At 38.3% G+C, this 144,179-nt stretch overlaps 1 long non-coding RNA gene across 1 annotated transcript; it reads right to left on the bottom strand.

Moving 5' to 3' along the window:
* Positions 1 to 7,894: 7,894 nt before the first annotated feature.
* LOC143443200 (uncharacterized) lies at positions 7,895 to 57,276 on the bottom strand. Its single transcript, XR_013111965.1, has 2 exons — positions 57,108 to 57,276; positions 7,895 to 8,665 (listed from the first exon to the last, which is right to left on the bottom strand). It is a non-coding gene; the product is annotated as an uncharacterized LOC143443200 (long non-coding RNA).
* Between the last annotated feature and the right edge of the window lie 86,903 nt (positions 57,277 to 144,179).

Genomic DNA, 144,179 nt, shown 5'->3' on the forward strand with positions numbered 1-144,179 from the left:
AAGGGAAGGATCAACACTCTAGGTCATCTCTGACCTTCACACACTTGCTAGGTGAGTATGGGAATGCCCTCCACATCACACATATGCAGACATCATATAGACATTACATTTATGCACACATTTAAAACAAACGAATGGATAGTTGTTTCAAGTAAGGTTATCTATTCCTCATTCTTTGGGAGTTAGGTTTGACTCATAGTGATTCCTGGAGCTATGTTATTTTACCCTCCTCACCAACCATTCTTATCAGTCTCCCATACCATACATATGTGGTCCAGGATTCTGTGTGTCACTGAAGTTTATAATGATTTCATTAGCTATTAAAAAATTCTCGAAGGATTATGATCCCACCATTGTTGCCGTTCATCCTGGGAACCCTCTCTACCTCTCTGCTCTCCTCTCTTTATGACACTGTCTATTTTATCTCACCACTGACAGCCTCTCAGGTCCTGAGAACATCTCACACGTATTCACCAAGAGAACTCTGGAGGTTTCTACCAAGCAGGCCCACAGGCAAGCCCATGTTCCTTCTGCCTCAGTTTTCCTCAAACTCTTCAGCATCCATGATACTGTCAGCTAGAGCTGAAGAAGCTACCGTCTGCTAACAGCAATGCCACTCTCACGCTCATCCTCAGGGAGTCTACCAGCACCTGGGCTAACATACCCCTTCTTCAACCCAGACCTAGGACATCTTTCCATAGGACTTGGGAAAAGTTCATGCTACAAAGATGTAGAAAATGGCTCACTTCCTAGGCCATGGTCCAGGCTAATCTTATGTGAAAAATGCTAGAGCCACAAACTAGCAAGTTTCAACTGGGTCATCAAGTCTTTACACTTAGAATTTTAGAACTGGAAGTTCCATACTATAGGACAGCCCTATTCCCTAACCCTGGAATGAGGCCACCCACATTGAGAAATACCCAGTCAGCTGGCCCACGACTGAGGAGGTCAGCTGATGATGAGCGTCCTCTTCCATGCTGATAGAAGATCACAGGTTACAGTAACATTGCTTCCCAGGACATGTACCCCAGTTTATTCCCTACCCAAATGTTTGCTGTGCTGCAGGCATGTGCTTTGTCTCAAGTTGCTGTGTTCGGGAAGGAAGGCTTTTCCATCTGCTTTGGACAAGTTAAAATCATTTGAAATGTCTTTTCTCAAATTCCTAGCCCTCTCCCCATTTCTATCTATTTTCTGAGAATTAGCAATTCTCTACTTCCTATAACATTGTCCAGAGAGCCTGCTTTCTGTGTGTGTGGCCGGATGGTGTCCCACACTGCTGTTGACTGGGCTGTGGTTTATGTACTCTGTCATTTCAGCAGTGCTGGCTTCTTGGCAAGGAAGGCTTTGCATATCCCACACTTCTGATTAGGGGAGTCCACACTGAATACCTGAAGTCTTTCTAAATATTAATGTCTGTGTCTGACTGTTTCTCCTCTGTCCTTCCTTTCCTCCCATTCTCTCCCCTTTTATCTGTCTTTTGCTTCCTCCTGCTTCCTCCTCCTTTCCTCAATGCCTTTTTCTCTGTCTCTTACTTTCCTCCTTCTTTATTTTTGTATTTTCTTTTTATCTTCATAAAAATGTTGTGACGTAATAAACTCCAACATTAGTTTCTCAAACATCTCTTTAAATATAGGAAACTTAAGATGCAAACTTAATGGCTTTGATATTTCCTAACCAGGTTATCCATGGCTGCTTTTTTTTATTATTATATTTTGTTTTGCATTTTATTATTTTATTTTATTGTTCTGATCCAATAAGTAAAAAGGGGCAACTGAGATTGGGCAGTGATACAGTCCAGTAAGGAAGAGACAGCGTGGTGGCAGAGAAGGAAAAGTGCAAAGAGAATGAGGGATGAGCATAGCAACAGAAACATGAAGGAGCTGGACACGTTCTATCTATAGCTAAGAAGCAAAAGCCAATGGATAGAAAACAGAGCTAGGGTACCAACCCTCAAGAAACACCCCCAGCAACTCACTTCCTCCTGAAAACCTCTTCCTCTTGGAAGGTTCTACAACCTTCCAAACAGTTCCAAAAGCCTCTGGAAGACATTTCACATTCAACTCTCAGCACCCACTGCCCGAATCATGCCCTCCATGCAATGGATATGCAACCTGTTGTGGTCCTTTTCAAATAAAGTTCAACTTCCAGGACATCTTCATCCACACCTGCCTTGCCACCATTGACAGTGCATTTTCGGGTCCATTCCACCTATCAGCTTATTCACTCCTCGTCTATCTCTCTACTATTGCTTCCTCCTGAGCTCTCTAGCTTGGACACCCTAGAGAGTTTAGTAGAAGACTCCTGGCTATTAGCTCCTGCTGAATTGTCTTCTTTTCTGCCCTTCATTGTTTTCCACTCCTCTAGCACAAAAAGTGTTTTCCTTCAGCAAAATGGTGGCACAGCAGTCCTGGTGAGCTGCATGTCCTAACTTGCAGAAAGAACCGATTTGACTCTGATAGGTGGTACCGGTACAGTGTGTGACCATTGAAGGGTGGGTCCTATTGTTTAGGACTTGGCATAATGAAAAGGCCAAATCCTGTCTTAGAAATTCTTTGAGGGGAGGAATATCAGACACTAGTGATCAGATAAATCTTTGGTTTCCCAGTCTCCTCAGCCTGAATCCCCAAGCCCAACAAACCTTATAATTTCTCTGCCACAATTACTTCCCCGGAACAGGCAGGAGGGACCAGAAGGGAGCCAATGTTCCACTTTGGAGGCTGGTGTTCTAGATGGCTCTCCGAAGAGAGGTTGTTCTTTCATTCCAAGATACCATTGTTCCCCACTGCAATTATGGTTAGAAGAAAGACCATGAGAAGTGACTTCAAAGTACTCACGCATCTTAAAAAAAAAAAAAAAAAAGTAAATAAAAAGTTACATCTGGTTATTCCGGTGGGAGGGGCAAACTAGGGTGTCCATTTCTCACTAGTCTGCAGAATTCTAGATACGAACAGCTGCTGACATTTTCGCCTCTGGGGGAGGGGCTCTAAAGAGGGGTCTTGCCTCACCCTCAAAAGGAAGCCTGATCTGATTTTGATTCAAATTCTGACTGGGACAGTGACTCTCACCCAGAGAATGCCAATCCCATTTTCATTCTCAACAATGTTTCCTGTGCTAAAGATCAAAGTGTGACCAGCCAGAGCAGGCTTCAGAGCAGACAGCCCAACTTCTGCGTTGTGTTTGATTTTTTCCAAAGTAAGCTTTACTTTCCAAAACAACGTAGTGTTTCATTGTTTATACCATTAACATTTATTGCTGTTACTTACTTGTTTTGTTTCATTTTTAGTAAGTTTTAAAATTGTGAAAAATTAAATAAAACCATCTCATGTCTGGTACGTTAATTTCTCCTGCACTATGCACCCTGCTTTGATATGCAGTAATCTGAATACTGTTGCATGTTAGCTGCTTCCACTAACCTTCAGCACTCATGGGGGCAGCACACAGACACATTTTATCCATGGCTATATCTTAGTTCCCTGAACAATTTTTGGAACATAATTTATGGTCTATTTGTTGGATGCATTAAAAAATAAACAAATGATATCATAATTTCACTACAGAAGAAATGGTTGTTTAACGGAAACCACATCAAAAAATTTGAAAGTCGACTATTGATGGATGCAGGGGGACATTTTCTGTTATGGAGAACTGCAGATGTTTAACAAAAACATGAAGCCGCCAACATGTGGTTATCGGACCCAGTTCGTGGCCAGGCAGGAACTTGCCTGGCACTGGGTTTTGTTACAGTGTATATAAAACTGAGACCAATCATAATCTTGGATCTGTAATTAAGCCTTTGATTTAATCTCTATAGACTTCATTTCCTCTCTAAGGAAAATGAAAAGCAATAACGTTAACTGTTCTTTCATGTAGAAACATTTTTTGGTGTTGTTGGAAAGGCAAACGGAAACAAAGAACAAATTTGTGGAGGCAATGCACTGCCCCTTCCAAATGAAGAGGCTTGGAATCCCTTTGCTTCAGTGCACTGGCCTCCATCCTTTTCTCCAACATGTCTGCAGGAGTTTTGCCTCAGGTCCTTTGCACATACAGTCTCTTTGGCCTGAAAAGCCCTTGAACAGGATTTCTGCTTGCCTTTTAATTTATACTCAAACTTATCTTTGGGCCTCACCCTGCTCCCTGGAATGAGGAAGCCTGGTTCTTTCCCTTCCCCCACTAGACTCAGCCCTTCTTGTTATCTTTCCTATTCAATGCACTTATAACCAAATCACCATGGCCTATACAATATATATTTGTCTATTTTTTCCTGCCTGTCTTCCTCCACTGGCTGTGGCTGCTTTCTTCTTTGCACACTCACAGGTAAGCTTAAATTTGGCATTGGATTTATACAATAGAACTGGGAAAATGCTGAACAAAGGGGCCTTTTCTTTTTTTCCTGTATCTTTTTCCTCTCCTTTTTTCTCCCTGTTCCTTCCTCTGCCCTTCTGACCTTTTTTCTCTTGTGACTCCTCTTTTTCTGGGAGTCAGTTACTAAATGAACACTTGCAGAAGTATTATTGGTCTGGCCCTGTAGAAATTTGTCTAGAAGTGGTAGTTTATATATGTGTGAGCCTACAGGTTTTCTGATGTTTTGTGCTGAAATGAATGGGTTTGTCTGCCTCATTAGTAAGTCACCTTACCAAAGGGAAAGAGAAGTGTCTGATGACAAACAAAAGACAGAAGGCAAACTAGATAAAAATGGATGCTAAGCAAAAGCTGAGCTCCATGGAAAAGTGTGCTGAAATCATTTTGAATAGGACAACAGCTTCAAAGCCTAGAAAACCCTTGCCCATCAATTAGGAAAAGCAACATACAACGCAAGACTCTTACTCTTGGTAAAAGACTTAAAATCGCATACAGGAGCACAAGGGTAAATGCCAGGGGTGTCTTGGACTCTAGTCACCAACTTACTTCTGTAGTTTCTGCCTAAGGTTAGGATATAGAATGCTTTATGAGTGAGGAGGCAGATAGGAAGACTGACACGAAGATCAGAGCTTCTCATTTCTCTTGCAAACTACTCAAGGCCTGTGACCCTCTTTCCATGAGAGATAAGCATCTTCAAGGTTGAAATCACTGGAAAGCTGTCATTTTCCTTAACTAAATTTCCAGTGTTGCCCCTACTCACATGTACTTTCATAGCTTCCTTGTACAAGAGGTTGCTGCTTTCCAGCAGGGCTTGTCATAGGAGCCAAGGCTTTGGCAGAGGAGGCAGCCTGTTCTGGCTCTGCTCACAGTGCTGTGACTGCCTTGCATCCTTACCCTCTTGGCCTCACTGTGGCTTCCTAAAATGGCTTGTTACTACACTTTCCAGACCTTAGGCCTGGCATGAACATTTCTTTTCAGCTAACAAACTCTCATTTTTCAAGATCCATCTCTAATGTGCACTCCACTTGGAAATCGTCCCTGGTTTTCAGTACTTTGAGGATCAAAGAGAATGTTTCCCATTCTCAAAACATTTGCAGCATATTTATGAATGCCAAAAGCACGAGGAGGAAAATAAACAATGTAAGGAAATGCATTTATAGTGTGTGGCCAAAACCCTGCTATCCTGTGGGAAAATGGTCAGCTACCATCTCCCTATACTACACAAACAATGGAAAGATACCTCTAGTTTTCTTGTGATATTACATCATGAATATTAATTTGAATCCAAATAATATAATTCAATATTTCATACAAGCTACATTTTAAAAAAATTTCCTAATCCTACGCTACCAACACCAGGTAATCTCTCAGAATTAAATACATCTTGTTAATGTTCCTGTGTGTGTGTGTGTGTGTGTGTTCTGTATGTGTGTGTATGCTCACACACGTGTGTGTATGTGTGTGAGAGAGAAATTTTATAAACACATCAAGTTTGCCTGTTATATAATAGACTCCCATTATATAAATGCATTTTGAGAGCTATTTTTTAACTTGTTAGAATACCTTGGCAATTTTTTGTCAGTAGCTAGTGCAAAGTGTTAAATAATGTGTCATACTTCTTTTCAGAATGAAAATCTAACTAATACTTGGGCACTCCATACAAAGTAGCAAAAGACAGACTCCGATTTAGCAGTACACATTTAAGAATCCCACAGGGAAGAGTTCTGGAAGTGTAATTTTTCAATCAAAATGTTGACACATGTGAGATTTGGTGTAGCAGTGTCACACTGCTATCCAAATAGGGTGCCCCAAATTGTATTCCCACTATCAATGTATAAAAGAGTGGCATTCTTCCCAACATAGCTACAATCAATAGACAGTTTTGGCATTTTACAGCAAGAGAATGAATTTTAAGTAACTCAGCTGCTGTGTGTTTGAGCTTAAAAGGAAACACTTCAGAGTGTTAAGTGTGAGTGTGCATTTGTAGACTCACTGATCTATAATTTCTGTGCAAATGAAGTTGGTTGTTTTTTTTCTTTTTGGATTCAACTGGCCTTTCAGTTCTCAGATAGAGCCAAGCTGGCCAAGGTTACCAGTGAGGAGCTCGTTGGATCAGTGACTTCATGGCACAATGGCCATGCCTGTAAGATGGTTTTTCATAAGAAGCAGGAGCCCCTGGAATTTGGAGGCTACTGAGCATCACTGTCATCTGAGGTCACTAGAAGAGCAGGGGCCCTAAGCAGGTCACAGCAGGCTATCAAAGCTGCTGGCTTCCCCATCATCTGGCGTATTTAGTCTAGAGGATGTGGTCTGAACAGACAGTGGTTCTTCCATTCTTTTGGGAAAACTCAGTTATCAGGACCAGAGCTGATTAAGTATAAAAGGCAGGGGTTTGAGGTCAGGGTAATGCTGCACATGCAGCCATTCACCAGAATAACTGAAGGTCAAGTGCCAACTATGAATGCTCTACAATTGCCATCTCAGAAGTGCTGAGGGCTCTTGTTTGGAAACAGATCTACTGTTACATACCCTGGTAGAATGCCACTCATTCTACAAAGCATAGTCACACTGTTAAAGCAACTAGAAATTGGAAACTTTCCCTTTCACTTTGTTGAGATATTGTTTATGTGCACATTGCTTAGCTGCTCATCTGTGTGTGTGTGTGTGTGTGTGTGTGTGTGTGTGTGTGTGTGTGTGTTTGTGTAGGGTTGAGGTTTCAAGGGCTTCTGTCCACTTTACCACTTCTATTGTTGTTTCTCTTGTTCTGCTCATGTTTAGGCTGTCATGAATCACTGGGAGACATGGTCCCAGCACACACCATGATCCTCTAGCTCTCCAATCTTTTTGACCTTGTCTTATGAAATTATTCCTGGGCCTTAGTTACAGAAGTTGTTTTCTTGAGGTATCTACTGGGACTGGGCTCCACAGTCCTACATTTTAATTAGTGGTTGTTTTCTGTAGTGGTCTCTATCTGTTGCTAAGAGAAGCTTCTTTGATGAAGGGTGAGGACTACACTTACCTGTGGGTATAAAGACAAATGTTTAGAATATGGTAAAGATGTGGTTAAGAAATTAGTTAACCAATATCAAATGAAAAGGCCTAAAAATACACAGAACACATAAAATAACATTAAACAGACTGACCAACATGTATTTATGTATTTAAGAATATTAAATATGTATGTATGTATATATATATATATGTGTGTGTGTGTATATACGCATACACACACACACACACACACACACACACACACACACACACACATATATATATATATATGACAACAATTACTGAAAAAAGACCATGAATTTGGAAAAGAGAAAGGAGAAGTATATGGAAGTGTTTAAAGGGAGGAAGAAAAATGGAAATAATGTAAAAAAATGATAATTTTAAAAGACAGATCTTGAATTGTGTTGTTTGGGATGCATCCATATGTGAGAAGTCTTGATCCAGTGATCTTGCCTGGGGCTGGGTGTTCCTAAGTTCTTAGCCTTTTATCCAAAGCATAAAAAAATGCTCAAAAACGTGCAAATGTAGGAAGTGAACTTTATTCTGAGAAATGTGATAGTCCTTATAGAGGGATACTCTAAGAATATTCACAGCAGTCCACACAAATGAGGATTCTCAAGACTCTCGGTTGTCATTTTGGGTTTCGTTGTATTGGGTTCAACAGAATAAAGTTTTGATTGACAGGTTGATATAACCATTTCTTCCAAGTTTGCATGCCAGTTCCTGTGATGCATCTGATTATAATCATAGCCATGCCCAGATGGATAATGTCTCTAAAAGTTCACTTGAAGGACAGTTTCTCTTACTGTACATGTATCTGATTTCAGTTTAGACCAGACCAACCCCACTTACATAAAAGTTGTGTAAATTTGTTCTATGGGATGGAAGTATCCATATTATCACTCAGAGATGAAAGTATCTTTATCTGGGTGCAGATGAGGAGTTGAGGGCTATTGAATCTGAGAGGTGCATTGTCTGGAGGCAAGGTGTGCACAGTGCCTGGGGGTGTGGTTCCTGTACTTGCTGCATCAGGATCCCACTTCAACTTTTCTTTTCTTTTTCACAGATTTCATTTCTCAGAGGAGTTTCAAGTTCCCAGATTTAGGATTCCCGCACTGCCTTCCTTGTCATCAGCCGCACTTGCTTGAGTTCTGTGCATTGACATGTTGCCATTCAAAGTCCACAGGATGTTCTCTCAAGCACTCTCATGTGCACTGCATGCCATTTGTTCAGTTGCATTGCTATATTAAACATCAATTGTGAAACTTCTTGTTTTCAATAGATAAAGTCAAAACTAGAAAAAAATTAAAAATAGAATTGATATAGCTCTGAAATTAAGGCCTTAGACATGCTGCCTAGGGTCTCAAACTGAACTTGCTTCATTTGTTTAATGTGGTTTATATTTTTACCTAATCAAGCAACATAGCATAAAGCATTTTGTTTATGAAGACCTATTTATTTTACTGAGAACCTAAGTAAGGGTGTTTCTAAACCACTGCTGAGGGAAGCTTTGTGTCATTGGAATTCATCCCAACATCTCAGGTACAAGAAATGATCATTGCGAAGCTGGAGGATGACATAGGGTTCAGGGACACAGTGTTCCTCCGTGCTGCCTGTCCATCACATTTGCATTTTCCTACTTGCCTCATCACTATTATGGCATGCATACTGCATACTTTTCCCTGTCACTAATGTTAGGTTCTCACAAAACAAATTGGTCATGTCATTACTCTGATTACCAGTCAAAAAAATGAAAAATACCCTATTTTTGTCATATAAAATTCACATTCCCTATTCCTATTCCTATTGATCAATAGGCTTTTTCATCTTCTGTCTGTTCCCTTACTGTCTCTTCCATGGAAGTTTAGGATTAGGATATCATCAATATTTAGGGTTGCCAGGCCAGGATCTTGATGAATAATTTTCCTTGCACATCTTCTCACCTAGCAACATTTCTTCTTAAAAAAAAAAAAAACCTCTAATTCTTCTTCCTCCTCACTGAGGCGTTCCTTGGTTACCTAGGCAGATATAGCTTGCAGCCTTCTCTGCAACCTCATTATAAGTGGCCTTCCCCCTCACTGTGACAAACCACACACCTTCTCATTGCCTGTGTCATTCTCACCACACTGAAACTTCCAAAGGCAAGCAGTGCCTTGCCTTGTTTGTTATTGATTATCAATAAGGAAGAACATATGTAGGAGCTCAATCTATGCATTAAATAAAGAAATCAAAGAACACTTTATAGAGTTAAGAGATGCGTCAGCTAATTAGTTGGTAAACTGTCAATGATGACTGTGTTAAGTATGAAGTAAATTATTTTCTCTGAGATATACCTACACATTAAATACTCATGTTCTCAGGTCCGTTCCTGAGGAGGTTGATAGGCTGCGTCTCTTGGAGATCAAGAACATGTTTATTTATTGCTTTTCTTGTATGACCTTTATTACTGGCCTACTATAGAAGTCCCAAGTCATATTCCACTGTATAATCAAGGCAGGTTAAGATCCCAGTTGCTCCTGAGCTATCTGTATAGCATGCTGAACATAATCTTATTGTTCCATTTTCTGTTACTGTGTATTAATTGTACAAAATAATGTATTTCATTGTCACTTCTTCATATACACACACACATACACACAAACACACACACATACAAAATATACTTTGATCATATTCATTTCTACCATTACCCTCTCTTGATCATATTATTAAAAAGTCGCTACAATAGTGCAGACACCATCCTCATACTAGACATTTCCCTAATCACCAATAGACTCATTCATCAAAATCCTCTTGCAGACTGCCTCCATCTGGCTGATGTAAAAGATTACATACTTCCCTTTTATCAACACACTCTTTCTGGTTTTATAACATAACGTTTTCATGTAAGTTAAATTTTGTGCCAGATAATTATGATAACAAATACCATTTTTGAAGCTCAGGTTTTCAATCTTCAAATAAGTATCTGTTTCATCCATTTAAGAAGAAATACCCACAGTAGTTAAATTTCTGCAGTTTGATGCTAGATCTAGTCGTACCTCTACCTCATCCACTCCATCCCATAAGAAGTGGTTACCTATGTGCTAGCCTACTGGCAATTATATCCTTTAACACTGGCTTGCTACATGGCTCTTATCTTGGAAAGAGCTTTTGGATTGGGATAAGTCATTGAATGAGAAAGTTGAAAAAGGCATGAGAGTAATGGGTCAACAGGACTGGTTATTAAATGCTATCTAAGAGTAGAAAATGATGAAGATTAAACCAAGTGCCTCAGCTTCCTGTGTGGTCCAGGCCCTTGTTAGAGGAACAGTATAGAGGGTTGAGACAAGCATTCCTAGTCTCTAGATGCATGCAACTACGTTTGTGTGAGAACAGAAATAATGCCTAAAACTGAGTTCTACACCTTCCACTGGAGAATCAGGGAGGCTGCTCATGTTGATCTTTCTTAGGTCCAGTGAGCAAATACATGAGTTTGTCCAATCAGAGATTGCCTTGTTACCATAACCCTCAGACAAACAAGGACAGCTCCTTGGTCTTGGGAAGGGATTTGAAGTCATCTGTCCTGTCAACATGTGGCTTCCAACACATCAATCCATGCTCATCTCAGTGTCCTCTAATGATACTTAGAGACTGGGCTTTATCCACAGGCTTCACAGCTCCACTGCTGTCATGGGTTTGCCCATCTATTTGTCAGCCATGTACTGAAAGGGAATTCTTTCTGGGATTGAGTAGTCAATTAAAGCATTCTGATCATTGTTACCAGTTAAATAGGAAAAAAATAAAAAGTTCTTACAGAATCTACATGCAAAAGCCAATTCTCACTGGAGACAGGAGGCAGGAGTACTGTTCAGAGGTCAGGGTAGCCCTGGTTTGAAGAGGTCACATTGACCAAAAGGAGTGCATAAATGGATGAGAAGGGGCTTAATTGCATTGTTGAGTTTGAAGTGGAGCTGATAAAATGATGATGCTCTTGTTTATACTAGGCTTCAGGTATAATGTAAGGGCAAGAACTAATTTGAACATTCTTTTATTACACCAAAATTATGGTGGAATGCAAAGGCCTCCACAAGAGTTGATTCATCTCCGCTATTCACTCACATTAGTATAATGGGTTTTGGATTCATTGCTTAATTGATAAAGAAAATTTTCTAAAAGTTTAGGTATAAGGAAATCCCAGTGGAGAACAAGGCAATGAGTCATGTTAGAATCCTAGGTTCTATGGATGAAACGGAAGATGAAGACTCTCAGGCATCGAGCATTCTACTCATATGCTATGGACGGCAAACATGAAAACTGGAAGAAGCCAAACTGGCTTGGACAGTCAAAAAAATATTATGTTTCATAACTGTTTGTTCACTGTAGGCAGTTTTAGAAAAATAGTAAGACCTTTTAGACAAATTATCAAATCATAACAATGAGCTAGTCTATGAAATAAATATACTTATAATTGGAAGCATTTATCGTGGAAGAAGAATTGGCAATTCAAATGATATATTTAAGATGGGAAAACTGGCATTGAACAAAATGACCTTCAATGTAGCAAATCTTTTCAGTAGTGTTATAGTTTACATCATAACTGTCTCTCAAAAGTCTCCACTTTAAAGGTTCGGTACACTCTATATCAGGCAGAAGTGAAAATTACATGAAACCTAGAAACAGTTTTTGAAAAGGGACTTGGGAACCCCTTGTTATTGACTCTTCTCTTTTGCTTTCTGGCTATGAAGTGAATCTTTTATTCTTTTTTTCCTCTACCGCATATTCTTGCTGCCATATGTACTTCTTTTGAAGCTTTGTCAGACCCAAAATAATAGGGCCAATTTTGGAATCTCCAAAAGTCTGAGCCAAAAGAAACCTTTCCACCTGTAAGTTGATTTTGTCAGATAATTTATGGTTCCCCATAATTTAATATTTTTTTAAAATCTAGCATTCTGTTTTCTGAGTCTTTGCATTTGATTTTTTTGTTGATTTTTGTACCACTCTTTAACCAAATAATTCACAAAATCTGGGTATTTTTTAACGGATATTATGTACATAATCAAGAAATTGATGCGATTTATATCAATATAATAGTATTAATTAATTATATAATACAGATGGATAAAAGGCAACTGAGAAGTTGGTAACATTGTCTTAAGTGAAAACTTTGAGTGTGGGCTTAGCTAGCATTTCACTGACCCTGGGCTTCACTGCCGTCCATCTATTTTACAGAGCCAGCACCCATTTTCTACTTCGCTTCTCAAATTCTGTATGTGTTAATTCCAATCTCCTCACACTTTCTCAGTAATCCTTTAATACTTACCTATAATGAGCCAACCTTTTATTCTGCAAAGTTATATGTTTCCATGCCACTTACATAGATGTGAGTCCTTTGAGCTTTTTCTTTAACAACTATTCTGTTTCAAGTAACTTTTTTCTTCTTCTCTTCTCTCTCCTCCTTGTTCTCCTCCTTTTCTTCTCCCTCACTTGTTTTTGAGCTATAAACTTATTTTCTACTCAGAATTGATTAATGTAATGTCAGCAAAAGAAAATTTTTAATTTTTTCCCAGCTCAACTTTAGAAAATTACTTGAATCCAGAAGCATTATCACAACTGGCCTTTAGCTTTATATTCGGCAAAAGATAGTTTCCAGAACAAACCTTATTACCTGTGTCAGGATAACACCAATTAAACTCTTAATTATAAATGTGTACGTCCATGTGAATGTGTAAAATTTTATGTATATACACATATCTCCATAATTAAATATAACATATTATATACTAATTAACATATTTATCAATAAAATATTAATTATACACTATTAATTAATTGTTGATCTTGTTATTGATGATAATAATCAGTAAATATATATATATACATATATATATATATATTCACACATGGGAACAGCAGGCACAGGTTACATGAAGGGAAAGGGGGAATAACACAGATGAAGGTCTGAATGAAGAAGGGGTTGGAAGGCAGGGCTGAGGATCAGGGAGGAATAACTGACACTAAGGATGTCTGAAATAGACAACAGGGAATTGTGAAGCCTGAATCTTACTGCACCTAAATCCAGACACACAGTAAATGTTCACCCTGAAGCTTGTCTTTCTGGGCTCCTATATCTTTTGGTTTTTTTAGTTCTGTCTACTTTTGAGATACTCCATAAAATGAAGTATTTTCTTTCTCATCTGAATAAATAGCTCCCATTAGGCTGGACCATTCTCAGAACACTTTTCAAATGAGTGTGAAACTTTTATCTCTTCTAAGTTGAACAAGCAGAGGATACATCCCTTATTCTTAAAACCCCTCATGTATTACCATTTTCAGGTATCTGAGATGGAGTGGCCTTACCTGCTAACTTTATGTATTTCTAAAGAGGTCAATCAGGTTGCTTACCTGCTTGTTCATTCATGTGTGTGTTCATCAACTCTCTGTGAAGTAGGACAGATCATTTGTTGGGAAAACTAGTAAATGGGCATGGATGGGTCAAAAGCAGTTACTTGTGGCTTCTGATGCTTAAGTAATGATGGTATTTCTGGTTTAGATGGTGTAAGATCATCAGAGAACTTCCTTTTTATCTATGTCTTCAATTGGATTCTCTTCCCATCCAAAATAGAAATCAGAATAAAAAATGGAGATTCAAATACTACTTTTATTTATGTCTTTTATATAATATAGCCCCAATATAATCATGAAAATGACTATTTATAAAATTATATCTGCTAACCTCTGCCCAGACCTTGAGGGTTATCTAGTTCATAGATAGAACTGGACAGCTTAACTTTGCAACAGGAGGCAAGTCTCTTGACTGAACTTTGTGGAAACTACTTGGAAATCAGATTTTTCAGTTTTGTAGTTATCTCTTGTTTTTTGTTTGTTTGTTTATTTTGGTTTTTTGTTAGTTAGTTTGTTTTCCTCCTCCTTTTGTATTTCTGTTTAGAATGTGGAAAATGAAGAGCAGAAAGACAGACTCTCTGAGGATTGTTAACTGCTGCTCAATACTTTTAATTCTTAAACTAATTAGGGGTGACTTGTCCACCTAAAAACATTACTTCTGAGGATCTGTCAGACTATGGCAACAACTGTTATTAGGGAGTCTTTTTTTTTTTTTTCTGCCAGCATGTGACACTGAACATGCTGTGTACAAACACAGCAAACAGTTCTTCCTGAGGGCTTGCAGAAGCCATGGCAGCCGAGACAAATGAGCAGCATGCATGGAGGAAGAAGAGCCAAAGAATTGCCAATTTCCAGTCAACTGGCCGAACCCATCTCAAATCTTCAGTTAAATGTGAACCAGTTGTCCCTCACTAAACAAAATACAGCCAATTATCTGATTCTTGCCAAGGGTAAGAGCTAGAACCTTGAGGCTACATCCTGATGTTCCTGCCTGATGGAAGACTCTGTGGAAATCGTCAGTCAACAAATTTCATGGTTGAAGTGTCTGATTTCATGCCTGCTTACATTTACCCACATGCCATGTTGAGACTACAGAGTGCATGCTATAGCTGACACCCAGAGGCTCCCTCTCAGCTATTCTGTGGGAGCTTTGTGTCCAGAGGTGGTCCTTCACAGCTACCCTTTGCATGCTTAGCATCCATGTGATTTCTCAGGCTGCTTGACCCACAGCCATGGGAAAATAAAAACTGTATAGTTGTTTTCAAATTTATTTCCCAGGTCTGCCTATTTTCAGGTTAACCCAATACTGCATGCTATGTGTCACAGGCTGGCCCACGGGCTCATATGGGCCAGAGATATCCTGCAGCCTTATCTTTTCTAGGTTCTGGGTGCTAAGGTGACACTCTTGCTTAAGCACTTTAACCTTCTTTTTCACAATTCCTTAATCAGAGATTTTTTTCCCCTTCTCTCTTTGAGTCCTCATATTGTCTCCCTGCAGCTACTAGCAGAGGACCATTCAGGCACTGCCCCCTGCAATGTTTTTTACTGAAATAGAATTACATCACTTCACCCTTCCCCATCTCCAGCCCCTCCCAGGTACTCTCCCTAGAACCACTCCCATGCCACCCACCTCAAGTTGACAGCCTCTTTGTCTTTATTAATGTCATGTCACACACATATACATATATGTATAGATAGATAGATAGATAGATAGATAGATAGATAGATAGATAGATAGATAGAGAAATACTTTCAAGGCTAATCAGTCTGTGCTAGACTACCAATAAGGAAGCTCATCTTGAGAGAGTATAATTCTCCTTCTCCCAGCAGTTTATGTCTAGAGTTGGAATTCTGGACATTCCTCACACATATTATGTCAAGAGATTCCAGACTTCTATTTCTTGGAGGTACTGAAGCTGAGGCCCCCAATGGTTTTATGAGTGTTCCCATTTTCTTTAAAGATGTGGGGACTCCTACTCATTGGTATTGAGTTTTTTTGTGAGACTCTTGGCTGAGGGCCCTTTCAGTGGTATGCACTGCTATTCCTTTGAGATCTCTGGCACTCTGGTGAGACAGAGTACACCCGTATCTTCTCTGGTGTTGGGCACAGTACCATTTTATTTTGCTATACATATCACAGTTGTGAGCTAGGGACCATCTTTTCGTGTGAGCACTGAAGTCAACTTGTAGGTCAGCATTGCATCTGGGCTCCAGGCCTAATCCAGTCTTCTAGGTTTATCAATGTTAATCTGAATAAACCACTAATTTTATGATAAATGTAAGCAAATAAAAAGCATAGTATTTGACGTTAGAGAGTAGTTAGTATGCACTAACTGACTGAGTTCATGAATGAGTTTCATGAACTCAAATATTAGTTCATATCACAGAGTGACATGTGTATGTATGATAAAAATGTCTACATTGAGTTCATGGAATTCTAAGCCATGCTGGCTGTAGATTCTTCCTATGAACAATATAAATTCAGCAATATTCGATCTAGTAGTGTGGGGCTGGTCAAGAAAGGCAGTGCTAACAGGACAGAACTTACCTTTTGAATAGTCCTAAAATGGTAGGGACACTTCAAGAAAATGGACACTGTGCTGTAAATCTTAATTTACATGAGGATTCATTGATCAGTTACTTATATGTTTTATATGGGGCAGGTGCGCGGTTAGCTTTTGAAGCGTTAAGGTTCATCATAGTTTGGTTCTTATTTCCATTGAACAGGTAAAAAGATTGAAGAACAGGTACATGAGGCCACATAGCCCTAATAGGAGGAAACAAATCAGGGTCAAGTTAGGCTTAGACTTAATTAAATCACCATGTCATCTTCCTAGTAACAGGATGTTATAGTCAGTGGATGACTTTCAGGATGAATCCTGTCAGCTCTTTGCTATGCTCCACCAGCGAGGTTCCCAGCAAAGAGAAGAACACAATATGAGCCAGTAAGGGATCACTCTTTTCTTCTGCTCTTCTTTTCCCAACTTCTTAACACCTCACCATACAAGATAATGTCATTTCCTTGGTGGGGGAGTTGTAGCCATTGGCTCCCAAGGTGCGGATGTTGGCATTAGAGGAACCCTGATCTTAGAATTGTGAGATTTTGATTGTTGCATTCACTTTGCCTCGCATTTCCTGCATGATCTTTGGAAAAATCACAAGCTCTATAGCCATGTGGTTCTTCACCTAGATAACAAAGAGGTCGGACCAAGTAGTACTATGTTTCATAGTGTCAGGCACTCTGTAATTCTGCGATATAAAGAATCCAACCGCTTTAGCAAATGCTTAAAAATATTTATAAAACAATTTAAAATGACGGATCCAGCTTCAATTCCTTGAATTTCAAAAAGCAAATTCTTCAGTTTTGTTTTCTCACATTTTTTTGTTTATAAACATGTCCTTAGTTTTGCACAGGGGTGAGGAAAGCTTCACACTGAGTGACCGAATTTTACTTTTAAAAGTTATTTTATATTATGTTATTTTGCTTAATCACAATTTAAATGTCACAATATAAATCAGAGAAGTCCAAAATAGTGCAAAGACTGTCAAGATTAAAAAAAAAAAAATCACAGAAATTTCCTGTATTTTCACAACTATTTAACATATGCCAGATGGAGAAATAATGCATTGCTTCCTGTGGAAACAGGGCAGTCAGCAAGGCAGCTTTTCACACATAGGAACCACCCCTGGATTTGTGAAGGGAAGCTTCAAGCTGGCTCTGTGAAGCTTTCATGGTAGGGAGTTACCATGTGCATCAGAGAGGGCTGATTGAACTTCTGCTATGTGTACGTGTTGTGGGGATTTGACGGATAAAGGCTGCCCACCCAACTAAAAGGGATTTGAATCTTGGGAGAGCAAAACAATGACTGAGTGTTTGACTATAGAGATGGGAAGTTGAGGATGTGAGCTGGGGTTCAGGTGGGGTCACCAGTCTGGAGCTCTTCAAGCTTGTATGGGAGACCACGGATACCTTTGTGAAACTTGGAACCAGATCTCTCAGTTTAGGATTTCTGTGGGACTGACAATCTCTTTCTGCTCCGGTGTCTCATCTTTTTTTTTTTTTTTTTTTTTTTTTAAATTGTTCATCACAACATAAGAGGATCTGCTTTCTCGTGCCACCCTTTTGTGTGGGAACAACCAGGTTCCCATGTAGCAGTCCTGAATGTGGTCCAACATCAATGTACCCCACACATCTTAACCTCTTCCCTCTTGCATAGCTCACATATACTCTGTACAAGTCTCTGTCTTCAAAACATATAGAAGCAGGTCATGTAGCTCCCTCAATGAAGCCATTGCTTACCCTATGGCTCTAGTTCCCTACACCCCCACCACCATCAGCAGTTTTCCACCTGCTTCCTTGTTCAATTCGCCAATTCTCCAATTCGCCAATCATAATCCCTACAGTCCTTCCATTTACCAGATCTCCTTTGAGTTTACATAGGTTTTGTTTGTTTGTTTGGTTGGTTTGTCTGCTTGCTTGTTTTGTTTTTGCTGTTGTTGCTTTATAAACTTGTATTCTCAGGACTTTGTGGGGTTGAGTGTGGTACAGTCAGGTAAGAGTTCCCTGAGATCTCTCATGTAGTTGCCACACTGAAGGCTACAATTAGAGTCCAAAATAAATTTGTATACTTGAATAGCTCCTTGGCATCCCCAGATTGGATGGATTTAGCTGGGCTCATCTGGAAAATCCAGGCCTCAATTTTCCTTCACATGATTGCTAGGGTCTCTTGTTCTGCACATGGCCTCTCTGTATAGGTTCTGTGATCCTTATGGTCAGGATCTGGACCAGGAATTTTTAGGTTTTTGACCTCGAATTCAGGGAATTGAAATAGAAGCTTACACAGACCGTGACATTAACAAGGAAAGTTTTCATAATAAAATATAAGTCATGTTAGATACATTTTTCAGGAGTGACAATGAGTAGAAAAATTCTAGACAATAGAAGCCCTAACTAAAATGCTCCTTAGGCTACTACTTAAAAAGATACCCACACAGAAACACACAGAAACATACACACACACACACACACACACACACACACACACACACACACACTGTCTTCAGAACTAATTGAGACAATTCATGTAATCCCTAGGATGAGGCTTCTGCATTTTTAACAGCCACAGTTATGTACATGGAAAACAAGACCATGTTTACAGTTCAGTCCTAGAGACATTGTCAACTTTGTAACTTAAAAGTATCCTTTCCTATATCGTCTCTGTGTAAATTCTTATTATGTTATGAGATAGGTAGGTAGGTAGGTAGATGTATGGATGATAGATGGGTAGATAGATAGATAGATAGATAGATAGATAGATAGATAGATGATAGGTAGATATATGGTAGGTATATAGATAGATGATAGACAGACAGACAGACAGACAGACAGACAGACAGACAGATAGTTCAGAGCCCTGTTCTTTACTACTCACAGTAGTCTCTTATAAGTTAATACAATCTTGTTTTAGTTTTTTTTCAGGCATAAAATAAAATACACTTTGAGCCTATGACAACCAGATACAGATGAAATGATTGGTTCATTTATTGAGACAATAATAAGAAATGTCTCCTACAGAGACTTCTGTGGTGCTCAGTAAATACACACAGCTTTATTAGTTTTTACCTTGAATTATATTTTTCTTTCTGCGAAAAGACAGCTATTCAGACAAGAGTAGGTTCTATTTAATTTTTATTTTTCTTCTTCTGTAGATCTTTTGTGAAACAACTCCCTTTAATATACCAGAGAAGATTCTATTGCCATGCCCTGTCCACTGCAGTGTGACATGTGACTTTAATTTTGTTTGATCATCAGTGAACAAACACATTTTTTTCAGCTCTCCATCTTTTGGTGGACTGATATACCCTGTAATAGATTTTCCTTGTCCCATTGTGCTCTTCTATTACAAAATTAGTTAAAGATCCATTCTTACAAAATTGTGTAATTCTGTTCCTCTGTGTTATTGTCTGCTTAACCATAAATCTGGCATTTACAGTAGTGTTGTCTTCATTCTTCCTTTTACCCACATCACCACCCATTCATGTTCAAATGCTCAGAGACCCACTCCAAACTCTCCAAGGGGGCCAATACTCCCTTGGCTCGGTGTTGCAAGCCTCCCCACCAGCTTGACAAAGACAAGTCCAAGAAAAGAGTGGCGTTGCACAAAGTTGTTTATGTTCTGTAGTACTGTTCAGGTGTCATCTTGCCTACAAATGTGCCTGTTGTGGTCTCTTCTTCTGTCTGACAGCTGCTTGCAACATGTAGTGTGTGAGGACAATTCAGCACGCTTCTGCAGTGCAGCTGACAGTACAGAAGCTCCAGTGTTGGAAGGTCTTCCTTTCTATCTGGAACAATGACTACAGGATAAGCTGCTCGCATTTTCTAGCCTTCTATTTGCAGCCATAGAGGATTTCTTTTCCTTTAATATGTGCAGGGCACTTCCAATACACAAGGATGCATTTGAACATGGGCAGTAACATTTTAAAAGCCTGTTTTATCCGACAGAATTTGCAAATCACATAGCCCCCTTTTCTCAGTCCCAGTAACTCACAGGGTAGAACTGTTTCCACATGATTAGAGTTGTTCTCATTATTTTCCTGAAGTTAAAACAAAAGAACCCCACAGCCTCATGTGTGACTTTAGTAGTCACTGAACTCCAACATCACCATGGCCCTCTGGTTGGGATCAACACCAAAGACATTAGCCTCTTAGACATCTACTTTCAAATGAAGGCCTATTAAAAAGCTTTCCTTAAAACAATCACCTTAGTGCATATTCAGTTTTTAAAAATTCCTGAAAGTTATTTCCACAGGTGCATGCTAAGCAGTTCAAAGCAGTTCACCAGTCAGTGCAAAAAAAAAAAAAAAAAAAAAAAAAAAAAAAAAAAAAAAAACAGTTTCCCCATGCAGCATGCACATTAATGTAATGTAATGTTCCACATTACAACTGTGAAGAAAAGAACCTTCACCCACCTGGACTCAAAGGCATGCCTCAACAAGAATAGAACAGTTTCTGGATTCTGGAATCAATGACAAGCTCAGGTAAATAAAAGTTGTTCTCCTTGCTTTCCATACGGCAGGCAGCCATTCCCCACAAGACAAATGTAAGGATGTGTTATAACATGTATATGAAAACTAATCCTGACTTAGAAGAGCATTTTGAAGCACAGTGCTGAATTAAAGACATAGCAACATGTTGATTTTTATACTTCAGTGTTCAGAATAGCAAGCGACGATTGTATTCATATGCTATTCCAACAGACTGAGTAATCATCAAGTGTAAGATACACCAGAGGCATCAGATGAAGGCAAAGTCCACAATAGTGAATAAATTAATTTCAAAGGGAAGAATTGGAAACAAGAAAATGGGGACAGTTCTTAGCAAAATCTGGCGCTTTTCTAAAATACGGAGGACATAAAGATTTCTTCTCCGTGGAAACTCAAATATATTTAGTGAATTCGATCTATACTAGTCAGAGACAAGTCAGCATCTTTCTGATGTAGCATGAAGATGAACATATATGTCAGAGGAAAGTATGCAGATCAAACCACAGGTGGGATGTCATTCCCAGTGAGAAGAGAAAGCCATGACCACAAAATAGATGATTCAAGCAGAATTATCTTAGGGAACAAAGGCTCCACCATAACACCAGTATCTGTTATTAAGCCGTCATTAAAGAGTAGGCCATAAAAAATAGCCCTGAAGATGAATGTATGAGACTTCAATGTAGAATGGTGACTATGGCATTAAAGTGAATGGTGAGATAAGATAAATAGGACATTGGTGATAACTGAAATGCAGCTGCTTGTTAGAACAAAACTCACAGTAGAATAGCCCTGCCCTGTGATTTTTCAAAAAATGTCGAAGAAGATCTCAGAAAATGGAGAGATCTCTCATGCTCGTGGATTGGTAGAATTAAAATAGTAAAAATGGCTACCATACCAAAAGCAATCTACAGGTTTACTGTAATCCCCATCAAAATTCCAAAACAATTCTTCAAAGGCATGGAAAGAGCAATTCTCAAATTTATCTGGAAAAACAAAACACCCAGAATAGTGGGGAAAAAAATCTTAACAATAAAAGAACTTCTAGAGCAATCACCATCCCTAACCTCAAGCTATACTACAGAGCAATAGTGATAAAAGCTGCATAGTATTGGTACAGACAGGTTGATCAATGGAATAAAAGTGAAGACACAGAAATAAAACTACACACCTATGGACACTTAATCTTTGAAAAAGAAGCCAAAAATATACAATGGGAAAAATGTATCTTCAATAAATGGTATTGGTCTAATTGGCAGTTCATATGTAGAAAAATGAAAATAGATCCATATTAGTCAAGTCCAAATGGATCAAGAACTTCAACATTAAAGCATATACATTGAATCTGATAGAAGAAGAGAAAATGGGGAAAGAGCCTCGAACTCATTGACACAGGGAAAAATTTCCTAAGCAGAACTCCAATGGCTCATGCTCTAAGATCAAGAATTGATTAATAGGACCTCATGAAACTGTAAAGCTTCTGAAAGGCAAAGGGCATAGCCAATAGTACAAATTGGCAACCTACAGAAAACAAACAAACACACAAACAAACAAAAAAACCCTTCACTAACCTTCACTAATTCTCACATCTGATAGAGAGCTAATATCCAAAATATACAAAGAACTCAAGAAGCTAACCACCAAGAAATCAAACAACTCAATCAAAAAATGGGTATAGAACTAAACAGAGAACTCACAACAGAGGAATCTCTAATGGCTGAGAAGCACTTAAAGAAATGTTCAAACTATCCCTAGTGATCAGGGAAATGCAAATAAAAACAACCCTAAGATTCCACCGTACACCAATCAGAATGGCTAAAATCAAAACCTCAGTTGACAGCACATGTTGGTGAGATTGTGGAGAAAGAGGAACACTCCTCCATTGCTGGTGGGATTGCAAACTAGTACAACCACTCTGGAAATCAATCTGAATGTTTCTCAGAAAATTGGAAATAGATCTACCTGAAGACCCAGCTGTACCACTCTTAGGCAGGTACCCAAAAGATGCCCCACCAGGCCACTGGGGCACATGTTTCACTATGTTTATAGAGGCCTTATTTGTGATAGCCAGAAGCTGGAAACAACCCAGATATCCCACAACAGAAGAATGGATACATTTACACAATGTAATACTATTTAGGTATTAAGAATGAGGACATCATGAGTTTTTCAGGCAAATGGATGGAACCATAAAATATCATCCTGAGTGAAGTAACTCAGATTCAAGAGGAAATGCATGGAATATACTCACTAATAAGTGGATATTAGCCAAAAAACTACAGAATACTCAGGATATAATCCACAGAACTCAAGAAGGTTAACAAGCCGAAGGACCCAAGTGAGGATGCCTCAATCCCACAACAAGGGAGAAGAAAGCAATCACGGGACGAGGGGGGAGTGAGAGACCTGGCTGGAAAAAGAGACAGGGAGGAGAAGAGTAGAACATGGTTAGGTTTTGGGTGGGGGAAACAGCAGTAAAGCCCTGAGGGTCAGCAGAAAAATATGGAAACAGGCAACCCCAAGATGTAGGAAGTGGGGGAACCCTCTAGAATGTACCAGAGACCTAGGAGGTTAGAAACTATCATGACTCAAAGGGAGGGACCTTAGATGAAATTCCCTACAGTGCGGGAGAGGGAACTTGTAGAGTCCACCTGTGTAGAAAAACAAGGAATCAAGTGGAGGGAAGGGGTTGCCATCCCACTTTTATAAACTCTGGCCCAGAATTGTTCCTGTCAAAAAGAACTACAGGTACAAAAATGGAGAAGAGCTTGAGGAAAAGGAGGTCCAGTGACAGACCCAAACTGGGATCCAGATCAAGGGGAGGCTCCAAGACCTGACACTATAACTGATGCTATGGTATGCTTACAGACAGGAACCTAGCATGGCTACCCTCCAAGAGGCCCAACAAGCAGCTGATCTGGACAGATGCAGATAGTTATACCCAACTAATGGACAGAAGCCAGGAATCCCTGTGGTTGAATTGGGGAAAAGCTGGAAGAAGCCTAGGAGGAGGACAACCCCAAAGGAAGACTAGCAGTCTCAAGTGACCTGGACCCCCAAGATCTCTGAGCCACTGAGCCACCAACCAGACAGCTTACATCAGCTGGTATGAGGCCCCTGCCACATATACAGCAGAGTACTCACTAGTCTAGCCTCAGTGAGAGAAGACACACATAACGTTTGAGAGACTTGACCCAGGCAGTGGGAAAGTCTGGTGGGATGGGGGTGGGGATCGGGGACATCCTCTTGGAGTTGGGGGAGGAGGTATGGGATAAAAAAACAGTCAGAGGGAGAACTGGGAGGGAGATAATGACTGGACTGCAAAAAAAAAGAGATTAAAGAATAATAATAAAAAATTTAAATGTCATACAAAAACAGTTTACATCATTTCTGCTTCTTTTTCTCCCCAACCAACTCTTTTCTTGTCCCCTTTCCTTCTTCTTTAATTAGTACTGTTATAAGTACACATAGAAGCAAACAGATACAGTCATACACAATATGTGTGTATATCCATATAGATACATATATATATACACATATATATCTATATACATATATACCTATATCAATAGATATAGATAGATATGAATGTATATACTTGTATATATAATCTTCTGAGTCCATTTAGCATTGCTGGCATGTATAATGTCTAGGCTTACCACTAGGACTGAATATCCTATTATTCAGCAGTCCATCCCTAGATGAAACTGATTCTTCCTGTCTCCACAGGAAATGACCATCTACAGCTCTTTATCTAGGGATGAAACCATGTGAAATTTCCCCTGTCCAGATGCATTGTAATTTGGTGTCATTACATAGGTCTTACTTCCACAACCATATGAGAACAGCCAGTACATCCTCTAATGGTGCCATTCCCTGGGCTGAGCATATAAAAACCATTACATTCCACTCCCTGACTCCCATAGGCTTGTTCAAATATATGTGTCTATGGGGGCCATACCTTAACATAGCATAATGCAAAATATATTTAGTCCAACTTCAAAAGTCCCCATAGTCTATAGCAGTCTCAACAATGTTACAAGTCCAAAGTTCAAAGTCTTTTCTGAGATTCATCCAATCACTTAACTGTAATCCCTAAGGCAAGACAGGAAATCAGGTGGGCAAACTCCAAACTCAGCATCTTCATGTCTGATGTCAATGTAGTCTTCAGATCTCCACTCCTTTTTCATCTCTGTTGACTGCAACAAACTTCTTTCTCCTGGGCTGGTTCTACTCCCTGTTAGCAGCTTTCCTCAGCAGATATGACACAGCTCTGGCATCTTGAACATCATTGGGTCTCCAAGGCAACTTCAAATTCACAGCTTCTTGTTCCAGTGCCTGCCATATACACATAATCTTCTGGTCTCCTCCAAAGGGCTTGTTTCACATCTCCAGCTCTGCCCTCTATAGCATTGTAGGCTCTGGTTGACCCCACTCCATTACTGTTGCTGTTCTTGGTGATCATCCAATGGTATTGGCATCTCCAATATGCTGGGGTCTTATTCTGCAACAAGGCTTCACCAATACCCTCTCGTACACTCTCTTCATTGGGCCAAGCCTCAGCTCCTTTGCATGACCCCTGCAGTCCTGGGCCACCAACTGCAACTGAGGCCACACCTTCACCAATGGCCTTCCATAGCTTCTCACAGTGCCAAGTCTCAACTACTCTCCATGACCCCTTCATACCTTTAAAACCAGTACTACCTGGGTGATTCTTACACATTACCATGTACAGGTACAGCACTACGTACAGTGCTGTCTCTGAAACACAGCTTTTTTTTGCTCTCAGAAAACACTTCCCAGAAGATTTCACCTCCATGATGCTGGTCTCTTTCTAATCACCACTAATTTCTTAGCTCCAGCTAACCAGCATCAATGGTTCCAGTAGTCTCCTTCTCTTCTTGACTATAAAGACACATGAGCAAAGCTGTTGAGTTATGCTGTTTGCAGGAGCTGGAATATACCCCCCCTCCGACTATTACATTATCACTAGCTTCCTCTTTCCCAACTCCTTCACTGCCTAAGTTTGTCTGTCCTGGATCTTGCTGTGTAGCTTGACCTTAAACTCAGAGATCTGCATGCCTATCTCCTGGGATTAAAGGTGTGTACCACCATGCCTAGATTTAAGCTTTTCTTTACCTAGAACTTGTTCTATCTCAGGCTGGCCTTGAATTTAGAGTTCTGCTTGGCTTTATATCCTGGGATTAAAGGTGTGTACCACCATGCCTGGATCTAAATTTAGCTAGGTAGGATTATGCCTCAAGGTCACCAATCCCTTAATTTAATTTAATTTAATAACCTTGAGCACAGGATTCAACTCTATTTCACTTCCAGGTGCCCCATTAATACTCAAACCATATATTTTATATTTTTCCTTTCTCAGCTTGCTATGCTTATTCAAATGCTCTTCATGAGACTTAAAGAACAAAGTCTATGATGCATGTTTCTGAGACTTCCTTTGTTAATGTAATTAATATGAGTCTCCCCCCTTAGCCTCAAGTAGATGCTTCAGACAAGGGCAAAAAGTAGCCATATTCTTCATCAAAATACTACAAAAGCAATCTCTAGGCCACATTCTGAAGTTCTTCTTGACTGAAACCTCTTGGACCAGGTCTGCACAGTTCAAATCACTCAGAGCACAAAGTCTTCCATATTCCTACTAAGATAACTCATTAAGCCCCAATTAAAGCATTCTATGGCTTTCCAAATCCCAAGTCCCCAAATCCACATTCTTTCAAACAAAAGCATGGTCAGGCTTATCTCAGCAATACCCAAGTCCCTGGTACCAACTTCTGTCTTAGAGTTTTGCTGCTGTGAACAGACATAATGACCAAGGCAACCCTTATAAGGACATTTAATTTGGACTGGCTTACTGGTTCAGAACTTCAATCCATTATCATCAAGGTGGGAACATGTCAGCATCCAGGCAGGCATGGTACATGAGGAGTTGAGAGTTCTATATCTTCATCTGAAGGCTGTTAGAAGACTGATTTGCAGGCAGCTAGGATGAGGTTCTTAAAGCCCACACCCACAGTGACACACCTACTCCAATAAGGCTATACCCTCTAATAGTGCCACTCCCTGGGACGAACATATACAAACCATCACCTTCATGTTCTACAAGTTGACCAAAGGCAATGACAAGAGCCCAGATTTTCTGTAAGTGTCTTGTATTCCTCTGACCAACAATGCAATGGAAAGTTTCCTACCTCTGGCACTGAGATTATTTTGTTATATAGTTTATGGCTCTTGGAGTTAAGCACCATAACCTCATGTATTATCATATTAAAATGTATACACATACATATGTATACAATCATGTACATGTAGCATATATTTTAATTAAGCTTATAAAGTACTATCTTTCTGTATGGGGTTTTCAAACATCATTATTGTTAGCTATCACTCATTCTTTTCTCTCACTGTCTATTACTTTTCCCCCTTTATTCTCAGTCACATCCATTGCCCTATTATTTCCACAATCCCTATCATAGCACCCATCTCCCACTGCCAAGAGATCTAAATTCTGTGTTAAAGTGAAGTTGAAAATATAAGAATACTCAAAAACTCCTCGATTACACATAAGGGCCCATTTTCTTCATTTGATTTTTTTCTTCTGAGGTACAATATGATTTAAGAAAGTAAATATGTTAATATCCCTCTAGGTTTTTAAAAATAAAAGCCCATTCCTACTAAATGTTCAATAGGAGCACTTAAAAAAAAAAAAAACTCTGGGATTCATTGTATTTCTTTACAAACATAAGTTTTTAAATTTGTTTTCTCTTTCCTTCTTTCTCTCTCTTTCTCCTTGCCGTGTGCGTGTGCGTGTGCGTGTGTGTGTGTGTGTGTGTGTGTGAATGCAGTCACCATAGCACAGATGTGTGTGTAGAAAGGCAGCTTGTTGAAAGTGGTTTTCTCCCTACAAAGGGTTCCAGGGATCAAGTTCAGGTCATAGTGCTTGTGTGACAAATAATCACTAAATGAGCCATCTAGTGGACCATGATTTTCCTCATCTGTCTTTCAGTGTTGAACCCAGGGCCTTGAACAGACAAGGGAAATGGTGTGCAGGGCACTCAAATACTGTAAACTAGCATTTGGCAATTCAGAAAACTTCTCCCTAGAAAACTGGAGAAAAGTCTCCAGAACCTGACACTTTTCTCTGGGGACTCAATTCACCAAACAAATCGTAAGTGTTATTTAATCCTCTGGGTATTCTAAAGGCTTTTTTTTTTTTTTTCTTTCTTTTTTTTTTTTTTTTTTTTTTCCTATTTTTTATCCCTTCTTAGAATCTTGCCTTTTTCCTGTGTATCATTCCTTTTGGCTCTGTGAGGTAGATCACAAATTTGTAAAAGTGGACAAGAGAAAAAGGAACAAGTGGATGTTTTCATTTCTTAATCAAATTTCATGAGAAAATATCTAGAATAATAGGTTTTCAGGAAACGAAAAACTCCAGTCTGTATCTCAGTCCAGTTTTGCATGAGAACAATGAGTTGTCTGCCTGGTGCCTTCACATATGCTAAGAAACCAAAGGAAGCAAAGAAAAACCTTGGCTATAACTTCTGATGCTGAGGTGAGCTTACCAGGAAAAAGAAAAGCATTTCAGATCCTGGGAGGGAATTTTCTCCTTGTTTTTGAGCCAGGTCCCAGCATCAGTGATAGGATTAAATTCTCTGGAGCCTTCCCCTTTGTTGTTTGCCCACGTGAGAAGTGCAACTTGAGGCATCAGAGTGATGAGAGATACAGACCACAAGGGAAGGAGAGAGAGCTAAATAGTGCTCTTTGTTTTCAAAGTACATGGTACTAGAGATGCAGTTTTATAAGCCCCACCCTATGCCTTCTAGGGCAGTTCAGGCCTTTGCCCCAAGGCTGTGCATGCCAGCTCACAGGTGAACAGTGTCAATGCTGTAGAGAGTCACACCCTGAGTACTTCTCCAGTCCTCTTCCTGATGGTCTCTGATAGTCTTTATGTTCTCACAAAGAATCAAGTCCAGGTAGTTGGAATGGTGGCAAATTATTTCTTGTCACACTGTACAAAACCCAATTTAAGTGGTCTTCCTACAAAGGACAGCACCACACCAGTGGCAATGGAACTGATACATTTGATGGCCATCATTATTCTTTTTCTTTTTGTGCCTTGCCCTTCTCTTTGATGGCTCAGAAATAACCTTAGGCAAGCAGAGCAAAAATAAAAGCAAAGGCACATGCTCAAATAGATGGACTGAAAGAACAAGGCAAGGACTGGCACCCAGAAAAGAGCATGCTAATTCAACCCAGTGTTTGTGAGCTCCCAACGTTTGCATAATGAGGACACTTCAGGCAGAGTTCTCAACAGATGTGACAAGACTCAGGCACACGATTTTCATTAATGGTCCTGGGAATCCTGCAGTGGAAACCTCAGCCCTGTGCTGAGATTTCTGTCTATTGTTTTCCGTCCCCAAAGTCATAAACGGATGTTATGTGCATGTCATGTTGTTTAATTCCCAGTGCACCTTTATTCTCTTTAATCCTCTGCTCAACATGTGCAGATATATCCAGTTTCCAGATCTTGCTCTCAAGTAAGCACATGCAACAGCACTAGAAGATATGCAGAGGTGCATCCAGAAACTAAAAGGTCTGGCTCTACTAGAAGGGGTTGTGTCTGTACTCAGAGTCTGGATGACCATCCACAGTTTCCTTACACAGGCATGGCTGCTCGGAATTGCTCCTTAATCAAACAAACTTGAAATGAGCAAAAGGAAAGAAAGAACGCTCGAGCAACCCATTCAGTACAATGTCACTACCAGGAACAAATGAATACACCACTGTGAAACAAACAGGTTTGCTAGGAGATGTCTTGTTCTTGACTCGAGATATGCCAGCAAAGATGGCAGCAGCTAGCTACCCAGTTTCCAGTTCACAGCCCAGCTAAATGTTTCAGCATTCCCTGACAGCTTTCCCCCCACCCCCAGTTGATTCTGCAAGCAGGCAAAGCCACTTATTCTGGAAGTTTCAGCTAAGACTACCAGTGATAGTAAGACTACTATTAGACCCATGTCGATAAGGACCAATGACTGAGTCTTCATATAAAACTTTGTTCCATCTTTAGAGTGTTTACATTGGATGTAAATGGCTAGAGATAGTGGGGTTAAGGAATCACATGCACAATCTGCCCTATTTCTTGCAAAGGTGTGGAATCATAGTGAGTGGTGAATTTGATGTGTTGTGTTTCCCATTATAAAATACCCAAACTAGAATATAATGCCAAACCTTACTTACTAGGTACAAAATAGAATTCTATCATGAATGATAAATGAAGTTGTGCAGAATTAGGGAGAAAGATAGTACAGCCAGCCTCTTGCTCCAAAATCTCATTTCTAATAGCCTGGATGTAACAATTCTGTTTCCCTTTGAGACTGTCTCACTGTCTTACCCAGACTTAGCTTGAATTCATTTTCCTCTGTCTCAGACTCTAGAGTGTTATAATTACAGATATACACCCTCATTCCAGGAAATAAGAAAAAAAAATACTTAATGTTTAAATATGAACTTGTAATCAATGGATAAATTCCTCAAATGTGGATATTGAAACTCCTTTGCTGTGGCAGTTTTATTTATTTATCTTCTCTTCAATACGTTTCTGAATTTTGTTTTATCCCATTTGGATTTTCTTGTCTCTTGGGTTTTATGTTTTTAATGAAAATTGTTTAATTTTGACAAGAATAAAACAATACAGATTAATTTTCATGTAATCTATTTCCTTTCATCAGAAAGTAGTCTGGATAATTTTAAAAGAAAGCTATTTTTGTCACTCTGAAATGTAAAGTAATTTCAAGTGTCCCCGGTGATGTAATTTCCACAGAACATAGCTTTCACTCGGCTTGTAGAGAGCCATGTTTACACTTGAAAGATAAATGCTTTGGAGACTAAGGAACCTGAGCTCAAGTCTGCCACTACTAAAACAATGTGGTCTTGACTGAGTTGTTTAGTTGCTGGAAGTTTTGTTTTTTCCTTAGAGAAATAAAGGTAATATTATAACGTTCCTATGTAGTTATGAAGAACAGTAATAACATGAGAAATGCATTGAGGTCCAGGGAGCTACTGCAGGAATGTGCACAGGCAAGTGTGCCTTGGTTGGACAAATTGCTTTTTGTACTGAATGTCCTCAAAGACTGGCTGCTCCAAGGGCTGAGTTTAAGTGACCTGTAAGTGACTAGCCCTAAATTCTTCTATATTATTTCTCTTGAGGATCCAGAAACACTGTTGGTAAAGGAGGCAGGAGGAATGGAACAGTTAGGGAGCTGGGGCATGGAGGCGGCTGTAATGAATTTACATCAGCTTCAGCCACCTGTATAGGGACTGTCATGGATGGTGGAGGGGTGCATGGGGCTGTGATTCTCACCAGGGAACCAATGGCTATTGATGGATGCTGAGGAACAAGGTAAGGAAGCACTCTACCACTGAGCTACTGCATCTTAGACCTGTTCATTTTTAAAATATGAACAACAGACTATAGATTAATGATATCATAATAAAGCTGTGAAATATTTCAAATAATATAAAGTACTTTGCCTCCTTCAAAAACAAATCTCACTGAAGGAAATATAAAGGAATCTCATCTGACAGCTATGTAAATCAGAAAGAACTTATGAGACTATTTCACACAGACACACACACACACACACACACACACACACACACACACACACACACACACAAACTGGAAGTCGAGAGGCTTCACCCCTGTGCTCAGACTGTCCCATCAGAATCCCCCAGTTCCAAACTCAATGTGCAGCCGCTCACTGGTCTGTGAAGAGTCACAGTGCGGGTTTTGTTCTTCTGTGACTCCCTCTGGCTTCTGCCAGTGGTCTTTTTCAGGGATCACTCTGACACTTTCCCCTACTAGAATTTCTTTCATCACTTTTCAAACTATGGATTGGCTATCAGTAAGATCAGGCCGTATCAGGTTGACAAGCAAACAGCCTTCTCATTGGCTCTCTGGGTGCTTGCTGGTCCACCTTATCTTTAAAAGCCTTTTGAACTTCATGTAGACATACAATCCTGAGACAGGAGGGAAAGGTTTTGGATTAAACAATCCAGCACAGTTTGTAAACACTTGCCTTCTGCAGTCCATGGTATTAGTCGTAGGGTACAGATTGGTTCTTTCTCCTATAAAAGGGACACTCAATACTCCTGAGATTTGGAGAGCTCTAAAAGTTCATCAGTTTCTCAGGTTTTTTTTTTTTTTTTTTTTCACTAATTTTTTTCTTAGGACTTTTGAGTTTTAACCTCTGTTTCCTCTAAACTGTTTTCCTACTGTCAGATGATTTTCAATGTCCTTGTCATTGCCCTTATAAGAGACATTTTACAATGAAAGCCTTTCCCTGACCAGGGAAGAGAAAATGGTACAATGACTAGTACCTAAATATGAAGAATGTCACCAAAAGGTGTAAAAACCTGTTTTTAGTTGTGTTGTGTTTTTTTTTTTTTTTTTTTTTTTGGTATGTGTGTGTGTGCATGTGCATGTATGTGTGGTAGGTCTATGTGTTTGTGTGTGAGTGTGCATGTTTGTAGTGTGTGTGTGTGTGTGTGTGTGTGTGTGTGTGTGGTTTCTGTTAGAACTAGAGCAATCAGCATCTCCTATGTGTGCATAGACAGAGGACTACTAGGTTGTAAAGTCCAAAGAGGAAGTTAGATTTGGCATGATGCTCATGCTGCCCATAACAGTAGTGTTGAGCAAATATTCTCAGAACTGTATTCTGTCTAGTAGGAATAACTTGGCTTCTTTGGACTTTGACTCAATCCCAGGTTGTGACCTGGCAGCTCAGGAAAGGTATCTGGCCCACAATGAATCAGACTTTGACCTGGACCTCGCCGGATCAGAGAGATCCTTGAATGCATGAGCTCCCCATCCTTGGGTAGATGAAAACGTGGTGAGAAAGGCCACAATATAGTGTTTAAGATCGCAATGGCACATGGGAGTGAAGCATGTCCTTGGCAGTAGCACTTTGGAGTCACTTCTGACTGCAGCTATTTCTATGATTTGTAGGATGTTTCCTGGAATCTGAAACACAATGCTTTCATACATCCAGCTTATCCAAATTGGTAGAAATAAAAAGATCCAGTTAAAATGGACATTTTTTCTTTTCTTATTCTATAAAGCATTTGAGGTCTAGAAAGAATCTGATTAGCCTGTTGGCATCCAGCAACCTTTCTGAGGGCCTGGTTGCTCTCAGATTCTCCTGTATGGAACTTTCTAAAGAGCTGTGGCTTTACACTGAGACTTTCTTGTGAAACAGTAGGATTTGGGCTGTGCTCCAGCATATGCAAGCATTTATTATTAGATCTCGTAATCATAATCACTGTAAACATTAATGCATTTTAACAATCTGGCAGCCGGCACCTTAAATCCCCAGGAATCTTAGTTAAATCCCAAAGAAAACTTTAACAGTTGTTTGGAGGCATTAGAGACAGCATTTGCAAGCAGGGAAAGAACCATTTTCCAGTTTTCAAACAGTTCTGATTGATGGCTCAGTACTAACCTATCATTTTTAATCCCCAGCCTTTGGACCATTGCATCATATGAAAATTCAAAGATTTAATTAGAACACCTATAATCCAAATATCTCCTGGCAATAGTTTTTGATGAATGGCCATAACCTAGATAAGAGGCAAGTGACTGCACTAGTCATGGCCTGTTTGAGTTTGGTGCAGGTTGTAAAACTCAAAGGCCATTTGAAGTTTAGGGATCCCTAACACTGGACCTTTGCTCTTAGAGAGCCTTGTACTTAGTCCAATGAAGTTCTTATTAACAGAGAGAAAGAAGAAGAGAGATTGAGAAAGATTTACAGGGAGATATTTCAAAAGAGAGATAGATTTAGAAAGAAGGAGGAAAAGAAAGGAGAGGAGGAGGGGAGGAGAGAAGAGTGAACGGGGTGAAGGAGAAAAAGAGAAAGATTCTTTGAACTTTAACAAATTAGGATACTTAAAGATAAATGATTTAGAAACCCAAGGATTAAACTTTGCTGGATGTGTAGATTCAAAAACTAGTGAGGATCTATGCTTAATTTGCCTTGAAGAATATATACTTAATCTGTCTCATCAGTTTCCCTCATACCTTTAAGCACAATATATAGTAGGAGTGTACTTCAAGGGCAGGCAGGCCACCAGAGCTGTGACATACAGCAATTCACCATCACCTGCACATGCCTTCCTTCATTTGTGAGCTGTAGGGTTCTCGGAGGCAATGTTTCTCAGAACCTTTGCCCTTCTACTGTGTAATAAGCATCATTGGATCTATTACATATAGATCTATTATGTATTAGAAGAACAAAGTTCTGTTTGTGGATGACTGTGTCAATGGGATTATAAAACAGAACAATGTAAGCCCACTCCCTCCTGTTTCATCTCTTCTCTTTCTGGTCCTGTGCTTAAACTGCAGTCAGAACACACTCAAGCTGTAGGTGGCCAGAGCTGCTGACTCATCAGAGGCCATACCACAGGCTTTCCAAACTTTCAGCTAACCACACTCAAATTGTATTCTGACAGTGAATTTCACTGTGTTATTGGTTGTCAACACTCTGAAACTATTTTTTTCTTTCCCAAAGTTTAGGTTCGGTAAAACTTGGAACATGGTTTCCCAAGAACACAACCCCCCACAGTCTAAATGATGTATATTTTAGTGGAAATTTTATCCATGTGCCCTTCAGTTCATTCACACAGATTTTCTTTTGGTTGAGGTTCTGTGAGATTTTTTTTTTTATGTAATTTTTTTCACTTAAATATCAAGCTGCATTTTCCCTATGGGCATTCAGGGCAGGCAAGCTTTGTCCAGATATTAGGGAACCCTGTGTTACAGGCACCTGCCTTCCAGGTGAGGTATTGATATTTACAAGTCTATGCTGTCATATGAATCCCTTCTCTGGTGATTTGAATGAAAATGACCCCCCAACGAAACCCCAGTATAGATTCATGTGTTTGAATACCCAGTTAGCAGAAATGTTTGAGAAAGATTAAGAAATTTGGTTTTGTTGGAAAAGATGCGTCACTGGGAGAGCTTTGAGGTTTCAAGACTGCCTTTCCCAGTTACCTATGTGGATTAAGATGTAAGTTTTTAGCTACTACTCCAGTGCCAGGCTTGGGTGCTGCTGCCATGGCCCTTGCCATAGTGGTCATGGATTTATGATCTGAAACTGTAACTCTCCCACCAATAAACTCTTCTAAAGTTGCTTTGGTCATGGAGTTTTGTCATAGCAATTGGAAAGCAGCTAAGGCACCCCCCCCCCTCTTGCTAGGAATTAATTTCAGCATAGGCATGTGGTCTCCTCCTGCTCAGGGTTCTAATGGACAGGATTCTAGCAACGTTCTTGTCACTCTTAATCTGTAAAATGGTGTCATTGCATATTGTCTAGAAAAACGAGGGCCCTGAACAGAAGCTTGTTGAAGCATCAGGAGAATATGAAAATAATTTCATTTCCTTTTGGGGTTTTGTTTTGCAATATTGAGAAAACATGAGACCTTTTGTGTGCTGGAAAAGTTCTCTTCCATTGAGCTATCTCACTATTCACTTTTTCACTTACTTTTCAAAAAAATAGTTTCCCAGGCTGGCTTTGAATTCACTTTATAGCTCACAGTGACCTTGCGTTTTTAATCCCCCTGCTTCTGTATCCCTAATAACTGAGATTACAAGATTATACCATGAGAATAGCCCAGTTAAAATCTTGACTTTTCAGATTTTTAAATAATTTAATTTTTTACGTATGGTTGGTTATCTTGCCTGATTATATGTCTGTGCACAGTGTCACTCCAGAAAAGAACAGAATGAGATCTCCTGGTACTGGAGTCACAGATGGTTGTGATTTCATGGGTGTGCTGGGAATTGAATCCTGGTTCTCTTGAAGAGCAGTCAGTGCTGTTAAATGATGAGCCACCTTTCCAGCATTTTGAACTTCTGATTTATTTTAACAGCACTGCAAACCAATTAATTTACTGTAAACATTTTGCATGTGGAATAAATTATATGCCATTTATACCACATTAAAACGAATGTTCTATAACTGCCAAATAAATACAAGGCAATTAAGTACAACATCTAAAATTTGATTTCAGATCATAGAATTTCTCAAATAGAAATCTGAAGAACCTGTCTAATATGCATTCTCAAATCTATAGTAAAACTTGAGTTTTTACCTTTTGTAGGTAACAAATTATGAAATTTATGGAGTTTAAAACAGACATTTAATAAACTGTGGTAATTTCTGTGTGCTAATACTTTTTATACTCAAGTGTTCTTCAAATTTTTAAAAGAAAATTGTGAAATGGTAAAACAATGACAATCAAAAGTACAAAATTTCTTGATGTTTCAACTTTGTTGTTTCCTGAAATGGAATATGGCTACTATAATTCACAAGCAAGCAATTGGTGAAATAGCTTGAGCAGTTCAAAGTATATTAAGTTGCTTGAAGCGATAGAGCATGGTTAGCTTACTGTAATCCCTCCTGCCCCTTTTGTGTCTTGCTTTTCAACCATGTTTTGAGATGCTGTGATTGTTTCTGGGGACTTGTCTCTTTGCTTTCTGAACCTCAAATGGAACAGATTAATATCAAACCTTAGTAAGGATTTCAGAAAAAAACTTAATATGCACTTATTTTCATGTGTTCAAAACCACCACAGACTGGGCTTCAGATGATTTGATTAAGACAGTTATAGATTGACTGGTTTTCCAATGAAAGATACTAGACTGCAAGATGTCTAAACAGAAAAGTTCATAGTGACACCCTTAACCTACTAACACAGAAAGTGTGTGTGTGTTACTGTGCTGAAACCCTTACCTAATCATTCCTTCATAAGATGACTTTATTTTGACTCAAAGTTTGGACAGAATATTTACTGGAATCTAATAACAAATAAATATTCATGTGTAGTTAGGCAATTTATATCAGATGAAATACCATGGTAGGATTTTTGTAAACTTGAACCCTTTATGATATCAGATTCATTAGGTGGTCAAAAGAGTAGCAGCCATAAGACTGTATGAAGGAACATGAAAAAGACATGTTGGTCCCATCCAATGTACAGAAGCCTGTCCTCGAAGAGGACAAGCTAAAACCTAGAAATAGCAAAGATTAAAACAACAATGCCTTAGACTTTTTCTGGTTCTGTAACACAATATTGAAAACTGAGCACTTTAAAACAAAATGAGATTTGTTTGCCTCATTATTCTGGTGGCTAAAAGTCCAAAAATGTATGAATCCAAAAAATTATTCCAATTATATCAAAAACAATGAAGGAATAGGATTAATCTTGGGCATGAGCAAAACAGAATGAGTCCATATGGGAAGGTTTTACATTATAAAAATCTACTCTTAAAAGAGTAACAACAGTAGAACAGTAGAACAGCAGTAATCCCTTCTGGTACAGACTTTCCACAATGCTGTTACTCTCCATAAGGGCCCACTTTATAAAGCTCCCACCAAAGGAACAACCAAATTCTGGGACACCTATCCGAGACACAGAATACATGCACAGCTAGATTGTGAAATCAGGTTTACTTTCAGAGCTACTACTAAATGTCAGCTTTCAATGGACAGTACAACCATCAAATAGAACACACAATAAACATGGGTATCTACCTATCTTTGTAAATGCAGGTTTCTGTTCAGTGCTTCTGGATGAAGATGGAGCCTGCATTTCTCACAATAATCTACTGCTGTTAATATGTGGAAAGTGCTAAAACTAGCTCACTGTTGAGAAAACTAGCCATGAGTTAAGAATTGATAACAGTGGTGATAAAAAGAAGAGGGAATTCCTGGGTACTAGAGAATTGTTACAGTCAGTATTACAAAAGAATAAAAGATACTAGTTGGTTTTCCCAATTCAGCATTTCATCATGTAGTCCTCCAGGAAATTTCTGTTGCTTAATATATAGTTGAAACCACTGATACTGGGACTGACTAGTATCTTGTTTATACATTATTGGGGTGGTATTATTTATTGTTCTTATTTTCTGGCTATAACCCACAGTCTTATCATCCTGTGACTATTGTAATAATTACATAAATTTAGATGAAAGTTGATCAACCACAAGGCTGGTGTTTGTTAGGCATAACATTCTTATTCTTTTGTTTGTTATTATTATTATACTTATTATTCTTACAAATTCTTTCTAGTGATAGGGGTGTAGCTCAGTGACAGAATTCTCATGTAGTATTTGGGAGGTTCTGGTTTTCAGGTATGATATAGTAAATAATAATAATAAATTAATAATTATAAACCATTTCTAGGAGTAAGTTATGTCTCCCCAAATAATGAGTACTGCCAGTCCTTAAGATACCCCATAAAATGTAAATTATGTCTACTAAAATTATCCTAAGGAAACATTAGGAGATGATAAGATATTTCCTAATGAATAAAGGAATTTAATTACTTCCTATGGAGTTCTGATGAGCTGAGAGATGATATAAAAATACATCAAATGTGACATATATTTGTTATATATCAATTTATTTCTACATATTTGAAGCACTTGAAAATGGTGAGAAGTGCCATGCATAATTTCCACAAGTAAACAAACATACAAATGGAAGTGATAACACCAACTGTGATGAAGAAGTCTCTTCAGAAGAGACATAAATGTACATTGGCAGTCACCTTAAGATATTATTAGGGAGATGGCTCAGTGGTTAAGAGCACTGACTGCTCTTCCAGAGGTCCTGACTTCATTTCCCAACAACCACATAGTGGCTCAGAACCATCTGTAATGGGATCCAATGTCCTCTTCTGGTGTGTCTGAAGATAGCTACAATGTACTCATATATATATATATATAATAAATAAGTAATTCTCTTTTTAAAAAGATATTACTAATCCCATTTTCCCTTTCGTTGAAAACGCTGCTGCTTATTCCACTTCTCAGTCTGACATTGCCCCTTCATGGCAGTCCACACTCTAACCATACATCAGGGTGGTTGCTCAGGGATCTGCTGACATCAGTCATAGACAAAAAGTGCTTGTAGTCCATGTGATCCACTGAGGTCTTCAGTACTAAATCTGGATGTTTCTTTAACTAAGCAAATCACACTTTCCCCACAGAAGTCTGGTTTCATGTCAGTGATTCTTGCTCATTTTCTTCTAAATATGTGGTTGGAATAACACGATGGCCACATACTAGGTATCCATTGAACACTCTTCATAGTCTCAAAAAGTCAAAATGCAGCCATAGGATAAATAATTGGCAAGTGTTTCATTGGGGAGCCTCTGGCAGCAGCCGGACTCACCCTCACATAAGTCAAACAGTTCAACTAAGAAAATGGGTTTAAACGAAACATGTGTAGAGACACAGTCAAATTTGGCATAATCCCACTGCCCTGTCTTATTATATTCCTACTGTCAGTCCTGGAATTTTAGAACAAGTTGTGTTTCCCAAGTCTGCCTTCCATTATCCTAAGCAAAATCTGTTTCAATATTTAAGACTCAAGGAAAGGATGGAAAGCAAAGCATAATTTCTCTAGTTAAAGATGCCCAGCAAGTATGCGCAGAGCCTCCAGGGAAATTGCAGCCCCCGTCGCCCTGTTCCTCTGTTTTAGACTTTAAGGTGGCTGAGAATAGTCAGCAGTTTAGTTTTGAGCCAATCCTGGACTGGGGGAATTTCCACTCAGGAGATCTGTAGAGCTGAGTCCCCTGAAGCTACTCCTCCTACTCACCAGAGCAGGCGTACTGTAGGAGATGGAAAAAGGCAAGAAGTTGAGTCGGCAACTATGGAAGCTGGCACTCAAAAAAAAAAAAAAAAAAAAAAAAAAAAGGCTGTGAGCTCATCACAATTACCTTCTTCCTCCTAAGCTTCTACCATCTGGCATAGTAACAGGAAAAACTCCATGATATTAGAGCAAAAGCTGAATAATGAGAGAAAAAAGATCCATCCTCCAACTCAAGAACCACAGGATCTCCCCCGAATCCTTATTTTTCTGGCATGTTACACTCTGCCTGGATTTTAAGATGAATTTTTACATATTTTAAAAATGTTTTTGTTCATAAACTGTTTTTTTTAGGATTTCATATCTGCACACACTATATTATTTCTACCCCTGCCTCCACACCCTCTAATTCTTCTTGGGTCATCTCAGCAATGTCTTCTTCTTAAATGCATAGCTTCATCTTAATTAAATAATACATATTAATTATATATTTTTAAATTTTATACATGTGTGTGAGTAGGTATGTATGTAGATACATCCTACGGAGTGCAATTAGTGTTACCTACATGTACATAAGATTAGAGGTGACCAGTTAGGCTCAGGTGACCTATAGGAGACTTCTCCCTGATGTAAACAGATTTTCCCCTCTACAGTAGCCGTTTACTTCCTAGAGTTCTTCTACTAGGATAGGACCTTATGAGCCTTTCCCCACTCCTTGTCAGCAGGTCCACTGATGTGGTCTTTCCAAGTCTTGTGAAGGCAACCATATTGTTGAGAGTTCATGGGTGCATAGTCTCTGTCCTGTTTTGAACACACTATGTAGAAGAAATTCTCATCGTCCTTCATCTCTTACAATCATTCAATCTCAATTCTAAGATATGATCTGAGCCTTGGATGTGTAGAGGTTAAATTATAGATGTCTCATTGAGGCTGAGCTCTCCACAGACACTTCTCTGTATTTTGACTAGTTGTAGTTCTTTGTATTATTCTCCATCTGCAGCAAAGTAGGAGAAGGAAGAGGAGGAAGAAGAAAAGAAAGGAAAAGAAAAGAAAAAAGAAAAGAAAAGAAAAGAAAGCTCCTTTGATGAGGTGTGAAAGTAACATTTATCTATGGGTACAAGGATAATTATTTAGAAGGCAGTTAGATACTCTATTGACTTAGCAAATAGTATTGGCAACCACTCCTTTAGGGTTTGTGTCCTCTCCAGCTATAGGTTACTGATGAGTTTTATGGGAGCACATGAGTGGTCGTTAAGGCCAATCGAAGAGCTGTTGGTTACCACCAGGACTGCAGATATCTTGTCAGGCTGATGACTAGTGTAGTTTATAGGATATGTAGACGGACGACGACAAATTTTATACTGTTTTTTAGAGATTTATTTTATTATTTGTTTATGTGTATATGTGAGGGTGACTCATGTATGTGAGTGCCTAGAGAAGTCAGAAGAAGGCTTTGAAAACCTTGGATCTCTGGAAGCTGGAACTGTAAGCAATTGTCAGCTCACTTGATGTGGAGAGCCTTCACTCCATCTTCGTTTTCACTAATTATTAAATTATATATTTAAGTGCTGTCTGTTACTGCCATAACAGTGCTTTTAACAGTGTGTGTGAAATCTCTTTCTGGTATCCAATTCCTTCTCAGCCCCTAAGAAACAGAGCCACCCAAGGCTGGTGATGGAACATACAAGAATACCCTCAGCTGAGTTCCACCAGAACTTCTATGAGATTATGGAAGTTTGGGAAAAGACATAGAGGTAGGAAACTCTGAGGCTTCTCTCAAAAGACAAGGATCTAACACTTTCTGGAGAGTTTTCCTTTGGTAATAATTCTCTTGAATTATATCAATATTGTATATTGATATAATATCAATAATATATATACTGATATAATATCAGTATAACACTTCTGTTATACTGATGATTACTTTAGGTGCTACCAATAAAGTAAGAGTGCAGGGAAGTGCAGAAAGAGGAAGGAAGAAAAAAAGAGAAAGGGAGGGAGGGAAGGATGAAGAGAAGAAATTGATATTTTTATAATATATAATTGATATTTTGATACAATTCAATATATCAATATATTGATATTTTTATAATATATAATCAATATTTTTTTCTGGATGAAATTAGAAGAGAAGTCAATCAGGATGCCTAATATAAGCACTTACTCTTTGCTGGGGGAAACATCCCATGCACTTTATACACAGATACTTTAAAGAAAAGTAAAAAAAAAAAAAATGGTCTTTACTCCATGATATTTCTCATCAATTAGGAGTACAGGTGGTCAGGAAACACAGGTATATTATTTAATTGCAATAGTGACCAAAACTTCACAAAGCACAGCATAATATAAATACAAATTTTAGATAGCATTACTTAGGTGATGTGGCAAGGGTGCAAATGAAGAAAATGTTTAGTCTTGCCTTGTACTCTGCTACAAACAAGACTTTTTAATTATAAAACCACATTGTACAAAAATGCTACCTTTATATATATGCTGTAGAAATACTCTATGAAATATAGCCACTGATGTCAAGATCACAAAACAAAAATCTGTTCAACCAAAGGTCATCAATTCAACAGATAGTTTTAGGAAACACTTCTGTTATACTGATGATTACTTTAGGTGCTACCAATAAAGTTAGAGTGCAGGAAGGAAGAAAAAAAAGAGAAAGGGAGGGAGGGAAGGATGAAGAGAAGAAATTTTAGTGCCATGTATGTGACTGATGCAGAATATAAATATAATAAAATAATGACATATAATATATACTAAGAGGTAAAAAATAAAAAAATATAAGAACAAAAGAAGGTTGAGTGTGAGAGTATGTGATGGAGAGTGGGAGCTGAAACTTTACGCAAAGAAGCTAGAATCTGTATGAGTAGGTACCATATAAATAAATGTCTAAGAGTTGGGATGAAGAGACTGGATTGTATCTGAGATTATGGCAGAAGAAGTGACCATATTTTGGTCAGGGACCTGATTGGTGAAAGTCTGATGGATCATGCTCAGGGTTTATAACTTCACAGAGAAAGACATAATCAGAAATATATTTTGAAACTGCTATACTAGCTGACACGGAGGTAACACATACAGAGGTCACAAATTAAATCAAGACAGACTGGCTATCAGAGTGGTGAATATACTAAAGACATGATGGTAGTATGTTGGCCTGGATTTTTGCATACATCTTCCCCATCAACTTTTTTGTCAAATTCCTGACTTCCCATATGAGTGTGCTATGAGATAGCCATTCTGAGAGTGGTTAAACTATGAAAATAGACTGCTCTCGCAATGGTCATTAGAGAAGAGGGTCTCACTAGACCTTAACCACACAATTTATGATTTGAGATAACTGTAGAAAACAAAAGTCCTGTGCCTATAGAATGTGATATTTTAGTATAGTAGCTAGAATTGGCTAAAGTACGTTAAAAAAAAATTAGGCTAATGTTGCCACCAGGAAGACAAACAGCAAAATGAGTTTTAGATGCTTTGGAGGGAGAGATTATAGAGCTGATGGGTTGAGGAATAAAGCATCAAACATACATGTTTTCTGTGTTTTGTCTAGACTGGGACCATGATGCTTGCACTCATTCTTAGTCTCTTTCTGTGTGGTGTGCTACTTAGAGCGAGCCAAGGTATATATTACAATACAGCTAAAAAGCCTTGTAAGTTGTTTTCAGCCAGGTACATGCTCTGCAGGGAGACGTAATCTAGTATGGTCTGGACATAATAGATAGGTTTACAAACATGCTTTTAGAAAGGTCAAATACAAAGAGAGTCTGTGAGGTTGATACTGGTCATGAGGTGTTAACGGCACATGAGGTAGTAATGATCTATAGTCTCTGGCTCAGTTGGACAAGGCAGGAGGCAGGAACGAATGCACTTGGGAAATAAATGAAAAGCACTCATCTTCCCCTGTTCCCATTCAAATGGTTAACATAGAATTCTCTTCTTGCAGTTTTTTAGTAAGATTCATAAAACCAAAGGGGCAGATTTAGCTTGAGCTTTTCAATTTGAACAAAAGTTTTTATTATTAAAAGTCCACAAAAGTGCTATAATCCATCATGTTCTAGGAAGAAAATATGTCAGGAAGGTCACTCTGATTCTGGCAGTGGCAACTGGATAAAGCTGTAACTTTGCTTGCTAAACTCTGCTACATAATTGTTTTTTACTTCCCTGAGAAAAGGTGTGTAAGATCCAGCATTCAACATGAGGCCCACGGGCTGATAAGTCTGCTTTGTGATAAGACAGAGAAATATAATGAATCAAATGGACCAGATTGGGAAGGATTGATGGCGGTTTGTAGCACCCACAAACTTTGTTGTTAGTTTTAATCTGGGGATTGAAATTGATATCAAGTATTATTTATTATATAACACAGTAAATTTATCTCTACAGAAAATGAGCATGAACCGGGCTGTGGTGGCACACGCCTTTAATCCCAGCACTTGGGAGGCAGACGCAGGTGGATATCTGAGTTTGAGGCCAGCCTGGTCTACACAGTGAGTTCCAGGACAGCCTGGGCTATACAGAGAAACCCTGTCTCAAAAAACAAACAAACAAAAAAACAAAAACAAAAAAAAACAAAAAAAAAAGAAAAAAAAATGAGCATGATGCTGTATTCTCATAAGATATTAATTAATACTGCTATAAAATTATTTTTAAGAACAAGATATGAAGAAAATATTAACATCAACATAATTGGCCAACTAACATAGAAACAAATGCAAGCACTCATTCACTTCAGATTCATATAAGCACAGACGTAGCAGAGAGGCAGAATCAGAGAAGTGAGCAAGGCAATGACTACAAGGATGTACCATTAAGAAATTCCTAGTTTAAAGAATTGAAATGTTTCTTTTTTAAAAAATCATCTAGATTAAGCTAAAGTTGCCTAATTGTAAAAACAGAAGTACATTATGGGTCCCATAAGTTACTGCTGCTTCAGAGGCTCTGGCCTTCCCCCTTGTTTTACTTATTGTTCTTATTACTCTGGACAACTATCCAAGAACAACTTTAAGAAAAGGACTCATTAAATTCTAAAAGAGTCTTTAATTTTTTCTCTATTTCTTCCTTTATTTCTTTCTTGCCTTAGTGACCAAGTTATCACTAAGTAGGGCATTGTTCAGCTTCCATGTGTATGTGGGCTTTCTGTTGTTTTTGTTGTTATTGAAGACCAACCAGCCTTACTTAGTTCGTGGTGATCTGATAGGATATATAAGATTAATTCAATCTTCTTCTATCTGTTGAGGCCTATTTTGTGACCAATTTATGGTCAGTTTTGGGGAAGGTACCATGAGGTTCTGAGAAGAAATTATATTCTATTGTTTTAGGATGAAATATTCTATAAATATCTGTTAAATCCATTTGGTTCATAATTTCTGTTAGTTTCACAGTGTCTCTGTTTAGTTTCTATTTACATGATCTGTCTATTGCTGAGAGTCAGGTGTTGAAGTCTCCCACTATTATTGTGTGAGGTGAGATAACCCAATCACAAAAGAACACACATGTTATGTACTAACAGATAGGTGGATATTAGCCCCAAAGCTCAGAATACCCAAGATATAATTCACTGACAACATGAAGCTCAAGAAGAAGGAAGACCAAAGTGTGGGTGCTTTGGTCCTTCTTAGAAGGGGAAACAAAATACTCATAGGAGGAAATACAGAGAAAAGTGTAGAGCAGAGACTGAAGGAAAGGCCATCCAGAGATTGCCCCACCTAGGGATCCATAATCCCATATTCAGTCACTAAACCCAGACACTATTGTTGATGTTGAAAAGTGCTTGCTGACAAGAGCTTGATATAGCTGTCTCCAGAGAGGCTCTGTCAGAACCTTACAAATACAGAGGAGGATGTTTGCAGCCAACAATTGGACTGAGCATGGTGTCTTCAACGGAGGAGTTAGAGAAATGCCTGAAGAAGATGAAAGGGTTTGCAACACCATAGGAAGAACAACATCAACAACCAGATCCCCTAGAGCTTCCAGGGACTAAACCACCAACTAAGGAGTACACATGGAGGGACCCATAGCTCCAGCTGTCTTGTCTAAGGATGCAAGGCCAGCAGAGGATGGCTTTGTCTGGGCATTAATAAGAGGAGAGGCCCTTGGTCCTGTGAAGGCTAGATGCTCCCATGTAGGGGAATGCCAGGGCAGGGAGGCAGGAGTGGGTGGGTGGTCGGGGAAACACCCTCATAAGAGGAGGGGGGATGGCATAGGAGGCTTCTGGGGGAAGGGTATAATTTTTGAAATGTAAATAAAGAAAATATCCAATTAAAAAGGAAAGAAAAGAAAAGAAAAAAAGAAAAGGACTCATTTGTTTAGGCTCATGATTTCAAAGGAAGCAGTCTATCATAACAGAGAAAGTGAACAGAGCTGAAACCCCCATATCATGATAAGCATGAAGAAGGTTAAATGGGTTACAAGAAGGACCCAGAGCAATACAACCCTTAAGGACATACTCACCTCGAGAACAATTTACTCCAACTAGATTCAATGTCCATATTTCAATCAACAGTTTATGAACCGACAAGGCAGCGATCTGTTGATTATGTTAGAGTCCTCAGGATCTAACTGTCCCAGAAAGGAGCATTACAGATATATGTAGTGGTGAACTTTACTAAACCCCAAGCAGGTACTTCTTAATCTAATCACACTGGCAGTCAATATTAACAATTGCATCTCACTAGTAACAAGATGCTTGGAAAGGCTGTGAACCTTAAACTAAAATTGAGCAGGGAAGATAGGACAGAATCAAGACTTGGAAGAATGCCTTAGCAAAATCTCACTTAAAACTCTTTATAACACTTAAAGATGCATTCAGACTATAATTATAACTCATGAGACTATAGCCTCAGAGAAAGAATCATAAATGTAGCCTATTCAGGCCTCGCCATTTTAAAGAAGAAAAGAAGACTTGCTCAAGTCTATAGCCCTATTATTACCACTAGCAGCAACAGTAAAGTCAAAAAGACTTATATAAAAGCATAGGGTTCATAGTTCCTATAGTCAACACTCTTACAAAGTTTTCAAGGAAATACAAGCCCAGAGTTACTAAGTATAAGCAAAGGAGGATTTTTGAGATGGATGATTCCATCAGAATCTATGATATATTGTGATTACCTAAAAAGGTATGCGTATGTGTGTAGTTGGTACTTTTTTGTATATATAATCCATTTTCTCCCAAAGTTTTTTTTTTCTGATCATGTAACTCATAATAATCTGGTACAGAGTAGGCCAGAATAGTATTGATTCCTGACATCTGGCCAAGACATATTTAATCAGAATTCTTAAGATTTGTTTCTGAATACTTACAAGTTGCATGGATCTGATGAGGTGCTATGATTTGTATCTCACCTGCCACACTCATGGCCTAGAAATTTCTTCGTTGATGAAACAATATTTAGAGATGAAGCTGATAAATGGTATGTATGCCAAAGGGGATTTGCTGAAAGGCTAAGGCTGTTGTCAAGAAAATAGATTCATTATGAATATATGACTGGCCTATCTGATCTCTGTCCTGGGCTCACTTTCACTTCCACTGTGATATGAGGCAGCGAGAAGTGTCTCACCATAGGCTGGTGTCATACTCTCTCCCTCCAAGTCTTCCAAATCATGAGATAAATATTTTCCCCATACACAGGCAAATTCCAAAAATCCCTGCCCCCACCTACATTCCTCTTCTTCCCATTCTTATTGTCACCAGTCAAACTCAGAACCTTAGTCTTCCCACCAAACGACTAATAGCCTTCCCAACGGAGCATCTGTCTCCTTTTCTCTTCTGATCAAATTTGCTTCTTAGGATTCCTAGCAATGTTCCATCTGCGTTTCTTGTTTTCTCCTAAGGTTCAGTAGCTCATGCCCAGAAGAGCTGCTGAACGTATTAAGACTAAAGTCCACTGGTCTGGTTTTCATGGCTAACTCTAACTTTCACTTTTGACTGTATTATTTTCCTACCTATACCCACACTGAACTTGATTGCCTTGTGGAATAAGAACAACTTCCCCTCTTCTTTTCTCCTGGTCACCTGTTGACATAATTTTCAATTCTATTAAAAAATGCCCCATTAGTAAGGTGTTTATTAGTTTTTTGTTAAACTATTCTCCTAAACCCCACCATCTGTGCTTCTCTAGGGAGAACGTCACATATACCTGCATAAAACTCACATGTATAGTTGCCTCCATATCAGTAACAACATAAGTAGTTTGCTTATGACTATTTATATCTATTTCTAAATGTCTTATGTGGTAGTTGTGATGAAAATGTCTCCCCAGAATCAGCTATTTGGACACTTGATCTCCAGGTGGTGGTGCTGTTTGAGGAGATTGTAGCAGTGCTTTGGGGAGATGGAGCTTTGTTGGAAGAGATATGATGCTAGGGGTGGGCTTTGAGTATTTTTAGTTCCAGTTCACTTAAATATTACCCTCTGCTTTGTGCTTGTATTTGAAGATGTCAGCTCTCAGCCTTCTGCTTCTGCTATCCCTCTATACTGTCAAAGACTCCAATTTCTCTGAATAAATAAATTTCTTTTCTATAATTGGCCTTGATCATTAAGTTTTTTTGTAAGAGCAACAGAAATGATTAGAACTTGGTTCACCTCTTCCAGCAAGTCTTTGTATTTCTGAAATGTTAAATAAATTTAATAACAGAAAGAGATTTAATTCACAAACATAGTGAAACACATACCTTACATTAGGTCAAGCCTTTTATGTAGGCCAGTTTTTACAATGTACAGATCACACTTAATGAAATAGAGGCATCTAGAGCCTTGAATTCAAGCAGTATGCACTGAAGGACTGACTATGGTTCTCCTTAATGCTTTGGACATAGAGCTGAAAAGGCTGTATCATAAGTAAATCCAAATGGCAATACATGGGGAGTAGAAAAAAAATTCTGCCAGAACTGACTGACATGGAGTTCTCCCAGAAACCTTTTCTTTCAGGGGCATGAGTTGAAATTCATCACTGTGATCCCTTTGATTTTTTTATCCTTTTTTTTTTTTTTTTTTTTTTTTTTTTTTTCTGATTTTAAAGTCAGACATTCAGTGGTAGGCTTGTGGGAGATGGGGCATTTCTGTAGGTGAGCAAACTAGCACTGCTGGAGATACAAATAACCACTCCATAGAGTTTTCTTATTCTGTGCACACTGAGATGAGGCAGATAAGAGTCTAAATGATTAGGCAGTACTTTAGGAAGTTGCCTAAGGAAACCATACTGTTCTTATTTCACTCTTGTCCATGGGATAGAATTTAGAAAAGAAGCTTATTATTTTCCAAAAAAGTAATATTTATAGGTACAACTATAAGCTATGCTGGCTCTTCTGTAGACAATTTTCATTTTAACTATGACTATCATTTAGTCTTAAAAATGTTTTAAGCTTAGAAAATAAAGCAAATTCTGCCAGGGATTTGAACATCTAACCCCAACAATTTTCAAGGGAAAATTATCCAAGTTGAAGAGCAGTGCATTCATCAAACATAACAGCAGATTTCTTTCTTTTAAGTAAAATTATATCCAAGAACATTAAATCTTATGAGTTTAGTTTACTCTAGGCAATGTAACACTCATAAGAATTCTAAATTCACTACCATTGTATTTATTCTTATTACATAACATAATGCTCAATCTATATTATGAACAATCTTATTTAGCTATGGATCATCAGGCTCTATCTTTCTGTAATGTCTGGGTGACTTTTACTGACCTAAACTTAAGAATGTGCCATGCTAAATATGAACATACTCTCTGTATCTATTCTGTATCCACTCGTCTTAACCTTGATGTTTACTGCAACAAAACACTCAATCTCTTCACTTTTATGTACCAAAGAAGAGTAATGTTGATGATATCTAGCTCATGGGGTTGTTAAATGATACATGTGAAGTTGAAGCACCAACTGGGGATGGGGCTGGAGAACAGAGAGAAAGTTGGTGAGCATAGGAAGTTAATGTACTGGAGAGAATTACCGCAGTTATATCTCTTAGCCCCTTGTCAAGTATGGATATTTCATCACATATTTTTTAATAATATTAGTGTACTATGAGCAGAATGATTCTTCTTTACTCTGCTTACTGTTGTCACTTGTACTTAATGACCATGAACTTAAAGGAAAAGTGTTAGCTCTCCCTACCATATAGTGCCTAATTTTTTCTTGACCTGGAAAGCACTGTGAGGTAAGAGTGTGCAACTGCTCCTCCATGGCTGTGCACCTGCACTATTCATAGCCTTGTCCTCCACTTCCCTCTTTGGCTGTAGATCATTACACTGGATGGGTTTCATCCTCCATATGTGTTCTGGCAGGAGCAGGTACCCAAAGAAACAAGAGGTATTAAATCTCTGATCACTCTCACCTATTCAAATACATATCTCTGGCCTTCTCATCCTGCTGCTATGATGTCCCCTTTACACTTCTTCAGATTATAGAAGCAAGCTATTTGAAGAGAATATTATCTTGGCCTTGCTTCTATTGGCAATGCATCTATTGGCATGCCAATTCAAATTGGCATGCATTTCTCTTTCTTTCACAGAGAAACTCATTAATACAACTTTCCTTTGCTATCTCTAAGTTCATTTCTCTTTTATACCTGGTCCAATCAGACTGACAAGCCAGCAACTCCTTAGAAGAATACCTTGTGCTAGACAGCAATGAGTTCCTTTTCTCAGTACAGTGAAAGACCCTCTGATAAACAGCATTTGATATTTGAGTTCCTTCATGAATTTCTGCCATTGCTTGGCTTCTGGAATATAGTATTTGTCTGGCTCGCAACCCTACTTTTGCCTCTTTGTCACTCTTTACAGATTCTCTCTGTCTTCCTGTGTTCACATTGCAGGGCTCAGTCAAAGCTAGGTTTCTTCTCTTGGTGCACTGGCACACTTTTGGCAATCCAGCTCATGAGTCAAATATTCCAAAATGTATGTCTTCAACCCAGCCATTGCCACTGAACTTAAAGCTGAATTTGAACTTTGCTTTACCACTTTGGTTATTTAAGCAGATTTCAAATTCTTGGCCTTAAACGGACTTTATATTCTCTTCTAAGCTCTATTTTTCATTCAACTTAGTTATCTCCATAATAGGCAAGTCATTTAGCCAGCTGCTGAGTCATCCACTACTCTCTCTCAACTTCCTAGTTGGAAAACAGCAATGCCCCTCTTAGCGAAGACAGGCAGGCAGACAGACAGACAGACAGACAGACAGACAGACAGACAGACAAAAATGAAAGGAAGAAAGAATGAATCTTGGAAGCTAATGGTTTTGTACCTCGTCCTCACCTGCATACCTTTTACCTTCTCCTACATTTTTCTGTGCTATGTATTAGCTACTGCCTTACACAGCATATTTAATTATTTTATTCATTGGTCTTAATTTGTTTTGCTATCTGCACAAAACAAGTTTTTGTATCATTTATTCTACTTCTTTTTAAAGGTTTATTTTATTTGTAAGAGAGAGAGAAAGAGAAAGAGAATGAGAGAGAGAGAATGAGAGAAAGAGAATGAGAGAGAGAGAATGAGAGAGAGAGAATGAGAGAGAGAGAATGAGAGAGAGAGAACAAGAGAGAGAGAGAGAGAGAGAGAGAGAGAGAGAGAGAGAGAGAGAGAGAGAGAGAATGTCTGTGTGACTGTGTGTTGGCATGTCCAAGGGACTAAGAAAACCAGAGATATTATATCCTCTTGTAGGTGGAGTTGCAGGCAGTTTTGAAATACCTATGTGGGTTATGGGGACTAAACTCAGTTCTCTTAACTGCTATGGCAATTATTTGGACCCTTTATTCTCTTCCTTATTGCAGTAGCCTGTCTCTATGTAGGCAGTCTTGAAGGATATAGAGCTTCACTAGACACTTCTGAAAGGCTATCCAGTAACTTTGACTATTGATTTCTTTTTACTTCATGATCTTCTACATGAGTCTTAGAACTATACTGAACTTTGTGTATGTCTTTAATACACAAGCCACTTAATGCAGCACAAAGTTAGTTTTTAGTTAGTTGCTAGCTAGTTAGCTAGTTAGTGTTTCTTTAGTTTATAGGTGATATGTTTGTTATACATCATTTTATGAGTTGAGCTTAGGTGGCTTTTCTTTAAATTCATTTCTTTCTTTTTGCCTACACTGGAGCAGATCAGTCCTCTTTTTACCTCCTACATCAGTGTTTAGTGTGGCCATTTATAGTTTATACAATGCTTAAGCTTAATGTCATTTTCAAAACCAGAAATTCCTCTGTATGCTTTATCACCAAGACCTTCTACTAAAGCTGATAATTTCAACCCCCGGGGAATTCAAAACTGTATATTGTTATACTCAGAAATTTTTCTGTTTCCTTGACATTTGTTTTCTCAAAATAGGGGAGTTCTTTGCATTTGAAAAAAGTCCCTTTGCCCCTCAAATTCATGAGTATTTCTCTGTATTTTAACTTGAAGCTGTGATGTCCTGTATGCTCTGCTGCCTTTACAGTATTACAGTATGGAAATTGGAGAGAGATTTGTAGAATTTCCAGAAGCCCATAAGCAGGCATCAATGGGTGATATTTGAACATGGCATCACTCTCTGGAAGGCAGTGAACGTAATGATCACCATCGTGAAACATTCTCATCCCAGATTGCTGGAACTGAGGTCACCTGAAGCCAGTCTAATTGAAGGCACCACATTCACTCTCATGTTATTTGATTCCTTTGCTTTCTGCAGTATTCTATTTTGTTTTCTGGATACACAACCATACCATCTGTGGGTAATTATGCATTTGATTTTGCATGCATAGTGTTTACCATTCTATTTATGTTTGTTGTATCAAATGAGATGCGTATGTGTGTTTTTTTACAACCATGGAAGTAGTATTCTGGATACTTGAAGACTAGTTATTACCGTGGATGTAAGTTTCCCATAGTTATCCTTTATCATTGTAGGTACATCTTTATACCTACATTTCAGAATTTTAAAAATTGATGTTAAAATCAACTGTGCTTTCATTAACAGTGAGATTCAATAATATAATCAATGTTCTTATTAAATTTATTGTATGATATAAAACTTACTTTTAAACAATTATTCTAGTCACTTTCTGGGTTGAGGCCTTAAGAATAAACTAAGAACCTATATCTATATGTGAAATGACCAGCAGTTTCTTTTCTTTTATGTGTACTATGATTTTTTGTTTTTGTTTTTATTTTTCATGTTATTGTGCCACTTTTTGTTATATGAAAGTGATTTGGGCCATTTTCCCAACATTCTTTTGATTATATCCAATTAATAAGCCATTATAAAATTATCCTTTATTTAAAGTAACTTGCCTTTGGCTCTATCTACAATAGATTAAGAGTAAGATTTAAAAATGTAAAGAGAAATTGCTCTAAAAAATGTAATGGTTTTCATAGTATTCTTTTTTTTTAGGCTTTTACTTACTTTTGTCATAAAATTTGATTATAATCACAGTTTGTGTGTTTTAGAAATATTTATCAATAAATTAAAAATGCTAAAGCAGCCACAAGTATAAAATTAGTTCACTACTGTGTATGTTGAAGATGAGGGTTCAGACTTGATTGAAAGGGGCTCTTACATGCAATCCTGTGAAATGGTCTACTTTTCCAAATTCTTAGGAAGGTGTTATTGCAGTTTTATCAATTACTCTAAAGCCAATGTTTGTGTTATCTGGCCAAATAATCCTAATACCTTAAGCTATGTACCAATATATTCATATATAACAGGTATTCATAAACAACAACGATCAGTGTGTGATTGCTTTCAGCAGTGGTTTTTTTATGCTAACAGTGGTCAACAGATCAAATGAAAAAGTCCACAGCGCGAGGTGAGATGTGATTGTCTGCTCAGTGGATCACTTTTAATGTTCATAGGTTTTGGTGCCATAAGAAATATCAGTGCATAATTGAAAATTAGAAGATTTAAAATAAAGTGTATAGAGTATTACTTTCTCTAAAAGTATCTTTTTACAAATTTCCAATACTTTTGAAGCATTAGTATATAAGTGATACATATAATAGAACCTTATATGTTTCCACTTAAAATTCTTTCTGTAGGCTTAGATTTTTTTCCAAACCTACTTTATTTAAGGTTCTTACATGTATCAACCTTCGTTCTAGCCCACTGACCAAAGGTAGGAAATAAAAGATAGTTAATAGGTCAAGGGGGTGGTGAACTGGTTTAGAAATAGTTCTTTGGTGGCAATTTCAAACTTCGTTGTCAGAATAACAACAGTCTAGTCCAATAGCAAACACCAAACATGAATCAGAAGTAGTGGCATGATCCAGCAGAAACCACAAGGCTCAGCTGAATCGGCATGAGTCAGTGGAAGTGGCCTAAATCAGCCAGAATACCATGAGAAGTTCTCTGGTGCATTTCTTTCTATGAAGTAAATACCAGGGAAGACCAGCGAAGACCAAGGAAGATCAGCAAAACTAGGGAAAACCAGGAAAGCAATGTGCCATAAAGTGTGCTTGTCCCTTCACTGTGGGGTTCCATTTATACTCTTCGCAAACATCATATACCCTCTCAAATGTTTGCTCCAGCAAAATATCACATGTTCTCTTACATGTCTGCTTTAGCAAAACATCCCCTTACAAGGGAGTTTCCAGAAAAACATTTTGTGACACAACTGTGTTTATAAAGAAACCAGAAATTTCCACTTCAGCTTTCTTAACTCTTCCATGTAAAAACATGTGTCGTACTTGAAAACTGATCACTCACTCATATCTTGTCTCCTCCATTACAAGTCCACTGCTGCCCTTTAGTCCAAAGTCTCTTCCCATAATTTATTGGGACTGGTCAAATTGACTTCAATCTTTTACTTTCATTACTCATGTATGGTATCCTGAATAAACTGCCTCCTTACCTCCACTGACATTAGCTACATATAAGTTTTGTTCTTTTTAACTAACCTCAGATGGCTTGTTTAAAAATGAGGTCATTGACCTCTAAGGTACTTTTGGATTTTCTTGAGGTTTTTTGTTTGTTTGTTTGTTTGTTTGTTGGTTGGTTGGTTGGTTGGTTTGTTTATTTACATTTTAAATGTTATATACCTTCCTGATTTCCTCTCTGAAAATCCTCCATCCCACCACCCCTCCTCTCTGCCTCCATGAGAGTGCTTTACCACCCACCTACCTACTCTCACCTCACAGCCCTAGCATTCCCCTAAACTGGGACATCAAGCCTTCACAGGACCAAGGGCTTCCCCACCCTTTGACACCAGATAAGGTCATCCTCTGATACATATGCAGCTGGAGCAAAGGGTCCCTCCATGTGTACTTTGTGGTTGGTGGTTTAGTCCCGGGGAGCTGTGGAGCATCTGGTTGGTTGATATTGCTCTTCCTATGGGGTTGCATACCCCTTCAGCTCCTTCAGTCCTGGCTGCCTCCTGTGGTAGCCAGATGCCCTTATTCTCTTACTTAGGCAGAGGTTTTAGCAAGACTATCTATCTCATAGTCAAGTAATATTACTCAGACTGACTTATACATAACAATTCTGGATTAACATTTTTGAGATGGATGGATAGTCCATCCCTCAACTGGGGGGCTGTGTCTAACCTCTGGATATGGTCTCTACAGGTTCTCTCTGCCCTTTGTTGGGATTTCAGCTAATTTCATCCCCATTGGGTCCTGGGGGTCTCTTGCTTTCCTGGCATCTGGGACTTTCTGTTGGCTACCCCTAGTTCCCCATCCCCCATTGCTACACACCTCTGTTCAATTTCCTAACCCTCTGCACATCTTCCCTGTCTTTTCCCACAACTGATCCTGTGGCCCCTTTTCTCTCCTCCCCCCTCTCTTCCTCCAAAGTCCTGACCACTGTTTACCTCCCATGATTATTTTGTTCCCCCTTCTAAGTAGGATTGAGGCATCCACACTTTGGTCTTCCTTCTTTTTGACCTTCACATGGTCTGTAAGTTGTATTGTGGGTATTTTGAGCTTTCTTTCTAGTATCTACTTATCAGTGAGTACATACCATGTGTGTTCTTTTATGACTGTGTTAACCTCACTCAAGATTATATTTTCTTGTTCCATCCATTTGCCTGTGAATTTCATGAAATCATTGTGAGGCCTCACATAGCTTCTTAGGAGTGTTTTGTTGTTGTTGTTTTTTTTTTTTTTTTTTTTTTTTTTTTTTTTTTTTTTTAAATAGCTTGTTTAGGTAGACCTTGCTTCAGAGTAAATTTTTCATTTTAAAAATGAGGGAATAGCAAATGTGTAGCAGACACTTGTTAACACAATGCTCAACAAGCTGAAGCAGGAGGATTATGAGTTCAACAATGCAAGGACAGCTACCTAATTCTGGATCAGTCTGGGCTATATGAAGACACTGCTACAAAAATAAAAGAAGAGATGGAAAAAGAAAAGAAGACTGGAAGGAAGAAGGCAAGCAAGGAAAGACTTAACAAAGGAAAGAAGGAAAGAGAGAAAGAGGGAGGGAGGGAAGGAAGAGGAAGAGGAGGAGGAAGAGGAGGGGTGGAAGAAAAGCAGGCAGGAAGAAAACACTAAAGAATTTTAACAAAGAATGAAGGGTCATTTATTTGCCTAAGCCCAGAAAGTCACACCCCCATGCACACATTTCTCTTCTGGCCAGTGAGTTTTCCTCCTCAAGGACACTATTATTTACATGGTGCAAGATTGATTTTCCTGTGGCTCTAGAAAGCAAAACTGGAAACTGTGTTATTTCCCATTAATTTAAGGGATTTTTCCCCTAATAATTAAAGCTATGGAAAATCAGAAGGCTGGTTTAACATTCTAAAGTTGGAAGGTGGGTACTTCTTTGTTGTCTGGAAGTAGAAATTGGCACAGCTTTAAGAGGAATTCTTCAATTGGGTCCCAACAAGTTCTACTGCAGCTCAAAGGAAGTCTGATGAGGAGATTTGTGAAGACAGTGCTTGTTAGCATGTGGACAGTCATTGCTGCTAACTATAGGAAGGGACATTTGAAGGGAACATGACAAATAACCATGTGAGTTAGAGGACACTCATTGTTAGCTGTCCAGTCTCATCGAAAACAAAAGAACAGAGCAATGGCAGCATGGAGGGAACTCTCAAATGCACAGCTACTTCTCCGGTTTATTAGAGTTACAAAAAGCCTTACCAACTGCGTATCCTCTTGCTATGAGGAGCTAGGAAGCCAGGAAGACTAGAATCTAACCAAGCAGGATTGTTGATGTTTCATATAGAAGTCTTTTCAAAATAATAGTGTTCCTTCACCAACCAAGACTCAGGCTAGGACACAGAGTAAAAACTGCCAACTAGACAGTAGACATGACTAGGAATCTGAAGAGTTTCCTACATCCATTGATTGAGATTATCACCTTTCCTCAGCCAAAGGCATCATAGTAATAGCTTGGCCTCAGGATCCAGTTGATTGGGGTTATAACTTGTCTCTGACACTTCTCATCAGTGTTACTTCAGAAAACTTAACCAAACTCTCTCTTCTTACATTTCCCTTACTGGAGGACAGGAAAGCTCTTTAGCCCAGTTATGAGAGCAAGTTTACATAAAGAATGCCAGAATGTAGCACACAGTAGGTCTGGCTGCACTTGCTACTGGTTCCTTTCTTATACTCTTCTTGTATTGGGCTAGTTGATCACCATGCTTTTCTTATTCCCAAGCATCTCCCTGTCTTAGCTGTCAATTGTTAACTCTCTGCAGGAGAAATTCCTACTGAGTTAATCATTACCTTCTTTTCCCAGCAGAGCTTTGGTATCAGAGGACTTCTTGGTGCATCTATGTAGCCTCAAGATGGGGAGCATTCTTTGTCTTTAATAATAGCTGCTAAAACTTATATCCTGATGGCAAGAATGACAGATCAGATGGGACTTCCTGAGTCAGTGACTTTGATGTACTTCCTGTGTGAACCTGTATGGCCCAACTATAACTAAGGGAAAGGCTACTTACAGATAATGTGAATAGACTATGACCTTGCCTGTTAGGACAGCGATCCAAACAGGTCATGTTCTCTTTCCCTGGCTAAGTCCAGAGTCCTGAGCAGAAAGGGAAAGATCATTGTATGAGGACATTTGCATGTACTCTTACCTGCTGGAGGCTGGGCTTTTGGCCAGGAGCATGCTCTTCCTCCTGCTGGATGTTGGTGTTATAAGCTTCTTCTGCCTTTATCTCCATGAAAAGAGAAAAAAAGAAAGGTGGGGGTTTTGTTTGACTCCATATTTGATTTCTCTTTGTATACTAGTTTTCAGAAGAGCACTTATCATAGGATAGGCATGTGACAGCATCATGCTTAGTCAATGCACATGCAGGAACATCCAAGGAAGCGTGTGTCAGGGTGGGTATGTGGGTGAAAATTCTGATTCCCTTATCTTATTCACTGCTGGTCACTCAGGTGGTTCTGCTTTGTGCCTATCTCCAGGAATGCAAAAATGTCTCTGACTTGGTTTATAAAATGCCCGTTGACTATATTCTTGAAAATGTTAAGTCAACGTTGATGGGAAGATTCAAATCCAACTAACTTCCTCTAACTATCTTCGTCATCCACCAATCCCGAATACTTAAATGGATGGTGTGGCTCCAGAGCTAAGACCTTGAAATAAAAATAGCAAAGTGAGTCTCTTTGCTTGTCATAGTTAAAACAGAACAAATTACTGGGCACAGTTTCAAGGATCCTAGAGAAAAAATCTTGGTGAGGAGGGGGGCACAGTGGCAAAGACACTGACATAAAGCTACAGCTTGAAAAAATGCCAGGGTCCACTCAAAACCCACTGGGCATTTATCTGGCAATGAACAGTGACCATGAAGGCCAAGTTTCAGTTTTGCCACTCAATTAGTGATGGAAGCATTTTCCTAATAAGTTCAGGTCATTTGTACTTCTCTTGTAACTGCTTGTTCATTGAAGCTGCCATGCTAGAGAGAGCCAGAAACTATAATCCAAGAGTGGGGGCAGGCATTCCTCTTATCAAGCTTTTGACACAAATATTTACACTGCATTTTTTTACTTCTATTATTCTGAAAAAAAAAAAAGATTTTGTAGTTTTTTTTCCTGACATATGCCAAAGCAGGTTTTTAAATTTTGCAAGTATGCAAATAGCAAATGGAATAAGAAATTCATGCAGATGCTTTCCCAGATTTTCAAATGCAGAACATCATGTTATGCTGGTTCCAGAAGTTATAATTGCACTTAAAAGTCCTGCCTTGGTGTGGCATTTGGGGACTTTAGGGACTCTGCACACTAATTCATGTCTGACTTTTACAGTTTTGTAATCAGCCCTATTCATAAGAACCAGTTTATAAAAAACAGATTTTTTCTCTGAAAGGCAAAGCAGTGATTAATGAGGGAAGAGCCTCTGGTGCTCTAGAGCCCAGTAAATAGGTGGCACTCTGGCCACGCCCTACAATTTCTGCCACAGTCTTCAACTCCCATATTCTTTGAGAGAGCTCTTTCTGGCTGTTCATGTGCAGAAGACAGTGTCTCCTTTGGGGCAGTATGCATTGTGTTGTGCCCCCTCTCCTCTTCTCTCCCCGAGATCTTTTAGTAATCTATCCCAAGTGGCAAACTTTCAGGAATGCCTTCTTTAGAAGTCTTTCAAAGTGTGTAAGCTTGTATCATTCCTGTCTTCTTAGGAATAAAGAAAAGCTCTTTATAGAACTGGAAACGTTTCCTTTCAAACAAAGGCAATGGAGTACTCCCCGGGGCTGAGCCAACACAATTCATTCCTTTGCCTCCTGAGACCCAAATGGTGAAAGACACGAGTGTCTTCCCTTCAAACAGTTCCAAGAGCCTAGGTCTGGAAGGACATTCCATCCAGAATGTCTGCACACACTGGAGAGACAGTAGCTCCAGCTCCTGTGTCATGCTGTCTAATCTAGGACATCTGGCCACCCTATGTGGGATCCTGTCTTCTGCATGCCCTCCAGTGCAAGCAGGACATGTCCTGTGTGTGGGAGTGCTGGCTGCCATGGAAATGAAGCCAATTAGAAAAGACAATAGTGGCAGAGTTGGCTCATGGTTGGGTCTTGCACTGGAAAGTAATTATTGGCAGCCAAATTACCTTCATTCTATGTAAATTAATTTTTAAGACAGACAAGCATTTACCCTAAAACTTCAGATATATTTTCTGATTATTATTATTATTATTATTATTATTATTATTATTATTATTATTATTCCTCTAAAAGGTTTGGGCAATATGCTAACTTAACATAAAATGAACTAAAGCAACATTTTTAGATTTAAGATATATTTCTCTGATGCCTGGGTGAGACCTATACTCCTAGGATCACCACCAGAGGGTTTTATCGATGACAATGTACAAAGCCTCAAATCTACCCAACCTGGGCTGCAGAGTAGAAGGGAGTAGGGCATGGAGATGGAGGAGGGGGCCCTACTTTAAAAGATTATCAACCTGGGAAACAGAAGAGTTGGCTTTCCTTCTCTCTACATTGCCTTATTCTGAAATTTTAAGAATTGTATTAACTTCTCAGTTTCAGGACTTGTAGTCTTTGAGACCTGAAAGAAAACTAACAAATTAAATTTACTGGAATATAAACTACAAGAAACAAGCCAATAGAACAAAGGTTGGAGAGCTATCAAGGGAGAGCACATAAACTGTTCAGTATGCAGAACAGCCTAGATTTTAGCCTAGAACTGGTAGGAGCCATTAAGCCACTTTAGTTAACCAGCACCTATTTTCCCATAGGATATATATGTCAGCATGTTCAAGGGCTCAGGCTTTCTGTCTCCTCCAACACAATGGCTTGGTTTGCCAATCAAATGCTGAGTACTCAAATATCAATGTGTTTAAACTGGTGTCTTCATTATTGTGCAGATGGGTCTCTATTTGATTTTATTTCCTTTCAATTGTGTGTCTCTGATTTTTCGTCATTTTCGTAAATGGCAATACCACACATTAAGTTTTCAGCCAATATTCAGTGTACCCAGTTTGGCTACTTTTCACCCCTGAATTTAAGCCAGCAGAAGATCTTGAAACTTTTCAGTTCATTTTTGTGCATTACTTCTGTGAAGTCAAAATGGCTTCCCATTAGCTCAAAACCCACATGGTTTTGTTTCTTAATTTTTCTCATTGAAGCCCTTTACTGGGTTGATTTAGTTTGCCTGGATTTGTGCTCATGCAGTAAGCAGTGGCTATGTCTCCTGGGTAAATATCCTTTTTGTTCACTTTTAGATTATAAACTCAACTTTTCAGCCAGGGGTACAAAATAGCAACAGTTTCCCTTTTACCATACACTGGCTGGGGTAGCAGGAGCCACAGAGACAGCAGTGGAATAGATGTTACGATAGGTCCCCTTCCAAAAAATTCAAGGTGTCACCAGGAGAAAGGTAATAGAAACTTGATGTTGGGTGAGTGAATAAACATATCTTACTAACGTAGGAAAGTCAGAAAGCAACAAATAATAAAATGGTAAAAGTGTTTCTTTGGAAATGTACTTTAGTGTCACTGTTTCTGTGAGTACTCTCAGTTTGTTTCCAAGGCTTCAGATTTAGGTCAAAGTTATTTTACATATGCTGCACACTCACTTACCAAGAGTAAAATCTGAGTTCTAGGGCATTGAGCTAGATACTACTATACCAGTGGCTGCAATTTCCTCCTTTTAAAATCTAGGACAAATTTTAAGTATCTGAGCATTGGCTGAATTCATACACTAAGCTGAAGAATTTATTTTGTATTCAACATAGGACCGTGCAAAGGTTATATAGCATATAAAAACTGCACAATGTATAGGATGTTAGTTTTCTTTTAAAATAAATGCCTGTAGCAGTTTCAGAGAGGTATTTATGACCCAATAACAAAATCAAAGACATAAAAACTTACATAAATAATTTAGAAGTACAGAATTTAACTACTCTCAAACCCATTACTTTTGAACATCCTCAAGACACATCTTTATAATATTGGTCTTGAACAAGAACGCACAGCCACATTTCTAAGTAGAAATATCTGGGAGAATGCGTTCCTTTATGAGCATTTAAAAAAAGAGAGAGAGAGGAAAAAAAGAAAAGAATCAAAGCCTAGGCTTTGCTCTCCGAAAAATGACTTAATTTGTAACTAGGAATACAGACAGGTAGCAAACAACAATTTACAATAGAATGACCCTGAATTTGAACCCGATAACTATAATAGCTACATACACACACACACACACACACACACACACACACACACACAGGGGAGGGGGGAGAGAGGAGAGAGAGAGAGAGAGAGAGAGAGAGAGAGAGAGAGAGAGAGAGAGAAAAAAAGTCATGACTGTTTGGTCTTTCCCCTGCTTCTTGGTTTCCTCGGGAGCCATCTCCTCCACCAGGCAGGCACAGCCCCTTCTGCCTTGGTGTACCAGAAACAATTAGCAGACAAATATAGACTATGTAGTAAGACCATGAGGTTGCTGGAATTGAACTCAGAACCTCTGGAAGAACAGTCAATGCTTCTAACCACTGAGCCATATTTTCAGCCCCAGGGAAAATTTTAATTTCAAAAACAGCCATTGTTTTCCATAGAAGCAGGCTGAATATTCTGTGCCAATCCAAAACACATTGAGGGACTGAGAGAGTCCAGTTTCAGATTCAGGGGCTGCTTCTGACTGATGGATGGATGGTGGACATTGGCTTCTCATGTTTTTCTTTTGCTGAAATTTGCAGAAAACTGTAACTGTTCCTTTTTAAAAAATAATGGGAAGATAGCTATAATTTATGCACTGAAGAAGTTCAATCATGACAACAAAAAAAGGCAGCAGAATAGTGAAGGGCATAAACTGACCCCCAAAGCATGCAAACTGAGAGCACCCTAAGCACACTCCACTTAATATGGAATTTTTTGACAGCTTTATTGATTTTTTCTACAAAAATCACAATAGTTATGCTTGCAATTAGCTTTTGAAATTAACTCAGAGCGCTCCACTCTCAGAAGCTGTCTAAGAAGTGAGCCGGCACCGTGTTTTCCTTCTGTGCTCCCATCTCTCTCTCCTATCATTCCTGTTTGGGTTGATGCTTTCTGCTTATTTTTTCTTCCTTTTCCTCCCCTTCTTCTTCTTCTTCCTCCTCCTCCTCCTCCTCCTTCTTCTTCAAAATTTCAAGACATTGCTTTATCATATCTCTATGATGTAATTCCAAAACTCTGAGGAAGACTCTGGTGACCACAGCCCACCAGTATAGGAATGCTTCTGAGGAGACAGAAGAATTCCTCCGATATATGCTCAGGCCTCTTTGTTTTGGCACTATCCTAAGGCAAGCTTCGGGGCCCTTTCACTAAAAGTACGAGGAAGGGAGTCTTGACCTTCCAAATCTGTCTTAAATTTTAGGCTCTGTTTGTCAGCTGCTAGGAACCTCACCAAAGCAGTGACCTGAGAAACAGTGTGTGCTGGCAAAGGGACAGAGAAGGAAGCATTTACCCTATCACAGTAGCTCATTGTCTTTTAGAATTTGGACTAGATATCTGGTGTACTGGCCACTAATCATGGACACCTGACTTCCTCAAGGACAGAATGAGGGTATACAAGGTGTTTTAGAATCTAAGCATGTTCAGTGTAATGAAATTGTTACAATGTATATATGTTTTTAGGAGAGAATTCTGGGCCAATATGAACTACCTAATGCCTCATCTAGAAAGTGTCCACTCATCAAAATACCTGGGCTTTCAACCCCAAGCACATAGTTCCTTAATATGCATCAATTGCCTTCTCAAAAGCTGTATGAAAAGATACATTGTATTGCTCAAGGGGGCTTTAAAATGTTTGTGTTCAAGACTTACAGTAAAAGAAACAGTTCTCATTTTCCATTTTCGCTTACAACTTCCCAAAGCTGCAGAACTGAAACAATTAGCTGCCTCCTGTTCATCGTCACCCATCGCCTAGGCGTCTTCAATCTTCTGGCTCTGCCACAACTGTTTTCTTGTGCGCTAGAGCCCCAAATGAGGCTCGATACTGTACAGAAGGATGGAAATCTGAAGGCGCCTTAGAATAACATTCCAGGGCTTCACTGAGGGTTGATCTGTTTCTTTTTAGCCCTGTCCTAGAAACAGTAAGGCTGCCACACATTTAAGGTGGAGTGGGGGTGGGGAATAACATCTAAATTCCTCTTGTATCTCAGAAATCTAAATTAAAACATTGAGGAAGCAGTTACTAGGTTGTTCTGACAAAGATAACAAGGCTGTGAGGATTGGATTTAGAAATGAGCATTGCAGGGCTCTCTCTGTTGTATCCAATCTGGAATGTCACACCCAGACATACAAGTAGTTATGAGGGACTTAAATAGCCAGACCTCATAAAAGACAAAGAATAAAAAGTAGCATTGCACATTATTGTGGGCTGAAGGACTTGGTACCATTATTGTAAAATCTTGTACCATTTTGTTTCAATTAAGGAACACAAATAAATCACAATTTAAAAAAATTGTTCAATAGGTTTGGAATCACTCTATACAGTTATAGCAAAGTTACCACACTGTTTAAATTGTCTATAGAGAACCATCATCCTGTAATGACTAACAGAGAAGGGCAATGAGGGGCCTCTTTCTCAATGTTCTAAAAACCACTTAAGAGTTTTAGGCTCTCTAGATTCATCTATTCGTTAGAAGGACAGTGTGGAAGGGACAGGAGGATCTCAGGGTCTCAGACAGACACCCTGAAGATACTAAGAGACCAGGGCCATGGAAGCCTTCCCATTACTACTCTGAAAGCAAGGGAAAAGATAAGAAAGTCTCAGTCCTACTGTCCTTGTGGCTGGGTTTAGCTCCTATCTGACCATTTGGCCTAGACTCCACAATCTGAATCAGGGAGAAAGTCTCCCAGGAGCCTGCCACCCTTGTTACAGCTGGACCATAGCAGGTTAGGCTGTACCCAGAGACTAAGGACATCAGGAAATCCCTTGGCTTTTGTAGAGTTGGGGTCCCTCCTGGAAACCCTTCAAGGCTAGGCTGTCTACCCACTATCTCCTGAGGTTTCCATTATACCAATGTCATTTTTGTTGTGACAAAGCCTGGAGTACTGGCCTGCTTTTACAGAATTTTTTTGCGCTATTCTTTTTGCTTTTATTCAAGCAGCAGTATTGAGTGCGTGAACACATTCCCAGGAAACAGCTCCCTGATAACTCAGGAGCCTTTGAGTCTGCAGGGCACTTTTCTAGTTTTCCTGAACAAAGAACTGAGTGTTGGAATTGCAAATAAAATAAGTTTTTTTTTAAACCCTCCTTTAGTCAGATAATTTGCTATATTTTTACCTCCTTAATTTCTTATTTCCCCTTTTTAAAAGGTGTTTGACTCTCCTATTTTCTTCTCTCTATTGTGACTGTGGACAGTTCACATCAGATTCTCCTTGTTCACTTTTCTTTTTACCTTCCCATGCTGAGGATTGAAATATCCCACAGATTTGTTTTACTACTGTGAGCATAAAAAGCAGCATGTTTGCATTTTGAACAGAGCAGAGATTAAGGCATTGGCAGCCTTGAAATAGCTCTTTCTCAACTTCCATTCCCATGAGGTTATCCACATAGAGCTGCTGTTAGCACAGGGTCAGTGTGATGAAATGTATTTGTTGAGTCTCTTTGGTGCCAAAGCTTTGGCCAACTATCTGATCTACCTGATAGTGGCACTGTTTCAGAAATCTCTAGTCAGTAGAGCAATATTAGCCCTGTGAATTATCAAACACAGCATGATACTGAAAACTACAGCTAGCAAAACCTCAGTTTTCCTTCTTCCACACTATGCCTTAGAGATCCCATGCAAGAATGAGGAGGTGATCAGAGTTTACATAGTCAGGATTGGTACTTTAGTAACCCCCTTTGGATGTGAGTTTCAAACATCATTAAGGCTATAATACATCCTCATTTTAGAGCCAAACCTCAGCGATGCTTTTAAGAGTAAGGCTGGAAAGAGTGATGAGTAACATTGAGAAAGGCAGTAATTACAGATGGGGTGATATATTTTCAAAGTTCTGATTTTCTTCTATTCTCATACTTCAAGATTACTTGTTTAAGTATACCAGAAAAAAACAATGTTTATCTAGATGATTGAACCAACCTTTAAGAACACTCTTGACCCTCTGGGTTAAAACAAAAGACAAAGGAGAATCAAATAAGAGTCTCACAGGTATAGAGATGGTGGAGGAGTAGATGTAGAAGAGTAGGAACTATAGAGGCAAAACTGTGGTTGCCTCTTTGCCTAATTAGGACAGTGGGGTAAATACCAAATCTTCCACATATTCAAAAGCTGGTGGAGATGATGCTCTTAAACGACATTTTCCCCTGCCTTAAACAGAAAAGCAGCCTGAAAATGACCCCTTAAGGTCCTCTGGGGTATGGGACAGGAAACTTTATTAGCTTTGATGATGACACCCCCTTTGAAAATATGTGTGATGTTGGATGCAAGAATTTCTGAAGTTTAGAATTCCACTCATCTTGTGTGCCCAGAGTAGTTCCACAGTGTGTGATGGTCCTGCTAGCCCATTTTTACCCTGCTGAAAATGGGGGAAAATATCATTGTTGCCATGGGAATAGTAAAGACAAACAGTCATGGAACATAGTTAAGGGCGTGCAGATCATTCAGTGTGGATTCTGTTTTCCAGGTAGTCCTAAGAAGGGAACATGATAATAGCAGCAATATCCACGAAGGACATAAATTGGCTAAACATAACTCAGAGTTTCCCCTGTTACAAATTCAATTGTTAAGAGGTTCAGGCACTGTGTGCTTAGTTAGGTCCGTGCACTTGCAAGCTGAAACTTGTAATCTCAAATGCATTAAACCAGAACTCTACTTCTGATCTCAAGAGCCTTCTTGGGATGAGAGACATCAGAGGACTTACTGGAATTTAGCAATTATGCAATGATGAGTTATTGAACTAATCAATATACAATAGCCTCAAAACAAACTTGAACTAAGTGTATGTGCCATCACCATAGGCTGTATTTGTTATCTGACACAGAAGAAAGGATCCAGGTAAGTGGGTACAACTTTCTCTGGTGACTTGTGCTGAAAGGAAAAGTAATTTATTTCCTCTGCAGCAATATTTTTTCTTAAATGTTTAGGTTGCTTAGTTTTATTTTTACCACAATTTTATGAATTAGAATTTGAATTTATACTTTACAGATGAATTATTTTAGATTTTGAATTTTTGTCGAATTACTCATAAAATAAGAAGTTACTAAAAATTTACAATTGTTCATAGTGAACTAGAGATAGGGGATGAAATAAAAACATGTAACCATCTTATCCTTAAGTGTTCTCTGGGAAGCAAAGGGAAAACCTGATCCAATATCCACACTGATAACTGCTCAGTTTCACAGAGAGCAGATTATCTGAGGGAGGACAGAACATTCCCAGAACAGCAGGCAGCAGGTAAACAGCATGCCTCACACTGTATAAGGTGACAGCTGACTGAATGATCATCTGGGGAGATGGCTCTATGTTTGCCATCTTGAACTAGAATTTTAAAAGAAAAAAAATATTCTGACTGTGAAAAGGAGGTATGTGTGTACCCACTAATTTATGGTAAAATGATACAAAGAAAGTTATAGGCAGAAAACAAAAGCAAGTACAAACTTCTTTGCCCTGGGGTAACTAAAAGGTCTGGAGATGAACCTGAAATGATTGTAGTCTCTATGCTACACAGTACCTGGCTCATATGCATCTACATGCTTCCAATAGAAAAGCAGCTAAAGAAGGTGGCTAAGACCTGAGACTCAAATATCTACCTGGAAGTTTACTTGGATTCTGGAATTGAATGGATGATCTTACATTGAAAAACCTCATTTGCACTACATATGAACATGTTTATGTTAGGATAGAGACTACGGTACTTTGTGAAACCCCAGCCTAGAGTCTGGCTGAGGGACAAGGTGCCTCACTGTGTGGGTCAGTGGCAGTGAACATATCCTAACCTAAGATGATGGTTGTCACCTAACAGGCCTTTGCCATGCCAGCAAAGAAGACATTTTGAGGCTAATTAAACACTGAAGCTGCATCTTCTCTTTGGATTAGGGAGATAAATGCTCTTACATTCAATATCCAAGAAACAAGAAATATACCTGTTATCACCAGAACTTTCTTGGCATGATGACATCGGATGGAAAACTCCCTGGAATTTAGAGATTGTGTAATAATGAATCAATAAATTGATATACAAAAACTTGAGCTGAAGACACACTGCCTAGTTGTCTGTCCAGACATGCCTCAGGACAGTATAAAAAACACTAACTCAGCATAAGTTCCAAGGTGTTTCCACTCTCAGTGATGATAAACACGCACTCCTGCCTCCAGGTCCTGAGCCATGTAAAATGATGGGACAGGAAATATTTAAGAAAATTTCAGGCAAAGTGTTCTCTATTAATTCCTTTGTTTACTTATTTTCTATATCTTTTATGTGTTGTAAGGATGGGAAGATGGCTTCTCAGCTGACAAAGATATACCAAACTGTATAAAAATACCATTAAAATTTCTTGAAAAGTAAGTCTATTTCCTATGGAGGTGAGCTTTTAGAAATGAGCAAGCCTCCAAAGATGGGCAAAGGGAAAGGACATACATGGCCTGAAAATCAGACAAAGCTGCCGTTAAGTCTCAATTCCACTAATCACTAGCTGTCCATCTGTTGGCAAACTATATAAAAAACCTGAGAGTCCTTCCTTGAAGTTCAGAAGAAATCATCCATTTGATAGATGAGAGAATTTGAGGACAGTCACAACCCTCTAAATTTAAGTCTTAACCTCAATGCCAGCCCATGGGCCCCAGACAAGTTACAAAGGTCTGAACTTCATTTCTTCTCCAGATTCAAAGAAGCCATGCCCCAAATGGTTTGTTGTACTTACTATTGTTATGACGAATTTCCAGTGCCTGGAAAGAATGCATAAGACAGGCACACCCAAAAATCAAAGGTTGTGAAAGATGTTAATAAAACCAGTATTATAGGAGGTATTTGGGGTAGGGTAACAAGGACACTGTTCAAAGAAAAAGAGTCAAACTGAATTCAAGGGCCATCCTAAGTCCCAACTTGGTCATTCAAACTCAGAACTGCTCAAGATTTCTAGGGAGTAGAGGGTAAAGTAGAGATTCCTGAAAGTTGAAAAGGGAGAGGGTGGGTAAAGGGTAATTGCTGTGTACCATGTGAAAATATAAAACTGAATTCTATTAAAATCAAAATTAACATGTGCTATGTGATAAGGGAGGGGGGACTTAGATCACTGCCCATATCATTGTCGTTTTACGGTCACATAGGACAGGGCTTTAACATACAACTATATTAGGCAGACCGTCTGCATGTAGTTAAGATGTTAATGCCAGATGTTTATTTTAAGACTAGGAGGAGTTGTTTCCTATGATTTGAGTTCATAAGCGGAAACTCTTACTATCATCACTATAGTCATAATCTTCATAATGATCACCATTGTTTTCTTCATTGAGGACAATTGATGGAGATTAATATAAAGTACATTACAGTTAAATATCTGTATAATATGTTTAAAGTTTGACTTTAATATCTATGTAATTTGAGTTTAAGGGCAATGCAGAAAATACATTTATAGTCTTGTCTGTCCTTATGAATATTGTTTTAGAAGAAAAATAATATAAAATATGATCAAGAAATCTAACTCCTAGTTCTCTACTTCATTTCCTGCCATTGTGTGTTTTATCAGTGCTGTTAATGCACAGTTTCTAGTCTTGTGATGTCACAAAGATGTGATGTCACTCTGCAAGTATTGCGCCTTGTAGGGCAGATTCTCAGAATGAGAGTCTCTGACTCCATGATATGCATATATAATCTTTATAACTGTTGACAACTGTCCTTCAAAAGTAACTATTCTATTTAGCTTTTCTATCTGCATGCATTTCATTGATTTCTGCTGGTAGTCTTTATACAGTGTTCAGAGTGCTGTGGTGGTTTAAATGAGAATGTCTCCCATAGACTCATTGATTTGAACACTTGGTCCCCTGGTAGTAGTGCTGTTTGAGGAGGTCTAGGTATGTTGAAGCAAATATGTCACTAGGGACAGGCTGTGAGGTTTCAAAACCATGCCATTCCTGGTACATATTCTCTCTCTCTCTCTCTCTCTCTCTCTCTCTCTCTCTCTCTCTCTCTCTCTCTCCCCTTTCCTCTCCTCCCCTCTGCCCTTTGTGCATGTGGTTAAGACAAGAGCTCTCAACATACTTCTCTAGCTTCCTTGCCTGCTCACTGCCTCGAATCCCCTAGAACCATAAGCCTAAATAAATTCTTCTATAAATGTATTGGCAAGAATTCTGTGGTCACCTAACAAAACCAAAAGTGCCTACAGCATTCCAGTTTCTAAACAAATTTCATAAAGACATTCTCAAGTATGAACAAGAGTGTATTTGCACAATGTTGTTAGGGAATCAGGCCTTAAAATAATGCCTGTATAAGAATGAGAAAATAAAACAGGATGTATCATACAGACTAATAGATCTGCAGATTTAAAAAAGATAAGCCCATAACGTTCAATAAAAAGGAGGTAAAGCAGCCAAATGACACACACATCACCAATGGGATATTAATGGGATTTTAAAAAATTATAAATACTATAAATTATGTGGTTATTACTAAACTGCTATTAGAAAGATATATGTTTATACATTTATACATTTGCATATCTATGTGTGTATTATAAAAACTAAAGATCCAGGTTTAGAAGTCATCACAGCACTTTGCCACCAGACAGGATGCCAGCTATGCTCATCATTCAAGGGAACAGAGTCCCAGAAATGACTAGATAAATAAGCATTACTAATACTAGGCTGTGTCATTAGAAACAAACAGATAAGACATGGACAGTTTTAAATTTAGTGTGTTGATGTTAGTACATGACATTTTATCCTCTTTATATTTCCTATTCTAAAATATTTATTAAAGAGAAAAATGAATGAAACTTTGCATTTTAGTTGAGCTAAATACTGATCATTTTAACAACTTAATTAACCGTTCCTTATCCCAACCGTCTTTCTTCTCTTTCCCTTCCTCTCTACCTTTCTTCCTTAGTTCCTTCCATCTTTTCTTCCTTATTTCTTCCTACATGGTTAAATGATCATTAGAATTTCAAAGGACAAATTGAATTGCCCATTATAAAACATGCTAGAACCCAAATACTCAGTTTCCCCTTGTCTTCCTTCCTATTAATGATTGCACTTTAGAGTAAAGCACTAGTAAGATAGGGTGCTTATGAAGATTGCACTCACAATGATAGGAACAAGAGACAGACACAGCTTGGGTCAAAAGTTGACCTCATTTTAACACAATAGTTTTTAAGAAATGAAAATCCCCATGACTTCTTTGTGTAATGAAAATGATGAATATAGAATATTCTACTTTGAACTACTGACTTTCTGGACTCCCTAAAGATGACAACGACCACAGAATATAAGTTAATAATCAGAGCCAAGGAGAGAACCCAGATGCTAAGACTGGGATTTAAATGTCCTTCAAAGGCTTTGTTAAAGACTTATGTTCAGGATGGTACAGATGAGAGGTGGAACCATTTAATGATGGCACCTATTGAAAAACTCTTAAATAATTGAGGACATGCTATTGAAGGGGATTGTGGGACTCTATCTCCTCCTTTTCTCTCTTACTTCTTGGTTGTGTGGGCTGTTTTGCTCTACTTCATGGATGCTCACACCATGATGTGTTGTCTTGACATAGGCCCAAAGCAATGGAACCAATTAATCATGAACCATAAAACTGAGCCAAAATAAGCCCTTTTCCTTTATAAGTTGATTAGATCAGGTAATTTGTTATAGCAATAGAAAACCAGCGAATGCAGCAGCTGTGTCTGATCTAAGTATTAGTTCTTAGCTCTGTACCAGACAAAGTAGGAACCAATCCCTTGTCTCCATCAAAGCCTAAATTTTACATCCCACACTTCTGAGGTAGTACTGGAAAGAATTTGAGAAAGGTCTAACTTTTCTTCCTCCTGAGAGCTCCCCTCTTCCACTGTCCCTTGTGAGTTTGCAACCAAGGGAACAAGGAGTGACATTTTTTGTTTAGTTTTGTTTTATTTCATTTTGTTTTTCCTGTTCTTGATCCAGGGGATTTAGACAAACTTAGGTTGCTCTCCTCTGAAAAACCACAAGGAATAGCAAATTAAGTCTGGATCAGAGCATCTTACTTTGGATGCCCCTGCTCCTTTCTCTGTATAGCCAGACAGTCTCTAAGGCTACATGAAGGTATGGCTATGCCCAGGCTTGGTCCCTGCTTCAGGCCAAGGAATAACTAGCAGCAGCTGCTGGGGCCCTTGGGAGAGGGCAGGGCTGCAGATGCTCAGATCCTACAGCTGCACGGTGGGGTAAGAGGGCCCCCACCCAGCCAGGGACCTGGCCAAGCCAGAGGCCTACTTAGCACTGAATGGTTTCCAAGCAGCAAAGTGCCCTGCATGTCTGCCAGAGATGAGTGGCAAGACAAGCAGTTTTGGAAGGAATGCAGGACAAGATTATGTGTCCTTATGAGGATGTCATCACTTTGTGTATAACCTATTTCCTCTTCTGGAGAACACTGTCCTATGAGAACATAGATTCTTAGATTCAGAAAGATCAGTGCAGGTGATGATACACCAGTTAAGGCTTGAGACAGCAACAGAAAGCTTTGCTTGCTATTGCTATAATGTTCTCTCTCTCTCTCTCTCTCTCTCTCTCTCTCTCTCTCTCTCCCCTCCAGGTTGCTTGCTTGCTGCACTCTGTTGCAAGGCGTGGTCTTGCTTTCTCAGTCTAGCATAAAGATTCAAAATGTATATAAGGAAAGCAGGATTTGGCATGAAACATCAATTGAGTCCTTTCTAAGTAGATGTTCCTATGTGTACAGCATTGAAGGTTATCTGGAGAACAGATACATTCTAGCATTGAAGAAAACTAGTTTTTGATTCCTTTAATACCAATGGAAAGTAAGACTTTGTAAGTGCAGAATGACCAAAGATGATAGATAACTCTTTACTCTGAATTAAAATACTTTCTCCTATTGGGTGGAGGAAGATTCTTGAGGATCAGAGGTTCACATAAATTTGGGGAGACCAATGAATCCCTCTCTGAGATTACAAAAGCAGTGAAGGGTGGCAGAGCCTCTTCGGTGGATCTAGTCACAGATTGTGCAGAGAGGTCCAGGGTTTTAGCCTTCATGAGGATTCACCTGTGTCTGGGTGGTTAGTTTAGTGATATGACACCTCACCATCTTCCTACAACTAATTCCAGTGAACTGTTTAGTTCACTAAGATAGACTCTGGTAGAATTTTTTCTTTGTCAACATTTGGTTTCCCATCTGGAATGAATAGAATATTTTTCACATGTCGTCAGAAGTAGTATATAGTATCATTATAGCCAACAAGTACATGCTCACTATCAGTAATCATCAGGAAAATGAAAGTTAGACTCATGCTGCCATATAACTTTATACATATGATGATAGTAATTATAATGAAGAGAGAGGAGAACCATTAAACCCATTTGGAAGGGAAAAAAACTTAGGCATCCAATGTGGAAAACAGTATGGCGGTAGAAGTGCCATTTATCCAGGCAATCCCACTTTTGGGTATTTATCCTATGTTGAAACTGGGATTTTAGAGAGGTGTGAGAGATGTCAGCTTTATCCATAGCTGTTAAACTCACAAAACTCAAGATATATAAGCATCAATACTCATTTATAGATCAATCAATGAAGGAAAATATGCTATACAATGAAGTATTTTCAGCTATAAAAATGAAAATTCTGCCACATGTAATGTATATAAATCTAGAAGACAATACCTTAAATAAAATAAGCCAGGAACAGAATAGCAAAAACTACAGTTGTATGACTCTTGTGGTTGTTTGAATGAACATGGCCTCCATAGGCTCATGGGAAGGGGCGCTATTAGGAGGTGTAGCTTTGTTGGAAGAAGTGTATCACCGGGGGCAGGCTCTGAGGTTTCAGATGCTCATGCCAAGCCCAGTGTCACTCTCTCTTCCTGCTTTTCCATGCAGATGAAGGATTTTTGGCTCATTCTCCAGCACCATGTTTGCATGCATGCTGCCATACTTCCTGCTATGACAATAGTGGGGTAATTCTTTGAATTGTAAGCCAGCCTCAGTAGAATAGAAGTTCCTTTATAAGTGTCATCACGGTCATGATGTCTCTTCCTAGCCATAGAAACTCAACCCAAGACAACTGTACTCACAGGAAGCATCTAAAACAGACAAATTCATAGAAGCAGACAGAATGGTGGATGCTGCAGACTTGAAGAAGGGACAAATGGAGAGTTGCTGATCAAAGTAAAGAGTTTCACCTTCAGAAGATGAATAGACCCTGGAGAGCTGCTGTTTCACATCATGCTCATGATATCAAAGCTGTTGGTATTCCAGGAATGTGGTAACTATCTCATCAATTCATTCTTGACTATGAAGATAATATGATGAATTAACTTATTCAAGGAATGATTATAAATAATGCCATTAATATGCTCCTTATATTATATAAATACAGCAGAACTGGGTTACTAAAAAAGGCAATATGAGCAGATATTTAGAAAGATAGTCATTGAGGCTACAAATGCACTGAGTACCTCACTCCAGTTAAAAAGATAAATATCAATGAAGAATCAATCTGTAGTGGAAATGCACTAAGCACATGTGTAAAGACTTAATGAGAACTCTGAAGAAATGGATAAGGAAGGTGGGGATGAGGGAGCAACCAGCCTCAAAGCTATCATGTCAAAGTATCACTTTTCTGTATCAAGAGAAAAATAAGATTCTGCTGAGTATGGAAGCAGGATAAGAGGATATTTAGTATATACTTTAATATAAAACAAGGAGGCAGCAGTAATCTAGGAACTCATGATCTATCAAATGCATAAGAGACATTATTTATTCCCTAATAATATATTGGGCACTTTCTCTATGCCCAGCCACTAGTCAGATAAGGGAGCCATATAATCATTTCTAAAGATCTATTTCTTTATCTATTAGAGCCTCCCCTTTGTAGTATTTTAGCTGTCACATTTTTGTCTGGTAGAAAGTTGGCATATTCTTTGGTTATCTGTATCTAAAAGCTATTTGTTTGAACATTGTCACACCAGTAAAAATGGTAGAAAGAAGCTTATTGTTCAGTAAAATATACATCATCAAATGCACAATGTACTAAGGTTGCATTTTGCGATAGAGAATCAACTTGACACATTTGGGAAAGAGAGCTTAACTGAGGAATTTCTTCTATCAGATTGGCCTACGGGCTTGTCTGAGGAATTTTCTTGATTTGTAATTAACACAGGAGGACATAGCCCATTGTAGGCAAAGCAGGCGAGACAGAAATGTATAAGAAAGGTATCTGAGCATGACAGAAGAAGAAAACTAGTAACCTCTGTTCCTGTATGGTATCTTCTTCAGTTCCAGCCCCCAGATTCCTGCTTCTAGCTCATGCCCTGGCTTCTTCACAGTGATGGCCTATAACCTTAAATCTAAGTTGCTTTTGATCATGGTATTCACACTTATGAAGACTATACTATAGACATGTATACATTTAATATTGTAGCAAAAATATGAGGCTTGGAAAGATGAGACTAGAACACCGGTAACGTCAATCAGGCTTGGACAATTTCAAGAGAGGATAAGTATTCTAAGTTCTAGGGAGCCTAAGTTGATTTGGAGGGTGTTACAACACTAAGTTACCAGGTTGTAGACCACCCTTTCAAGGTGGCAGGATTTAGACAGTTTTGTTGACCCCAAGTTCACTTCAATAGTACTATTCTGCTACCAAAGTTTTTTTTTTTTTTTTTTTTTTTTTTTTTTTTAAGGTTGCAGTTCAAGTTCTAAACAAGTGCTTCCATATTCAAAGTCCTAAGCTCAGCACATATTCTCACCATGGTTTTGAGTTTCCCAGAGAATGTGGAAAGGATCAAAAGGAGAAGCAAAACAACTCATTTAAATAGAATATTTGAAAGCATCTAGCAATCTCATCACTACAGGTTTGGACTTGCCGAAGACGGAGCATTTCTCCAATGGTTGTAATACCGTTTCTTACCCTTTGTGAGGGCGCTGTCTTAGTTAGGGTTTGTATCACTCACTGTGATGAAACATCATGACCAAAAGCAACTTGGGGAGAAAATAGTTTATTTTGTTCATTTCCACATAACAGCTCATCATCAAACGCATTGAAGGCAGGAACTGAAGGTAGGAGTTGATGCAGAGGTCATGGAGGGGAACTACTTACTGAATGTCTCCCCTTGACTTGATCAGTCTGTTTTCTTATAGAACCCAGCCCAGGACCACTAGCTCAGGTGTGGCCCATTCACAATAAACTGGAACCTGTCACATTAGTCACTAATTAAGAGGCTTTCGTGATCTTACAGAGACATTTTCTCAATTGGGGCTCCCTCCTCTCTGCTGGCTCTAACATGTGTCAAGTTGACATAAAACAAGAGTGTACGGGTAGTTTTAGCATCGAGACCATGTATTCAGTGACTTTTGGTCATTTTTACCATATATTTATTTCTGTAGTGAGCACTAACTAGGATTCCCAGTGGCTCATTGTTTTTTTCCTTGTTGATTGGTGTTTTTCATAATGCTGTTAACTTGTCTAGTTTTTCCCAGCTGTGTAAAGGTATAATTAGCACAAAATTGTTTATATATGTAGTACACATATACTTTCTGATATGAAGCTAGTTAAATAACATGACTTCACGTACTTAGCTTGTATCTGAGACTGTGTGGTGAAAATGCTTAATTTCTACTGTTGAAGCACATTAATTTTTATAGTTTTCTCCCTGTACTTGTATTTACAGAATGTACTTACCTTGTAAATGGGTTGGTCAGCATCTCCCATTACCATTCTCATATTAACTCTGGTAACTGCTCTTCTACCATATAAGTGACTTTGATCTTTTTGAGAGTCTACAAGTAAATGACCCTGGTCATGTTGGACTAGTTTTAACTAATTTGGGCTCTTGAAAGAGCATTTATAGACATAGACATCTTCAAGTACTGAAAATGAAAATGAAAAGATACCTGGAAGCTTGCTATATTTTTTTTCTTCATACTATTTTCATGTCTGTTTTATATTCTTCTTATTTTCTTCATTAAATATTTTATAGCAATAGGCTCCAGTTCTCTGCAGGCCATTTTGGGGAGGTTGACTTTTCCCCCTTTTAACCTTTTTCTCACCCACACAGCCATGAGAATTCTCAGCAATATCTCACACCGAGAGCAGCTGATTAGGGCCACTCAACTAGCAAAGGTCACTTAGAGTTTCACTTAAAATGAGCATGCTCATTCATGGCTGAGATTCACTCGGGCCTTGTGCAATCAAACTTTGTACTTTATCAAGTTAATAAATGAATTAATCATAACAGAACAGTGGAGGCAACAAAGATATGTGTACATGTCAGTAAGGGTTCTGCTGATCCCATAGAAAATCAGGTCCGTGTCACAGGACAGTCAAAGTCATCACAAAGAAAAATTCACAGTTGTGTTTCCAGTTTAATTGCTCGTGGTTAAAAGGAAAACAATAGAAACAAGGTTTTGTTTACACAAAGAATGGAACTTTGTCCTGGGAACTTTTGTTCTCCTAATAATTCCCAGCAATGTGAACATTGAGTGCTGACTGACTGTGTGGAATTTTAAGAGAAAGAGCAAAGAAGGCCAGTGTAGAAGTTAAGAAATGTTCCCAATGTCATAGATTGGTAAAGGTTTCCTTTTTGTAATTTCACAAGAAGGGAAGCTGTAAGTGCATGTATGAGGAAATTCAGGAACTGTTACTGTTGTCAACATTGTTCACCTGAAGTTCATCCATATTTACTTCTTCAACCAGTCCAGGCAAATAGCTTTTTACTCATCTACATGGGGACACTATTCTGCAGAAGAGAAGGGTTTTTCTGAACCATCCCCCACCATTACACAAGGGTAATGTGTACCACCAGTTTAGAAAAAAAGATGGTATATCAATGTCATCATCCAGACATGTACCTTTTATTACACAAATGCAAAGTTTGAGTTATACTTGAGAAGGGAAAATGCAGCAGGTGACTAGTGAGAGATGTCCCAAGGAGAACCTCTGGCTGCCTCTTCTCATTTTCTTTTTCCAGACTTGACACCTTTTCCTTCTAGCACACCCTTTGGAGGGGGGATGTGCAACTTTCTACTTTCTGAAAACATTGTTAGCTTCTGAACATACTGCATGTCCTCTTTCTCTTAAGGTTCACCAAGAAACCATCTTTATTCTCCTTATGGCCAGATCTCTTCATTTGCTTTTTAACCCTTCATGTGCTTGGCTTCCCCACCAGTAACCACACACATGTCTGCCCTCCCAATGACTCAAAACAACATTCACTAACCCCTGTGACAAAGAATATGTCCTTGCTGCTGTTACCAGAGAACTGTGGGCTGAAAGCTTCATTTTTCTGTGTCCTGTGCACTTTACATCTCTTTCCATTTTCAGAAAAGGATTTCAAGGCAAACCTAGGGGCAAGAGATTCAAAAAGAGAATTTTAATAGAAGTTTAAGATTAGTCGGAAATCTATTTATTTATTTATTTATTTTTATTAAAAGAAAAATGATACAAGAAAAAAGAAACAACAACAAAAATAACAAGGAGCCTGGCATGGATGGCCTCAGATGTATGTTGATGGTTAAATGCTCTATATGAGAACTTGCCTTATCTAGGGCAAGCCTGACACACAGCAAGAATTTAGAAAATGGTTGCTGCCCTCCTCCTACTTAATGCCAATCCCTGAACTTAGAAGATTTTGTTAGCTGGTGTTTCTTACAGTGTTTCCCTTTCCGCCACCTCCTATATGTCCCCATGACATACAACCACATCCTGATTTTCTCTTCCTATATTCTATATGTCTCCTCCTAGCAGCTCACAGGCTTGCACTTCCTCTGTATTCTGCCAATGTCTTCTGTGCATGTAATGAAACACAATGATCCAAAGCAAGTGTTTCTTCCATGGCAGAAAGCACTAAGGGCTACCTGGCCTGGACTAGGTGGCTTAGACTCAGTAACTCTCCCTCTACATTTTTCTTTATGTGCAGGGATCAGACAATCCTAGAAAAACAACTTTAACCAATGCTGATAACTTAGAGCCCTTACCAGTATTAGGCCTACTTCTACTGCTTTAAAGGTACATTCTATGTATGACACTACTACCCTGAGAGGCAGCTGTTCCATATCCACAACTAAGGTAGGAAAGGAAACTGAGGCAAGTAAACAAAATGTTCAAAGGCAAGACTAGAACAATGTGTGGACCACATTGTATGAACATTGTAAGGAGGGTAGCATTAGCTTAATTGTAATGGGATTTTTTTGGAATCTGGAGAAAATTTCTACCCTGGGGAAAAGAAGGTGGTGCCAGCAGTAGCCAGCCACAGGCCTCGGTTACATGGAGAAGCACCACTGCACTTGATATTTGGGTATTTGGTATTTGCCTTGAGGCTGATCCAGGCTTCTGCTTCTCCAAATCCTCACAGTGCAAAGCCAGGGCTGGGAAGGAGACATTTAAAAAGACAGGAATTTGTGGCTGTATGAGTGACAGAGTAATAAATATTTTGTATGCAGAGTGGTGTGTGTGTGTGTGTGAGAGAGAGAGAGAGAGAGAGAGAGAGAGAGAGAGAGAGAGAGAGAGAGTCCCTGTGTGTATTTGTGTGTGAGAGAGAGAAAGAGAGAAAAACAGACAGACAGACAGAGACAGAGAGACTATTGTGTTCATACATACCATAATTTAATTATAGCACTATAAAAACACTACTATGAGATTTTTTTTCTTCTTTTGGCAGGGGAGGAAATGATTTACAAAAATAGAAATTTGAGAATTATGTTTATTTTTCTGAGGTAAGAAGGATATAATACTTAGGACAATGAGAATTTCTGTCTTATCTATAATTTTTAAACTGTACAAGACAATAATTGCCCATGAGCTTTATATAGGATAATTTAAAAAGAAAACAGGAAAGTTAGCAAGCCAAAGTAGTATGAACCACTCAACACTGACTGGAAGGCACTAGAAATGTAACCTATGGCCGATTCTGCCTGGACAGAGAATACAGGTATCTCCTCCTTTACCCTCCCATTATCATTTGATGTCTGATAGATATGTGCCTTAAAAATAAAGTGTCCATACAAAACAAAATATCTTAGTGCAAACTAAAACTGTTTTTGAGATCCAAAAGGGCCAGTATTATTCACAGCAGGATACCACACATCACCAGGGGTAGTCCCAAGAAAGCATGTCACTGTTAATGGATTTACAGAGTCAGTTAGGAAAATGCTTTAGGAAAACCATGAGGCCTATATCCCAGGGTTCTTCAAAGCTCCCCAGGGAAAACTGGTTTGGAAATGAAGTCAGCAGAGGAAGCACAATGACTAGCTTTCTTAGAGATGGACAATGGCAGAGTATACAAAGAGTTCAGTTTGGGCCTCTCTGGGGTTTGGAGATCATTATAATATAATATCCCATGTTCTTATACTCCTAGCATCTGGCTATATTTATACTCTTAGTGACTCATATTAAACATGAGGTTTGGGGGAGAAAGATATTGAGAAATCAAGATTATAGACTCAGGTCAGCGAGTTCTAGAACTCCTCTGCACTCAGTTATAGCTGGTAGAGTCTCTTCCAGGCCCCCCAGGACTCTGCACTACAGATGCTTATCTTACAGCTGGAGGACCCATGGCAGTGATACCGAGGAGTATTTCTGGAAAGGGCAATAGAGCAATTTATTGTAGCAGAAGTATCCCCAGGCCTTCTTCTCTCTAGGACCTTCAGGTTTCCATATCCTGCAAATGATGCAAGTCAGTGTCCTTCATCATAAAGAGCTATGAATACACTGCTCATTGTGGAAAGCTCTTGATCAGATGGATGGGTCAGAAAAGAGGGAAGAAATCAGGCTAGGCACCATTAGCTGTGTAAATACAGAAGAGATAGCAACCATTGAAGGGGCTCCCATCATGTAGAGGTAAGATTTGAAACAGGCACAAGGACAAGTTTCATTTTATATGTGCAAATATTTATCAAAGAAGAACCAAAACAAGGTAGAATGTAAGTTTAAGTTTAAAATACAACACAGAGATTCTGAGTATAGCTCAGAAGATGTATATGGAATGCACAAACTCCTAAAATCCAAACCATTATAATTTTAACAGTAACATGAAGCACAGTCTAAACAATCAAAAGTAATAAAGAAGCTCTTTTCTCAGTCAAATTTACTGCCAGGATATTAAGATTTGTAAAAGTGAAGAGCTAACGGGCTGAGGAGATGGCATGGTAGATAAAGTACTTGTTTAGAACCCAGCACCTTCATAAAGAACTGAGTATGGTGGCCAGGGCTTGTAGTCTCAGAGCTACAAAGGCAGAGACAGGTGGACCTAGGGGCATCACTGGCCAAGAAGTCTAGTCAACTGGTAAGCACAGAGTTCAATGAGAAACCCTGACTCAAAAATTAAGATGGAGAGTGACTAAGAATGGCACATGATATTGATACCCTATCTTCACATTGACATACACATATGGGAGTGCCCTTGAAAATAGATATGCATATACATAAACACACATAAATAGTTTATTTTAGCATGTCTCTCAGAGAAACATGGAACATAGGAGTATCATATATTTCAGATTTGTTAGTCTTTTATGATGTGTTTTAAACTATATGTGTTTGCATACTATATAAAGATATATGTATTTATCTGTATCTAGAAAATGTAGAAGTAGATACTTTTTTCATAGAACGAGTATACTCTTGATAGAGTTACCAATATCCAGCTGTGCTTCCAGACTCTATAGATACTCCATGGATTCAGTGGATCTCTACAGAGCCAACAGAATTTTTAGTATTTCCATTCTAATTTTCTGGATATTTTTACTAGACCTATATCTTTTGATTTGTGGTTCAGTGAAACATGGTGGTATTTCTCTGAAAGGAAATCCCTTCTGGATAGTTAAGGAATTACACCATTAATTTAAAAATAAACTGTAATTTTAATGCTAATTTTTTATTTATACCAGACTTTTTTGATATGCACGTAACAAATGTCCAGTGACTGTTTTTTTTTTTTGGATTCACTATTCCATCTCTGTTTTCTATTTGTAGTCATTGTCCTGGGATGGCCTATCTTTGCCTCTAGAGATCTATGAACACTCAGTAATGTGGGTGCTAGAGCTTAGACTCCTTTCTGTACCGAAAACTGTGATAAGAACATTATATAGTCTGTTTTTAATTTTCTAAGGACACTGAAATGTCATTTCTAGTTGAAGAAACCAATTTTTGAGTTTCTATCATGTTCATTCAGCTGGGAATTGTTTCTTCTCTGTGCTGATTCACCCAGTCACCAGATTTTCCTAGTTCTCTTAGCAACTTAGCTGTTCCTCTCATTCTGTCCGTGATGTGAACTCAGCCCCTGCTGGAAGCACCATAACCTCCTAAACGGGGCAAAACTTGCTAAGTAAGTGGGCCTCTAACTTTCTCCTTCTTAAAGCATCTTCTCATACAGCCATATTGACATTTCAGAGACATAATTGTAGCAATTACAAATGTACTTGGGATCCTGTGGCTACTGTTGCATCAAACATCACACCCTCTCAGGTGGCATATAGCATCCTTCCTGACAAGGCTCTGCTTGGCCCCCATGCCACCATTTCTTCTCATTCTCTAGCCTGAAGCTAGCCTCCTGCAATAAGGGGCAGTCATAGTATAGTGCTCCTTTTCTCCCGATAGTATATATATAGCTCCTTGATCAGATACTCTTTGACATTCCTTTACCATCCTTACTCTGATGCTACCTGAAGATACAGCACTGGTCCCCTCCTTCCTGAAGCAGCCCAGCCTGGCAAGCAGATTGGTGGTAACAAGTAAGAAGTAGCTTGCTGTGTCAATTATGATCATCATATATCATCATCTAGGGACAAAGCTGAGTCAAAATACAGTATGCATCCTAAGTTATCATAACAATTTCTAAAGAAAAAAAATCTAACTATAAGGGATAACTTCCTGCCTTAACAGATGAAAGGTTTAAAACAGTAGTGAAGGCAGCCAGCCTCTGAGATTAGTCCTTAGGTCTTGTACATTTGCTGGTACAGCTTTCTGCCCCTCCCTGGATACGAGAGTGTGACTGGTAAAACAAAGCAGTAGAGACACTCCGGTCTTCTCTCTCAGACCTATTGCTTTGGAAGAGACCAGTTGTAATCTTTGAAAATCCTCATGCAGTGATCTAGAGAGGTCACATGCCAAGGAGCTAAGCATAATCACATGAGCAGTTCAGCTTGCAAGTGTGTCCTCAGGTCTCTGCCAGGCCTATAGTTAACTGTATCTCTGGCTCACATCCTGAGAATAGCCTATGGATGACTGATCCTAAGTCCCAGCTAAGCTGAGAGAACCAAAAACTTATTGTTGGTTCAGACCACTAGGACAGTTTTACTCATGAGGACTGCACCCCAGATCCAAGCAGAAAGACTTCTGAATACTTCTCAGCCCTGTATCTATGTCAGGGAGGGACCTATTCTGGAAAAGGGCCTGGGGCCTGGGGCCTGGATCCCTTGAATGTATAGATGGCTGCTGCTTCCCACTTGAATCATTCCATTGTATCCTAATATAAGTATTATTGTGGATACTATTTTAGGGGTGGGGGGAATTTTAAAGGAAGAAAACAGTATCTTATTTGCCAGAGGCTGAGTGGAGTGTAGGTCAGGACTTGAGACTTTGGCTATCTAGGCTCAAATCTCAGTACTTACTCTTCATGTGACTATGACTATGAGGTCTGCTCCCTTGTCTGTAAGCAATGAGAGCTGGTGGGTTTTATTATAATTTTGTAGTAGGAGTCTGGGTCATTGAAGGGTAAGTCAATCCATGGGGTTCAGCAGCCCCACTATGGAACAGGAGTTTTCCTCTACTATAGTATAGTTCCTCTACTATATCCTCATAGTCATAGCATCATGCTGTGCTGAGCAGTGGACAAGTTCACACATCTCAAGACTTCACCCCTGCCTGGGTCACAGTGACCATACAGTTAGGTTAGTGTTCTACTAACGCACTCTGCTGAAGTTCATTTCCATTCCTGATAGCAATGGGAGGCCAAGTCTTAGGAGTCTCTAAGATCTAGATAAAGGATTGATGTTACTTAATCTTCTAAAAGACAAGAGCAAAATAGGAAGAGAGCACGTGTAGAAACAAGGCTCTGCCATCTTCTCCATACATCCTTTCTGCTCCAGAAGTTCCCATCTGTGCCTTTGGAAGTACCTCTGGGGATATTTTCTACAAAAACATGTCCTCCTTGTGACTCTACTCCATAGCAGGAGTATACTAAGCATTGGTCTCAAAGAAGGAAGCCAGAGTTGGGATGAAAGAATCTAATTCTTGGTAATTAAAGATATAACTCAATATACAGGGCAGCCTACTCTAGATACAAACAGTAACTAGACTTGTGTCATCACGCAAGCGCAGCTTGACTTTCAAGACAAGCAACAGTCTGTTGATAACCGACCAAGCAAAAAATGTTTCAACCTAACTTCAGAAACTTTTTCAATATTTTTACCCCGACATTTGTTTTTCACTGATTTTTTTCCTTCTGATTTATTGCCATGCTATGGTGAGAAGTTCTAGATTTGACATACTGAAAACTAGATGTGCATGCTAAATGTTCGCATTCTGTTGCTTGTTATAGACAGCATCACTAAGCACCTTCTGCTTCTGCTGGGGCGGCTCAGGCACAGGCAGGAAGGACAGGGATGAAGCTGGATGCCTGCATCAACTAGAAGACTCCAACAGCAGCAGAATCAGAAGGGAGTCTAGGAATCCCTTCTTGGACTCCTTTACTTTGGGTGTCTCATCATTTGCCCATGATATTAGAGCAAAATTCATTTCAAATTCTGAAGGCAAAATGGAAGCTAAAGAGGTACCACAGATGACTGAGAGCATTACAAACAATCCTGCAGGATGTCAGAAAGTTCCGCTCAGAGGTTGTAGAATTGCCATGTGGTGTAATCCTGGAATTCATGCAATTACAAAGTGATACGGCTTTACTGCCATGTTTGACCACTGCAGTTTCTTAGCAAATGACCTCACTCGTCACCCCACACGAAAGATGTCTCTGGAATTTCCAGCATTTGACTGCCTGTGAAAATTGTTTACTTTTCCTTTCCTTTCTTGTATATCAAAACTCACAAATTGCATAGACATTCAGGACAGAATCCTTCAACTGAGTAAATAATTTTACACAAGTGGGACTTTGAAATAAGCACAAAAAGCAATAAGATCCTCTCAGGGGCTATTATACTCACAGACTCTTCTAAGCAGTTTCATGTAATTCTGGGGGTCTGATTAGTCTAAATCCCTCCCACATTGGAGATCCTACAGGGCACTAAATGATTACCTCATGAACTGAGGAAATCCTTATTTTAAAAATTATAAAATGTGCTGATTTAATTATTGTTGACAGATCTTCATAACTGTGAAGAAGCTAAAATTTTCAACAGGTTTAAGATTTTCCCATAATTCCAGCTTGATTTTTGAGTAGAGAAGGCAATGCCTACTAGTCAACGACTTGTGAGCCTATCGTCCATCTGATGACCATATAGTGAAGACTATTAAGATTTAAGAAGGCTAGTGGGCCATCTTGGTAAACCTAGTGGAGCCATCAGCAGTTCAGTAATAGCTGTTATAGACAGAAAGAGCAAACAGGTCATGAAGTCCAGTGAATAAAGCAACTTGGATGGATAAGTAATTATAGAGTTGGGAGTACTGTCTGGTGGCACACTGCTTGCCTAACATGCCCAAAGCTCCGGACTCAATCTAAAACACTCAAGAAACAAATAAACAAAAATAATTTTTAATATTGTATCATCAACTTCTACAAGCATGTCCTAGTAATATTAGATTTTTTTTTTTTGAAATTCTGCAATTGATCACAGCCCAGTGTGTTGTTTATTGAGCCCCTTTCAGGTTCAACAGATGGTTACTTCTGAATGAAGTATGCCACAGAAACACAACCAGTGGTTTGTCAGTTTGGTTTATGCTATTATAACAGAATGCTATAGGCTGGATGAATTATAGATAATAAAAATTCAACTGGCTCATTTTACTGGAAGTCTTGAAGTCAAACCACGTGGTGAAAGCCTCTGTACCAGGTCCTCACTGGGCAGAAGAGCATGTTCTGGGAGAACACAGGGGAAATAAATGAATCTGATTTCATCCTTTATATCAGGAACCTAGTTCTTCAATATGGGCATGAAATCCATCTATGGAATAGTGTCCCATGGTCCTGATCATCTCTTAAAGGTCCTCCTTCTTGATACTGCTAAAGTATTAGGCACAAGCATTGAACAACACATTCAGACCACAGCAGAATGATTGAAAAACAAACAAACAAACAAACAAACAAACAGAAAAGTAATCTAGAAATATTCTCTCTCAATAGAGAGAAGATATACACTGATAGTGATGGCTGTCCACAGACAGAATAGCCAGTGGGCAAAAGGGGGAACTGGGAATAAATTATTGTCAATGACCCACTAGGCCTATGTCTACATATTGCATGCTCTCACATCAATGAATAGAATTCTTGAGAAATAGATTACACTGTGTTCTGCTTATTGATGCACACTCTCACTATGTAGCCCAGGTTGTCCTTGTACTCATGACTTTGTCACAGCCATTTTGCTGTTGTCATATGCTCTGCTTCTTAAAGGAATGAAAGAGAATATAAAACAAAAATTGACAGATGTTCAAGGATACTCTAAATGTAATTCTTGGATCCATTGACAATGAATCTAACTAAAGTTTCCAAATTGCATTTAAAAGCCTTTCTCTTTAGCATCTTCAAAACCCAATGTGACTTGAGAACCCCAGAGCTTCTAAACTGCAGGGTGCCTTTATATATTGCTTACACTTTGCTTCTAGATAAGGTAGACTTGACCAATAATCTCTCATCTATGTATCCTAAAGATCCCAAACAAAGGTGCTTTCCATTTTTTTTCCGAAGTCAGTACTCTGAAAAGCCAGAGGCAGCACTGGGCTAGCAGCTTCTGCAGCATAGCTCAAGCGTTCTCTATGCCACATATTGGGAATCTCAGTCAATTTTACTGTACATACTTTTATGCAGTAAAAATCAGCTACATCACTGGTCTATATAACTTCTGAAATTGGACTTCAGATCTTATGTTTCCTATGATTTCATATCTTATTATTTAATAGGATATAATTTCCTAAATATGCTTACAAATATCTTCATATTTTGACTTTTTATTTATGTGAGATTAAAACAAATTCTTTGAGCTAAATTAAGATTCATATAATTGCAGAATTAATTCTAAGCTCCCAATCTAAAATTTACTGTAGGTCACACCAGGAATCTTAGGAACATCTTAGGGTGATAAGAAAAGTAAAATAAGATTACTTATTTGTACTTTTAAAAAATGTATATAAGGTCATAATTCAATTACTTCTGATTCTAGAAAAATGAACTTGGGGAAGAAGGAAGTGAAGATAAAATTGTTTCAAGAAAGTAAGATGAGCTGCAGAAACACATATTTCATGAATTTAACTTAAGCAGGAAGACTTCAAGGCAAGGATTTGAGATTCAGGGTATGAGATGGGAGATTCAGAAATCTCAACCCTGTCACCTTAGGTAAGCAACACTACAGCAGCACCCAAAAATCCAATTTGGTTTATACATAGAGAGTGGAATTTAATTCTTGCTTAGAAATAGTAACTTCAGGGAAAATTTTTTCTTTCAAGGTCAAGATACCTTTTAACCTAAATAGAATCTTCATTTTCACATTTCTGTACAAGAATACATCTGTTTTTTTCTGGTGATGTTTTTGTTGTTTCATTTTACTTGTCAGATTTAAAGATTTCTCATCCTGAAATCAAGCACTGTGTTCAATATCCCGGTAATCACAGCAGTGCCACTAAAACAATGACAGGGGAATTTGAGAGCTGTTAAATGTGGAGTATAAAAACATACAGAGTAAAACTATCATCTATCCCTGGGATGTCAGAAGAGCAAACTTTAGTTGGGTTGTCTATGATCTTTTCTTTCTAGTATCAGGGAAAGTTAAAGGAAATATTGTGTGAAGATCAAATAGACATCTACAGTATCCAATGACTGAAGAAGAAATAACTGACCATTTCCTCCCAATTGCCAAATAATTACTTTTTATAATGAGGAAAAATAAAATCATCATTAGCATTGATTGCCACCACTAAACTAGGCTTAGTGTCATCAGTTAGGAAAGTTGACTTTCAAATGATGGGAAATTCTTAAACTTTCAACCAGCTGGGTTACAGATGGGCTCAAGTAGGAGACAGATGTAATGGCCTGAATCTCAGGAATCTAGGACTGCTAGAATGAGGTTTCATGAGAAGAAAAGAGAGAAGATAGCTGTCTTGGGAGTACCCAGCATCACATTCCCACACTATCATGTAAAGACACACATTCCCCACAGCCACAGTGATTGTAGTAGTTGAAAAGTTTTTCTTGATTTCCCAAAGTTTATGCACAATGGGAACGTAACTCAGTAGATTCTCTAATTGCCCAAGCTCAGACCTGTTTCAGGACAGGAGAATATTTTCTACACTCTCTGTCTCTGTTTCTTCCTCCCTTTTCCCCCTCTCCCTCTACCTCCCTCCCTCTTTCTCACCTCCAGTTTCTGGTCTGTTTCATTATGTTCTTTTATCAGGGGATGATTGTTGCCAATACCTTTAAATACATTCTTTTTCTCTGATTATTGCTAGTTTTTTTGGTATTCTAGTTCTCAACCTGGACCTCTACCCCATACAAGTAACACTGTGTAATTTTCCCATTCTGTGAACTTTACAAGCAAATTCAAGGTTCAGTTCTAAGGCCTCAAGCCTCCTGGAAGAAGCTCTCCTAGAACCAAGTTGGATCTATTTCTCACTTTGGTAAGGAAAGTACTGACTTCCCTCAACCACTCCCAAATTAATATGTCTAAGCATTTCTTTCTACACAGTAGATGTGTGTCTGAGTCATGACACTCTTATTAAATGCTACTGATCAAATTGCTGTGTTATCTGTATATCTTACATTTTTTGTTAGGTAAGAATTCTTGGGTGCAGCATCTATTTGATCTGAGCATGTCTCACTCTCAGATTTTGGCTTGCAAGATAAGCCACTCCACTAAAAAGAAAATTATCCTTGAAAAAATGGATGGCTCAAGATTGAAGTGTAGATGATATAAACGCCATCGCCACTGCCAAATGGATGACTAAGTTAAATAATAATTCTAATAGACTACCAAACAAGGAAGACAATAAGAAGTTTTGACTCCACATGATTACTAAAAATGATAAATGAGGGGATGGGGAGATGATTCAGTGGTTAAGATCACTAACTACCCTTCCAGAGGACCCAAGTTTAATTCCCAGCACCTACCTGGCAGCTCACAGCTGTCTGAAACTCTGGTTCCAGGGAATCTGACACCCTCACACATACAAGCAAAACACCAATGTACATATAATAAAAATAAATTAAAAATAATAAATGAAAAGTCTGATGCACATCTCTCAAAGAGAAATGAAAATAGAGTGACTTTGTAATGGAAAAGGTAGCAAGACACCATTTCTATCAAATAAACAAAACAAAATTCCAGGAATAGAAGATATGAAAATTGTTAGTCACCTAGTAGGAGGCAACGAGTTAGTATGGTCCTGCTATTAATTTGTTTAGCAAGCTTGACATGCCATAGAAAATTGTAAGAAACAAAGTAAACAAATTAAATATACAGTTATATTCTCAGTTAGGGAATAAGTATAAATAGGTTAAAAGTTTCTGTTACATGTATAGAATCAAGGAAAAATATGGAGAGAGAGACAGAGAAAGATTCCATACCACATTGAAAATGTTTCCTAAGGCTTATGTGTTGAAGACTTGGGTTGAGTGAAAGGTAATGGAAATTTGGAAGGTGAAAGCCGATTGATAAGAATGGGTCCTGTGGGGCATGCTCTGGGGGCTCTCTCTTGTAGCCCATCACCAACCCTTGTGCCTATTGCCTGCCATGAAGTGTGCAGTTGTGACCCACCCCCACCATGCATTCTCTCTGTGATGTTCTACCTTGCCACCATGGGCCCTTGAACAACAGAGTCAAGTGACTGTGCACTGAAATCTCTGAAATTATGAACCAAATATTTCTTCCTATAAAGAAAAAACAAAAACATAATCCATAAACTTAAAAAGGAAATGCAAGAACTTCCAACATTTGACTCAAGAGCCTGAAGAACAAAAACAGGAACTGGAAAAACAGTGTTACTACTTAGGGTAAGTTCTAATTAGTGAAAAATCAAAGGAAATCAAAGACACTAGAGACACTGTTTTCCACAAACCATGTACACATGACTATTCCGTTCATTGCAGTTCACCTAGAGAGTTTCAGGAAAGAGGCGAAATACCATCACCATTTTTGCTATTGAATAACACTAATGCTTGTGAAATTGGAGGCTCATGGCTGGCTTTCTCACATTGCTGAACTGGCCTCTTCTCACAAGCTGAGGAAAAGACACACAGAGAAAGAGTTTGGTTGGTAGAGACAAAGACAGAGACAGTCTCTCAGTTATTACCTGTTGGGAGCCGCAGTGCCAAGATGGCGCGGACATCCTGTCCTCCCACTTGTAAACAACTGACTGCGCAGGTGCAAAAGGCAAAAGTCTCGCCAAAGTCACTGCCCATCCCGGGGCGTAATATGGGGTGATGAGTGAACAGCCAATCAGAAGTGAACACGCCACTCTAGGGTATATATAGCAGTGCCATTCCCGGGCTTGGGGTCTTTTCCGCTTTTGCTGTTACAAGAAGTAAAGCCTCGTCTGTAGTGATACCCGATTACTGCCTCCGTGTCCTTATTTGCGGGCGAAAGGGACACAAAAGAGGTGCGCGCAATAATTACCCATGAACCAATCAGAAGCTAGAAGGTGGGAAGTATATAACCTCTTTAATGTATAGCTCTGGTCTAATAGAATATCACCTAGAGATAGGAAGAAGGCAAAGGAGGTGAAGAGGAACTCCCTGAGGCCTGAACTGCAGTAGAGATGGGAACATGGGAATGTCTCCCCTTTTTTAGTTGTCTTAGTTTGCTGTTCCTAATTCTGCTCTTTGTATATACCTATGCTGTTACATACCAAGCCTCAGAGCTTGTGCTGTGGTCTCTGTCTCCTTGCATCCGCAACATCAGATCTTGTTCCATATCTTCTGGGAAACACCAAATAAGAGGCAGCTTCCTTGTACTGTTACAAAATAAAGTAACAAGAAATAAGAAAGACTACATATACTTTCACTGCCTGAGGCTGTGCCACTATCCATATGCACATGATTTGGGGACAAGAGAATTTGGGCCAGCATGGTATAGGGACTAAGAGAAATACAGACAGACACAGAGACAAGATACAGAGAGAGAGAGAGAGAGAGAGAGAGTGAGAGAGAGAGAGAGAGAGAGAGGAGAGGGAGAGAGAGTAAATGAAAGAGCAAGACAGATGGAGACAGAGAGACAGAGATAGAAAGGATTACTATTAGAATATTTTAAAACATGTTTGATAGAATTTATGTATATCTGATTAAAAAGTGAAATATAGCAATCAAACACCTAATGAAGAGGGCATTTCCAAACTGCACATATAATGTGTGTCTCAAGCAATCACTTGTAAAAGCAACAAATGAAACAAAGAGGAGAAAACACTCTCCTAAAATTAAGTATATGAATATCAACAGACACCCTGCCTAGAAATAGTTGGCTAACACAAAATAGATTCTATGTCATGCTTTCTGTTTTGAATAGTTTATTTGTTTGTCTTATTGATTTTTTGTTGTTTGTTTTAATTTGGGTTTCCAGAAGGTAAAAGAATGACTTAGCACTTTCTAGCATTTTGATAGCTAGCTAATAGTAGTGAAACTTCGAGGTTAGGACCAGCTTCATTTCTCTGTGTTATGACTTTACTATGGGCTGTCTTCAGCCATAGGGTCTTATAATAAAGTTTTAAAGGGGAACTAAGATCAATACTTGGTATGTATGGGACATCTCTGGACAATTCCAAAAGAAGAAACCCTTTCCTGCCCCACCCTGTGATTTGTATTTGTCAGCCTATGGTGTTTAGTAGGAGCGCCTTTTACCCAGTTACAAAGTAAGGCCATTTAAATTATTTTTACATATGCATCACTTGTTTTTAAAATGTAGCACATTTATATCTTTATCCAAAATAAGTTTTAGGCCTAGTACCTTTACAAATATTTAACAGGAAAAATAACGACATATTTAAAGGCCTAGAAACACATGTGACATTGAATTCTAACTAAAAATTCCAAAGAGATATTTGGAGGACAGGTGGTTCTTGATGAAAGCATAAAATATAAAATTGAATTTGAAAAATAAATAAGCCAAAGTAGCCAAGAAGCCTTTCAAAAGCAGAATTGGGGCTGAGAATTTTGCTCAGAGGTTAAGAGTATTTATAGCTTTTTCAGTGGACATAGGTTCTGGGATTGTAGTGGCTCATAACTATCTAAATTGAGTTTCAGGGAAAAGGATGACCTCTTCTGACCTCTGCGACACTGAGCATGCAAATGGAGCACATTCCTAAATGCAAGTAATTCATGCAAAATAAAATAAATCTGCCACCTTTCCTTTCTTTCCTCTATCACTATTTGTCTCTCTCTTCCCCCTTCTTTTTCCTCTATCTTTCCTCTTCTTGAATACAAAATGGTACAGCAATTAAATATGCAGAGTGGCAGTTTCTTTATGAAACCAGACATATTCTTTCTCTATACAACCCACCAGTTGTGATTTTTTTGGTATTTTCTCAAACAAGTTGTTAGCTTATATATCTACATATAATCTTACATAGAGATGTTTATAATTCATAACAATCTTATATAAAATAATCACTCTCAAAGCACCAACAACAATATGACTTTCAGTAGATGAATGAATATATATATATATATATACTGTGGCACATCCACACAGTAGAATATTATACAGTGCTGAAGAAAGCATTGCTATCAAGCCAGGGAAATAAAAGAATAAACTATAAACACATATTAATTACAGAAAGACGTATGTTTAAATGAGTCTCCTATCACATGATTCCAAGTATTTGACATGCTAATCACTCCTTTTGAGACTCGAGGGAACATTGGAGAACACAAAAAAAGAAATTGAATGTAAGAACTAGAAGATAAAGAGAAAGGCTATGATCTTCTGGACATGACACAGTCATTGTAATCATAAACTCATAGCAGCTATAGTTTCCTACACTGGGCCTAAATAAATCTGTGTCTGTAATTTGTCAACAATGTGTGTGTGTGTGTGTGTGTGTGTGTGTGTGTGTGTGTGTGTGTGATATAGCTCATGAGACTCTACTCCTTCCTGATAAACTATTGACTATTGATAGATTTTGATGGAGGAGGAGCCATTGTCTCCAGTTTTGTAACAACTGGTGTGTCCACCGGACTTTATTGGATCACCGTAAACCCATGGTCATAGTGAACTCAATAGACCACAAAGCTAAGCAAAATGATAGGATATGTACACAATAGAATTTATGCAAAAAAGGCCATGACTTTGAAGGAGCCTGGAAAGGGATATATGGGATTGCTTTTAGGAAGAAAAGAGAAGGCAAAAATGTTATAATTAAATTATAATACCAAAAAAAAGTAAGTGAGGAGGACTAGAAAGGGATGGAAATTATTAACCAGAGCAAAGAAGATACTTTAGAACAAGGCAGCTATTCTGTGCAACATTGATATGGGGATGTATGTCTCCACACATGTCAAAGCCCATTTAATGTATATCATCAGCATGAACTCACCTGTAAACTATGGACTTAGGTGGTAGTGCTATGTCAGTTGTACGTACATTCTGTTGGTCAGTACAATATATTGTGGAAGATGCTGATAGTTACAGAGGCTATAGATTCTGGGGTCAGGGCATCAGAGGCTGTGTGGAAAAACTCTATATCTTACACTGAATTTTTTGTGACTCTATAATTGCTCTAAAAGTGAAACAATATATTAAAAGTCATAAAATATTAAGCTTTGGGTATAGTTCAGAGTTGGACATTTTTCCAAGCATGTATAAGACTGTTCAACTCCCAGAACTGATAATAATAAGAGAAAAAGAATGATAACAATACAATTTAAAATATATTTGTATTTACTGAAGTGCTTATCAAAGTAGATGAAAGAGAAAAACAGAAAGTGCTTTCAGGGAGACACTCATGATTGCTGCTAGATCAGTACATAAGCTTATTGTACACTTCATTTAAACTGGACACTTGGAGTTTCACTTGTTCAATACTCAAAAGTTCTTCCATTAATTGTGTGTGTGTGTACATGCATGTGACATATACATGCTTTTATTCTGATAGAAGCTGCATTTTAATGAGGCCTGAGAACCATACCACTTAGCCCATGTTTGCCTTTTGATTACCGTTCAGTAGAGGCTTATTTTTTTTTTATTGACTGGCATCAGCATTACACATGCAGACCATCAATGTCTTCTTCAAATAAAGCTAAATGCTTCCCCAAATAACTGCTAAATAATCAACTCAGAGCTCTCTATCTTTTTTAATGTTTCTGAGGTTGAGAAACTAAAAAACTACCTCTTAATGCATGATAAAGTGAAGCTTAACAGCCAGAGACGAACAACTTTTCAACAACAACAACAAAAATACTTGATGGGTTCATCTTTCTTTGGCACATAGCTAATCACCACAGACTTGGCAGCTCCTAAGTATATGCATTTCTTACCTTACAGACTTCATGGTTTGTATGTCTAAACACAATGAGCAAGATGCTTTTCTCATGAAGTTACAATGGGTCTCATTGGACTTTATTTTCATTTGAATGTTCAACTGGAGAAGAATCCTCTTCCATAATTCTAATAGCAAAATCCATTTGCTTGTATTTGAGAACTATGGCCCTGTTTTCTCACTGGTGTTCATTAAGGGTTCTCTTCTGCACAGTACAGAGTTTATATGCAAGTCCTTGCCACTTAGTATACTCTCATAGTACAGCATCATGACACTAGCAAGAGTCTCAATAGCATGTTGTTCTTTAGTATGACACCTAAAGTGACACAATAGAGTGACTGGTTGCCCATCACCTTCTTTATGCTCTGAGTCAGAGGCAGACAATGAGTATCACCAAAGGTGATGAGGCAAAAGCATGGAAAGGAGGGAGATTATGGGAGACTTATTAAAGTCTGTTCATATGCCTTCTGAAGTCAGGAATTATAGCATAGAAAATCTGCTAAATGAAATGTTACAAACATTTTATGATTAAGTAATTAAAATATACCTTTAATACACAATTAACCGAAAGAAGAGAACAAACCCAATAACATTGTAAAGTTAAACATAAGCCAACATATAGCCTATTGTTAAAGCAAGAATATTTGGGTTCAAGGATAGACAAAGCTACATTTCAAGACCCTGTCCAAATGAAACAAAACAAAGAAAGTTAAATACTAAAAAGCATTAAAGAACTGATTAGTATGTAACAAATATTTACAAAATCTTGGGCTTGGGATGGCCATTTACAATGAACAGCAAAATTAGAATATATAATTAAGAAGAGACTGATAAAAGAATTGAAATAAAAATTGTAAACATTTCATCACAAACAATACTGTAAGCTATGTGCCTATGTATCATTGTTATAAAATACAAAAGGTATCCACTAATTAATGAGAAATAAACAGAACAAAGCATGTGCATTTATCTAGTACAAATAAGTCATGGCATAGGGAAACATGAATGAAAAACAAGCCAGTTCCTGGCGACATTCACTAGTATCAAGGACAGGTTGATGACACTGGGGACTTGTGCTTTTCTACCTTTATCATCTATCTACAGGCTATGAAGAAAATTAATACTTGGTTTTAAGTAGATCCAGGAGAGGGAGTCCCTCCCTATCACATCTGTAGAAGTAGAGATCATTATTACTGCTTCCCTGGATAATTCCAGGGCTACAGTTACCACTTCATGCCAAACCAGCTCATGGGGGAATGCATTTCAAAAATATCATGTGACTATTTTTATCCAAATATTTCATTCTGAGGAGTTTAAAGGGAAAAAAGCCAAAGTCTTTATAAAATATGTTCACATTAGTGTGGTTTTGATTGTGATATGTGAGAACCCTCTCAATTAATACTTGGTTAAATAAACTGTAATAGATCTATGGAACTTTAGTCGATGATCAGCGACAGAGCTACAGCATGTTTAGTGATTGCTGAATATGTTCACAATGTAGTAACTGAAAAACTCAGATCACATAATAGTAGAGGCCTCCCTCAGTACCTATGGGGAATGGCTCTCAGAACCCCGTGGCTACCAAAATCCTGATACCAGGTCTTTGTTTTAATGTGTTGTCATATCTGCAGACTTGTAACACCTAATAAGGTGGACATTACTATAAACCTTCAAGCTAATAATCTAGTTGATTCTACAGCTTTAAGTTGCACTGGTTAAACAGCCTTGCTTCAGGTTATCAGCAGGAATACCATCAGATCCTGGCACTTACATCTTTCCCTTTTTATCTAAGATTAGAGCACACTGTATTGGTACCAGTCTACGTCTATCGTATCTTCAGGGGTTTAAAGCACAGAACCTAGAGACACAATGGCAATTAAACATTTGTATTTCATCTAATGACAAAGGGACTATTCATGTAAAGGTTCTCATTTCTTGATAGTATTGTATTTACTGATAACTTTTAATTTAATGTTTATTTCTCTATATTTTATATATTTCCTCTAGATGTGTATTATTTTTGATAAGATAAACATTTAAAATAGACTGATATATATATATATTCTAAGGTAAATAATTGTTTCTATTTTCCAAATAGATATCCACATAACTTTGCTTACTCATGGATTTGGTGACATGACTAGTCAATACAAAACTGATTAAATCTGTAAATAGTTTGCACTAAGATTTTATTATTTATCTCCAGTGATAAAAGTGGGCTAATTATAAATGCTACCCAAATTAAAATTAAACTTGCATTAACATATTTAACTAATGAAATCTATTTCAAGCTATCATTTCCTGTGATGAGTTTTCTAAATGTCCAAGCTATTAGAAGTTGTAAAATCTACTATATACAACAAATAAGAGAGCTATTAGAAGTGATGATTGACATGTGACATCTTCAGAAATAACTATTCTTTATTCCAATATAGCCTTCCTGCTGCTAGCACAGGAAACCTCAAAAGTACAAGTCTCAGATTCACCAGTGTCTTGGTCTTTGAGGCTTTGCTACTGCCTAGTTTTGTACCAATTCTCAGACAGCAACACTGTCTGCAAATAACTTGAACTTGCCTGTCAGGTTTTTAAGGAGCTTTGTGTGCTGCAGATACCACTTGCAGGGTTGTGTGTGTGAGTGTGAGTGTGCTAATTTTCAAACCACAAAGAATGAGGAATTCTCAGTAATAATGCAAAATAAATGGCATTACTTATGTTTTCTATTTCAATACGGTAGAAACAAGGAATGGTCAGGCAAGCCCCAGCATTGGATCCCTCAAATATCTTGAACTGTTGCTAAAATGTGTTGGGTTTGGCACAACCTGTAAGACCCTGGGCCAGGCACTGTTTTGTCTTTGATTTTTAAGCCCCTGTATATTTCAAGGGAAACTTAATCCATATGTTTCTGATTCATTTACACTTAACTCATCAAAATGTTGTCTTGAAGGAGTTATTTGATATCCAACAAATCTTTGGAGCCCTTTTCTAGAGGACTTTGAAAATCTTTATTTTGATCCCTGTAGAAAGGAAACCTACTCTTTTAGTGTGTGTGTCAGTGTGCATGTGTGTGTGCATGTGCATGTGCGCGCGTGTGTGTGCGTTTTAATAAGCTCATTCAGCTATTCTAAGGTATGAGTTCAATCTAAAACTAACAAATAGGATGTCAGCCCAGATTGTTAACTTGATCTAATGTCCTACGTACTAATTAGAGCCTCTTGGGATGGGGGAAGCAGAGGATTCTCACTCTGATCTAAACTAGTCCCAAGCCCATGAAAATGCTTACCATCTGTTAGCAATATAGGACCTAGATGCGCCTGACAGTCATAGTCCTCAGTCTTTGGTTCCAATCCACACAGAACTATTTAGGATTATTTTGTTGTTATCCTGTTTCACTTTGTAACCTTTGATGTTTTGGGTTAGAATTTTACATCCTAATCTTAAAGAAGAATGGAGAACTGTAAATGCCAGGGTCTGACAGTTGTCTTGCCGATAGCCTGGATCAAGGCTGCCTAACTAGTTTAATTTATACCCTCAGAATCGACCAGATTGCTGGCTTTAAATTCTCTTTCACTAAACTCTTTCACTGCTCATGGAATTGGTTCATTTTTTCCTTCCTCCAAAAATACACAGTATGACAAGTTGAGAGGGTATTTTCTGCCATTCAAATTAGTGAAAGGGAAGCTGATGTCAGAGGAAAAAGCACTTATGTTACTGAGCATCTCCTAATTGACAAACATTTTATGTATTTATTCATTCACTCCTTAGCAAGATTGTATTAAGGGCCCACTACATCCAAATCACAGTGTGGCAGGGACTGGTGGATAGGAAGAAAGAAATGGATGGAATGAAAAGCCTCAGTATTCTGTAACTATGTGGGGGAAGGGGCTGATGGTGATGGAAAGGGGAAAGACAAAAGGTGTTGTCCCTGCTAATAATGATTGTTACCCATTGGAGAGTGTGCCAAGTATTCAGTTTATAACCATCAGTACAATGGGTTCTTAAATTTTTCTATCTTCCATCTTTCAAAGATGAAAAAAGTGGTATAGCTGCTTTGGGGAAGAGGCTATATAGTAAGACATAGGCTCTAAGTCATGAACCCAGTAGTAGCACCAAGGTTGGAACTCTAATCACTACACCATGCTATTCTAACTCTGTATTCAAGTCACCTTCAAATATACTTAATGTTGACTTTTACAGGCATGAGTGTCAGACAGCATAGATTGTGACACATCTACTTGCTGGCTCATTTCTCAATTCACAAAATAAAGGATGAGCTATTGCAAACACTTCCATATTTTATTCTCACATATGTGAGACATCTCTCCTTGAAAATGTACAAAGATGACACCTGAGATTTCAAGAGGGTTGTTCAGTAGCACAGCCCAAATTCTGTCGTATCAGTGTTGGGTGTATAAAGGGAAGTCTGTAAGAAGAGAATGTTAATTCTAGAATCCTGAACAAGGACAATGACTGACTCTGAGGAAGAGCCGAACATTTCTTCCCATCCACTCTTGAGCATGCTGACTAAACTTATTCCTGGCATAATTTATGGCCTTTCTCCCATCTTGAAATGGTTATGTGCAAATAGATGTGAGCATTGATCAAATATAATAATAACAGAGTTCTGTATAATAAGGAAAATGCCTATAAACAACCAACAGCTGATTTGAGCTCCATTTGAAATGGTATGAATATCAACATGTTTCATAAACTTACCCTGGAGCCAGAGGTCACAGGAGTAACAGCTATCTCTCTAGTTAGAAGCAAGACACTTTTGAAAGCTCTATGCCATTTCAGGGCCTAGAAATAAATGAAATAATTAGCTAGACATGGATGTTCCAGTAAGGGTTGTTACTACTGACATCCCATTATTACTCCTCCTTTTACTTTAGGCCACGGGGACAGTAAAATGGAGACATCTCTCAATAAGACATGTCCTCCTGTCAGATTGAGTCCAGTAAAGCCTGTTTCATTCTTCAACCTTGTATCTTAGGCCCAGGAGCAAAAACAACCACTTTAAATAGATATCACCAGCAATGATTACTATCCCATTTGACAGAAAATCTTTTCATAAAAGATATATGTGAGCAAATGAAGTCACTCTTGCTCATGCCCATTTACTGCCCCTTCAGAGCCCTTGTATAATTGATATATTTTCCACATATTGTTCCCTCAAGATAGAATTGCAAATGATACAATGAGAAAATGAGGGAAAGAGCTCTCTCTTCTCAGTTAGTCACTGATGATGATGATGCTAAGTAAAATAGAGCATGCAAAATCACTGGGGTGCATATGTGTCATCTAACATTAATGAAGTTAAAGTTAAATACTATTATCCAGATTCCATAAATGCACAAAAATGTTTGCCAAGTTGAGATCACATGGATATTAAATAGTGAAGCTATGTTTAAAGCCCCTATGGATAGACACTAGAACTCAGAAAACAGAATTTTGAAAGAGACATTACCTTCCTTTTCCATATTTCTATCCTCATATGAATTCCACAACATTATACACCATTGGCTAAAGCCATTTGGTTTGGTTTGGTTTGGTTTGGTTTGGTTTGGTTTGGTTGTGTTGGTTTGGTTTGGTTTAGTTTGGTCAGATTGGTTTGGTTTGGTTTGGTTTGGTTTGGTTTGGGTTGGGTTGGGTTGGGTTGGGTTGGTTTGGTTTGGTTTGGTTTGGTTTGGTTGGGTTGGGTTGGTTTGGGTTGGGTTGGGTTGGGTTGGTTTGGTTTGGTTTGGTTGGTTTGGGTTGGGTTGGGTTGGGTTGGTTTGGTTTGGTTTGGTTGGTTTGGTTTGGTTTGGTTTGTTTGTTTGTTTGTTTTGTTTATTTTGTTTTGTTTTGGTTTGGTTGGTTTGGGTTGGGTTGGGTTGGTTTGGGTTGGATTGGTTTGGTTTGGTTTGGTTGGCTTGAAGAGAGAATCTCTCTATTTAGTACTAGCTGTGCTATAACTCTCTATGAAACCCAGGCTGGCCTTGAGTTCAGAAAGTTCAATCTTTTAAGGAGGGGAACAATCCATAGTCTTACACAGAATCTGTGACACTTAAAATCTTTAACAATGACCACCAAGGAAGAATACCCCTAAGGGTTATAATATCTTGGTGGTAACCAACAGCTGTCTAATTGGACTTAAAGTTAATTTATCAGGAAGAAAACCATGCATGGTACTGGAAACCTAGCCCTCTACCCAGGACTAAGGAGGTCATGGACCTTAGAGGAGAACTGCTACCTCTACTTTACAAAATTAGTATACTTCTTAACTCTATTCTAAATCTTCATCCTTATGTCCACAGATAAGTGTAGGTCTCACTCAATGAAGCTTCTCTTTGCAATAAAGACCATTACAGAAACCCACAACCAGTGAAAATGCAGAGAACAACTGGATTACTACACATCTCCTATACCTAAGGCTCAGGAAGCATCACTTAAGATGGATGGAAAGGCCATAGGAGCCAGAACCAAGAAATATGCTGTGAGATTATATCTCCTAGAAATGACAGGAAAGCTCTTTCACCCATGATTCCACAGCAATATGACTGCCTAAAGAATACATTAAGATTTTATAATACAATAGACATGCTAACATAGAAGGAGGGAATCTCAAGAGACTCTACCCACAAATAAAACCTATCGGTAACTAAGAACCTAACATTTCTGTTCTGAAATTGTGTGTGTGTGTGTGTCTGTGAGTGTTTGTGTGTATGTGTGAGTGAGTGTGTAAATGGGATGAGCAGGTTATATTTACATATTTAGTCATATGCAGGTCATATTTATATATTTAATCCCAGTCAAACACATATTTTTATAACTAAGAAATCGACTAAAATTAATATAACTGATAAACACCTAGACACACAGAATGTGTATCATTTGTGTATAACAGAGATGTAAGCATGATACATATGTATGTGTTCTATACTATTTTTTTATATTCAGAAGTATTTTTAGTTTGAATCAGAAAGTCCCATAGGCCTGTGCTTCGGGTATCTGATTGTCAGCTTGTGACACTGCTTTGAGAGACCACCACGTAGAAGAAGAACATTAGAGCAGGGTTTTGCAGACAAACACCTGCCTCTGGGTCCATTTCAGTGATCTGCTTCCTTGTCCAGCATCAATGTAAAGTGTTGTACCTCACACACTATCCAGGGCCCTCGCCACCATGCACTATCCATGTGATGGACTAAAACTCTTATGAAACCATGAGCCTAAATAAACCTTTCCTTCCTTAAGTTGCCTCTGTCAGTATTTTGTCACACCAACAAGGAGCTAACAACAGTAGGAATGTACTGTGTTGCCTTTGTTATCACCTAGACTGTCTTGTGTTCATATGTTTCTCTCAGTCTGGTTGTATACATCTTAGGAGAGCCTGAAGTTTAGCATTCTCTATAGCTATTGGGTAAATATATTAATAAGCCTTTTTAATGAGCATGACCTTTTGGCTGTTTCAGGTAGTTTTGTCTTGAAATCAAGAGAAATGCCATTGTGTTGAGAAAATAACATAAGGATATAAACACACATATTTTCAACTGTGCTTGGAAACTATGGCAAACTGGGTTTATAAATGTTCTCATGTTCTTCCCACTCTCATAAATGGACTTCATTCACCAGTCTACTTCAAATCTAATTGAACCAAAATGGGAATATTTTATCAATGGAATAGAGGAAGAGGTGACACAAATTACTTGTAAGCCTCTGCTTTGGACGTTTCACGTCTGGGTCCCCACACCATTCACCATCAAATACAAAGGGTCCAATGAAACTCTAAGTTCCAGAGAACTCTATCATGAATCATGCAGTGGAATCTCCTTGAAGAAGCTTGGGGGAGGATGTTCCTTAGGCACACAGTGAGCAAAACCCAAAATTGTTATTGGGTTAAGGATTGAGATCTGAAGTCATTAACTCATAACAGCTGTGGCAGTTTGTATAGGAATGGCTCTCGTTGGCTCACTTATTTGAATGCTTGATCATTAGGGAGTGGTGCTACTTAAAAGGGATTAGGAAATGTGACCTTATTGGAGTAGGTGTGGCATTGTTGGGAGAATCATGTCACTTAGGGTGGCTTTTAAAGTTTCAAGAGTCCAAGTCAGTCTCTCCCTCTCCCCTCTCTATTCTCCATCACTGTCTGCCTGAATGATGTCACCATGCTTCTTGCCATAAGATAATGTACTAAATCTCTAAAACTATAAGCAAGTCGCAATGAAATGTTTTCTTTTCTAACAGTTGCACTGGTCATGGTGTTTCTTCACAACAACAGAACACTGAGACAATAGCATTACTGGCATATAATGAGCCATACGAAGGGGTTCTGTATGAGTGGTACATTCTTAGATAACATTTTTTTTTTTTTTATGAAAACCAGACGCCTTTGAGAGCACACAATGATTTAGAATGAACTAAACTGCAAAGGTAGTATTTATTTATTTTTTTTTTACTATAAAGCAACTTTATTTAACCAGTAGGTAATTAAGAGTCCATTTCATTCACTTTTAAGACCTCTGCCTTTAAAGAAATATGTACTCCAGAAAGAAAGCCAAATAATTTAATTAATTAGCTAATTAATTAATTAATTAATTTAAAAAACATATTACCTCTCTGCGATATTTATCTCAGCATGAGTCGAAATTAATTAAAAAATAATTGAGAGACTTGAACAAAAAACATAGAAATCAAATGTAGACAAAAGAAAGGTTTTAGCCACATTACTGAAATTTTAGCTACAATATTGGAGTTTCAAAACAGAAATAATGCCAAAAAATGAAATTTGTCAAAGAAACAGTATGAGAAAAAAAATGCTAAAATATAAACATGCTTTTCTGACATTAAAGGACCAGACATTTGTCAATAGAATGAAGGAAGAATAGATCATACTAAAATTAGGAAACATTAAAACACAAGAAATTCAGGAAATATGAGAATACTTGTATATATAGGAAAGAGGGAAGAAGGCAAGAAAGGAAGAAATGCAACATCAAGTTCCACAAAAAGGATCCAGGAACAAAGTGAAGCCAGAATTGTCAGATATCACAGAGCAGGGGGCTCTGAATCAATACTACATGTTCTACAGGGCCAGCTGCTGTGTGCATTGTCACTTGACATTTTAAATGAACTTACACATTAGAGAGTATGATTTAAAATAAACAAATTGAAGCATTTATACTGTAGTATACTGAAGAAATATGCTGAAATTTGTTGGAATTAAAAACGTGGATTCCACAGATGTCCTTAGCAAGAACTGTATCACCAATACTTCAGTTAATGTCATATTAGAATAAACTTAGGAGTGAGTGGGAGGTGACAACATACAGTCCACAATTCTAGCTGAAGGAGGATAAATTAATGGAGCAATTAGGATGGGAAAATTCTGAGCATAGTCATTATCAAATAATTCATTTGAAAAGACCAGCTGGGTACATGGATACAACGGAGGTTACTGAAAGTAACTGTAGAGAGCGATGAGTCAAGATAAGACAAGGCATGTTCCCGCTCAGTACAGAAGGATGGATAAAATGGAGGTGAGATACTTACCTGGGCTGCTTGTGTAAAAGAAGTTCTTTTGAAATATCCTCCAAGAAACTGAAGATCTTTGCTTTTTCAGCAAAGAACCAAGAACTTTGGACTCACAGGGCACATGAGTGTCTCCCACTAAATATTCCTTACTCATGAACATGTCCCATTGCCTGAAGCTGTTTTTTTCTCTTTCACTGACACTTTGTAAAGTGGTTTTGAAGCCAGAGGCTTCACTTAATGGAAGCAAACAGGGAAATAATTTGTAGAGGTGAACCTTTCTCCCTATGTGTTTATTAAAGACAATTGGAAGGATACTGTAAGCCTTTTCAGAGTAGTGACCTTTGTATTTCTATATCTTGAGCAACTCATATTTTTAAAATTATTTTCTACTCAAAAGGTGATGCAGAATTCCAAAGATTTGTGGCAAAGTTAATAATTTCTATTGTACTTGTTTTGATAAAGTCTTGGGTTTGTTTTTCTATGGAGAGATATGTCTGGATACTGCTAAGTCATATTTAGAGGAATAAAGAAATGTTTCTAGGAACTGAAAACATACATTTCACCATGAAGAACTGCAAAGTGAGCTCCTCAGTGTTTGCTAAATTCCTATCAGACACATTGGCTGGATGTCTTGGAGACAGGACTGCTTCTGTTTAGTCCACTCCATTTGGCTTCCAGTTAAACGGGAACAATATTTATTCCAATGACTAATGATTTAGCAAGCAGTGTCAACTTGGGTTTTTTGGGGGGGTTAACAAAAAAGATTAGTGATACAAATATTTAAATTGAAAATTTATTTTTTAAAGATCACTCCTATTTAGAACACATTGCCATTTGTTCTGTTTATTTGCTTCCATACTAAAATTAGTCTGTATTTACCCATACTCTGAACATCTAGTGGGTGTCAAGAGGAAGCCACAATGGGGGGGGGGGGAAGAGGAAGCCACAGTGAAGTAGAGACACCTTTCAGAATATGTTTCAAAGGCTTACAAAGTCACTGATATCATGGCTGGACCATCTCAAAGGTTCTAACAAATGAGTTCAGGTTTTCTCTCACAACCCAATTTTCTACAACAAACGATGTCAAACTTATGAGTTGAAAAATCCCAGAGTTCTGATTCCTCTGTCCCAAAAAGAAGTGACAAAAGTTACTTAGATGCAAAGAAGTTTCCTGGAGATGACCCCAGAAGACAAGGGAAAAATGAGAGCAGAAATAGTGTCCACGAAGGCTGTTTATGTAATAGAAAAGAGAGGAGTCTCTGTTCTGCCTGATGCTAGTTATTGTCCCAGGGTTGTCTCCGTGGGATTTCTGATAAAATGGGAATGCCAACGTTCCAATCCCAATAGCCAACATTAGAACAAACCTAGTGTTGTGGATAGATAATTCAAGTGGGCAAAGCTGAAAAGGATAGTACCACCCTATGGGAGTATGGATGCTGAATTACTGACTTTAATGATAAGACCATAGAATACAAGATGGGAAACACAATGAAGCTAAACTGAAGACATACCAAGACATGAAAGGGAAGGAGAGAACTGGGCAGCCTGGAACCCACATTGTCACATCAGTACCCTGGCAACAATTGTTCTCATAGAAGCATGGCTACAGGAACAATACTGTTTCCACTGGCCACATTTACCTCCTCCCCATGAGTGCTGAGGCTGAGGCTTCCAACTCAATTCTTCTCCAGGGCTTTGGAACTTTCATGGTTTTGGGTCTATTTCTTGCCAGCGTGGGAGTGAAGATGTGTTGAAGATGACTATGTCGCTATGGAAAAGTGACTCTGAGAAGAGGAATTCAGCATTCTCAGCCAAGGCAAGAAGGCCATTAATTCATACCATAAAACAGAGGGCCAAAGAACGCAAGAAGTGGCACTGTTCTGCTCAGAGGCTCCTTGCGAGTGTAAACAGCAACCTTGGTTGTTGCTGGTGACTGGGTGTTTGTCAGATTCTGACCAAGTTTCAGAATGGAAACTATCAAGCAGTAATGTCAATGTCCTTGTGGGATATGAACATCTTTGCTAACCATATTTCTACACATTTATCTATAATATAGAGTATAGCTATATCCTTGAGAAAACAATGGAGACAGATTTCAACTGTTCAAATGTTTAATTAACAAAGAATGGAGTAAATATTTGAAGTGGGGGTGTGTCTTAACTGTACTGTGATGAGAAGGCCCACACTTAGGTGGAGCCTTTTTAGAAATAATTCTGACTTTGTGTCCCATGGCCTCCCAAAGGTCCTCCAGAGCTGCCAATATACTCAGAAAGCTTAAAAGCTCATAAACATGTGGTTTTCTTCTCAGAGTTAGGTGCCCTGTACTTATTATCACTGACAATGGAAGTCTGTGTTATAGAAGCCCAAGGTTGTGCTGGTGATCATATGTCATTAAAAGGGAAAACTGAAAAATTACTTCTTGACCTTTAAACAGAAAGTTACACATACAAACACAAAAAGATGGCAATGATGGAAATATTCTTTAAAGTGGTTGTGTCCTAGAAACTAATGACCACATTAAGAGCCACAAGACAGCTAAGCCCATGTGATTGAACTAGTCAATGTTCAAAGACAGCCAGTGTCTGGGTTTTTATTTATTAATTTCCACTTTCTTTAGCATGAAGGTGATGATGTTGTTGTTCACACACACACACACACACACACACACACACACACACAGAGAGAGAGAGAGAGAGAGAGCCAGTTGAGCATAGAATACTTTAGACCAATGAATACATGCAAACATGAATACTTTGACCAGACTCCTCAGTTTACAGAGTCATACATAGTTCTGTCAAGCTGGAGACCCTTTCATTTTGATACATACTACAATTAAGGTAGAAAAATATCATGTTAGTCCTTACTAGTGACTCTTTCATCTGAAATTCTCCAGAAATAGAAGTTTCTATATTCCAAAGAAGGATCCCACCGAGGAAGACAACATGGGCCAACCATGGTAACTGTCCCCAGATACCTGAATTTGTTTTTGCAGGAGAGCCTAAAAGAAACAAATTTTAGATCAACAGAGATAAAACTTAACCCATGAAAAGTGGATCATAAGTGAGATGGCTACCCTGGTATGTGGTGAACATCTTATCCCTAAAATAATTCACATTAAAGTCCATGTCTTGGGCCCCTGCTAAGGCTCTTAGCATATCAAATCATTGGCCAAAAAAAAAAAAAAAAAAAACCTTCATAAAGTGCAGACTAGTTGTTAGAGACTTGCTTTTCTGGGCTCATCTTTAACCCAAGAATATACATTTTCTTCTAATAATTGCAAAACTAAAATAAAATGTGGGAAATGTGAAAAAATATATAAGGAAAATAAAACCATCTGAAATCTCACCAAGCACCACATTTCAGTGGCCACCATTTTATATATTATAACACAATAATTTTACCACTTGAATGGAACTGAGTGTCTTATTCAACTATGTGTACTCCCAGAAATAAAACTCAGGTTGTTGGACTTAGTGGCAAATTTGCCATCGTTCATGTTCATTGGCTTTTGTATCTGCTGTGTGTAGAAAACTTAACCAGAGCTTTTGCCAACCTTTAAGCTAGTTCTATGACTTCTCTGTATCAAAATAAACCCTTTACTAAGTGGGTTCCTGCAGAGTTCATGTCATTTCTCCAAAGATAGTTTTTAGAGATAGGCTATCTGTACTAGCTTAAGGGCCTAAGGGTCTGGCCAGGTAATCATACAGATAGCATAGAGGTTATTTGTTTCTGAATTCATGGTTCATATTTCAGTTTTGCTTATGGCATCTTTAGTATCACTTAAATATTTATTTATAAATGAAACTCTTTTCATATATCCTTTCTAGAATCCTTGCTTTTTCTATTGAGTCCTGGCACTAAACTGTATATTATCCTAAACACGATATCTCAAAGCTCTTCACTTTATGAATGCAAATACAAAACACATAAAATATCCTGTCTTTCAAAAAGGAATCCTTTGGAGTGATGTGTACTATCATATTGTAGGTAAAAACATGGTCAAACAAGAAGAGACATAACCTGCAGATAAGGGGAAATGCAACTGTAAAACTGTTAGTAAAACTTGTAAGAACCCGATTATTTTACCCTCCTGTCAGAATTGTGAAGAAGTTATCCTCAGAAGGAAAAAAAGCCACATTCATGAGGGACAGTCACAATGATGAACTTCTTTATCCCAGCATTGTCTTCTGTCTTGCTAAATCCACAATTGGTGAACAGTGACATTCTTTTAGGATCAACACCCAATGCCCAGGATAAAGGGTGTTTACCTCAGAGGAGAAGTCTGATGTGAATAAAAACAAGCAAATGAAATCCCAGCTATGAGCATTTTTTTTTTTTCTTAGAGAAGCTTAGGAGGTAATACTTGCCAGATTTTCATCTCTGGTGAAAAACATGCAGGGCTTAATTGATTCCTGAAGAATTTCTTAAGCTGATGAAAGGGATATGTCTCTGAGAGACGTACTTGTTGGCTGTTTTACATGCATGTGCACGCACACACACAGAGAGAGACAATGCTGCCCCAAGAACTTACTGCATGGCCAGACTACAGAACTTGCCAACCTTACCAAACCACATGTGACTCATCAGTTTTCCAGACCCCTGTCCTTCAGGATAATTAAGACACCATTTGGCCACCTCCTTAATTATCTGTCTAAGCCAACCTTAAAGTGATCTGTTTACTTAACAAGTGCAATGAAATTGAAAATCAAGGCTCATCTGTTAAAGTTATTTGGGGAACTGACTTTTCCCTTTTATGAAAAGGAGGAGGAGGAAGCAGTGATGACTTGATGATGAGAACTACACTAGCAGGAGACATGGAGATAGTGCTGTAATGTCTGCTTCTAGTGGGTGCATTCTACTCAAGACTGTCTCTATGCGTTTAAATCTATGTGCTATACAAATGAATACTCTGTCTTTGTTGCTAATGTTTGTTTAAATGACAGTCCCAGGTGTTCTAGCTTCAGAATTCCTGGAAAAAGAGATTTTCACTCCATCTGGAAGACTCCAAATTCCTCTCTTCCCTGTTCTTCTAGAAACATTAGCTAAGTGTCCTGGAAATTAAAAAAAAATATCATGCAGATTGGTGTCCCTCCAGCTCCAGATCCTCAGCCTCAGTTAATGTACAGCTTTCAACAGTATTCTTTAAACCCCAACACTGCTCTTTCCAAAGGTCTCACATTGTTCTCAGAATCTAGGCTGGTCTATATGCTGTAAGCCATTCATTTTGTTTATTTTTTGATTAAAACATAATTACATTTTATATACATATATTTACTGCCTCAAGGAAGGGCTCTCCTTTTCTCTCAATCAAATCTCTTCCCTATCTTTATGGTCAGTGCTTGCCATCTCCTGAGCTGGCAACTTATTATGTTAATGTACATATTGAATATATTAGTTCTTCTTTATCAGCTGATAAACATGAGCTGGTATCTCACAGTAACAAAGTATGGTTGTATATTATTTCCATTCCCTGAAAGAACAAATTTCTCATCTGTCTTTTCTTCTTTCTGTTAAAGCCCTTCCCCCAATTTTATTTCTATCTCTAGCAGAATAATTGGTTTTTACTAATAACTCATGAATATCTGGTAGCCCTTTCCTCATACTCTATCTCCCCATAGATACTGACTCCCATGGCCTTATCATTCATGAGGTGGTTTTCTAGTTGTATCTAGATCATCTTTACCCTCTCTCAAGCTCTCTTGCTTTCTCTCTTGGCCTCATTCTAGAGTTCTATATATGCTTTAATTTTCTTAATAGTTTCAAAGTAGAATATTACATATATTTGGGTCTTTGAACTTATATCTTTATAAGGTGACAAAATTCAATTCTAAGATTTCAAATATTGTTTATGTTTGCTTTCTAAATGTGTGATATTCAAAACGTATAATACTTGCAAAAGATCCCATGTACAAAGAAATTCACCTTCCCCATCCAATTTTTTCTCTGCATCTGATTAATAATATAGTTTGCCTAGGTATTCCAGGCTTATCCAGGATGACAAGTACTTTCCCTGGCACTGACTTACTTACCATCATCCTTATTTTCCCATCCAACTTCTATATGTTCACTGAATTCAAATTTATCCCTCTGCCACTACCTTGATTATTATTGAGTTATGTGTTTCTCCTTCAAAACACCTTAAATGGTTAACTTCATCCAATTAAGATCAGTTTCCTTGATGAAAGGATTAACCTAGACTTGACATAGGTTCATGGGACTTTTCTGTTTTAATCCACTAAGGACATCCATTTTCTCTAGTATCTTCTTTGGGAGGACTATAATTTAGGAAAGGTTACCACAATCCACCATGATGGATGTACCCAATTTCAGTATTTCTTCCTTCAGTGGATTTGATTGTAATATTTTAAGGTCCAGAATATCCTTTAATTTTTTTAGAGTGAATAAATGTGAATATATGCATTCAAACATGTATTTTTCTCATTTTTCCTTTAAAGACTTTGCTGTGAGTATTTTAATAACTAGATATGAAACTGAACTCTCTGAAGTATCTTTATGCTTAGAGTGAGCTGACAGTGTCCCAGAAGAAGCTTCACATTTGTCTTAAGGAGTAGTCCCAAATAATGAGTTATAATGAGGCATACATTTGTTTTAAAAAACACTGATAATGAAGCAAGTTGGAACTTTCTCTCCACATCCCCAGTCATCCATTTGGTTCCAATCATCCATTATCTTTTTTTTTCCCTCTCCAAACTCACCTCTATGACTGCATTGTAAGATACACTAGCTTTGTAAGTCAATGTAGTTGTCTTCCATTTTCCAAATAAAGTTTATAATTCTGTGGCAGCTCTGTCATAAATGTTTGACCTTTAAACATTTGCAAAATATCCCCCATTATTAAGCAAATGTTTTTGTGTCTTCCCTGCCTCAGGAAATTTCCATGTGACTTTCTTTACCCATTCAGGCACTTCTACCACACAGCTTCCTACCCACCCAACCAAATTGTGCAAGAAAAGTTCCGAGCTCCTAGGGATAGAATCAGTTTCTGGTAAGTTCCTTACATCCCCCATTAATTTGGGGCTATGGGAATACACAAACTGCAGTGTGGGAAGCTGATAGTCCATTTCAACTGTCTATGAAGCTAAGCCTGAGGAACTGTCTGCAAGATGATCAAAGGACAGGTTCTAACAGTACTTCAGAAGAAGAACAAAAGCTTTGGCCACTTAAAAAGGCAGATGAATCTCCTGCAAGAAAACTCAAACCATTTTTGTAACCCTTGGTCCCATAGAAAGAATGTCAGAGTAACGAAACTTCTGTGCTGCTGATTTGCCAGGCGGCATTCAGTACAAGGCACATACTTCAGAGTGTAAGGCCTGAACTATCTAGTAAAATATGTAGTACTCAAATAGAAAGGAAGCTGGAGACTTTTAAAAATAATTCCCCAATTTCAGTTGTATCTGTAATGTAGAGCTAAACTCTGATGTCTAACTTCCACTTTCCAAATACGCTCTCCTCATACAGCTGGGCCTTTTTATGTTCCTGTCACTCAGTCTGGAATATTCTGCCAGTTCTTAATCATCCTACAAGCCAGAGTGGTAGTCCTTTATTTTGAAATGGCAATAGGCTCTGAGAGTCTAGTTTCCTTTTCCTTTGTACTTCACTCTGTTTTAGATGCATTACATCAGTGACTGTACTGTACAGGATATATTTGACTTCCTTCTGATCTTTCTGACTAGACCACATGCTCATTACATCCAGGAATGTGTCCCTTTACCTAGTAGGCAACTTTCCAATAAATATTTATTGCAAGAATGAACAAACAAGTGAATAGACAGATGGTCCTTGATGGTGGAGAGGAGTCATCTTCTTTCCTCACACACAATCTCCTTATATATCTGCTACAGAGCTGCATTCCATTGTGGATAAAGATAACGAAGGGTTTCTTGTTGGGCCTTCCTGTGCAAATCTGCAGGGTCATAACCACACTGGTGACACGATTTCTGTCTGCAGATAAAGAAGTGGCAGCTTACTCCATTTAAAAAACTAGAGAGGGCTGAGGTTTGTGTTGTTATAGGCCTGAGTGGATAAATCTCAAAATCACAAATTCAACTGTCTTCCTCTTGCAGGGGAGAATGGTGTCCAAAACTCCAAATAAACTTCAAGTAAAGAATGAGAACATATCCTGTATTTTTAAACACTACAACTCTCAGTTTCATACAAAAAAATAGCACTGGGCATTTTAAGAGACAGTTTTAGTGAATGTATATTATAAACTTTCAAATAATGGTGAAAAGACTGGGGAATAGATATAAAAATAAAACACTAGGAAGTTGGATGCAATAACTAGAGCCAGTTGGTCACTATGCCATCATAAAGGTTCCTGATGTTTTCTGTAACCATGAAAAGATTCAGCATTCACTGTCCCTGTCCCAGACAGTCAATTGTAGAAATTACATATGGCTTCTTAAACTCCTGAATTTGTCTGTTCTTAGGACCATGATACCATGATGGCTAACCAACTTCTAGAGTGGGAGATGGAAACACCATCATGTCTTCTTAAGTAAGAGGTATCTATCTTCATATAACCAGGGGTCTCCCAAAGGGGTTAGAAAGCCAAAATGATAACCAATACCCACTATTCACCAAAGCTTTCCTTTATATGTCAATGGCTCCACCAAGAAGCTAGTGACACTTCCTGTTTATATTTTGGTGTGTATCTCCACATTATAAAAATAAGAAAACAGAGCAGTTAAAAATTAAGAAATGTCTTATGCATGCCTTTTGTGGAATATATGATAGTCTAGGTAGGTTTATTTTTGTTTATTATTAAAACTTATGTTATAAAGTAGAAATTAAATATTTGTGTGACTAGGAATAGGGTATACATGGCCATTGATAAATGGAGTTCAGATCAGCAAGTGTTCCTACTAGACTATCAAGGCTGCTTAGGGTCATGAGAAAACTTAATCTCCTGATCTGTATTTTTAATTTGGCTTAACTATCATTCTAAATAATTTTCCTTATTTTTAAGCTTGGGATCTTTGCTTCTGTCCCAAACTATTTTTGCTACATTGTTATACTCATCTGAACTCTCATACATTATATATATTCATGTTAAAGACAGTGAAATACTTTTGTGCAATATAACTGATTTTACTTGTCCACAGATCCAGTGACTTATTGTTATTAGTTGATTTTATTACATTCATGACACTGCATTCTTCTTCTTCTTCTTCTTATAAGTCTATCTTATAAATAGAACTCTTGAGTGCTCAGTCATAAAGCAGTGTGCTAGCCTTATTCATTCTCCTTGATCTCCATGGATCATACTCAGTCATTTTGCTTTTTTAGTCATTTACCATGTCTTTTCCTTCCATTTTTCTGTAATACTTTCCTGACATACCCTAGGTTGCTCTTTCTGATCTCTGATTGTTTTCAACACCACAATCCATTATCTAGTGCACAGTTTTCTAAATATTCTTTAAAGAAGCTTGCTATTCTATCCCAGGAAACCAATTGGCTTGCTATGTCCTGCTTACTCAGGCAAGATTTCTTTGTCATGTTCTAGAGATACTTGATTATGAGACCTCAGAGCTCTCCAAAAATAAGTTTCTGTGCAGTCCATCTGATCTTGATACACTGCTCTTTTCAATTTCCTTTTTGAAATAAAAGTATTTAAAGACTAACAAATTAGCCATAAAACACTGCTCCAAAATCCAGAGTGTCTTTCCTTATGTGGAACAGCTTCCCTTCTTAAGGTTCTCTCAAGTACAGCCTTCTCTCCATACCTTGTATCAGTTGCTCAGTGATGCAGCCTACTTCTTTGAATATGTATGTCACAGACAATTTATACCAAGCAATTTTAACAATAAATAAATTATGTTCCTGTTTTATAAATCTGATTCATACCACTTGGCTCTGTAGCTATAGTTTATGTTTGAAAAATTAAAGAGTATATCTTTTCATTTGGAAATTTTTTTGAATGTCTAATTTAGTCCTGAGAGAAAAACCTTATGGATAATCAATAAATATTGATTGGCTAATTGCTTGATTGGTTTACAGTTCTATGTAAAATTTGGTTTTTTTTTTTTCTTCATGGGAGTCTTAGATCTAGAATTTTATGTTAACTCACCTTTTGGGTGACTTTAATGTGTCTGCAGGGTCACCTGATATGTTTCTTACATATTCTTTTCTTTTGTATTTCACTCTGCAGACCAGAAAAAGAAAGTGTCTCTGATTTTAGCAACCTCAATGTTGTAGTGACAATTCCTGCCTATCCAACAATTCTATCAACTTGGCAGTTACTCAAACATCTTTAGTCATGAACTCATTCCTGATAGTCACATCACAGAAGGTTTGAAGTATCCAGATGCCCTTAGCATTCTGAATATCTATTCTGGAATGCTCTTTGGAAGCTGTATTTTATGATTGCTGTCACCCTTTCCCTAAAACAGACCTGTCGACAGATATGAACTTGATCCGGCCAGCCAAATTTCAGACCACTTGTGTCATACTCTGTCCTTTTCTCTTGGAAGTTATCTGCCTTTGGGGGAGGGGCAGAATACACATTTATCCTTTGCTGCAGTTTCTGCATCGCCTAGAAATGAGATGATTTGCCTGGTCACTATTACTCTGCTGATCTCTGACTTCTAGGAATCTGGAAGCTACAGCACAAAATATTGTAGACAGAGCAGATGTGACAACTGCAAAGAATAAAATAAATAACCAATCACTGGCATTCTTAGGGTGTCCTTTCTTTGCCAAACTGAATTTCCATGTTTTTTTCAGAGAATTATTACATGTCAAATATCAGTATTTGAATCCACTTTTATTTTAATATAAATTTAAATGTTGGGTCTAAGCCTATACTTTTTATTTTGTCTCAGTATTGTTTTTATTTTCTTATAACTTTTTAAAATTTTCTATGGAAATTCCAATATGTTAGATCATTTCCCCCAGTTTCTTTTCTTGCTCCAAATGCTTCTTGTTCCATCTTGCTCTCTCTCAAATTTGTAGATACTTTTCCTTTAACTGTTGTTACATATACATGCATATATACATGTATTTGCATTCATAATTTTGAAAGATTTCTAAGTTTAATTCTATAAACAAAGAAAAGCAACTTGAATTACCTGATGGTAGCTATGTTAAATGTGTGTATGCTATCAGGGATGTTAGACTCTCTTGAGAGTAACTAAGAGAGAAAAACTATGAGTTTTGATTTTACTGATTGCAATATACTACTCATAAGAAGAAGCCAGAAACCACTGGACTTTGCATCACTTAGATTTGTAACCTTTATCCGTAAATTCTAGACATAATTATAAAATAGAGGGGAGGCAGGATAATAAAAATGTTAAACCCTTGGGTAAAGCAAAAGAAAGGATCATTTAAGGAAGGAGATGAAAAAGAGTCAAGTACAATTTTCTGCCAAAAATGACTTTTAAATCTTATATAAGAAGAGACCCTTGACATTTTATATCTTGGTCAGAATGGTGGAACTAGGACCAAAGAGAGAATTGGTAAGAAGCTAGATAACAGTGGATAGGAACGTCAAGATGACGGCTAAGATGAAAAGTTAGAGCTAGCCAGTTTGGGGAATAGATTCTAAAAGAGATAACTCACTATTACTGTTGACATCCAAGGGGGCATTTTTATACTGCCTGTGGATACCAGAATAACACTAAACATATTTTCCTAGAGAAGATCTTACTAAATTATAAATAGCTGACAAGGTTTACTTCTTTATAGGTTAGTTTCTTCTAAATCTTTAAATATGTACTGACATCAATGATCTCCAAACTACAATATGGGCAAAGCACATATTGGCCTCATTTTTTGAAGTCAATGTTACCGACACAAATAAAGACACAAAACAATTAAGAAAATTATAGATTATGTATGAACAGAAAGCCTACTCTCTGAAAACTAGCTTTCACAGTATTTGAAGTCAGTATGCAAGCCAATAAAGAAAAAAAGACTTAGGAGTCTTACTTGGCTCTGATACCTATGAACCACAACAATGACCACCATGGTCCAAAATTCATAAAGGCACATACGTGGAAGTAATCAATGCAATTCTTTAATATGTTATCTCTAATGTTATACTTCACCATTTGGTTTGTGCTATACTCACAAATGATTCATAAATATTTTAAATAATGAGAACTGATATTAACTATAGCTTGACACTTTCAGGACTCAGTATTTTCTTCCCTCTTATCTACTCTCAAAAGTGTTGATTCTTTGGACAGAAAATATGGTCATTAAAGATAAGTGCTTTGAATTTACCGTCTGACTTGTTCATCTCTGTAATCAACTAATGAACAAGCTTACTTTCTAAAATCTATCTAGAGGTCATTGCCTCTTCACCAGCTATGAGCTTAATTCTTCTCTGTTGCATCACTTCTCAAGAGGTCTCGCTCCCTAATTCCACACTAGATAATATTCTCCACACTAGATAATGCCATCTAAGACATAGATCTGATTGAATTACCTCCAATATATGTCCTAAGTTCTAAGTCTTTACCCACACTCATAATCCTCTCTCAGTTCACCCCTTCTACAGCTCTTCATCTGCCTGGCCACACACCATGCTATTATATGGTACCATGCATACATGGTATGCCATATATTTCCTTATCATGCTTCTTACATGCTGCTTTTCTGTGTGCAGTATTGGCACTGTCTTGACTAACTAAATTAAATATCTTGTTCATCCATGAAGAGTCTTTGCCTTTCCAGACCAATCCATCCTACCCTTGATTCCTTAATTTCGGTCTTTGTTTTAATTGAAAATGGATTTTTGATATAATATATTCTGATCATATTTTCCACTTCCCAAAACTAACTGCTGTCATATCCTCCCTATCTCTCACTCAACAGCTCTCTCTCTCTCTCTCTTTGTGTGTGTGTGTGTGTGTCAATCTCTCATTAAAAAATTAGGCAGCTAAACAAAAGAATAGAAAACACACAAACAAACCAAATATTTAAAAAAAAAGTCAAAGAAAAAGCACCAGAAGTACAGACAAATCCAGGGACACACATTCACATACACAAAATCCCACAAAAATATATAATTAGATATCACAATATATAAACAAAAAAACCTTATAAGGTTAAAAACATGCCCAGAAAAAAAAACATTATGAAGTGAACAAAAAAATATCTCCAAGGCAAGTATACTATTGGTTGGGGTTGGACAGATTCAAAAAAAAAAAAAAAAAAAAGAAAGAAAGAAAAGAGAAAGAAAAAATAGTACCTGATAAACATCTCTCTTAAATAAATGAGCATATCTTTGTATTTTTAGAATCTGGAACAGTTCCCAAAAATATCAAGTATCCAAATCAATATTTTATGCCACCTAGTCATACAGAATTCCTAATAATAACAATAAACATTCAATGAGCACTCACCATGTGCTAAACAACTTACACACATTGTCTCACGAAAGCATTACCGCAACCCTATGACACAGATTCCTATCTTCAGTTACATAAAATTTGAGACCTTAGAAAATCAGCAACTTTCCCAAGGTCAATAAGCAGTGGGGCGGAAATTCAAACGTCAATGCCCATGATCTTATAATGTGTGTTTTTTACCTCAAAAATCAATTATGACCACATGTTTATTTCTCTTGATATTATATACTTTTTCAGAGTAGTGTATTTTAACCTAAGTAGCATCTGCACTCTGGGCATAAAAGATACCAATATGATAGCTGGTATTAAAACTGTGTGTTACATGTATTTTGCAGTTAAGTATTTTAGAATGAAGAAAAAATTATGTTATATGCACTTGACTGATTAGTTTAGAAAAAGCAGAGCACCCATGCCTTGTCATAAGCTTGGCAACGTTTTAAGGAGATTTTTGTTTGGTTTTGATTTGTTTTTTTTTGCTTGTTTGTTTTTCTAGCTTTCATTTGGAAGTTAGATCCAGCATCAGGTGCTGCCATGGGTTTCTTCTCTGGTGAGGATCTCACTATGAGAGTGGAACCAGGTAGAGAAATCAGACAATCAAGAAGCCAGAGGGACTTGTGACAAGACTTCTTTTTTTAAATAACCATGGTATCTCAAGAGCTGCACTCCTGTTGCTGATCAGAGTACCCAGTGATCTGAGCACCTTACACTAGCTTTCAGTAGTCTAATCAGTATCTGTGTATGCTTGCAATACATGCACTAGTTTATCTATTGGTCCCTAATTTTGAAACTTAATTCATATCCCATCCTGCTGTCTCATTTTTCAATGCCCCAAGCAGTTTCTCCCAGGAAACCCTCTGGCCACACTGGGCAGAGACAGGGACAAATTATTTTCATTCTCCTTTCCACCTTCCAATTCCAAGTCCCCATTCTTAACCCCAGTTTGATAGTGATCACCCACTGCCGCCTTTCTTCCCTTCTGCTCTTACTGCTGGGAACGAAGCAGATCCTCTCCTCTGCTCCTCTCATTCCTTTGTCTTACCCATGAACACCATTCTATTCAATATAGTAGCTGAAGTTCAATAAAACAACCAAGAGAGATCAAGAAAATACAAATTAGAAGACAAAGTGTCTTTATTTGAAGATGATATGATTGTATATATAAATGAACCTTGAAATTCTACAAAGAGACTACTACAGCTGATAAAGACTTTCAGCAAAACATTTGTATATAAAATTCATACACAAAAATTAGTAGCCTTCCTACATACAAATGACTGAGAATGAAATTTGGGAAACATGTCTTTCAAAATAGTCTTTAAAAATGTCTTGGTATAACTATGACCAAGTAAGTTAAGGACTAAGATATCATGTAAATGTGAGATTCCTATTTTTTTATTATTGTCCTTTGGCTTTAATTATGTTTGTAGCATTATAAACATACAATATGCACTGGGAGCAGGGACAAGGACACAGGGGCTGTGGAAGGCCAGCCTCCTAGCCTGCAAGGGTACTCTTAAGCTGATACATACCTCATCATGCCTGCTAGCCACCCTACCAAAACCTTTCACCTTTAAAGACACTGGGTGACATGCCATCTGGTTTCCATCCCCTACAGAATGCTTAAGCCCCTGCTCATAACAAAGTCCTTGTGTCATAGGCTGCTGAGATCTGAATTCTATTTGGCTGGCTGTGTCATTCTTAGTGCTGTCTAGGGGGAAAAAAAGGCCTAGTTAGATGGCAGGGTTATAGAAAGTCTCTTTATCAGTTGTTAAATTCTGCACAGAGATTGTTAGAACTTCAAAATGGGAGCTGACTTGGGGCATGTGGGCCCCTGAAGGCCAAGCAGTCCCTATACAAGTCCTCTTAGGCCAGATCTAGGCAATCTGTAGGCAGGTTACAGTGGGCTTTTCAGATGAAATGGTATGGTGTAGAGTCTTGCTGTGTGATGGCATAATTACACATACATGTGCACACACAAGATGTTACACATCAAAAGGATGAGGGTAAATAAGGCAAAACCCTGCTCTGTACTTTAAACATCTACATCTCACTCCTCTTTCAAATAGGGTACAGCCTTTCTATGCAGAAGTGTGTTAGGAGAAGCAACAGGCAATTTTTTGAAGCCATAGCTTCAAGGTGGCATTTCTTTGCTCATACAATGAGAGAGACTGGATAGAAAATACATGTTTCAAATCTCTGCCCCATCTTTTCCCACTGTGTTATCCTGAGCCAACGTTATATCCTATTATACCAGAGGGCCTTCTGATGTATAGAAAATGATAAAATTCACATATGAATCTTTTGGAGAGGAGTTTTGGAGGAGTTACAGGAAGGACTGAAGGAGCTGAAGGGGTTTGCAACCCCATAGGAAGAACAAAAATATCAATCAATCAGACTCCCCAGAGTTCCCTGGGACTAATCCACCAAATAAAGAGTATACATGGAGGGACCCATGGCTCCAGCTGCTTATGTAGCAGAAAGAGGATTGCCTTGTCTGACATCAGTGGGAGGAGAAGCCCTTGGTTCTGTGGAGGTTTGATGCCCCAGTGTAGGGGAATGCTAGAGCAGTGTGGCAGGAGTGGGTGGATGGGTGAGGAAGCTCTCTCATAGAAGCAGGAAATGGGATAGGGGGGTTGTGGAGGGGTAATCAGGAAGTGGGTAACATTTGAAATGCAAATAATTAAAATAACCAATAAAATTAAAAATTAAAGGAAAGAATATGATAAAAATTCACATATGAATCTTTTGGAGATGAGTCTGTAGAGACTGGGTGCCTACTGTTTTTCTGTGCTGTTTGCTTTGTTTTTTTTAAACAGGTTTAAGTGGTTTTTTAAATGGATACATAGGTACCTAACAAATGCTGGTTTTTCTAATGTTGTTGTTCTTTTTAAAAGACCTGGTTATCTGGTTTTCGAATTTGATCTTATCTTCTGGGTGTCTCTGGTGTGTGGATAGTTTGAGAGATATTTACAATACTTCAAACCCAGAGGTGGCACTGGGTTGACTTCACTTTCTGAGGAAGGACACTCCTGCTGTGAACATTCAGTATTCGGACTTTATATAACATAGGTCTGGAGACTTCTCCCAATGAATCCCTTTACAATCTCTTAAATAGGTGACTTTTAAAGCCTTCCAGTCTTCCCTGGAGAGCCACTGAGAGTGGTGTATGTTCGTTTTCTAGTTCAACAGTAATTCTTTACAAGATATCAGGAGCATACTTCCTTCTAGAAACTTCCCAAAGGGGATGTCTAACTTCATAAAAATTCATCAAGCAAATGAGGAGTCTTAGGTGAGTACTTAGCCCTGAGGTCTTCGGATGTCTACAGGCTATAAGCATTGCAGAGCACAGGGCAACCATGCTTACTCAGTCAAATGTAGGAGGGGGATGAAGAAAGAGAAGAATCTACATAAAGAAGAGGGAAGATCAGGGAGCTAAAGTGGAAGAGCAGAGAGAAGAAAAGAACAAGTCAAAGAGAAAAAGAAGAGAGCAAGATGAGGAGAGAAGGGAGGGAGAAGGAAGGTGGGAAAGAGGGAAGGAGGAAGAGGGAGGGAGGGAGGAAAAAGGGAGAAAAATGGAGGAAATGTTCAAGACGTGAGGGAGAGGAGCGAGGAGAGAAGAAAGGGAAGGATGGAGGGGGAAGGAGAAAGAGAAGATGAAGATGTGAGGAAAACAGAGAGGGAAGAGGAGAGATGTCCTTTCTAAAAGGGGAAGAAGGTTGAGCATCATTTCAAGGAAAGATTTCTTGTGAAATGAAGAAAAAGAAGCAACAAACATACTAAATTATATAATAAATTCCCTCAGACTTCCCAGAAAGACAAAATTCCCTTCAGGACCTGAATTGGTTTCAAAAAAAGGAACCAGAAATCAAGCGGTATTCATTACAGCTTGGTATTAGACAGAAAGGTCTCTTTCAAGCAACTTGAGCTCAGCAAGTTCAAATTCAGATTTTCTTCCCCCAAGAAAACCTGTAATTCTTACTAAATTTTCTTTCACAGAAAATGATGGTTTTAGTACAGTCATCACCCTTTTGTGACTTTCTTCTTTAGTATGTGTAGAGTCTTTTAATATCTTAAAGGGATTCTTTACAAATATTCTTTCCTCTCTGGTGCTAGTGGTAGATTGGGCAGAGCCACAAAAGTCTAGGTGGCTAGAGTATGCCAGCAGGTGGGAGTAACCCATGGAATTATCTAGGCTAATATTAGTTTCCTAGTCATAATCTGTAAATAGTTTCATTTGAAAGCATGCTTCCCACCCTCCTTGTGACTAAATGCCATTTCTACAGGGCAGTAACAGGCTAGTGGTAAGTATTCAATCTGCATTTTTCCTTTGTAGTCCAGGTTCACTGTCTGTGGGAATATCTCACCTGGAAATCTCATCGTTTCTTAAAGGAGGATGCAAACATGCTAACAGTAATACCTCTAGGCTGACCTTAAGCACCGCATGAGGCAGACACAAAGGTTTTGCTGGTCCCTTCATACTTATAGACACACACCAATGCCATTACCATGCAAAGTCACCTACTCTTCCACGTTTGGGTATCACAATTTGACTGGATGCTACTCTCGCTAATTTTCCTTGACTTTCTACACCAGAGAAGACAATGCATTATCTTTCAGAGCTGTCTTCGTATTTAGTTTTGAGACCCTAGTAATATCTCAACAATCTAAGAGTCATGCCGTAAAAATGAAATCTTTGCCTGACTGCATCATCTTATATGACTGGTATACATCCTGTACGGCACCTTATACCTCAGAATTACAACCTCTGCACATCAACCTTTCTGTCTACATCAATGTACTGGCCACAAAGCTGACCTCTTTAACAAAACCAAGCTGTTTGCTGTGAAGAACTTCAAGGAAATAGATCTTCCTTTATAACTTTAGTTATTGTCAAAATTGAACAGGAAGAAGTGAGACACACTGCTTTCTTTGTGGTATAGTTTTCGCTATGATGGTTTTGTTGTTGTTGTTTTCCGTTGTTGTCATTGTTTTGTTTTGAGATGGGGGAAAAGGGAAGAGGAAGATGGAGAGAGAGGGAGAGCAAGAGTGGAATGATTAAAAAAATCATTCATTTTCCTAACTCTGAAACCTGAGAAACTAACATGAACAAGTTTAGCCTGTGAAACTGGAATGTGATCTAGTTTATTTACATACAAAAATAACAGAGTTGAAAGAACAAAGAGATGTATAGAAAAACCAGGACACCATATTCAGAACAACTTGTACACAGGAAACATGACACAAACATTATTTTTGTTCTACCAGACAACCCTACTCTCTCCTTTCAATGGCAGAATAATAGTTAGGATTGTTCTAAGTTGGTGTTTGACTCCTATTCACTTTTTCATGGTTTCTGACACTATCCTTTACGCTAGGCTTGGATATCTGCTTACTTCCTATCTTTGCATCTTATACATGCAGAAACAGCACAAGCCAGGCAGAACACTTAGCTTTACCTCGCACACATGGCTAGAATCTGGATAGACCATCCAGAAAGGAAAACCACAGCCTGCAATACAGTGCTGTACCATACTGGCTTTGCAACACTTCTCACTGGGTAAGAGCGTAGCTTCAGGGAAGGAAGATCTAACCTCAAAGCCCGGATCTTAGCATTGGGTCTGTTCATGTGCCCACCTTTGGTACCATTGTTCTTCTCTACTTGTCTGAGGTCAGAGAAAGCAAGGAGCAAGCAAGAAGCCTTGGTGGGTGGATGTTCCGTGCTTCTAGGTCCTCAAAGGAGAATACCATTTAAAACACATGCCTTTCGCAGAACTGATGTTCTAGTTTGCACTCATTCTAATGAAGTGACTGTACTCCAGAGAAAGAAAGTGAAAAAGAGCAACAGGAGAAGAGACCCAATGCTGATAGAAAACAAGGCTCTTATTTATGATAGGGGAATTGAACAAGACAAGCACAATTAGCAAGCCGTGATCAGTAAAAATGTTTTTAACAGCTCCAGCAAAAGTATATGTGAAAGAAAGCAACTTAACACTCTTCAGCTAAACATGCCCATGTGAACTATAACGTGGCAATAACTGGAGCCACACAGCATACTATTATGCTCAGTTTATAAGACACAGCCTCCACATGCAGTAACACAAATTACCATTTCTATTCTAATAGGCCCTTGGGTGGGTAAGTTATGAGGAAAGCTTAATATGTAGCAGCTCTAAGAAAACCATTGAGAAAGGCTGATGGAGTTTTCCTTGGGCCTCCTAGGTTTGGGATAATTCCTTCCTTGGAAGAAAACGAGGGAGTGAATCCTGCTTCTCTTGCCTGAAGCTGGAAGAGAGGAGAGATTTTAGCAACCTCTACGTAGCCCTCTTGCATTTGCTCTCTGCCGTCAGTCCAAAACCACAAGCTTTTAATTTTCCCCGAAGATTAAACCAATATTTACCAGTAAGCCTGCATTTATCCTAGGAACCCTTTACTGTAAACTATTGGTTTCAAGTAAACGTTAGATCTTGTTTAAGTTGCCCCCTCCTTACTGAAGCAGCAACAGGGAAAGAACTCGGCACAGAGAATAAGAGAACGGAGCCGGAAACCTTCCACCACTCCTGCCAGAGCAGGCTTGCCTTCACGGTCTGTTCCTCATTTGTTTCCCAGGATGTCTAATTAGTGATCCGCTGTAGTCATTCCTGAATCTCAGCAATGAATGACTTCCTGAGGTGGCTGTTAGGAAAGTGAGATGTAAAGATGTAAGGAGTTCAATAAAACAGTGAAAAGAAATCTAGTCTGATATAAAATAGACTAATGAACAGGAGACTTAATAGAAAGCAGCCACAGAATCAAAAAGCATATTGTTTCCAAAATGGCCTGCTGTAAACGCCGGATTTGCCCAACTCCAACTCATCATCGGCGCAGACAGTGCTTTTTAGTCAGCTTAAGGCCAGTGTGCTTCACCTTCCATCTCAAAACTCTAGCTAGCTTTGACCTCATAATTGCTTAAAACTTCTGATGATCTAAATGAAACTCCCCATTAACAGAATCCAAATAATGTTTATATCATTCAAGACCTGAAGGTAAAGGCTGCATACCAAACATTTCCTGTGCTAGACTTTGGAGGAACATCCAAAGGAACACATTGAGATCAGGGTCAAAGTCTACAGCTTCTTAGAGGTAATGTAGCAACTCTGCACATTTCCACATGGGCACCTTTCATGGGTCCTTTCTAAATTACCCCCCTCAGTGCAGAAGGTAAACACTGGCTTCATTCAGCCTCCACTGGCCACTGTTGTGCCTCTGTGAATCACTGCAACAGAAAACTATGACGGGAGCTGCAAACTGTGCTATGGAGTATTTAATTGGGAGGACGGTCCGATTTTCTTCCTGATTTCGTGTTCTAAAATGTATCCGTTATTAAAGGTGGAAAAGAGGTGCTGAGGATTTTCTTCACAGAATTCAACATGTTCTGGGAAAGATGTAGCTGAGCCTGTAACTAAAGCTTAGAACAGAAAATTTCTACTGCAGCAGTTACTCTGACACTCATTTGCAGTGTGGTTGGTTCTTTCTCCCTCTTTGCTAAGCTTGAAGGAGAGGAACCGAATCATCACTGTGTAAGCACTCCCTCTCAGAGAGAGAGAGTGCTTATTTCCTGAGGCACAAAAAGGCAAAAAGACAGGGAAGCCAAGGGTTGGGTTCTCATCTTGCCTCTGCTGAAAAACTATGTGTCATCTTTAACATTACAGCTAGGACGCATGATTTTAAAGAACCTGTAGTTGTGTCTCATTTTGTCCTCGGGACTCAAACCCTTTTTTCAAAAAATTATTATTTTAAAAATCTAGTGATAGAAAATAGTTAAAAGCCACATAACTTGGGATGAAATTGGGAGAACAACTCTGAGCCCCAGGCACCGGCTTCCTTGCCACTAGAGGAGATTTCACAGAAGCTATCACTCAGAGTCAATGAGTGATCAGGTAGCCTTCATGATCTAGCATGGTTTCTAGTTCTGTTACCCTTTCAAACTCTATATTTGTTTAGTACCAGGGACTGCTATGGTCAATCATGGCAGAGAAGATATGGAAGTGGGCAAGGGAGGAATGCTCACAGGAGGCTAGCAGGTTACCTTGCATCTGTACTCAGCATGTACAGTATCTAGGAAGCAGAGTGGTGCAATAAAATAGCCCCAAGACCTGCCTCCTTCCTCCAGCAAGCCTGTACCCCGTAAATGTGCTACAGGCTTCCCAAACAGTGCCATCAGCTGGGGACCAAGTCATCAAATATGTGAGTGGTGGATGGATATTTCCCACTAAAGCTACAACAAAGTGAAATGAGCACATCGTGTGTTATTTGAGTTTTGAGAACATGAAAAGAGAAGCCAAGAACAATAACAAAGTTTCCAACTTGAACAAAGGTACAAAGTACTGTTTATCTGCCATAGCAAACACTAGAAGATGGTTATTTTCTTCTCACTCTAAAAAAAAGATGGTCTTTCTTATTTTACAATGAATAATTGACAGTATAAACTCCAGAACTGGCCTGATATCTGAGTGTGGCTAACCTCTGTGGGACACCCTCTTTCATTGTTCTTGTAACTGTCATGCTCTCTCTCTCTCTCTCTCTCTCTCTCTCTCTCATATCTACCATCTTTTGTGAGTTTGTGTGGATTTATGTTTTTTGTTTGTTTGTTTGTTTGTTTTAAAAGTTTAAGAATTTTTTTAAGTCCCTAAAACAATATTATTCTGCATGTGAAAGACTAATAACCATGGGAGATATCTCATGGTTACACTCAAAGACCAGCCCTTCCTTTGTAATCAAGTTCCGTTCAGTTGCTATCTTTGCTTTAAAAAGTTTATTTTTACCTTAAATATGAGATTTGACACAGGAAACTAGAGGAACTATTTTTATCATAATTTCCAAACAATGTTACGGTGAACGTCACTTTGAATGTTTCTTCCTTGGGAATGTGCTTGGGAAATAGTTTCTGTGTCAGGAGCCTCTTATCAAAGCTGTTTTGGCTACACCTGTTCAACTTCCTCTCCTCAAGCACTTTTAGGGGGTCACTTCTATGGTCGTTTGTTTGTGAAACCTCATTTGGTAGTTTAATGATTATGCCACTTCAGAGAACATGTACAAAGAGATAATTAGCATTTACTCAGAAATGGGGAGTAATAGAGGAGATTTAATAACTGTGGGGCTCTGAGTCATTTAAGCCTGTGTTCCAGATGATTCTTATTCAATGAAAACTGTCTCATTTATTTCTGGTTGCCCCCTTTTACTATTTCTAATTATTATTTCATCTTAAAGTGACAAAAATCTCTAAAACGTGCTGTCACTCTGCATTGTTTTCTCAAGAGCCTGTAGTCGTGCTTAAAATTCAACAATTTTTAATAGTGAAGCGTGTGTTTATCCTCTAAAACTGAGTCATCACTAATATTCTATTTCCAAACCCTACTGCTGTTAGGGTGTAGATAATGGCAGGAGAACTACCAGACAAATTTAAAGATATATTACTTTATCTTTTAAAGCAATTTGATAACTTAACTAATTCTTGTCACTGTGCTGTAAAATTACCACCTTGTGACTTAGATTCTGTATTACCTCCTGTTTTAAGAAGCTATATTGAGAATCTTGGAAGTAGTAACTCAGTCCAGAGCAGAGAGACTTAAAATTTTTCAAATTCCTGAAGTCCTTCCTCTATGACATAGCATATTCTATTTATATTCATATCTAACTGATTTGCAGGACATTCCTCATGCAGTGTTTTGTTGTTTGTTTGTTTGTTTTGTTTTGTTTTGTTTTGTTTTGTTTGTTTGGTTGGTTGGTTGAGTGATTTGGTTTGATTTGGATTTTTTGGTTGTTTGGTTTTTGGTATTCACTCTATAAGGCTACCAAGGGTAAGATGGCCTGGGAAGGTTTTTGAACCAAGTTGTTTGAATTGCCAAATCATTACAAGTAACACAAAAGATCTGAAAATTACACAGACTCCTGAATTACTAGGGAGCAGGAGCTTGCCTGGATTTGCCTTGTCCAGTCAGAGACCATTACTATCACACAAACCAGACCTTGGGCTGTGTCAAGCTGAGGTCTCCTCGGTTCCAGTAAGCCAGACCAGTGAGGCAGAGGAGAGAGAATCACAGTTGCACACATATGTTTTGAAATAAGCCACTTAGGCTAACATTATTTCCTCCTACACAAAATAAAAGTTCTGGGGAAGAGAATGAAGCAGAATCTTCTGTTTTGTTTATTTCAAAAAACTAGAGTTCTGCTAAGCCACATATGGCAAAGGAATAAATAATATCGCTGAAATAGTAACACTGACTATTGTGGAGGTTTTAAGTAAAGACATGCTCTTACCTAACACCAACCATATTATATCCTCACAAATTACCTATTCTCCCAATCACTGTCAAAAGACCCTATAACTCCTCCAGTCTGCTCAAAACAATGCCTGTGCTGACACACTTGCACCTGTTGTCTCAAGTTTCAGCCTGCACTTTCTGTGATTCTGTGAATTTCCAAGTAAAGACATTTCATCAGATTTTCTTTAAACTTATCTTTGGATTCTTTTCTTTTCTGACATGATACTGTCAGTGGTGTACAAAGTCCACCAGAGCAGCACAGCAAAGATCACAAGACACCCTCCTACCTACATGAAGCTTGTCAAGTGATCAAATGATCAAATGAAGCCTACACAAATGGATTACAGAATACAGCTAAATTATATACCTACCCCAGGGCTCCTGAAAGACAATGCTTTCCTAGTAGAAGATTCTGTGTAATCTTTTTGGAGAAAAGTAGATCTGTATAAACATATATCATGAAAGAGAAATGTGAGATTCATGTCAAGAAACAAAGCAAGGAGATATGTAGTTGCATAGAGATTTGGTTCATAGAGAAAGTCATGCATGGAGCTGTATGATACTAAGGTATTGAAACGATCACCTAAAATTCTAAAAAGACTTGCCTCAAGGTTCAGTTGGAAGTGTTTTGAAGCCAAGAAGGGAAGCATTCAAGGGGGTACTTTGTTAGCCATGCCAAGGAGTCAAGTGTGAAAGACTGAACATTAGAATTACATACATATATAGACATCACATTTAGTCAAAGGAACTAGGGTCACAGATCTTGACAATGATTATACATGAAAATGTAAAAACTTATTTACATTTATAACTCTGCAAATGAGAAAAGGGAAATGTACCTTAACTTAAGGTTTTTAGGAGATTTTGATCTCCTAAAACTGAGTATCTTAATGCTTTTAACAGAAAAAAGGATAGCAGAGGCAGAGGCTAGCTTGGACTGCCAAGATTGATTTAGACATTAACTTTAAGGTACATGATATTCTCAGGCAGGAATGACGAGGAAGCAACTGGAAAGGGAGACCAGAGCAGCCAGCCCTACATCAAGAATAAACAATGAATATAGGATGCATTTGTCAATGTTTATGACTGTGATCATGAGATTGGAGAACGAGAAGTAGTGGGAAGTCTCACAGCAACACTGGCATAAATAGAGGAGTCAAGAGTGGAAAACAGGCAAGGAGGCTACAGATGAGAACAGATGATAGAGAAGCAGAGACTAAAGCTGGAAGGAGGAGAGGACCTATGCTGGCTGATGTTATGTCAATTTAAACCAAGCTATGGTCATTTGGGAAGAATGAACACCAGTGGAGACCATCAGAGTCTTGTGGGAAAGCCTATGGTGTATTTTCTTGATTAATGATGATGTTGGAGAACCCAGTTCATTGTACACAGTGCCATCCCTGGCCTGGTGGTTCTAGGGGATGAGAAAGCAGACTGAGCAAGTCATGAAGAGCAAACTAGTAAGCAGTATTTCTCCGTGGTCTCTGCATCAGCCCTGCCTCCAGATTCCAGCCCTGCTTGAGTTCCTTCCCTAATTCCCTATATTAATATTGAAGTATCAATAAAATGAGCCCTTTTCTCCCCAAGTTGCTTTTGGTCATGGTGTTTATTCTAACAATAGAAACCCTAGATAATAAAAGGGCTGCCACAGTATAAAATACGGATAGAGGAAGAACACACTATGCTTTTTCACAGCCTTTCCTTCCTATAACCAAACTCTTAGTAACAGAAATCCAAACACTGCATCTGCTCTGACTGCCCTCTCAATCTCCAGCCCATAACAAATATCATTCGTTAATTTATTTCCTAAAGCGGTTTTCATCTTGTCATCAAGAATTGGCTGAGAATTCTATAGTAGCTCCTTTTGCCTGTGGAAATTCAAATCCTGAGTCTGGTATTCAGCTGCAGTTATTCAGGCTCCATTAATTAACACCATCTTATCTACTTGGCTTTTGTCTTCATTCGTCTCCAATACATTTTGGTGGTGCCAGGCTAGAGACTCTTGTCACAACACAAGCCATGCAATTTTGACTAATGTGCATATATTTGTCTTCCAGTTTCAATTCTATTTCCCTCCTTCCTGCCAAAACAGAAACTAAGCCAACATGAAAATTGAAATAAAGCCCCTCTCCTTCATTCTTTCCTGTTATAGCTGGGAACTATTCTAGTCCTGATGTCTATTGTTGTAATATTGCTTTTAATTATGTTGTACTTTTTAAAATTACAAGTGTTTAAAATAATTTTCAGACAATATATTTTGATCATGTTTTCCTACCTCCAATCCCTCCCACATCCTGCCCACTTTTCTATCCACCCAACTCTATGTTCTTTCTCTCTTAAAAAGAACCCACAAAAGCACAAAAATTTAAAAAAAAATAAAAATAAACAAGTGAAAGACCAATAAAGCAAAAGAAATCCCCCCTTAAAAAAAACAAAAATTAAAACAAAAAATTTACACACACACACACCCCCAAAAGCCATGAAATTCACTTTTGTTGTTGCAAACTATTCCAAGGCATAGGGCTTGTCCCAGATTATAGTTGATAAACCCAATGAAAACCCACTGGAGAAAACTGATTTTTCATTTTGCTAGTGGGTATCAATTGTAAACAGCTTCTTGTTTAGAGGTGATACCCAATATCCAATTCTTCCTCTTAGAGTTGGGATGCCATATGTCTTGAACTTGTGTAGGTCTTATGTGCCACAGTCTCTGTGAGTTAATATATGTATTAGTCCTGTTGTGTCTGGTAGACACATTTCCTTGGAATCATCATCACCTGTGGCTCTTAATTTTTTTCTGCTTCCTCTTCCACATCAGATTTCTGAGCCTTGAGGAAAGACTTTTTCTGAAAACTTCCTATTTAGGACTGAGTGTTCCAAGGTCTCGCACAGTATATATATATATAGTCATATACATATATATAGTTATATGTAGTATATATATATGTGTGTATGACTATATATATATATATATGAATATATATATTCATTCAGTTCTGGGTCTCTGTGACAATTTTTACCTGCTGCAAGAAGAAATGTCTCTGATGAAGATTGATTGATTGAAGTACTAATCAATGGATATATTGCTATGTCCCTTTACCCCTTAGGACCATTACACAGTCTCAGGTTTCTGACAACATAACCAGTGTCTGGTATGGATTCCATCTCATAAAGTGGGCCTTAAATCCAATCATAAGTGATATTTAATTTCCCCTTCCTCTGGATATTCTTTCATTCCTACTTTCCCTTTACTAGGTACTTAATTAAGAGTCTCTGGCCAGTTGGAACATGGTGGGCATGGCTCTAGCAGGTCTTGTTTATCTCAACAATTCTCCCTCCCTTGCTAAAAACCATTAAATTGCACTCCTAAAGCTAGCCACCAAGGTCTATTCCCTTATTTGGCGACTCCCTCTTCCTGAGGCTATCAAGTTCCTGATATTAAGTATTGAAGTCTAACAATCAAAAGCCCCTTTGGCTCACCTAATTAACATGTCCAATCAAAATTGAACACATGATCCTAACACAATTTCTCCTTTACTTTTATAAACCACTATGTCCATCTCCTTTCTATCCAGAGGCAGTGCTTTGTACCAATCTAAGACAAATATCCCTTACCTCTTTCCTTGTTCCTTTCCACTTCTTCCTATTTCTTTAACTCCTGTTTTTGTCTCTTATTCCATGCCCTTTCTCCTTCCCATGCAAATACATTTTCCTTATGCTGAGAACTTGGTCTTTGGTGAGTTGAGCTAACTCTGACATTCCCTATACCTAAGTTCTGTGGTTATTCAATACGTAGCACTCATATTAAAAGTTTAAATACTAATATGCTCTTATCAGAGAAAATATACAATATTCACCTTTTAAATTCTAAGTTACTTCATACAGGATGTTTTTTTTCCTGGCTCCATCCATCTACCAGCAATTTCATCATTTCATTTTTCTTAGCAACTGAGTAATATTCCATTGTGTAAATTACCATATTTTAGTTTCATCAATCTATCCATAGCTAAGTTGTTTCCAGTTTGTGATTATTAGGAATAGAACACCAATGAATACATGATTAGAGTTCTTTGGTTATATACCCAAGAGTGATATAGTCAGCAAGAGTCTTAAGGGATATGGACAAGTATTTTTTTTTTTCTGTGCTCCAATAGTGATTACCATAACATAGATCTCACAGCTGATGCTCACATACAGACTAACATATAAAATTGAAATATTTTGATTTTTCAGGCTGTCTTATTTAGGGTTTAATTGCCATGAAAAGACATTATGACCAAGGCAACCCTTATAAAGGTACACATTTAATTGAGGCTAGTTTAGGGTTTCAGAAGTTTAGTCCATAATCATCATGGCTGGAAGCATGGCAGTATGCAGGCAGAGTTGGTGCTGGAGGAGCAGAATTTTACATCTTGATCCAAAGGGAGCTAGGAGAATCTCTTCAATGGGCAGCAAGGAATAGGGTCTGGATCATACTGAACATACTTGAGCATATATATGAGGTCTCAAAGCCCTACCTCCACAGTGACACATTTCGTCTAACATGGCTACACTACTTACAATAGGACTACACATCCTAATAGTGCTACTTCCCATAGCCCAAGCATATTCAAACTGCCACATAGGCTTTTGTGAGAATACAGTCAAATGTAGGGGTAGCCAACTACAGTGTATTCTGAAGCACCTTGCTGCACGACACCAGCCCTACCATCTATCAGTTTGACAGGTTCAGATTATGAAGGCTTTTTGCTGCTACACGATCTGAAGTTTTCATTTTCATGAACTGTAGTTCAACACTGGGACAGTGTGGATTTTCTATGATTGAAAGATCTCTATAGAAGGCTTAGCTCTTTTTTGTAAGAAGTTAAGTTTTAACTTACCCCTTAAAGATAGTTATCCACTATACACAAAATGAACCTGAAATGACCAAGGAATTCAAGGCCCATACCTAAACATAGTAAAAGCAGTATACACCAAAGCAGTAGCAGTATACACCAAAGTAGTAACATCAAACTAAATGGAGAGAAACTTGATGAAATCCTGCTGAAATCAGTGACTAGACAAAGCTGCCCACTCTCTCCCTACCTATTCAATAAAATACTCAAAGCCCTAGCCAGAACAGTTAGACAACAGAAGGAAGTGGTACAGCCACTCTGAAAATCAGTATGGCAGTTCCTCAGAAAATTGGACATAGTACTACCTGAGGACCCAACTATACCACTCCTGGGCATATACCCCAAAGATGCTCCAAGATATAACAAGGACACATGCTTCACTAAATTCATAGGAGACTTATTTATAATAGCCAGAAGCTGGAAAGAACCCAGAAGTCCTTCAACAGAGGAATGGATGCAGAAAATATGGTACATTTACACAGTGGAGTACTACTCAGCTATAAAAACCATGACTTCATGAAATTGTTGGGCAAATGGATGGAACTAGAAAATATCATCCTGAGTGAGGTAACCCAATCACAAAAGGACACGCATGGTATGCTCTCACTGATAAGTGAATATTAGCCCAAAAATTCAGAACACACAAGATACAATTCACAGACCACATGAAGCTCAAGAAGAAGGAAGACCAAAGTGTGGATGCTTTGATTCTTCTTAGAAGGGGGAACAAAATATTCACGGGAGGAAATATGGAGACAAATTTTAGAGCAGAGACTGAAGGATAGGCCTTCCAGAGACTGCCCCACCTGGGGATTCATCACATATACAGACACCAACCCAGACACTATTGTAGATGCCAAGAATTGCTTGCTGACAGGGGCCTGATATATACAGAGCCTCATATATATAGTCTTCCAGAGCCTGACAAATACAGAGGCAAATGTTTGAAGTCAACCATTGGACTGAGCACTGGGTTCCAAATGGAGGAACTAGAAAAAGGACTGAAGGAGCTGAAGGGGTTTGCAACCCCGTTGGAAGAACAACAATATCAGCCAACCATACCATACCCCCCCCCCCCCCAGAGCTCACAGGGACTAAACCACCAACCAAAGAGTACACATGGAGAGACCCATTGCTCCATCTGCATATATAGCAGAGAATGGCATTGTTGGCATCAATGGAAAGAGAGGCCTTTGGTCTTCTGCAGGCTTGGTGTCCCAGTATAGGGGAAGGCCAAGGCAGGGAGGAAGGAGTGTGTGGGTGGATGGGGGAACACCTTCACAGAAGCAGGTGGAGTGGGGATGGGATAAGGGGTTTCCAGGGGGTGCAGACTGGGAAAGAAAATAACATTTGAAATGTAAATAAAGAAAATAAAAGAAATTGGACTGATGTTAATTTTCTTCTGTTTGGGGAGAGAAGTTCACAAGGGTGGGTAGCAACCTGAAAGGACAGGGAAGTGAGTGTTATCAGGGTGCATGATGTGAAATAACTGAATACCTCCAAATAACTAGCTAATAAAAAATAGTATGTTAAAAAAACTGGGCTTTTCCCATATAACAGATAAGATATTTTTAATGCAAACATTAAAAATAAAATTAAAATTAAATAAAAATAACAGGCAACTTCTTGAGCCAATATTACAGAACCAGCATGACCTATGTACTTCTTTGGGAGGCAGTTTTTGAGGCCCCTCCACAGACTCATTGAAGTAGCAACAACTCCAAGTAAGACCATTTAACTACATTGTGACAAGCCCTCTGTGCTACAGCTATGGGACCTCTGGCCACCAAAAAATTAGGACTACTAATTTTGACCTTCCTCCTTCCTTTCTGTGTTTCCTTTATCCTTTATCCACTACCCTGTATATCACAGAGACTCATACTTATACAGTATTAATGATAGAAAGAAGATATTCCTGGAACTTATCACAAAACAGTAATTAATACCTGAAAAGGGAAGGCAATCCTTCCATCTTAATCAACAGGATATATATATATTCAGACTATACTTTAGCAGGTGAAAATACTGGCTCTGGGGCCAGAAGGCCCGTGCATGCTTAACTGGCTGCTCTGCCTCTGATATTTATATGCTATGGAGAAAAGTCTTTTACCTCTTTGTAACTACTTCCCCCCAAAACATGAGACAAGCATACCACCCAACAGCGATGTTACAAGGATTAAATGTTTATAGAGCTGTGAAATATTTAGAAATGTGCCTGATGCTGTAAATGTGAACTCCAACATTTAGAGTCAGGCAACACTGTAAGTTTACCATGACTTTGTCCAATCACCACTTCTTTATGTAGGATTGTGGATAGCCAGGTCATAGTGACAGAACATGAAGAGTCATCACACCAACATGTATCAATGATATTCCTTACAAGTGAAAACCACTCCCTCTACTTTGTGTTCTCAAATTGCCTCCAGACAGCAAATATATAATTCTCTGAAAAGGACATAAGGGGAGAAATTGCACGATAACTTGGGGTGTGGGGGCATTACACATGATGACACCCACTTATATGTGTCATTATGAAGTATACAGCAGTCTCTTGTTGACGTCTGAATTATTTTTTAAAAAACAGCAAAGAGAGCTGAAGGAAGGGAAAGGAAAGGGCTAGATATGCAGTGAACAGGAGGGTACACCCTGCAGACAGGCCTATTTATGGACATTACACAGTGCTAGTGTTTAGCCTGAGCACAACCAACCCTGGTAACAAACTGGGTACTACCGTTAATGACAGGCCCAACATTGTATCTATCTTCGTCCTTGGATTCTACCAAAGGAATCAAATGGAGGTGGAAGGAGATAGACATAGATATTTGGAGGCTTTGGTGCCAAAGCAACTGTTCTGAAAAGTATGAGTATGACCATGACTCTGAATATGTACCTTATATTTTACATATTCTTAGAAATGCATGGCATGCTGTGAATGGGGCTTTCTTGCTAGACTGCAGCTTCCTCTTATTTCCTCCAGTCCACCGTCTACGGTCCACTGAGCCTGGGAGCAGGGATTTAGAAAACCTTCCAACCTAGCAAATGCTCTTGCTTTCTTCTCTATGGAAATTTGTGATGTGTTTTATTTTGCTCTTTTCTGAACTTTTTATCACGTGTTCATGTCCTGAGAGAAAACTGTGGAGCATGAATCAGAGAAACATGTGAGAAGGCTGGAGCCATACATATCAGCACTTTAATGTTAACAGAAGATTTGGGACCAGCCTGTTAGACCCTCCAGCTGCCAAATGCTTTATTATTCTTTCACTCAAGAGTCTCCTGTATTGGGTTTACTTATGTATATTCCATGGAACATTCTTTCAGCTACAAAACGATTTAGATAAATAGAAAGGAAGTTAGCTCCCCTGCCTCCAAACCCCTACAAAATATACATTTTTACAGCCTGTCTAACTTTATTAATTGTTGTTATGGTTCTGGAAGAAATATTAGTGTCTGGAAAAATAAATTATTTAAAAACCAGTCTAACACCAAGAGAATACAACATCAAAACCACCTATAAATTTGTCACTATATTGCAAGTTTAAACCATTTGCTTGAATTTTATAAGCCAAACAAGTTCATTTCCCCATCACTTAAATACATTGATGGGTAGTAGGTGGATCACAGTATATGACCTCATTTGTGAAAATTAATGCCTTCAGAAGTCTGGAGCTAAGTACGTTTCTAGAAACCACTAGTCCAGTGCCATAGTATTCACAAAGATTTGACTATTTTAGACATAGGTGGCTCTCCATATGTATTATACCCAAGTCAAAGCTGGACTTTTATCTATACCACTGCCACGTGCTATTTAATTGGAAAGGTAGATGGATCTGGCTACCTGGTTTTCCGTAATCCATATCTTCATGTTTGCTCTGACCTAGCAGACAACCACCTACTCCTTTACCTTTGGAAATGATTTTTCTCCCTACATTTTCTGTTCCATATCCACACTTTAGTGTATGATTCTGGTGAAAAGGGAGTTTGACCAGGTCCTCCTCCTCTACAAAAACCTTAAACATTCAGAAACAGTGTCAGGTCATATTTACCCCTTTTGTTCTTTTAGGCTATTTAACTTCATCTTGTCCTACTTCTTGCCTCATATTTTCTAAACCAATCAAACCTTTTCCAATCTTCTAACTGGTCAACTGTTTTTCTCATGTGAAAACTCTTGCCTTCTTTATGCCATCTCTTCAACTGGCTAAAATTCAATGGCCTCCAGCCTAAGTGCTATGTCTCTCTGGCCAGCACCCTGAGGTAATGCCCAATCATGTTTTTATCCTCCTGTGAGTTTTCTGATTGAGTTAAACTGTCTCCTTTTGAGTCATGAACTCTAAGGGAGAGACCATGTTTGTCTAATCCCTTAGTCTTTATTCATGATTCTATGCGATCATCTTTTAGAAACTTTTTTATGTTAAAAGAACCAATCAAGTGCATTTCATTATGTTATATCTGGTTTTCTCTAATAATGATCTTTGAAGTTAAACAGTGTCACATTCTGGCTCCAATATAGCTTCACTTCACCATGCCCTCAAAGTGCTCAGGCAGTAAGAATCTAACCAGCTAGAAAAAGCATGTCTACATTTTCCCATCACATTTCCAATTTGTGTAGACTAGAATTTTTATTATATTTCTCTGTAATTATAAAATGGATTCTACACTGCCAAACCCAGTCTATGAAGCCACAGTTACTTTGATATCTAAACCACACAAAGACTCAACAAAGAAAGAAAACTTCAGACTGATTTCTCTTATGAACATTGATGCAAAAATAGTCAATAGAATACTCTCAAACTAAATCCAGGAACACATAAAAAACATCACCTAAGGATGCAGGGATGGTTAAATATATGGAAGTCCATCAATGTAATCCACCATATAAACAAACTGAAAAAAAAAACCTCAAAAATCTTCTCATTGGATGCTAGAAAAGCCTTTGAAAAAATTTAACACCCTTTCATGTTAAAAGTACTAGAAAAAAACAGCAATACAAGGTACATATCAAAACATAATAAAAGCAATATACAGCAAGACAATATCCAATATCAAATTAAGTGGAGAGAAACTTAAAGCAGTCCTACTAAAATCAGGGACAAGACAAGTCTGCCCACTTTCTCCCTGTTTATTTTATATAGTACTTGACATTCTAGACAGAGCAATAACTAAAGGAGATAAAGGGTATACACATTGGAAAGGAAGAAAACAAAGAATCACTATTTGTGGATGATATGATAGTATATATATAATTAACCCCAAAAATTCTCTCAGAGAACTCCTACAGATGATAAACCTCTCCAGCAAAGTGACTGAATACAAAATTAACTCAAAGAAATCAGTAGCCTTCCTGCATACAACTGATAAATGGGTCAAGAAAGAAATTAGGAAAACAACACCCTTTACAATAGCTACAAATAATATAAAACATCTTGGTGTAACTCTAACCAAGCAAGTAAAAGATCTGTATGACAAGAAATTCAAGTCCTTACAGAAAGAAACTGAAGAGGATATAAGAAAATTAAAAGATCTCATGCTCACGGATAAGAAGGATTAACATAATAAAATTGGCCATCTTTACCGAAAGCAATCTTCAGATTCAATGCAATCCCCTTCAAAATTTCAACACATTTTTTGAGACATTTAAAGAACATAGTCAAAACAATCTACAACAATTAAAAAAAAAAACTTTGGGAGGAATCACCATCCCTGATCTCAAGCTGTATTACAGAGCAATAGTGATAAAAAAACTGCATGGTATTGGTACAAAAACAGAAACATTAATCAACAGACTTAAATTGAAGACCTAGAAATAAACCTACAGACTTATTGATACTTGATTTTTTATAAAGAAGCCAAAATCATACAATGGAAAAAAGAAAACATCTTCAACAAATACTGTTGGTCTAATTGAAGGTCTACATGTTGATGAATGCAAATGGATCTATATTTCTCACCCAGCACAAAACTCAAGTCCAAGTGTATTAAGGTCCTCAACATAAAACTGGATACACTAAATCTCAAAGAGAAAGTGAGAAATATCCTTGAATGCATTGGTAGAGGAGACAAGTTGCTGAACAGAACATCAATGGCTCAGGCTCTAAGATCAACAATTGATAAATGGGAACTCATGAAACTGCAAAGCTTCTGTATGGCAAAGGACACTGTCAATAGGAAAAACCATCAACCTACAGATTGGGAAAGGATCTTCACCAACCCTACATCTGACAAAGGGCTAACATATAAAATTTATAAAGAACTCAAGAAATTAGACACCAACTACCCAAATAACCCAATTAATATGGGATACAGAAGTAAACAGAGAATTTTCAATGGAGGAATTTCTATTGAAGCCAAGAAGCCCTTAAAGAAATGTTGAGCATCCTTAGTTATCAGGGAAACACAAATCAAAATACCTCTGAGATTCCATCGTACACTGGTCAGAATAGCTAAGATCAAAAACTCAAGGGATAGCACATGCTGATGAGGATGTGGAGCAAATGGAACACTTGCCTCATTGATGGTAGGAATGCAAACTTGTACAACTATTTGGAAATCAATTTGGCAGTTTCTCAGAAAACTGGAAATAATTCTACCTCAAGACCCAGCTATACTACTCTTGGGCATACACCCAAAAGATGCTCCACTATCCCACAAGACACTTGCTCAAACATGTTCCTAGCAGCTTTATTTGTAATAGCCAGAAACTGGAAATAACCCAGATGTCCCTCAATTGAAGAACTGATAAATTTTGGTACACTGACACAGTGGAATATTTTTCAGCTATTAAAAACAAAGACATTCTGAATTTTACAGGCAAATGGGTAGAGCTTGAGAATATCATTGTGAGTATGGTAACCTAGTCCCAAAAGTATATGCATGATATGTACTCACTTACAAGTGGATATTAGCCATTTAAAAGATGATGCCCATGGTATACTCTACAGACCCAAAAATCTAAACAAAAAGGAAGTCACCTAAATGTCACTTAGAAGCAAACATAAAATAGTCACAAGAGCCATATAGACAGAGGTAAACTTAAGGGTTCTTTGGAAAGTCAGTTATGGTAGATGGCGTTTTGCTGGGACAAACATGTGAAGGAGTGTTTTCCTGAAATGGACAAATATAAAAGGATATTTTGCTAAAGCAGACACATGAATGAACATTTTTCTAAAGCAGACACTGGTGAAAGGCTGTTTTGGTAAAGCAAGCATGTGAAAGGACACATGATGGATTCTTTGTTAATGACAAGAATGGTCTGCCTTACATTGAGTAGCTGAGCTCCATTTGTTGGGACTCCATAGAGAGATACACACCAAAAACTTCTGGTGGTGTGCTGGTGGTTCCTTGCTGACTCCAAGGCTGGGGTTGGTTGACAGAGAGTGACATCAACTGATGCAGACCCACACGTAGTTTTGCTAAGTCAGACTCATGGCCTGAGGCAAGACAGGTGGTAAGGCAAGACCCATAGAGGACATATGATGTTTGGAGAAAGTATAAATAAGATTCAACATACTGTGAGGGGGTTGCTGGTAGAACTAGCTCTACAATGCCTCTTGCATCTTCAGATTTTCACTTTATTGAGAGAAGCATAGCATAGAACTTCTGGCATCCCTGCTGGCCCATATCCCTCCTTCTGACTCATGCCAATTCAGCTGAGGCCTTATTGGTCCTGTTAAGTTGTGCCGCCAATGCTGCTATCCTGACGCTACTAAACTGGTATATCTATGAAGTGTTTGTGAATGGATCAAGCTGCTGCTGCTGACTGGTGAACTGAACTGTTGGTTTCCTGACAATGCAGATTGGATGTGCTCCAAAAAATCATTTCTAAACAGGTCCACTTTCTCCGTATCATAATAACCTTTCTTTTGGACGACCTCTGGTGGGTGATGAGTTGGAAGGGAGGTTAGTGTTTAAGAACTATTACTAAAAGTAGGCTTTGGAAGTTTAAGCTACAGGGAGAGAACTGGATGAGAGAGGGGGCAGGAAGAGAATAAGGGAGTTCAGAATCAGGTGTGGGGAGGAACAGGAAAGATGGCCAGATGGCCATGAGAATAAATAGAAATCTGCAACTGTTGGAGGTGAGAAGGTGAGGGTCATCTCCAGGATGAGATAGAGACCTGGGATAAGGGAAGCACCCAAGAATCAATGGGGGTGACCTTATTATGACTCACAACATTGGGAATATGGAACCTGAAGAGGCCAACCCCTGCAGCCAAGCAGGAACCCAGTGGAGTGATAAGGACATCAAGATATCTAGAAAACTTTCGACTCAAAGTTTATTCTGGCTACAAGAAAGGCAGGGACAGGTCAGGGAGCAGAGACTGAGGACTGGGCCAAGCAATAACTGGCCTGACTTGAGACCCATCCCATGGATAAGCACTTATCCCTGACACTCTCAATAATATTCTGTTATGCTTGACAGAAGTCTAGCATGGCTGTCCTCTGAGAGGCTCCACACAGCAGCTGAATCAGACAGATGCAGACACTCACAGCCAAACAGTGGACAGAGCTTAGGGACTCTTATGGAAGAATAGGAGGAAGGATTGCAAGGCCTGAAGTGGATAAGAACTCCACAGTAAGACCAAAAAAGACAACTAACCTGTACCCTTGGGACTCTCAAGAGTCTGAACCACCAACCAAAGAACATACTTGGGCTGGGCCTAGGCAGATATGTAGCAGATGTGCAGCTTTGTCTTCATGTGGGTTCCAATCAACTGGAATGGGGGCTATCACAAAAGCTGTTGCCTATACATAGGATATGTTCTTCTAGCTGGGCTGTCGTGTCTGACCTAAGTGGGAATGGATGTGCCTAGTCTTGCAGAGACTTAAATGCCAGGGTTGGGGGGACACCCAAGATGGCCTCCACTAGCTCAGAGGAGGAGAAGAGGATGGGGACTACTGGGAGGGGGCAGTTAAATAAGTAAATATAAATAAATAAATAAATAAAATAAAATGGGTTCTATATCAGATGACAAAAATTAAAGCCATCAAGACCAATGTTCAGGTTCATACCTTGAATAGTTAGGCCACATTTAACCATTTCATTTAGTCATAACATGAAAGATGATTAAAGAATTAGGTTAATTCATTTTCTTTTACACAAGACTAGCCTTCAGAGAGATACTCAGACTTGTATCTGATGTAGGGTGTGCATTACATCATATCAATCCATACTATTTACAAAAGCTTTGTGTCTTTGTCAAAACAAAGCAAAATAAAGAAACAGACAGAATCACAATATACTGAGCACATCTCTATATATAGGCCAGGGACTCTAGTTTTCTTAACACTTAAAATACCTATTTATTTTATGTAGAGTCGGGAAACATGTACTGTGTTGTTTCACATGTGTGTGCTATTGTTATTGTTGTTAACTTAGAACATTACTCTTTCTGATTTGGTTTGTTGGTTCCAGTTTCCCTTACTCTATCACCTTTGACCCTCATCACCCACCCAGCCTCTATCCCACTCCCATGCACTAAAATTGAAAGGGAAAATTGTTCTAAGTAAGTATCAAGATTGGCTGACTTCTGTAATCAAATTCATTAGGTAATTGCTAAGTGTACATTTATTTGACTTAGTACACAATGTTTTACTTTCTCATTCCTTTTACTTTTTCATTTCACACAATTCACTTAGAAATAATATCATGATCGTCTCAGAATAAGCTCAAGGTGTTCTGTAAGTATGACATATTTCTGGAGCTTGGGTAGAGGAGGATGGTATCTTTGTCAGAGAGGCGCATGGGGAAGAAGACAACACACTTAGACTGAATCATTTACTTTAATTTTGTCGATGTAATTGAATTTAAAGAAAAAAACATTTTGTTGTTTATTTTGTAATTCTACATTTGTATAAATTATTACTAATTCTAACATGTCCACATGTTTATATTCATATTCAAGGTTGAAAAATGTATTGCATACAAATAAAAAATTTGTATTCCTCACAAATTTTACTCAAGCTTTGCTGCTATTTTCACTAGGGATGTTTTGGTGGATCATTTCTGGTTCAGGCTGATGACACATTATAAAATAGCAAAGAAAGCCAAGCAGCATTTTACACTATGTCTAAAAGATGTTCAAAATATTTGTATTGCTTAAAAGTTAAAGAAATACAACTCCAGGGGTTCTTAATATGATAAAGAAGAGGTACTTAACTTTATTTTTAATGTACTATAACTATCAGAACCAAAATAAAATTTTATAGTTGTAGCAAACTACCAAGAATACTTTTTATTAAAATTTAGAAAAGTGAGATTCTTGTTACCAATATCATTTATGATTTTTATTTAAAAAGCATGGTCAGCTGTGAACTAAAACAGAAGTCATAGAGAAACTCTGCCTACTGGCTTGCTACTAGAAGCCTACTCAACTTAACTTTATACCATTTACTTGTTATACCATTAAGGATCATGGGATAAGGGGTAGCAAAACTACTGTGAGCTATGCCCACATACATCAATCCTTCATTAAGAAAGTACACTACAAACTTGTATATAGGAAAATTTAAGGAGGAATTTTCTCAGTTGAGATTCCCCCTTCCGGAATAACTCTAATTTGTGTCAAGTTTATAATAAACTAGCTAGGATATCCCGCAATCTTGTAAAAATCCATGCCTTCCAAACCAGTACCACATGAGAAATACATACATTGCTAAATTCTTCTGTCATTTCAAGGTGGTGAAGTCTGGATTCTTTGACCATAGCTGTACCAACTTCTACATGATGACCCTGTGAAAACATTTTCTCCTTGTCCCAGTGAGGCACGCATGACTCCACTCCAGTGATGCTTGTCTCTGACAATCACAGCTGTTTCTTCAGCCCCAGAAAAATCAGTATACATACTCCTAATAAAATAACATGAAATAACTCAAAAATAGCCTCTCTTCCTGGTAGTCTTTGTTCCTTTCTGCCCCATTAGTTAGTCTCAGCTGTCCGTGTTTCTTTCAGCATTCTTATCTTCCACACTTTCACTAAAGAATCCACTCACTAAGCTTTGTTCACAATACTCAACTGCTTTTCTGGCCCAAGGTACTAAATGCTTTTGTATTCTTTCATCAAATATTATCAAGTCATAAAAGGCAAATTGTCAAGTTTGTTACAGGAAGATCCTTACTCTATATCTACATCATGTTAGTTTCACCTCTGTTGCTGTTATAAAATATTTAATAAAAAGAAACTCATGGGATAAACTTATTTTATCTCTCAATTCCAGGTTGAACTCCATTATTGTGGGGAACTCGAGATGGTAGAAATTTAAAACAGCTAGTCACATCATATCAATAGTACAGAACAGAGTGAAATAAACTCATTATGGCTCACTTTATGCTTTGTTATGTATGTTCAGTTTAATTTCTCCAGTCATACACAGTTCAAGAGCTTCTGCCAGGGGATGATACCTCTCATAGTGGGCTGGGTCTTCCCACAATAATTAATCTAATTAAGACAGTCTCTCACAGACTTGCCCACAGGCCAACTCAATGTAAACCATCTCTCCTTGAGACTCTTTTTCCAAATGATTCTAGTTTCTTCCTAAATGATTCTAGGTTCTATCAAATTGACAATTAAAATTTACTATCAGCTATTTAAAACCTGATAGAAGGAACTGATTTACAGAAAGCATAAGAGAGATACAAAATCAGGCCAATTGATTTTAGCTTTTGTCTTTCTTATTGAAGTTGACCATTTCTGGTTGGCTTAGACCCAGCTGTTCATAAGAGGAAGAAAGGTGTTAGGTTATAGCTTACTACACATAAAAATTCTTTGGGCAAAACTTAAAATATGGTAGAGGAAGATTTGGACCAAATTTACAAGCATAAACAGTTTCCATATGTCTCTCTTCTACTCTTCTTCAATGTTAACATTTAACTGTTGAGATCAGGTTGTATCCAGCTCTAAGTTATTCCATATTGTATAAAAGCAGTGGTTTTCAGACTATGCCTTGACATAAAGTGACTCTATTTTATAAGTAGCATTTGACCCCACCTTGAGTACAAATGCAGAAGTAGATGGATGACTCTGAACTTTGATG

Source organism: Arvicanthis niloticus, chromosome 8 (genome assembly GCF_011762505.2).
Source record: "Arvicanthis niloticus isolate mArvNil1 chromosome 8, mArvNil1.pat.X, whole genome shotgun sequence".
Taxonomy (NCBI): Eukaryota; Metazoa; Chordata; class Mammalia; order Rodentia; family Muridae; genus Arvicanthis; species Arvicanthis niloticus.